Source organism: Euleptes europaea, chromosome 4 (genome assembly GCF_029931775.1).
Source record: "Euleptes europaea isolate rEulEur1 chromosome 4, rEulEur1.hap1, whole genome shotgun sequence".
Classification (NCBI taxonomy): domain Eukaryota; kingdom Metazoa; phylum Chordata; class Lepidosauria; order Squamata; family Sphaerodactylidae; genus Euleptes; species Euleptes europaea.
In genome coordinates this window covers 33452008-33596186 of record NC_079315.1, presented here as the reverse complement: position 1 = coordinate 33596186, position 144179 = coordinate 33452008, and the positions used below count along the sequence as shown (strand labels likewise).

Sequence of the window (144179 nt, the reverse complement as noted above, 5' to 3'; positions counted from 1 at the left end):
GTCAGTGTTTGGATGGGAGACCACCAAGGAAGTCCAGGGTCACTACACAGAGGCAGGAAACAGCAAACCATTTCTGAATGTCTCTTGCCTTGTAAACCTTACAGGGTCACCATGAGTTGGCTGTAAATTAGTGGCAAAAAAAGTTAAAATCATTTCAGACTTATCTCAGTCACTTGGTGTAGTGGTTAGGAGCATTGGACTCTAATCTGGAGAACCGGGTTTAATTCCCCACCCTTCCACATGAGCGGTGGAGGCTAATCTGGTGAACTGGATTTGTTTCCCCACTCCTACACATGAAGCCAGCTGGGTGACCTTGGGCTAGTCGCACTCTCTCAGCCCCACCTACCTCACAGGGTGTCTGTTGTGGGGAGGGGAAGGGAAGGTGACTGTAAACTGGTTTGATTCCCCCTTAAGTGGCAGAGAAAGTTGACATATAAAAACCAACTCTTCTTCTTCTAAAACCAACCCTCCAAGGTAGATCAGTATTATCCCCACATTGTAGATGGAGCAAGGCTGAGAGTGAGATAATACTGACTTGCCTAAGGTTTCCTAGTGAGATGAGACCTTGCTCTTAACCACCACACCACACCAACCCTGTTAGCAATTATTCTGGAGTGTTGTTATACTAGAGTGGGTCTTAAAAAATTAATTAAAATATAAAAAGGAAACAGCTGATATATTAGCAAGGACTGTCTGCTCGCAGGAATAGATAATACATCACAGCCCACAGAAGATGTACTAATTGATAATGTATGGCTCTGGTCTTGTAAACTACGGATGGATATTTAGTTTCTGAAATAGTACTTTATTCTGCACGTTGGTCCATTGAAATCACATCTATGCTGATATTTAGCAGGAGAAAACTGCCTCCAGTCAATTTGCTACTGAGTTCTTTGTCCTCTAGGCTCTGCACTGTTCAAATTGGAGACAATTCTTCAAAGCAAAATGTTTCCACATTTCCGTCCCCCCTCCCCAGACAATTTTATGAGGAAGGACAAACAGTTGAAGAGCCCAGTTACACAAAGTGCTTGAAGACAGAAATGATTTCCTTAAAGTGGTTAATCATGCTTTCGAAAACTACTTTCTCTGGTGACCTAATCACATAAATCATAGCAAAAGGTTAAAGACGAAGTTCAATTGCACCAAATTACGTGTAATGCTTCTCCAAAACGGATTACTTCCTATTAAAAAGGGAACATATTTCACTAAATATCCATATTTTTCAGGAAACTTCAGGGCTGTGCTCAAACTAGATGCAACAGCCACAAACCCAACTTGGGCTGAGGCAAATCTATATGAAATGGAGAGGGAAAGATTAAAAGCTCAGCATCAGCAGACAGGAGAGGGTCTTGAACCCCCACCTCCACCCCACGCACTTTTCATGGTGGTTCCTCACTATCCCAAGCCAGATTCTGTCCTTCTTCCTCTGGCCCATCCTGACTGTGATATCATCCACACATCAATACACCGTGTATTGATTTGGTGGCAGACCCAATTAATCTGCCACTATCACATTTAATTGGTCCCCAACACTCTTATCCACCATACAAGGATATATAAATGGCTGCAACCCATGTCTTTACGTATGTACAGTGCTCCTGGTGATCACAAAAGCCATGGTTTCCCAACTGTATGTGGGAGGTGTATGTGAAAGAGACTGCGACATGGCCTTGAAAAATTAAACCATGTTGGATGCATCCACCTTTTCAGTCCTCATGCAGCACCAATCCTCCCTCCCTGTCCATGTATGAGTAGTGATATCATCTCAAGACAGTAAAAATGGGCTGGGGTTCCCTAATGCTAGAGCTCATGGATGCAGAGAAATCCCACAAGAGTCACAGTGTTCCAGAACAGTCCCATCTGTGGGCCCTGACTGGGTGGGCAAAGGGGAAGGTAAGAGAGGGCCAGGAAACAATATTAAGCGGGCTGCTTTGCAGTAGCAAGGATATCTGCCTATTGTTGTTGGAACTGATCAACTGTTAAGGCCTCTCCAGTTCTTTGAGCAAGGAGAAGTCCAGGGCAGCACTACACTGCTTTGTTTCCTTTGAATGTGAGAAAGACTGGGGAGTTGTGGGGTCTTTGTAATACCTTTTATGTATAAATGTGCAAGCAGACCATAATGGAAATAATCAGGCTTCTGAACACGCAAGAAAACCACTAATCTTGCATGAGGTTCTCTAAAGAAACAGCCCAACTTGCCTCCAATCCAAGTAAACTCACACCTATAGACTTTCAGCTCTCTTTGCCACTGTTTGTGTCAAAATTTAAACTAATACTGCCTCTAGCTGTCTCTTGGTCTTCCTCCAAATTTTGATTGGTGTCACATTCTAAAGGCGGGAGCAGATTCCAAAAATAAAATCAATGATGTTCTGTTACCTGATTACTCATCAAATTTGCCAAGCAAACCCATAAAGGCTCATTCATTGTAGGCGAGATAGCCAAACTCATACCACTATATGAGTATTTTTTTTTAATGTAGGATAGAAGTGTGCTCCAAATTCTAATCCAGAAAAGAAACCTGTTTCCCAGGTATCAAAAGTAAGGGAAATACTGTGCTATGTTAGTACTGGAAACTATTTTACCAGCACTAAGCAGGGTACATAAATATATACCCAGACAAAGCAAAAGATTACCAATTAATCTTATTTGAGGAGGGATTCCTTTCCATCCCCAAATATTGATCCAGGCCTAATGACCTCTATAAAATAAAATGTCTCCATAAGTGAATAAGCAATATTAAGGAACGATACCCAGTTAACGTTCATTCTGTTCCAAATTGCATGCTCACAATTCAGCAACAGTAACAATGTTATGACTAATAAAATCAGGCATTTTCATTCCAAAATCTATATTCAAAAGGTGAGGATTGCCCTCTGAATACAAGCCAGTTCCCAAAGAAAACATCACGCCAATTAATTGACACTATTCCTACCTTTGTGGTAAAAGCTGCATACACATGTCAATCAGACTTGGGGCTGGTTCACATCTGCATGCACACCCCACTTAATTTATTTCCAGTTGATTACTATACACTTGGATGTCACATTCATGAAAATGATTTGATTTATGTAAACTTGATTATCACACATAACTGACAAAAAGTGAATTGTATCGTATTAAGCACACATGGAGTGCGCTCTCAGTTAGGGATCTTTCTCTTAGCAATCCTCTCAGACTTCTGAAAAGCTGATAGTGGAGGTTACATCACTTGCATGGCCTGAGTGGCTACAGTGAAGCTGGAGAACCAGGTGAAATTGCCCCAGCTTGTGCTTGCACCAGCAGAGCTTCTTGCATGAATTGCTCATTAGAGCCCACTTTACTGCAGACCCCTTTGTCCAGATGGGTCTTTTGACCCAACTTGTTAGAGACTTCAAGGAATATATACATGCATGAATAAATGAAGCTGCCTTATACTGTCAGATCACCGTTCTGTCAACATCCGTGTTGTCTATCCTGACTGGCAGTGACTCTCCAGCATTTCATGTCAGGGTCTTTCACACCACCTACTACTTGGATCCATTTTACTGGAGATGGCAGGGCTGAACCTGGGATCTTCTGTATGCAAAGCTGATGTTTGGCTCCTCCCCAGACTTACTGGGGAAAGGGGGAGAGTAGGAAAGATGTGTAGCAAGTGCTATTGAGCTCATACTTCATATGATCCTAACCATTTGTAGCTGTGAGAAGTGATATGATCTGGGGTGTTTGATCCATGATGCATTTTTTACACATGCAAGCCAGCATGTTTACCATCAAATGATGAACATGTAAGTGTGCACCAGGCCAAAGTGATGACTTACATTATTGTAATGTCTCACCTAAATGGAGACTGCTTACACGGCAGCTGCAAGTTCAATATTGCTAAGCTGTGAGATATTGAGTGATATACATATACACAAAATCAGCCCTGTATCTCTTCCACCCTTGTCTTCTTTTTTTTCCCCTTTGCCATCTTCTGAGCATAAAGTAGGGGTCACTGGGGTTATGGGGGGAGGCAGTTGTGAATTTCTTGCATTGTGCAGGGGGTTGGACTAGATGACCCTTCCAACTCTATGATTCTATGAGTCTGTGTACACTCTCCCCCTTTGTGTTCTGCATAAGCTCATCTCTTTATCTAAGGCTCTTTCTCACATTTCCAATTTAATTTTTCAAAGATTAAACCAAATGGATGGAGCCAATCACATGGATGTGTCCCATACTAAATTACCACTTTCCCTCAAGAGGATTGACCATCTTATGATTGTTCCCCTTCCTGTGGTTCTGGGTTTCCAAATATTGGCATTGTGCCACAGATCAAAGCTCTGTTAACCTGCACCATTGTGGTAACATATGCAAGGGTCCTTTAAGCAAGACGGTTATTGGGAAAGATACAAATTTCTAATGAGTTGCATAAATCAAAAATATTTACCTTGAACTAACTTTGCAAAGGAGATATGGCAGAAGTGAGACTGCTGCTCCCTAATCCAACAACAGGTCTATCAAATTCTACATTTTCATTTCTGAAAATTCCACTCATTGTGTCATGATTGGACCACAAAGTAAGGTTTTGTTTGAATGCATTTATTCTGCTCTTCTACTGGAACCCACAGAATATTTGCAGTCTTCTATGACATCTGATTGCACAGATTGATTAAACAGAGTCCTACAATGCTGTATACATATCATCCATGTCAGTGTGGGGGTTTACAGACGTTATAAATGTGTATTCATTATACCTTTCAATTTTGCATCTTGTGTCCTGGGAATTGCTTGCCTTTAATAGTTTAATGCATCTTGGAGCCATTGATGTAGAAAAATTAATATAAATGAAAATAAATTGGGTATTATGCCCAGTAGGAAAAGTCCCCTGCAAGATATCCCTCATCTAATTCACTGCTCCAGCCAAACAGCAGTATTCTAATGCAATGCAAAATACAGTATCCATTAATGATCTGTTTGAGAAAGGAAGGAATACCCAATAGAACTGGCCCCACAGTGGGAAGCAGTGTCCTCTGCATCATTTTTGACCAGACATCCACAATATGAAGGATTTAAGGCCCAAATCTTACACAGTAAACACATCCACTAGTAATGGTCCTGGCTTGTAGCAACATGTGGCCAAACCAAATGGACCATCTACTTTCTTAGGAGTGACAGCGGGAACACATTTTTTGCTCCCATGCTTAGACAAATGGACGCCAAGAAATTTCATGGATCTATCATGCATTGCTTCATAATTTTATAATTTGTAATCCATGTTGAGAATCACTGACAAAGGCAGATAATAAATGAATTAAATAAATACATTATTTCCTCCATGTGACTCTGGCCATGGGTCCACCCTAGCAAATAGGAACTGTACCAGTTTTATTTTAAAATCAGAAGTGCTAGTGGACTTCAATGTGACTGACAGTGAAATCCTAAACAGAGTTACAATCTTCTATGTCCATTGAAGTCAATGGTTTTAGAAGTATGTAACTTTGTTTAAGATTGAACTGCAAATTTTGCATCCATATTCCACTTAGAATGAACCATACATCTGAAGAATAAAGAAGGGTCCAAAGAATGATGACCAAAGATAAAAGAAAACAAAGCAGTGGAGTGAAGATTTAGATTTTTAAAAAATCTACCTGGGGGGGGCATTAAGCAAGTCACATTTAATAATCTACTTCAGTAAACTATATCATAAAATGTAAAAGTGCCTTTGTTGGAGGTGATATGCCTGTGCTTTTTCAGTGTGCTCTCTTCAAGTAGCTCTATCTGATTTCATTTACTCTTATTAAATCTTCTTTAACCAGTACTCTTTAAGATAAGAATTCAAATATTTATCTCCAGAGTTTCTGTTTTTATACCCTCACAATGTTTTCAAGTCCATTTTTCCTTTTGATCACAGTTTTTTCTCTCTGCTGGTATTCCCTTCTAAATTAGTATTTCTTCATAACTCATTCACCCACACATGTATTTTTGTATTTTTCCCTTTGCTCTCTTCTACATGGCTCCTCTTGCAGTTCTGAATGCAGGCTTCGTTTTCAGTTCTTCTTGTACAGACCTCTTAGACAGGGGACACCCGTGCGCAAGTGTTCCAGTGCCATCCTGATAGGGAGTCTAAAAGCGCTCAGGGAGCTGACCAGATGGTAAATCAGCACATCCCGGAGATGCGCACAGCAGTGTCCCACCGCTGCTGCGCTGTAGCCGGCCACTGGCACAGCAATGCTGTGGATCCCCTCAATAATGCTGCCACTGAAACCCTCTGTGCAAGCTGCGGGAAGGGGCATGGCTAGAGTTAGCTGGGTCACTAACAGCCCATTCCTGAGCTGAGGCGTACAGGGACGGTGGAGAAGAGGGGCAGCAGCGCCTCTTCCTAAGCCATTTCCCCGACGCCGTTAAACAAAAAAAAGCCATTTTGCGGCTTTTTTTTTTTTAACTGGGGCTTTTCATCCCATTGAAAACAGCAAGGCAGCGCCTGCTAAATAGCAGGCATAGCAACGCTGTTCTGGCCGCAGGCGCAAGTGGCCAAAAGTGGGTAGGAAGCCGACTAAGTGGCAGCTCCTCCCACTGGCCTGCCCCCGAAATACCCCCCTGCACCGGAGCAGCCTCTCCACGCCGTTGCCAGCGCTATGAAGAGGCCGCACCTGCGGAGGGGGAAGGCGCAGTCCAGCAGCGCTCAGCAGCCGCCGGGGCTGGCCTCGCCGCCAGCGTGAATGCGTGTAATTGCGTGATTACATGCATTTAAGCCGGCGGCGAGGTCATGCCACCTCCTATCAACTTTCAGCCCGATTCTCAGGAATGGGCTGTAAGCCAACTCAGCCTGGGAATGATCCCCAGAACCGAGTTGTGCTATCAAAAACTGCAGCATTGCACACAGGAACCCATGCAATGGAAAAGGCAAAATGCCCCTTCCCACAGGAGAAGCCCCAGCATAGCACAGGACATCGACTATGGTCACAGCCAATGACACACCTCCCCAATGGCTGCTAAAACCCCTGCCCTGCACCAATCACACATACCCCAGGATGCCTCATAGCTCAGACAATAGAGTAGGGGCCATGGGCATCTGTCTCTGAGGTCTCCAACCTGCACACTTAGCTCGGACAGCATTTCACCCTGACAGAGGGAAATGGAAGGGGGCCCTTAGCACCACAGAGGGGGCACTTACCATTTATGCCCAAAGGGGGAACAACTCTTCTTGCGTGTGACTAAATCTCCTTGCCATGCGACTGTCATTTCAGAACCCTTACAGCTTCCTCATCTCCAGTGACGCACACTAAAACAGCAACCACGGACTGACAGGTAGGCAGGGGCAACTATCCCAACAGGCTTAGCCCATGAGTCTCCATCCCCTTCCCAAGCACTGCGGGTGCTGCCTTGATAATACAGGCTCCTACAGCCAAGATTAGGGATGCATGCGTATGGGGGCAACCTTAGGTAGTGGCACCTAGCATTATGCCCCATGTCATGTGATGGGGCACGCCCCCAGGAAAGCATACCAAGGGTACTGGCTATGATGGGGGAAGGGTAGCAGGGATGCCGGCAGTCGCATATAGTTGCAAAAAACATTCTCATCAAATCTGAAGAGGAAATTACAGACTCATCCTCCCAAGAAGAGTTACCAGGACTCAGAATCTGACCCAAGTTTCAGGATTTAGACTCCTTATCTGGGTCTTCAAAATAAGCAGCTAAATCTCAGGGTGAGCAGCCAGAAGCAAGGGGGAAAGCTATTCTTACAGGAAGGCCCACCCCAGCCATTCCAACTCTAAGGTTTAAAAGACTTTTCCCACCATGTTCTTCTCTTTTCAATATCTTTCTCTCTCTTTCTGCAGGACAGAGGGACTGAGAGGATGGATACCAACATAATAAATACAAGGTAAAGTATACAACAATCTTCCATTGACATTGATAGGAGTGGTTTCATCTCTTTTTTTAAATTACCAAAATGATAATGGATGCGCCCCTTCTTGAGTTCCTATTCTCTGCCTCTATCACTGCAACAGAAGTCTCAGGGCCTTAAGCTATAAATCTCCAGCACCCTCTACTCCCACTGCATAAAGCAAAACAGCTTCATTTACTGCACACCTTTATAAATTTTGCCCATGTACATTTCTGAAAAGCACATATTAAAATTGTCTTGATACCCCATGTTGCTAGATTCCTTCATTAAAATTCCAGTGCTATAGAGTGTAGTGACCTTCTCCACAGGCATCTTATTCAATATTGAAATTGATTTTCTTCACCTTCTCATCCAAAGACCCAGGGGCATACTCCGTTGTCAGTTATACCTGTGTAAAACTGAAGTAACACCACTGAAATCTGTGAGAAGAATCCCGGTTTACACTGGTAATTAGAACTGAGTGTGGCCTTTGGAGCAGCCTGGGATGTTAAAGGTAGGCCCCAATGGGATTTTTCTACAAAGCGATACAATAAATAATATGAGCATGAACTACAAAATGGAAAGTTTCTCCCCCTCCTATCCCCTTTTCCTTTTCTTTTTTCCCCAGGATTTAGGTGTCTATGTCTAGCTCATTACCAAAAATCACATAAAAGAAATAAAATGTAAATGCTCTGAAAAAATTTTATGCTGATGGTCGACAGGATAGTTATACTCGAAAGATAAGCACAGCAATATCAATTCAATAGCTATTGGTGTGGAACAATTTGTTTTTAATCCACTTGTTTTCATACACCAGACATTTTATAGGTGCACAAATAAAAAATATCTGAAGTTGTTTCCCCCCCCCCCAAAAAAAAAAAAACCCAGTAAGGATTAGTCCAGAGGAGAACAGTTTTAAAACAGAGGAATATTAATCTGAAACACTTTCCTGTACCATTCCAGTCCTTGAGCTAGAACAAAAAGTGACATTGTATGACATGCAGTGCAATTCTATGTGTACTGTTTACTCAGAAGTAAGACTACAGTTATATAATGTTGGTTCCCAATTTAATATGCATAGGATTTCAAGCTTTGTTACTTGTCTAGCGTGGTTGTGTCCTTGGTCAAGAGTTATATAAATGGAACATGAGCACAGCACATGCAGAACAAAACAGGTGCTGCAGCCTAGTAGCTTTTCTTCCTTAGCAAAGGTGATAAGCATGGCTGAGGAACAAAAGGCAAAAGATGAGTAGCTTTTGGTGGTGACCTTTCATCTTATATCTCTGCAATGAAAAAGGCTAAAGACTTTTTAAAAAACTGAAAGCTGGGGATTCAGAGGCACTTGTAGATTTTGGCAATAGGTCATTATCACCTTTAAATGCTATTCCAATGTAGCTATTACTGATTTTTTTTTGAAGTCAGAAAAAAAGCCCTGTGGTAGCAGCATACCACAGTGGACTGCAGAGAAAATGTAAATTCAGAAAAATTGCATCTGACCGAGAAAAGTATAGCTAAAACTTCTGTGTGGACAGTCCATTGCCAGTGTGAATACTGCTACGCTTGTGTTTGCAATGACAGGGAAACAGAATCCTCACTATGAGTGGATACAGCCTTAGTTTGTTTCATACTTTGATCTCCTGTGGCATCATCATATATGTTTACAGTGACAAATCTCCTGTGTTGCTTCATGCAATTCCTAAAAGAACCTTTGTGGTCCTAAGGGCAAAGCGCCCCCACAAGGAAATAGAAGGGAGAAGAATAAAACACACATACAACAAATTGGGTTAACAAAGGCCACAGCTTTATTGGTTACAGCAGATGGAGCATTGGCGAGGAATAGGGCACAGATCCAGGCATCGGGTGACCACCTTGTCAGCCAATGAAACAATCCCCAACCCGAATGTTGAGGGGCAAATCGGAGTGGCGAACCAGTGGTTCCACTTGGACATAAGCCTCTCAGTGAGCCCTTTGCCACCTGGGAGTGAAGACATACTTCAATGGCGGCCATTTTATCCAGGGGAACTGAGCTCTGTAGCCTGGAGATCAGTTGTAATACTGGGAGATCTCCAGCTACTTCCTGGAGGTTGGCAACCCTGTTGGGCAGTGAGGAGCCGGGACAACATCAAGAGGCAGAATGATATGAAAACTGATACAGAGTAATATTTTCTAAAAATGGGAACTGGCATTGACAGAAGGAAACATTGTGTTTTGTGAATGAATCCGTGGAGGGAAGCAGTGCTGTGAATTACCATCAGAAAATGAAACCTAAGAGCCATTTTGTGATCACTAGGATTAAGACTTTCTCAAAGTGAGGTAAAGTTTGTTTGTTCTACACTTCAGTCTCCAAGGCATCACTTTACAGAGTTTGTTGTAATAAAGGTTACAATGATTATAATGGTTTGACCAGCTTGGCATTTTGTGTTTCAAAGCCCCAAACAGCAAAGCTAGTCTGTCGAATATTTTTTCCTGACCAGGGCCTTCCTCAGAAATAGTTTTGCTAGGGAGAATGAGAATATTGTCAATAGGACTGTTGATTCGGTTCGGGCCAAACCGAAAAACAGCCGAATTTCCCCCTATTCGGCTGTTTCTCGGTTCGGACGAACCAAACTCAAAAAAGGCGGGAAACGGGGGAGCCGAATTTGCCGACTTTGGAGGTTCGGCGAATAAATTCGGCAGATTTCCCCCCCCGCGCGCGCGCGCGCCTTCACGGGGCTTCCATGAAGGCGCGGGGAGGGGGCCCTTTAAACAGGTCTGCGCCTCCCAGCTGGGAGGCGCAGATCTGTTTAAAGGGCACCTTGCGCAGACAGCGCAGAGAGGCTTGACAACTCCCCGCCAGCCTTGCCGGGAGTCCCAGCAGGGCTGGCGGGGGTCTGGAAACCCTCTGCGCTCTCTGCGCAGACAGCGCAGAGGGGCTTGACAACCCCCCGCCAGCCTTGCCAGGAGTCCCGGCAGGGCTGGGGGGGGGTCTGGAAACCCTCTGGGCTGCCTGCTCAGACAGCGCAGAGGGGCTTGACAACCCCCTGCCAGCCTTGCCAGGAGTCCCAGCAGGGCTGGGGGGGGGTTCTGGAAACCCTCTGCGCTGCCTGCACAGATACCGCAGAGGGGCTTGTTGGGGGGGCCTTTAAACAGATCTGCACCTCCCAGCTGGGAGGCGCAGATCAGTTTAAAGGGCCCCCATGCGCCTTCAGGGAATCCCCCTGAAGGTGCGCGGGGGGCCGAATTTTCCCCCGAACTCCGGATCCCCCCCCCCCGAATTTCAGGGATCCGAAGAGGGGGAGTTCGGACTTCGGCACGGCCTGAATAAAAACGGGCCTAATTTTGCCGAAGCCGAACTATACCGATTTTTTTTTTCAACAGCCCTAATTGTCAACAAAACTTCATTGGTGTGAGGAACTGCCTTTTCATACATTACAGAGTAAAGAGGCTGGGTCCAATCCTGGGTGGTGCTATTTGGCCTGTTGGGGAAATCCAGAAGTGTACATGTGGGTTTCCCTAGCAGGCCAAATAGTACTTCGACCAGGACCACGGCAGGTCAGGAAAATGACACAGAGGAGAAGGTTGAAGCCCCTTTTCCACGAATGCCACAGCTGAGATCTGAATCAGCACCATGTGCATGGGAATCAAGAGACTCTGCAAGCCACATTCGACCATGGCCTTTGGCGGGGAAGGAGGGGGGGGGCTCAGATGCAACCTGTGTATTCTGTATTGTGTGAAGAGGCAGTTCCTTACCTATTTCAACAGGAAACAACAAATACCAAATATATTAACTAGGTTTCCCTGAGCAGCATAAGCATTTTAAGTTGTCTGAGTAGCATAAACTCAAGAAGAAATCCATCCACAATGAAATAGCTTCCACTGGGTGTCAGATAGCCCTGTTTTGATTCATATAAACAAGCATGATTGATTTGAACACCTATGGCAGGCTTGATCCTCATTCATCTTGAGGCTTTAAGACAGACAAATGAATGACTTTCTCTTGTTTTCATTTCTTCAATTAAGAGATTATATCTCAGATCCAAAAGATTTTTAATACAAAGATATTCATTTTTTCATTTTTTATATAGCTGTGTGGGATTTCTTTTAATAAAAATGATTAAGTGTCAGTTGCAGGGTTTTTTGTTACAAATAATTGATTAGTTTTTTGACAGCAATGGAATCGTTGTTCATATTTTAATTCGTTCTTCCTCACTATATAAACAACTTTTTAAAATTCTTGTCGCTGGCCCTAATTCTCTTCATTGAGCAGGGTAAAATAAAAGAAAAAAACACACACAAAATAGAAAAAGATACAAACTCCAGCTTTGTTTTAAAGATCTTCACAAGTCATGGTTTCTCAGGGCCAAACTAGACAATACGTGTGACACAAATCTGGTCAGTGCTCCCAACTTGACTTACAGTCACACATAACATCAAGGAACTAAAGTTCCCATGAGAGATATGCCTGATCTGTTCGCCTATGGCAAGATAATAGAAATGTAGGCATTAGACTATAAGCTTAGCTGTTAGATAGCGACCCAAAGCTTCTGTCGGGGGATCCTGGGAGAAAGAGGAACAAGGAGACTGGGGCAGGCTGGAAAATAGACTTGGGTGCTTTAGTATGAAACTAGACAAGCTTTTGCAACTTCTGTTTTTCTGCTTGTGGTTAGGCGCATGGCATTGTGTTTGTCACAAACCAGCAGCTGACAAGAGATATTAGAATTGCACATTTAGTCAAGAGGTAAATGATTTAAAAAGCTTTAAAGTATAATAGGCTTATATCAAAGTATACACGCTAACTTCAAAACATATAAAAGTACTCAGCTTACCATTATAACATGTACTTTAGATTAAGTGTTAGAATGATAACCAACACAGAGAAGAGTGAGAATGTCTTAAAAAACTCTAAAACCTCCCAGGGATAACGAGAAAAACCTTTCTAAAAAGGAATTTGATTTGGCAGACCACTGCTATGTGTTTCTATATAAGATTTCATATCTCACACTGGTCTTAGGGCAGCAAAAGTGGTGGCAGCTAAAATCAGAAAGAGAACTTTCAAGACCTGTGTAGAACAGAGGTCTCTCTAGGTGCTGCTAACTGCTAACATCCAGATCAGGAGTAAGAGTCCATGTACCACACCTAAACCAGACCTTAAATCAAGGTAAAAGGTTCAATGAACAGAGGAACAGCCATCAGATCAACTCTGGAAAGGGCAGAAAGGAGACCCTGGGAGGGTCACTAATCTTGTCTCAGTAATAGGTAAGTAAGATAGAGTATAAGATGTGAGATATAATCATCCCGCCCCTAATCCTCAGAGAAAAATTAAGCCCTTCCATTAGAAAGGCTGACAGCTTGTTGCCTACGTGCAGGACTTCTATGCAGAGTATCTGGACCTCACTGTCTTGGGATCAGTAAAGTGGTGGTGGCCGAAAGTCTGGAGGAAGCCTGCTGGTTTATCAACTAGGCAGAGTCACCTCATTTCAGATGTCACTGACCACTGAGCCCTAGACTCAGGAGTGGACTTCTGCAAGGTCCCAGCATATCACCAAGGACCCAACACTGGGAACCAAGGAATAAAAAATAATAAGCATAAGGGCAGCCATTAAGCAAATGGAGGGCAATGAAGAGGCCCTAGGTAGGGAAGGGGGCGAAGATCACCAAGCGGGACAGGGAAGTGGCAGTTAGAGAGAAGTTAGTGGTTAGTGTGAAATGTCCCAAGGGCATTAAAAATAACTTACACTTTCAGTAACACATTTTGCGATGATGAGGACATTTGACTGCAAAAGGAAAGGCCAAGCACAAGACTACCAATAAATAACGTAATGGGACAAAAGCAACAATGTAACCATTTTAGGATAAGAGGAATTAAGGGGAGTGGGTCAAAATGATGTAAAGCTAAATGTGTGACCATATATGTACAATTCTAGGGTGGTCGGTAGTTGTGACTCTGTCTCTCTAACCAATAGAAAGCAAGAGAGGGACGAGCGAAATGGGAATGTAGGGCTATAAAAGAGAGACCGCCTCTCTGAATGCTTTGAGCACCTGGATTTGTTCTTGGTGACTCCCATTATTGATCAATAAACATAGTAAACAGATCTCTCTCTGAGTCTGGACTTTTCTCTATTCTCAGGTAATCATAGCATTAAGAGAATAAGAGTGTTTTGTTTCTAAAACCCAATTCAACTTGGAAATATGACATGGGTAATGAGGGACTTCAACCTTCCTTCCTGCACCATTTTCCCAAACCAAAATGGCCGGGTGGGGGTGCTGTTTGCCCTGTAGTGGGGTGCCATGTGCTACAGTACATGTGGAGCTCCAAAGTAGGCACAGCCTTTACCTACAACTGTTTCAATTTGGGGAAATGGTACAGGAGAGAAAGCTTAAGCCAATCCTCTTATCGATCCATATTCCCAAGGTAAATCAGGCCCAAAAGCCCCTTGTACCTCAATATTATGTGTGACCGCAGGACTGGTCAGAGGATTTGCATGAGGAGAAAATGGGATAACACCAGGATATTGCACCATACTGAGTACCTTGGAGGCAGAGTGGGATATTAATCTGTCTCTATAAAAGCCAGTAGTAAAATTTTGTTGCACTGCATGGTGACCGGAAACAGAACCCAGGATATGTCTATGTAGACAATGAAATAGCTTGATTCTCAATGGCTGGGGACACAGGAATTGCCAAACAGAAGCAGCTCCAATCTATAGTTTCTTTGAATGCACGCTTTTACTTTCACTCAGTTTATATAGTAGTCTACTTCATTACTATGGGTAAAAATGAAGTGTGCTTTGGGACACTGTTGCAATGAGACAAAAACCTTTCCCACTCATCAGATATCGTCCATTGACAGGAATCCTGAAGATATGTCATATCTGTTTTTCAGACTAGTCTGCTTCACACAATTTTATAGCTGATGATGGACCTTCCCTTTATTTGGCTACCAAGAATGGTCAGCTTATGTTAAATTAATCCAGTTGTAGTGGATAGCTCTATAGCTATCTAATTGTGAGTGGATAGCTAATAGCTCTATAGCTCAGAGCTTGGAGAAACTGCCCACTCTTCTTTGAGGGGAAGGGTCAGAGGTCTATGAGTAGGAAGAAAAGGCAGTTGGCCATTTTGAGTTTTAGAACAGAGAGAGGGAAGGTTGAAAGAGCTGTGATTTGGCAGAATCTCTCCATATGGGAGATCTGATCTGGGTTAGTAACTCTACTGTCATGTAAGAGTGCCCTATTACATCCATCAGTGCTCTCCTTATATATTTGTAAATCATAGAATCATGCAATCATAGAATTACAGAGTTGGAAAGGACCACCAGTGTCATCTAGCCCAACCTCCTGCACAACGCAGGAAATTCACAACTACCTCCCCCCTCACACCCCCAGTGACCCCTACTGCATGCCCAGAAGATGGCAACAAAAACCCTCCAGGATCCCTGGCCAATCTGGCCTGGAGGAAAATTGCTTCCTGACCCCAAAGTGGTGATCGGCATTACCCTGGGCATGTAAGAAGAGGCCATGAGAGCCAAACACCGATGCAACCCTTCCTGCTCTCCCTCTCATGATCTGCCTAAGTTCACAGAATCAGCATTGCTGTCAGATGGTCATCTAGCCTCTGCTTAAAAACCTCCAAAGAAGAAGAGCCCACCACCTCCCGAAGAAGCCTGTTCCACTGAGGAATCATTCTAACTGTCAGAACGTTTTCCTAATGTTTAGCCGGAAACTCTTTTGATTTAATTTCAGCCCATTGGTTCTGGTCCGATTTTCTGGGGCAACAGAAACCATCTGTGAGTTCTTTCAGTACCCTTGAATGCAGTTCATCTGGCCCTGAGGACTTAGCTTGATTTAAAAAACTAAGTGTTTATATACTACCCCTATGCAACTCCCTTCCTTCTTCATCTGTTCTGTTTTTGCCAGGTTCAGTACCATTTTCCTCACGAGAGAACCCTGAGGAAAAGTAGGAATTGGGGAGTTCTGCCCTCTCATCACCTTTTACAGTTTCACAGTCCTGTCCCAGCAATGGGCCTACATGTCCTTGTTCTTTTTCTTACCATGAACATAACAAATGAACCCTTATTTGTTGTGTTTAGCATATCTCACTAGCCTAAGCTCATACTAGGGTTGCCAACCTCCAGGTAGTTAAGCAATCAAAAATATAACCTGTGCCAGTATTAAGAATACTTTAAAGAAATAAGAAATAGACTAAAAGGTTGTTTTTATTTACTGTCATAACACTTCGCCGGAAGTCCAATGGTGAAGGGTACTTTGGTGGGTGGTTGGGTATGGCGCACTATGGGCCTTTGTTTTTTAAAGAATAGATAGTAACCATTAATGTACTAGTTCTGGTCGTAATAGTGCGTTGTACATACTTTTTTGTATTATTTGTTTTTTCTTTTATGTATTATACACATATTTTTTCTTTCTTTTTTTGTTTTTTTGTGTGTATTCTTTATTAAAAATCAATAAAAAATTTTTTTAAAAAAGAATACTTTAAAGAAGAGGCAGCACAAAGGCTCATAAATCCCCAATCCATAAAAGGTAAATACAAACTTAAGTCTTTTATTTCTAGGCAAATCCAGCATTACTTCATGCTGTTGCCTAAACACAATAATAACTCAACATAAATCCCCTATCTACCTAAGACAACCTAACATCACAAAACATACAAGGGAAAAGAATTGCAATTCAACAACGACGCGACAGACTCCAAGTAATTAACATGCAAACGCGTCTGCACCTGATCTTGACCACGAAGGTTCCAGATGGTGCCCGAAGGTCCTATTCCTCCTAGGGTGCAGGTAAGTCCAAGGGAGAGCCCATAGGCAAAACAATACAACACAAAGAGAACGTGTAGCCAGCTGTAGCATGTTTCGCTACGCTTTGTCAGCTCATTCAATGTTTATAGGCTCCGAGTGCATGTCAATTTCACATTTACTGCATGCTGTTGGATACCTCCTGAAGCTGTAATAGAAAGCAAGAGCCCTTGCTGTATGAAAACTGTCGGAACCATGGTCCCCTTGACAATGCATAAATTTATATGAAAATAATACCCCTTTGTTATGCAATATATAATTTCTAATTAATCTTATTGTCAATCAAAATGTAGCAAATCTTACCCCAACATGTGCGTCTGTGAGTCCAAGACTGTAAAGCGCACACCCTATTTGTCCCGTGGCATTGTGTTGTATTGTTTTGCCTATGGGCTCTCCCTTGGACTTACCTGCACCCTAGGAGGAATAGGACCTTCGGGCACCATCTGGAACCTTCGTGGTTAAGAATGGGTGCAGACGCGTTTGCATGTCAATTACTTGGACTCTCTCGCATCGTTGTTGAATTGCAATTCTTTTCCCTTGTATGTTTTGTGATTGTCTTAGGTAGATAGGGGATTTATGTTGTGTTATTATTGTGTTTAGGCAACAACATGAAGTAATGCTGGATTAGAAATAAAAGACTCTAAATTTGTATTTACCTTTTATGGATTAAAAAAACCTCCAGGCAGTAGCTGGAGATCTCCTGCTATTACAACTGATCTCCAGCCGATAGAGATCAATTCACCTGGAGAAAATGGCCGCTTTGGCAATTGGACTCTATGGCATTGAAGTCCCTCCCCTTCCCAAACCCTGCCCTCCTCAGGCTCCACCCCAAAAACCTCCCGCCAGCGGCTAACAGGGACCGGGCAACCCGTGTCTTGGCACCCAAGCTCTGGAACTTTCTCCCCAGGGAGATTCGTCTATCCCCTTCTGCTGCTATCTTCTGCCAATGGGTAAAGACTATTTCGTTTTGTCAGGCATTCCTTCAGTGATCCCTCCTTCCTAACCAATGTTTTAATTGCTGTATTTATGTTTGTATGTATTTTAACTAGGGTTGCCAATTCTGAGTTGGGAAAAACCTGGAGATTTTGGTGGTGGAGCCTGAGGGGGGTGGGGTTTGAGAAGGGAAGGGACCTCAGTAGGGTATAGAGTCCTCCATCTGAAGTAGAGTCCGCCATACAGTCCTCCGTCTAAAGTAGCCATTTTCTCCAGGGGAATTGGTCTCTGTTGTCTGAAGATCAGTTGTAATTCTGGGAGATCTCCAGATCCCATCTGGAGGAGGGCAACCCTGATTTTAACTGGGGTTTTTTAAATTGTTTTAATTATGTGTGTTTGGGGAGGTTGATTTTAATGGTTTTAAAATGCGATTTTATCAAGCATGCTTTAAATTGTTAGCCATCTTGGTGGCCCTCATAAGGTCAGAAAAGTGGGATACAACATTTATTTTATTTACAAATTTTGTAAGTCACTTTGGGTTGCCATTGGGGAGAAAGGCAGGGTATAAATGAATAAAATAAAATAACTAAATTCAAGAGGATTCTAATGTTTTGAATTGTCCTGTTACCCATTTGTAAAACTGAGATCTTTGACTCAGACTCAAAATTTCTTGGTAGATGTAGAGTGACATAGAAGAAAACACAAAACATAGAATTGCTCTTAGAAACTGACTGCTAATTTAAATTATCCTTTTGTGCATGCTTGGCTGGGCCCATCAGCTTATTAAGACATTAACAGGGTCTTAGTATTTGGCATTACTAATTTTGAACAGGATCAAAGATATGCCCAGCCATAAAATTGATACATTTGTAGAATGTTAATTCAACCCCAGTGAGCCATTTTCAAAAAGTGTTTTCCTGTGCGTGAGATGTTTCAGCATTTTATCAATCAGAGCAGAATGCCTCTGAAATGCCAGGGTGGTTTTTGCTAATTGAACAAATAAGATTCTTTTGGACATTTTCCTCCCTTTTTGTAAAAAATGATTTTGCAGAATTTGCTACAGCAGTTTCAGAGCTGTCTTCCAAGGACATCTCCTTCATTCTGTTTAGGTTTATAAAATGCTGGATTCAAACAATAGTTTTTGGGTTGTTGTTACTGTTCTTTCCAGAGAGGTGAAGGCACATACAGTCCAGTGACAACACTAAACCAACAGCCTAAACAACAGGATCAGTGATGATGGAAACATTTGAAAATGCAATTCTTGGCAGTTTCCACATAGGTGGTTTGTTCTTCCTTTGGCTCCCTTACTGCTGTCCTTTTTTCAGGAGAATCCTCTATTCATCCTGTTTCTGTGTTTCCCCCCGCTTTGCTGCCATCTTTCCCAAATCTGATTTGATTCAAAGTTTATGGAAAGACTGCAGGAAAAGTACCTTTGGATATTGCATGTTTTAGGAGATGTGCATTTTTTTTTTTCAGGTTGCTCTCCCATTGGTGTCATTTTCCTTATCTCAGGCCTGTAGAGGCCACCCAACATATACACACCAGAGGACTTTTTTCAGGTTTAAAAAAGTTAGTAATAGCTACATCACTACAGCAATATTATAAAGATCTATTGCAATAGAGTATTATTCCCAACTTCTGTTTTTTGGGGGAAAAACTCACCCTTTTGGTTGCATAGTTATAAAGGGAAAGTTACTGGCCACACATTTCTCCTTATAACTCTGTAGCCAAAAGGGCTAGTGGCTTTCTTTAATGGGAGCTGGTAACAAGTGTGTTGTTCCAATGAATTGTCATAACATTATAATGCTACAGTGATATAGCTATTACTGATTTTATAAAAAAAGAAAGCCTGATAAAAGCCCTCTGGTGACAGGGAGGAAATGGCAAAACAGACAGCTGAGGCAAGGGAGGTGTATAGCAAACTTCCATGTAGATATTCCATTGCCAATGCAAATGCCTCGATATTCACACCAGCACCAAGAGCTACACAAAGAATCAATCCCATCTGGAGCCAACCCTGGGTTGAATATGCCTTAAATATATACCTGTTGTTTACATTTACAAACAGAGAGTATCTATATCTAGTTTTATCACTGTGTCATTCAGATTTCCTTCTTGTGTCTTATAATGTTCACCAATTCCAGACTCAGTCAGCATTATCCTATTCAGGCTTATTCATATAAATAAGTTCCAGTGTGTTCAATCGGACTTATTCCCAAGTGTGCATAGGCTTGCAGGCTATAATACTGAGGTCAACAGTCACTGGCTTCTGCACTGGGGTGGGGGGACACAGAACCATTAAGTCCAGAGACTATCCATGCACTTACTTTAATTGTCTTAGAACAGTATTGTTCTGCTTAGGACTGCACAGTAATATTCCCAACTGCACCACTGCAACCAATTCAAATGTACCACAAGCAGAAAGTGAGATCTGGAAGTGTATACAGGCCAAAGGCTCCAGACAACAACAGTGGTGCAGCACCCCACCAAATGGGACTTGTCCAAAATTAGCCAGGAATTCATTGCAAGGAAGCAGAAAGAACAGGTGATAAGAGAAAATGCCTGTGAGCATGTAGAGTGTTGGGGTGCTCTGAATCAGAAGCAAGCCAGTCTGTTTAGTTTGTGCCAAGCAGCACGAACACCTACTTAACAGGTTTTGCATCAGGGTTTTGAAAAAAAATCTGTGCATGCGCAAAGACACTGCTGATTCAAACCTCGTGGCAGCCATTGGCATCACTAGGTATTACTTAGCCAAACATCGAAGAATATACTTTTATTAAAACACAGTATTTATTTAAGACTGATATATATTATTTGTGACTGATTTTATTGCCTATTTAAACAATTAAAAGTGGAGTGGAGCAGTTATGCAGCAAGGATAGGGGGCAATAGAGGTGGCAGAAGGAGGAGGCAGAAGCCCCCGCCCAGGGCCCCAAGACCCCACCAGGCTATCAGCCTGCTGGTCAGCTGATTGGTGGGAAAGTGCCAGTGTCCTTGGGGAGGCCAGGCCGCAAGGCTGCCCCGCAACCTCCTCCACTGGCCCAGACCCCGACGTTCCCTCAAACCCCAGCAAGCCTACCCACTAGCCACCTGGGAGATCCCAGGAGAGGGGCTTCCCCAGGTTCCCCACTTACCTGCTGGAGGGAGGGAGCCCAGAAGCCATGTGGCCAGAAACTGGACACCCCAGCTTTTCACCTCGATGAGGAAGACAACTGCAGTCCACGCCTCCTCACAACTCATAGCCTACAAGGAGCATAGGCTGTCAGGCTGGGAGGTGAACCTGCAAGATGCCTACGCCTGGCAAGTAAAGCAACAAGAGGAGGAAGAGCCAGGGGAGGAACTCACCTGTAGTAAACTGCTCACGAGTAACCCTGGGAACAGAGGGAGAGCCTGGCCTCGCTGCCAGGAGACTTGGAAGGCATGGGGCAATTGGGCTGATGGGGAGCACCTGGGTGATGAGGGCGGGGGCTGGGACTGCCTGGGAGGATAAAAGAGAGGAAGAAACCATTTCAAACGATGGTTGGTTTTGCATCCCTACAAAATCCCAGCGAAATGAAGCCTCTACTTGAGGTGACCTTCAGTTTCACAGTGGGGGGAGTGATATTGGAGCCAGCCAAAGTAATGACCAAGGCAGCTCTTGTGAAGGAGATTGCTCATCCACATGGGTGAGGAGTCTTCTTCAGAAGCCTGGTAAGTAGCTGCAGAAGCAGCCGTTTTTTATTTGGAGGGTATATCCCTCCAGGTGGGACTGGGTGAGCCCTGTCTTTTAAATAACCTTTATGCTTGATGCAGAATTGCAGATCAACCCACTGAATAGTTGTCAGACCAAGTTGGCTCTGATTACACAACCCCGACCTCAAAAGGGCCACAACTATGGAGCCCTAACAAAACCAGTCAAAAGTCAGAAAAATGGGAGAAAGCTTCAGGCAGATTCCCAGGTTTTGGTATTTGGTCTATCCAAAACCCGAATATTGCTGAAACGACTAATTTTGGGTTTATTTTTGGTTTGGGTATATCAATATCCATAACCCTAGACTCTTCTAAGCCCAATGACTTCAATGGGCTTAGAAGAGTGTAACTCTGCTTAGGATGGCACTGTTATTGTAAGCAACCATTGATCCAGCTTGACAGGGTAGAAGCATTTTTAAATAAATAAATAAATAACATCCTGCTATCATGTGATAGGAACCCTTCATTACAGCACAGTGCTGAACTCTCCTGTAAAAGACAAAACCATTAGAAGAGAATGATTGCAGCTGGAAAAATAGAGATTGCAGTAAAAGCCAGGAGGACAATAGTCCTAAAGCCCCAGGCACTGAGGTGACAAAAAAGAGGGAGAAGACAAAAGAGAAACAGATATATCTTTCATCTCAGAGCTGTGCATTTTGTCAAAACAAAGAGAACAGGAGAGAGAGAGAGACTCATGACAAATCATCCCTCATCTATTTCCATGGACACAATGCATGCCTAATAAATTTGCTCACCAATCTCCAGCAGTTACCAAGGAGTAGAAGAGAATATGCAGTCCTGAGGAGGAAAATACAATTGTAGAAATGCTTTCTGACTCTTTTATGCAGGTAAGAAATCTGTTTTATATGAAAACAAAAACCAACGCAAAAAGAAAGTGTTCAATTTCTATTTTGTTAACAATAAACTCTCAAATCATCTTGACAGGAGCAGATACAAAGGGGAGTGAGGAATCAAGATTCATAATTGACTTTGATTTCCAGTTCTGCACCTGATTTATCAATCTACAGCCAGCTTCTAATCTTCCCGGTTACATCGGTTGCAGCCCATGTTCTATAACTAAGGGTACCATTCACGTAGGATTACATTGACATTTTAGAAGATGTGGAAAATTTAGGTTATCAGGTTTCAGAGAACGGGTAGTATATTGTATTATAAGAGCATCCTCACATTGGGCTTGCTATAGGTCTTTGTTGCATCCAGCTTCCATGGGGATTCGGATCCACGCAGAATCTCTTTGCCATATTTGAATCTTAAGTCTATCCCTGGATGACTTGTATAGTACAGTTGCTGAGTTTTGATCTAGAAGCTCCCAATAAATCTCACCTCTACCCTGAGGTAAGTAAATGGTCTTAAGTAGGCCACTGGTTCAGCCTCACCTTTCCACATGTTATATGTGTAAAATACTGACCTACTTTGGCCATTAGAAGAATTACTGAATTTTTCAAAGCACTTTAAACATTTTAAAATTCTATTATGTGAGGTTACAGTGCAATGAGAGTTACTGAAACAAAACTTCATGGTAGATAATACAGAATCTGGGTTGGGTCCAGCCAGCTTTTCACTCAGGCTTCCCCAATACTCTTCCTTATTAATGCACTGCCCTTAGCAGCTTTTGTCAATGCAGTCCCCATGATTCCCAGCATAGCAGTTTCGGATAGTCAAAGGATTCTGTTGCTCCCTTTCCCACTGTGATTGTGTAAAGTGCCATCTAGTCACAGCCAACTTATGGTGACCCCTTATGGGGTTTTCAAGGGAAGAGATTAACAGAGGTTGTTTTCCAGTGCCTTCCTCTGCATAGCAACCCTGGAATTCCTTGGTGGTCTCCCATCTAAATACTAACCAGGGCTGACCGTGCTTAGCTTCTGAGATCTGACGAGATCGGGCTATACCATGCTGCCTTCCCTCCTCCCTTTTCCACTGACCCTCTGTTTATTACTCTAATTGGGTATTTGGGCCATACCCTAGCAAACAAAACAACCAGGAATGATCTTCTTCTTTGTATGTAAAGAAAACGACCATTCCCCAGCAATCAACCTTCATATTGGTTTCATGTATGACAGTGAAATTGCCTTTGAATGCCCTATCCCCACCCATATGTTCATTGGTAATGTGGAAGTGAAAGCAGAAAGGGGGTATTTGTAATGTCAATTTCAGTTTCCATCTTACTTGGGAACTGAGGACAATTTCCCCTTAGAAGGAATGGAAGTAAAGGAATCTGGTAATGGGTGGCTTGATTGTTAAGCACTTTGTACACTGAGGCCAAAGGATGTGGGGCGAAGGAGCTAATATTTAAGATGGCTCCACCCTTTACAGCCATACTTTTGTGTGGCATTTTTTTCTATGCTCCCCTCACCTCTTGGCTACATGGAATTAGCTGGACATCATGGGACCAGTCAGGAATGGGGGGGGGGTGTCATCAGATTGGCCTAGACAGGGAACCTTTTTATACCTGCTTCATAGTCTATTCAAGGAGGGAGGTTGTTTTTTTAATTTAATTCATTGTTTCATCCTAAACAGAATTATACCCTTCTAAGTCCATTGAAGTAAGTAAGCTTACTAAGAGTGAAACTCTGGTCTTTTATGCATGGCTGTTTCACTTGCCGTCACCCCTCTGATGATTTCAGGTCTTTGTGTTGATTATGCATGCCATTTCCGACCATCAGAGGTCGCCTTGCTCTCCCCCTGCATTTCCTTGTGTTTTGCCCGCGTTTTCAGAGACCTGTTTATCTCAAATTTGAAAATGCAGGCAAAACACAGGGAAATGCAGGGGGAGAACAAGGCGGCCTCTGATGGTCGGAAATGGCACGCATAATCTAAACAAAGACCTGAAGTCAGAGGGGTGATGGTGAGTGAAACAGCCATGCATAAAAGACCTCTGTTAAGGAATACACTGCAGCCTTATAACACAAGGGACATAAAGCAAGGGAGAGAAGAGGCTTTCACACCAGTTTTCAGGTGCCATGGAGCATCTTGTGACCACAGTGTGAACATGTAGTTATTGTTCATGGAGAAGAGGAAGCAGAGGAAAAACTTTTGTAATGTGAATAACTATTCTGGCTACTTTTAGGAACCATGTTACAAACCTGATAGATGCAAAAACTATTCCAAGCTTGATGAGTGAAAGTTATCTATATTTAGAGATGATGTCATCACCCTCCATCCCATTCTGTTCTAGAAGCAATCCTTTCTGTGCTTTAGTTCATACTCTACTTCGTAAAATCTTGTTTTGATACTAGATGGAGAGAACTATTGAACTGTGTAAGAGCTTTTGAATAATAAGTTCTGAATATGATGCTCCCCTTTAATCCCCACTTAGAATCACAGATGTGATCAACCAAGGGCACAACGTTGGTTTTCCTCTCTCCCTTCTGCTATGCTGTAGTGTTCACGATTGTTCCTCTTTAGGCTCTATGAAGAACTCTTCTGATGCTCCAGCAAACACAAGGATGAGTACTCAGAACTACCACAGGAAGGTGGGAGAGGAAAACATTTTGCATAATGTAACAGCATTCTTCCAAAATTGAGAATGTAGTTTGCTCTTACTTGAAGATGCTGCCTTTATGTACAAAGCATACGAAGTCTAGCTGTGAGCATGGCAAATGGAAGAGAATGAACTCCCCAAAATATAAGATGTGAGGCAAGTGGTCTGATTAAGGATAAAACCAAATTCTAAAACCCAGCTAATCTGATGTGAATATCCTCATTTTCAGTTTTGTTTCTCAATGGTGCGAAATGAACCAGTGAGTTGTCATTTTCACATCAGTTTCTCTTTCCTTGTGCTGATTCCCCCCCAAGTAAAATCAACACATTTGTCAACATTATCTTTGTGTCAAGTGTATGTAAAGAATCATTGATGACAGCAACAAGACTGAGGTGAACCAAAACCAAATGATAGCAAACAAAAAGTATGGAAAAGGCTCAGACCAGCTCCTAGATTTGATTTCCTGGACCATGGGGTCAACTAGGAGTCAAAACAAAAGGCAGTTAAAACTGCCCTTCAGCAATGATGCTTGTATTATCTAGGCTACAAAGCAGTGCATTTCTACCAGCATCTATTGCATATCATCAGCTCCAGCTAGAGAGGTGCAAGTAACTGAAATTAAAAGACTACTTAAATGAAATGGAATAAGTGAGAGCATTAAGTCTACAGAGTCAATTCAGCAGCTGCTTATAGGCCCACTGTCAGACCCAGCCCCTGGTAAAAGGAAGGCAGAGCAAAAACAAATGACAGAATAGTACAAGTCTCCTACTTGCTCACATCAGCAGGGTAAGCCTAACCAAGAGAATTTCACGGAGACACCAAAGATGTGACCCACATTGGTGGTGATCTGTACAGTATCATTAGTGTTTAATGGCACTTTACAAACTAACGTGAAAATATTGGGCCTCTGCACCAAGGAGCTCACAAGCTGAAATTTAACACACACAAGGCACTAAAGGGAGCAGAAGACAGGGGCAGTCTTGGTGATTCTAGGGCCCTGGCCAAAAGTCAAGGATGGTTGTTACCATCATGCCCTGCTTGTTAGAATCACTGAATATGGCAGGCCCAGCAGCAATTATGGCTGCTCCCTACCACACCCTACAGCTGATGTCTGGCCACTGCCTGGAAACTGCCTTTGCCAACACTTCTGAGGCAATGGCAGTGAGGGATAGAGGCTCCATTCCTCACTGCCTCTGGAGTCACAGCAGCTTCGGCTGTAGGGCTCATTGGTGGGGCTCCTGCTGGAGAGGTGCCACTTGCTGTTGTTTCCTGTGGAGTGGCAGAGAGGGGGGCAGCTGCAACTGAAAGTCAAGGAGACCCAGTGGGGGGCCTGAGGCAGCTGTAGGGTTGCCAACCTCCAGGTAATTATTGGAAATCACAGGCACTTATGGCAAAAATACAGACACAATTATGGTGTTACAAAGAGTATAATGTAAGCACAAACACATAAACAACAAAATCCTATTGATGCAAATACATGAAAGTACATGTGTGAAATCCTTCTGGAGTTGCATCAACAGTCCATATGACTCAAGGTCCGACGTTGTCTGGTGAAAGCCAAAATAGGTCTCCGGTAAGTATCCTATTTTGCAACCGCTTTTTCATCATTGGCAGTCCACAAAGACAAATTCCTCAGAACTTTTGTTCTGTAAAAATGTGCGAGTGTTCATAAGTGCTAACAAGCATTACAAAAGAGTGAACAAATATTAATCAGAACATACAAGTCAATTATGAAAAGCACACACAGGCCTCCAATGGTAGCTTAATTTTTCATGTGTGTTTTGTAAGTGATGCTGGCCTGGTACAGACACGTGCATGAACAGACAGGGATTCAGTTGTTTCCCATTCACTTGAACTTTGTAAGAAAAAGTCATTCATAATTTGTTCACAGATGTACCATAAAGGAAGCCATACACATGTATTTTGTAGTAGGATATTAAAATCCATGGCCAAAAATAAATAGTAGCCAGTGACGAAAATGAGTAGGATACCACAGGACTTATCATTACCACAATATAACTGGGTATCTAGATATATTGTTTCCAATTATTAAATACTGTGTTGGAAGAAAAGTCACTGATGTGTAATGGCTGTTATAACCCCTTGTTATAGACCACAACATAGTTTTTGAAGTACACATGATAACATAGTTTCATTTTTTAATTTTTAATTCTGAATGCTTTTAATCTGTGCATTTTAAAAATCTCGTTAACGGGATTGTTATGTTTTCTGCCCTTGCAACCTGCTGTTATATTGGCAGCCTCCTTGATTCTGAGGAGATAAGGGAAAATATAAATGTTTTGAGTAAATAAAGAACATCATTACGCATCACAGTGCTTCAAACCATTTATAATTTGATTCCAGCTGTGTTTACTCAGAAGTAAGCCCTTCTGGTTTCATTGAGGTGTCCTCCCAAGCAACTGTGCATAGAATTATATCCTTAGTGTCTCCAGAAACCCTTCCCTTATCAACAACTTATTCTGGATTGAGTTATTTCAGACAAACAATTTTGCCTTCATAAGTCATAGCTCATTTTATATCCATTTCTTATAAGAAAGAACTTATTGCAATCAAGACTGGGGACAAACTCCATCCATTATAGGCCTTCTTCTTATTGCCAGAGGAGTTCCTAACATATGAACAATCCATCAACATTATGAACAGGTAACAACCTTAATTATAAATTGAAACATTCAGTGCTCATATGAAATCCAAAGGAAATGAAAAATAGCAACATCCTGAAGATGTGGAACCTATGGAGTTGAACAATTACCAATATGGCTCAATACGTCAAGAAACATGGGGAACAAAACTATAACATGCTTTTGGACCGCATATTTTGCACCGGCAAGAAAAAAAATCATCATGTTTAGGGATAATGGCAACAAAGCCAATGCTTGCAATCTTTACAAGAAAGAGCAGGTAGACTTTGAGAAGAGTCTGTTCATAAAGTTACAAATAGTTAGGACTTGCTGGAGGAATTCGCATTACAAAAAAACCCTCTGGGGGCAAAGCGATAATGAAGCAATATATATTTCCTTGGAAAGCAGAGAACAGAAATGCAACAGCTATTATTCTACCAAAGCCAGAGATTAATTTTGAAAGCAAACTAGACAGTGAGTCAACCACAAACCAATTCTCCTTTCAGAAGTCAGGGAAAGTGTTTAAATATTGCAAAATGCCTTCAGTTGTTATAGAGTACATCAAGGCAGTTCACCACTAACCAGCACTCTTGAATGTGCCAGGAGCATGGAGGGTATCCACCAAACGTACAGCCAAGAGGCTCTGGCCTGTATCCAACTCCTCAATCCTCAAACAGCACAGCACTTTTGCTAGCAGACGAGGAGGCCACTGTCAAAGAGGTCCCCAACTTCTTGACATCCTTCCCTTTATTCCAGGTGAAATTAGGGGTACCTTAATTTTACCTAAAAGCTCTAATCTACCATGACTGAGTAAATGTTAAAACCATATATTACTCTGTTCTAAAACCTGAACATAAAACATATATCAGACAGTCCTTAGGTAGACAAAGTCTATTTCCAAATTTATTAGCCTTAATAGGATACCCAAAACTTTAAAATCAAATACAGAAAGGAACAAATGGTTAGAGCAAACACATTCTATTCCACAAAAAAAACTAAAACCATATACAAAAGAGAACCAACAGTTAGTTCTTATACTTTAACCCATGATATATCTGAATTCACACAGGCCCTCCAAAAAATACTACTGGCTTCTTCAAGGCTCCTAAGGTGGCTTATGAGACCCTGTGATCTCTAAGAGGCCTTTAGTTGATGTTTTCTTCAGACCACCATCATCCTGTTCAAGGAGGAATTTACACAAGCCCACAGCCCAAGACTCTGTGCCACCCCTTAAAACCAGAAACACACTTGGGTCAGCACAGGTTTCTTTCCCCAGATGACCAGAGGTACTACTTGGGAGGGGATCAGTAATAAGGGTACCCCCTCCATTTGTCTCCTGGTTGGGCACCTTAGTCTTACCAGGTAGGCTGGTCAGATCTTTTCCCAGTTTTCCCAACCCCACACACAGTTGTTTAACACTCAAAGCTGGGCTAGGTTTCAGCATTCTCAAATCTCCTGGTTGTTGGCAAGCAGAAGACTTGTCAAATGGTTGCTCCAAGCAGGTCAGCTTGACCAGAGTTTCCCCGTAGGGCCAAAATCAAAGGGTTGTGATGCAGCCAGCACAGCCTTCCTGCTGTACCCCCAAAGCATGCATAGTTTTCTCAAGGGTTGGTTTGTCCTTATATTCGTTTTCTCAGTGGCATGAGCTCATAGAGGCCAATTGAGAAAACACAAGCACTTAGCTGTTAATTAATCGCTTGGTCAGAATCGCTGACTCACTCAGAGATGTGTTCAGGTGAGGAAGCCTGCAGAACTACCTGCACCTGGACATCGCCATGATGGCTGACTGATTAATTACCATGGCAATGCACGGCCTTGCATTCCAGAAAGGGGAGAGGTTAACTAGCACCAGCTGGGGCTTTCTCCCTCCACAGAAGCAGTTTTCAAAAGGAAACTTATTTTTCTGGTCTAAAATCCCAGTAACACAAAATTCATAGGCCTCTCAGGCCTGAACCCAAAAGAAACAATACAATCCAAGAAACTGAGGGACCTCAACTTCTTGACAGCCACCGATTTTTGTTGATTCCCTTCCCTCACTGCAGACCCTCCACTTTCCCCCCTCTGCTATACTTGAGTGTGCCTCCAGAACAATAGGGGCTCAGTGTGTTTCAGTAGAAAGGGGAAGAGGGGAAGTCATGCTCTACAAAGTCTGTGGATGCTTGGATATGCGCTTCTATTTGCACGAACCAGAACTTCCACTTGGAAGCTGGACACACCAGGGTTGCCAGGTCCCTCTTTGCCACCGGCAGGAGGGTCTTGGGGAGGAGTCTGTTTGTAAGCTAGTTTGATTCTTCCTTAAGTTAGGGTTACCAGGTCCCTCTTCACCACCAGCAGGTGGTTTTGGGGACAGAGCCTGAGGAGGGCGGGATTTGGGGAGGGGAGGGACTTCAACGCCATAGAGTCCAATTGCCAAAGGGGCCATTTTCTCCAGGGGAACTGATCTCTATCGGCTGGAGATCAGTTGTAATAGCAGGAGATCTCTAGCTAGTACCTGGAGGTTGGCAACCCTGACACACAGCCATTGTGATTTGTGAGCTCATAAAAGCTCTTTCTTGAGCTGCCTCAATTGTGCAGATTATTTTCTTTATTCAATTTTAAGTCTGTCCTTCCTTCCACCATGGCAACATACATAGGTTCCCAGGAGATCTCCCATCCAGGGCACTAAAAAGACCACGAGCTGCTTAACCTCTATGGGTTTGTTGGCTCATGTTCCCACCATAATTTGGGACAAAATTGCAGAGACTGGTATTCTATTACAGCATATTCTGTGAGGGGCTGTCCTTGAAGACAATGCAGAAACTTTAATTGGTACAGAAACAGCTGCTCATCTGCTAATTAGATTTGATCATATAATACCTATTTCAAAACAGCTACTTTGGTTGCCTATATGTTTCTGGTTCAGTTCAAAGTACTAGTTTTTTTTAACCTTTAAAGCCCTTCATGACCTAGGACCCTGTGTCCAGTGACAGACCCCCACCCTCTCCCAAAGCCAGCCACAGACTGACCACAACCAAGACTGGGGGAAGGTCCAGCACCCATCTTCAGGCTGATCCTGGCCTTTCTGGCAACCCAGGAGCTGCATTAACCTCCCACCACCACCCTGCCATCAGCTTCCATGCTAAGGGGTTGGGCTGAGCCAATGAGCGGGCCCTTTGAGGAGGAGGGCTCAGGCAGAACCCCTCATCCAAAGAAGAGGGCAATGGGGAGGCAGGGAAGGGACTGGACCGCAGCTGCTGCAAATCAGATCCCTGACCTCCAAGGAAGATGGAGAATCTCATAAGTGGCCAGGAATGATGACAGGATCTGAGAAGAGTTCTGCATAAGCTACATAAGGGGCCAGGAGGCAGGCCCAGGAGGATGGCTGAAACCATCTTCAGACTGTGAAGGAGAGGCTGTGTGGCTGAGGAAGAGGCATATAGTAGAATTTACCCCCTCCACTCATGTCTGAAGCTTTACCACCCCCTGTGTTCAGCAACCCACCACAGAGGAGCCAGGAGCTAAAGGCCTGTGGCCAGGACACCAGAGGTGTCAAAGGACTGTCTCTCCTGATATGAGCCTATGTGTCAACTTCAATTTTCCTTATAGATTCTCCTATCTCTTTTCACCATCAGACATGATTAAGTCTGCTTCAGAATTGGGATCATTCCTTTGGGATGACTTTCTAGATGAGATATTGTCAAAGGCTTTCACGGTCAGAGTTCATTGGTTCTTGTAGGTTATCCGGGCTGTGTAACCGTGGTCTTGGTATTTTCTTTCCTGACATTTCGCCAGCAGCTGTGGCAGGCATCTTCAGAGGAGTAACACTGAAGGACAGTGTCTTAGAGACAGCTGCTGGCGAAACTTCAGGAAAGAAAATACCAAGACCATGGTTACACAGCCCGGATAACCTACAAGAACCAATTTCTAGATGAGGTTGGGAGAGCTCTGTCCTTGGCAAACTTTAGGGCACTGTGTAAAATAAGTTGGTTTAGGGTGGTCTCAGAAGTTGATATTGCCTGTGGTTATTCAGGTTTATGTTGTGGTTGTAATTTTCCTTTTCTGGTTTAATAGTCTTTGTGAGTGGGAGGAAGGTAGGTGTAAATAACATAATAAAAAATAACACAGCCCGCACATAGATCACACATGTTCACACAAACGGCATTCCCTTGTGAACACATCACAGGCACAGGTTCAGGGGCAGCCATACATATTCGTAATACATTCATGGTATCTGCCAATGTGTTTCCAGATGCCCACTTACTTTTTCTCTAAAGCAGACTTTCTCTATATCAAAGGGCCAGTCCTGGCTTTCCTCCACCTTGTTGAGGCAGGAGTTACTTCGGGAGACTTCAGGTGCAGAGGAGAGCAATGAGGATGATCAGGGGCCTGGAGACCAAGCCCTATGAGGAAAGGCTGAGGGACTTGGGAATATTCAATCTAGAAAAGAGGAGGTTGAGAGGGGACATGATTGCTCTCTTTAAGTATTTGAAAGGCTGTCACTTAGAGGAGGGCAGGGAGCTGTTCCTGTTGGCATCAGGTGATGGGACTTGCAATAATGAGTATAAATTATGGGTGGAAAGGTACCAGGTAGATATCAGGGAAACATTTTTTACAGTAAGAGTAGTTGAGCAGTGGAATCAGCTGCATAGGGAGATGGTGAGCTCCCCTTCACTGACAGTTTTCAAGCTGTGGCTGGACAAACACTTGTCGGGTGATTCAGGCTGATCCTGCATTGAGAAGGAGGTTGGACTAGATGGCCTATGTGGACCCTTGCAACTTTATGATTCTATGAAACATCACTCTTGTGTGTACAGGGAGCACCCATTCAGAAATAGCTTGCTCCATCGTGAGAAGATGTTTAGCTTGGAACCTTACAACATTTATTATATTATTTCATTTCATCATTATTCCATTTTTCTTGCTCTGGGAACCCAAAGCAGCTTATCACATCGTTCTTTCCACCTTTATCCTCTCAACAACTCTATGAGTTAAGTTAGGCTGTGAAAGTGTGACAGATGCAAGCTCACCTAGCAAGCTTCCATGCTACAGCAGAGATTAGAACCAGTTGCTATAGGTCCTAGTCTGCCACTCTAATCACTACACCATGGGAGTACCAAGTTTGTGATTGCTCCCCGTCATAGCAACCTTTTTGTGGTGGCTCTCACTACCCTTTCTTAAAAATCCTAAAGTGTCCACAAGCTCAGCAAGACTGCAGATCCCAGGGCTAGAGTGATCGGTCCTAAGATGTGGAAAAATCAGAGCAGCGAATGCAAAGGCGGATCACACAGGCAGCTGTGTACATCAATAAAATGAGGCGTTGCTTGGAATGACTTAGCTCAGTCAACTGTAACAATTATAGGAAGCCCTAGTCACTCATCCATTCTATCATGTGCCATCACTTTCAGACTGGGGAGGAGGGAAAACTAGTGTTTTTTCTGCCAAAGAGACACCCAGCGCTAGAAGTGTTAAGCTAAGAAATCCTGAATGTTTAATCTGCCAGAAACATATGAGAAGAGCAATCATATCTGGGATAAGTAGCTCCGAATGAGGTATGCCTGATTGCTTTGGGCCATGCTGTTTGTCAGTCTTTTAAAATTCAAGTCATTACCAGATGCTGATCTGCTATAATATTGTGATATTTTATCTGATTACACTTATCTGATTGTGCCATATCTGCTATTTGCCTTCCCATTTTTCCATGTATATTAAATGCAGGTGGTTTTATTATTCTGAGAGCTAGAAAGTGTTGACTGCTCTGAATATAAATGGGGATATTATATCATTAACTTGCTCTGAAAGCCAGGCCGTTCAGTGTGTAAATCACATGCAAGGTACCTTGCGGAGACACAATAAACCATAATGTCTTGAAAGAGAAAGCAATGAGGAAAGGATAAGGAGATAAAAATTTAAGGCATTGTTAAAGAAGGATAATCTTCATAATCCTATTTAGTTCTTTCCAGCTACCATTTGTTGATAATAGAACCTTTTCTATTCAGAACAGTTTTTTTCCCAGAGTTCATTAAGTATCTCTTGGAGAAGGTGTTGCTACACAGAACGTTATCGATAATATGACTAAAGAAAAATCAGTCTTGGTGGACCATCAAGTGGCGTTTCTAGCTAGCAAGAAGATTGTACGTATCTGAAACACTGAGATTTTCTTACACAATATGTAGGCAACAACTGCCTGTAGTCCTCCTGGCCATACATATCTGTCTCCTTTTTAGTAATGATTCTGGGTTTGCTGAAAAAATGTAGCTTATTTCAGTTTACTGAAAAAAATGTAGCTTATTTACAGTTTAAGGTTGTGCAGAGCTACACTTAGAAAGTAAAGGCTGTGAGAGAAACGCTGGATCCTAGAGTTACAGTAAAGAGCAATGCAAAATAAATCAAAACCATAGTGTGAAGTTTACAAAATCTTAATCATGCTAAAAGACCCTGTGCTAAAAAACACATGCTGGGTTGCTGTCTGTTATAAGGAACAATTCAAAGTGCTGGTACTCACTTTTAAAACCCAACAGTGCACTCTTAAAGAGAGTGACACCATTGACTTCAATCAGTATATGCAATATAGGCAAAATAAATGTTAGTACAAATGGAAGAGCCTAGGGTTGTTAGCCCCCTAGTGGGGGCAGGGAATTCCCAGCCCCCAACTCACATTTGCCACCACCTGCCAATAAAATATATGGCCAATGGCATATCGTCACTTTCGGTGACATCATGCCACTTGAGGAATTGGCTGGAAACTCTATGGTAAAATCAAAGTGTTTTCAGTGATTCCTAGAGTGGTATAGCATCACTTCCGACTTGCAGGATTTACTGTAGAGTTTCAGCCAGTTCCTAGACAGGTGTGATGTCACTGCCAGATTTTCCTGGTAGTGACATTACACCGTTGGCTGAAACCCCCATGTCTCCACCCCCTAGTCTCCTGCTGGTTGCCAGGATCAGCCAGGATGGTGGAACTCTTTTGAGTGAGACCTGGGCCCTGTGGGACTTGGTTCAGTTTTGCAGGGCCTGTAAGACGGAGATGTTCTGCCAGGCATATAGTTAAGGGCAGTGACAGTTGTACAACAATTGGCTTCTGTGACAAACAAGGGGTTAACCTTCAGCAGAAGCTAAGAGACCAAGAGTGGGAGGAGCCAAAAAAGCTGACATTCTGAGCTCTGAGAGACAGCAAGCATTCAGAGCTTGGTAACTGGTGTAAGAGGAAGCTGTGAACAACTCTGTGAACCTACGGGTTTGGTGTAGCCAACGCTAGTGGAACACACAACCAGTGGAGTGACAGGATTGAGTTTGGGTGGAAAAGGGCCCTTTCTCCTGTCACAAAGGAGGATTAGTCTCCGGGACAGAGCTATTCCGGTTGCAGGATGGTGTGGAGGACCTCTGCCACTGGTGTGGGGTAGTTCAGTGAGAACTGGAAGAGGGATTGTGGTAAATCCCCATACTTCTGCTGTTCTCTGGGAATAGAGATTGAAAGTCTCTTCCTTCCTGATAGCTAGGCTGGGGACAGAGCCTGTGAAACTGAATCTGTGTGAGTTCTGAGGAACAGAACTAAGCTTGTAACCTAAGAACTGAATAAACTTAACTTGAGAAACATCTAAGCTAAAGACATCTTCTGTAACATCTAAGCTAAATCTAAACTAAGCTCTCTCTCTCAACCTTCTGCACCTAGAGAAACTGGACCCTATATAGAGCTAACACAAACAATCCAGCTTCTCTGCAGTACCCTCTTTTGTCTGGAATAGCTTGATCATCTGTATCATCTCTGTCAAGTGGCAAGTAGATTTACAACACACATTAGGTGCAGATATATGGTAAAATCTGTGGGAAAATGGTTATTTGTAACCATCCACTGTTCTAATTTGATGTCAACAAATTTTTGTTGCACTGTACTGTAGGGTAAAATGATGGGAGGCAAGAGCAGTCATCCATGCTCAAAGCCTGAACATCAAGGGCACAAATAGAGGCATTCTTTCTGGTTGCTCCCACATCTTTGGGCCCTCCGTTTCTAAGCAAAGCTGAAGCCCCAATAGCTTCAAAATATTGTCGAAGGCTTTCACGGTCAGAGTTCATTGGTTCTTGTAGGTTATCCGGGCTGTGTGACCGTGGTCTTGGTATTTTCTCTTCTGACGTTTTGCCAGAAGCTGTGGCAGGCATCTTTAGAGGAGTAACACTGAAGGACAGTGTCTCTCAGTGTCAAGTGTGTAGGAAGAGTAATATATAGTCAGAAAGGGGTTGGGTTTGAGCTGAATCATTGTCCTGCAAAAAGTATCAAAGGTAATGTGCTAATCATTGTCCTGTAAGTATCAAGATAATGTGCTAATGAGGGTGTGGTATGTTAATATGAAACCATTGTATCCTGAAGTGATCTGTTAATGTGTGAAATCCAAAGCTAATCTGCATGACTATTGTGGACTGTAGTCTCTGTTAGTCTGAAGGTTTTCAGGACAGGAAGCCAAGCCTTATTCATTCTTAAACTCTCTTCTTTTCTATGAAGATAATTCACAGTGGGTAGCCATGTTAGTCTGTCTGTAGTAGTAGAAAAGGGCAAGAGTCCAGTAGAAAAGGGCAAGAGTCCAGTAGCACCCTAAACATTAACAAAAATATTTTCTGGCAGGGTATGAGCTTTTGTGAGCGACAGCTCACTTCTTCAGATACAGCTAGAATGTGAATCCATCTGTCTTTAAGTAGAGGAGAGTGAATTCAGACAAGCATTAGTATGTAAATGTTAACAGTATGTAAATGTGAATAGCAGGCATGATGGAATTAGGTGTGGTATGCAGAAGAGTCTGTGATGTCCAGGGGAGAGATGGGTGTGGAGAAATCAGCATTGGTAATGAGCCATGAATGCAAGGTCTTTATTCAGCCCAGGTAAATGCCATTGACTTTAGTTTGAATATCAACTGTAATTCAGCAGTTTCTCTTTCCAATCTCCCTTTGAAATTCCTTTGTAAGAGAACTGCTACTCTTAAATCTGCAACAGAATGTCCTGGAAGGTTGAAATGTTCTCCCACTGGTTTTTGAATATTGTGGTTTCTGATGTCAGAATTATGTCCATTTAATCTTTGTCTAAGAGACTGACCTGTTTGTCCAATGTAGATTGTGGAAGGGCATTGCTGGCATGTGATGGCATAAATCACATTAGAAGATGAGTAAATCTGTTAAAGTTGTGCTGATGTTTATGTTCAAGCAACATTAAAAAAATAGACGCATTTTGGAGCTGAGGATAAGCAGGGCTTTGCTTTTTGCGGCTTCCCAGCCTGAAATACAAAGGTATTTTGATGATTTGTTTCTAAATATTACTTTTTAACATTTCAGGAGTTTTCAGAAACATACTGACTTAATAATCCAAATAAATGAGTCTACGGAGGAAAAGCCTACTCATTTAAATAGGGCCAGCCTTTTATCCAGTGGTTTTGCAAGTACTGATATGTGAATATAAAATTTCATTATTTTGTCCCATTGTGTAGATATAAAATGAATAAGGGGGTCTTCAGAGTGAATGCCATTCTACCACTAAACACTGCAAAGAAATGAGTTCCTAAACACATATGGTTTATAACCTATTCAGAATTCATATTAGAAACAAAGCCTAGCCTTCACCTGTACTCTTTAACAATAACCCTTATAGTGAGTCATTCATGCATATCTGGTGTTACTTCATTGGAGGAAATTATATTAGCAGCAAAAATATCTTCATACTGTTTGCTCCATTATCTGTGTTTATTTATATGCTAATGTCTTTTATAATATTTACGCTGTAAATAATTTTTTTGTTTTCATTGTTGGCAGCGAAGTTAGTGCATTTGTGAACAGAAGCTCACATGAAGTCTGAATGGTGCAGCATTGCGAAAATTCATTTAACTGATAACACTTGTATTGCTATGATTGTACAACACTTCAGACATTATCAATCAATCAATGATACATCAAAATCTATCCAATATGATCACAACATGAGCTGGATAGAATCCCTACATTTGTGAGATCAGGGAGCAATTGCACAGTACAAGACTAGCCCCTTGGACTTCTTCAGACATTCTAAGTAGGTAGAATAAATACATGTGGGGGAAGCAAGATTGTGTTGGTAAGTTTCACCCTGATATTTGAACATACAATTGAACCAAGACATTTACATATGAATGTGCAGGTGGCTCTTTCCACATACACAATCAGGAACTTTGAAAAAGCAGGATGATGGTGTGGAGAGAGCCATGTATTACATAGATTGTTAAAAGTCTTTAGGTTGCTACATTCTAGTTGTTCACCCACTTAAGGTGGTATAGTGGTTAAGAGCGGTGATTTGGAGGGGTGTACTCTGATTTGGAGAACCGGGTTTGATTCCCCACTCCTCCACATGAGCGGTGGAGGCTAATCCGGTGAACTGGATTTGTTTCCCCACTCCTACACTTGAAGCCAGCTGGGTGACCTTGGGCTAGTCACACACTCTCAGCCCCATCTACCTCACAGGGTGTCTGTTGTGTGGAGGGGAAGGTGATTGTAAGCCGGTTTGATTCTTCCTTAAGTGGTAGAGAAAGTCGGCATATAAAAACCAACTCTTCTTCTTCTCTTAACATCTACTGAAACCCAGAGCCCATTCCATCTCTATAGTGGCACCCACCTTGTAGAGTGGGGTCCTAGAGGAGGTTAAGGGGAGGTGTAGCATCTTTAAACATTTGTAGAAGCCACTTTATTTGAAAGAGCTTTTAATGGGTTTTAAGCTTTAAATATTTTCTTGGGAAGGGGGGGGGGCTAACAGGGTTTTTAATGCATTTTGTGTGTTTTTAATATTGGAATCACAAGCCACATTGACTCACAAGAGAAAAGCAGGGTGTGCCTATTTTAATAAATAAGATTGGGGCAGAGCTCGCTGTTGCTGCTCCCATTCCCCACACGTCCATTAATTCTGTACCTTAGAACATCTGAAGGGTGCTCCTTAGTCATGGTGGCCCCAGCTTGCTATTTGACATGCTTTGGCAGCTGAGGCTGAGTTTCTAGAAAATAAAGCACGATTTGAAACAGCTAGGTAGCTGAGAGAAAGTGGATTTGACTAACCTGTGTTGAGTACTAAGTCACCTATAGACAACCCCTTTCTGATTGTGCTAGCTCCAGCTGGTTCAGTCCATGGCATGGCAGCAAAACTCCGTTTAAAAAAAGGGAATTTTCCAACAGAAAATTCTGAGGGGGAGAAATCGTCTATTAGTCCAACATTTCTTTAGTGTTCTTTGAGGCCAAATATTATGGCAAAGCAAAAGCCTGACTTCAGCCCTTCAGTCAGATTCCTCTGAGGCCATAAAAAACCAACTGTCCTGCCCACAGAGCAGTTGTGAATAATTTAGCTTCTGTGTATCTCTGAAAGGGCAGATGGCCTTTTCAAATGCTCTCCTGAATACTGTGGTGATGCGCCCATTAACCTTGCTTAAACTGATGGATGTTTTCAAAAGCAATGATCTGATAAAAATGATGGATTCGTCTTAATAATGTTTTGATACAAAACAGATTTTATTCAAAACTTATTAAAGATACGTCTCTGTGAGGATATATGCTGCCAATAGAATCTATAACTAGCCAAATCATACCATTATTTTGCAGGAGCTTTCTTGCTACCTACAGAAAATGGCTTGTCTGCTTTGCACCAAGCAAGACCAGTGATCAATCAAAACTTTCTCCTGTGAGTAGCAGCAGCTCTCCAAGGTCTCAGGCAGAGAAAGGTGTTTCCCCACACCTGCTACTTGAGATCTTTTAACAGGAGACACTAGGCTCAAACTTTCCCTTATGGGTTTGCCATTTGTACTGTTTTATCCCCCACCCACACAGAAATCAGCAGTAGTAATGTAAAAACAAACTAGCTGCAGTTTGCATCAGAGAAGCCTTTATTGCAGAACCATTCCACACTCAGTCTAGAAGCCTCAGTTTATGCTGGGTGGTTCTTAGTCTGTGGTCCATCAAAGATCCTTAAACACTGAACCCAAAAAGCCCAATCCCAAGAAAGTTTTGAGTCTCATGAAGCCAATGTAGTATTAGAATGAATTGGGATAATTAGCCTCTCTCTTTTTTTGGTAATATACATTAATGATAATCATTATCATTTTCTTCCGTCTCACTTATTAAATAGTCTGTCTGTTTAATTACTTTGAGGTACATGCTAGAATTAACTTTCCCACAGCCCTGGAAAACACTTTCTGCAATGAATTTATATTGCATCCTAGATTAGGGCCACAAAATGTTCTCTAGTCAAAAATAATTGGCTATGCCCCCCTTCTTCACCCAGATGCTCCTGAGACCAGCATTGCTTTTCTGTTCAGATTTGGGATTGTCTGGAAATGTTATGATCAGTTTTTCCAATAGAGGAACAGTTTAGCTACAAGTCAAAGACCATTTTAATATATTATGTTTAAAGTCTTTATTATGCAATGTTTTTATGATAACACTAAGCCAATGCACATTCTGTACTTTAAAATGTTAATTTTTCATGTCATTTGAAATACTATGCTCAACATGTTGTTCATGTTATTCAAAATAATATTCTCTGCTTATGTGGCCCAAGTGATACTGCCAGAGGATGTTCCATTGCTCTGTGGAAAAGGCAATAATTGCTGATCAGTAAATGTAGTGCTTGAAGACTTTGCCTACTGGAACATGGTAATATGTATTTACCAGACAACTCTAACTGAATAACCATAATTCTATTCCTTTCAATTCAAATGACTGCTTTCCACGTTACTTGGTATGTTAAATTTCACAGGAATTGTAGGGGGGTCTCCCCCCCAACTTATAATAATGATAAAATCATAGGCTAGGAGGAGAATGAATACTCCCTGTCAGTCTTTGATTCTCCCTTCTCAAAACAGGGTTGTTGTTGTTGTTTTAACCACACAATGTTGCTACTTTGCCCTGAACTGGAGAGATTTAAATATGGCTTCCCAAGACCAGTTTCACTCTGGCAACACAGAAAAATTCGAAAAGAGGAGGTGCAATAGCACCACCTACTGAAAGCTACCACAATGTGTTCATGGAGCCAACTTTTTGCTCAGATTGGTACCGTTCTGTAACTCCCAAGAGAGCTTATTAATTAAACAGTTCAAAGTGTGCACTTAACCACATTTTTCAGAACAGTGTTTTTGTTAGATGGGCTGTCTGGTACCTCCCCTTCCAAGTTCCTTACACGCTGGGAAGCTAAGAACATCAAAAGAAACATGACAGACATTCAAATTTAGTATTATTATGTACTCATTTATATATAAGTCAAGCCTTGCACTGGATCACCTTGGTACTTTTGTTCAAACTTTTATTTGAATGCCATGTCAAGCACCTAGGAGCCAGCGTGGTGTAGTGGTTAAGAGCGGTGGATTGGAGCGGTGGAGTCTGATCTGGAGGACCGGGTTTGATTCCCCACTCCTCCACATGAGCGGCGGATGCTAATTTGGTGAACTGGATTTGTTTCCCAGCTCCTACGCACAAAGCCAGCTTGGGCAAGTCACATTCAGCCCCACCTACCTCACAGGGTGTCTGTTGTGGGGAGGGGAAGGTGATTGTAAGCCGGTTTGAGTCTCCCTTAAGTGGTAGAGAAAGTCGGCATCTAAAAACCAACTCTTCTTCATGGTACCTGTGCAGTAGCCTTTTCTACAGGCTTTCCTACATAAACAGCTTCATATGCTAAAGGATCGGGGTAGGTCATGCCTTGGTAGATATATATTTGTAACACTTGTTGCAAAAAAATTCAAGAACTTCTTCCTCACAATACAGGGGTGGTAACCAGACATAGCACCTCATCATCATTGCCAAATTAATTACAGGACATCCCTCAAAAATTATTATAGTTCCCACAAGGCAACGCGAGAATATGCATGTGGGAAGTATTCTCAATCTGAACAGTTTTCTGTTTAAAACACTGGGTCATGCAGGTCTGATAAACCACAAACACAAGATGTACAGCCCCCCCCCCCAAAAAAAAACCACCTCTTTTGTTAGTGAAACAAATTTTAACAATAAGACTTTGGGGAAATGACAGATCTGATGTGGACTCCCTAATTACCTTAATATTCAATTAGGCAATAAAGGAAGAAGGTTGATTGAGCTTACAGCTGATTTATTGATCAATAAGAGCCGGGTGAGCCAGAATGACAGACAAACAGCTCTGCACTCCGGTCACACCGAGGGAGAGGCAATGCAAGAGGTTATATAGACAATTCACATTCCAATGACATCCAATGTAGCTTGTCACTGCACCGTCATAGTCTCTACAGAGTGGGTGGGCATTGTTACACTACTGAAAATTATTGTTCTTTGGCTAGGGAGAAATGAAACTTAAAGAGGAGGGGTAGGTGGGAGTGTGTGTGTGTGTGTGCCTGCTTGCTTGAGGCTACACAGAGAGGGGGGTAGAAGGCTATCGGAGCCTTCCGTTAGCAGACAATGGAACCTCTGTGCATGTTTGGTTGCTATGCAAAAGGCACCAAAAGAGGGGCCATTGGGAAGCAGTTTCTTGGCTATGCGTGAAGCTTGGGTGTATGTCTGAACGTGGCTACTCAATCACAACAGTTCTCATACTGCAAGAATGCACATTCATAAATTCATCCACGTCTAGACAACTTTTGATCTTACTGAATGCCAAGCCAGGAACCCAAATGAGACCGAGACATTGTTGTTGTTGTTGTTTTAACTTTAATAACATTGTGAATTGTAGGGGGGGGGAGAGAGAATAGTGGAGGTGGGGACAGGGATGGAAACAAGTGGGAAAGCACTATAAGATCATGCAATCAACCAGATTCCAAGCTTTTTGTTGTTGTTTTTCTTTTTTGGCACACTATTTTACTTTTTTAATTAAAAAATGCTCCGAGAAGTGTGATTGGTTTCAGGATTAACACAAGGCACAGACTGTCACTGCTGTACACAGCCTATATTGCTGCAAATCAGAATACCAAGTTTCCCTTATACTTAGTCAACAAAGGAGAAGATTTTGTGTATGCCCCAGAACATAGTGACTGCACTTCCAAAACTGGCTCATTCAAATTTTTGGTATGAAGGTGCAGTTGATCATGAGAGCCCCCACATGCAATCTAAAGTATCTCATTCAGGCACAAATTACCACCTCAGTCAGAACTCCGCAAGGCATACCAATACATTTGAGATTAGTGTGGGGACTGGTATAATAGATACTGATGTAACAAAGGTTCAAATGTCTCTCGCATAGGTTTCCAAAACAAATCTACTCATTCCTCTCAGCATTCTGATATTCTTCTCTAGCCCTGCACAGGAGTTCAGGAGCAGAAGGAAAAAACAAACAGAGGTTTGGGCATAATTATATAAAATATATTTATGTAGCACAATCCATCTATAACTCCTTCAACTTTACATTGAGACCTCAGCTGCCATTATGATAAGGAGCTAAATCAGACTTCTCTTTAGATTAGTAAGTTTCAGCTACATTGCAAGGTGCATCTTTGTAGGCTGAAACTCACCTGCTCAAGTAATATGACTAATATCCATCCATTAAAAATAACAACAGGAAAACAACAAGGCATAACCTCCATTTATTGAATATAGATAGCCTTTGAAAATGGACTTCTGTAGTGATCCATGAAATACTATACAGATGATATATGATTATGTGATCCAGGACAACAGCGTCTAACAACATTCATGTAGGGCCGCCAATTTGGAGTTGGGAAATTCCTGGAGATTTGGGGGTAGAGCCTGAGGAGAGAAGGTTTTGAAGAGGAGGGACCTCAGTAAGTTATGATGCCACTGAGTCCACTCTCTAAAACAGCCATTGTCTCCAGAGGAACTGATCTCTATAATCTGGAGATCACCTGTAACTCTGGGAGATATCCAGGCCCCACTTGGAGACTGGCAACCCTACAGTCATGTAATGGTTAAAGCTTATATGTAGAACTGTGTATCACATTAATTATTTATATCCTGCTATTTTCCCTACCAGGGACCCAATGGGCTTCCAATACGAAAGGGAAAATACAATAGAAATAAACAAGAGAAAGTGGAATGGGAGGCTTCTGAGTACAGAGCAGGTCTTCCTCTCTCTCTTCACTGATCTTGCTTTCAGCTTTTATCTGCAACCCTCAAGCTGAGGGACAAGGGACAAGAGCACTTTAGCATCCTTCAATTTGCATCCAAAGACCTGTACCTTTGGGCACACACAGATCTTAAAGACCTGTGAAGCAGGAGGAGAACAAAGTCAAATGTCCTCTGAATATGCAGTTTGCTTTGAGCAGTGATGGGTGGATAATAGCCATCAAAAGATCTATGGTCCATGAAAAGGGATATACTTTAGACTTGGCTTTGCAGCCTGCCATTATATTATTTTGTGGTTACCACTGACACCTCCCCTTGGCTTTTCTCTCCTTCTCTCTGCATTTTCCTCACTGCTGCTGGGTCTTCCCTTAAAAGCCCAGCTCAAGGAAAGAAACCACCACTCCTTTTTTTTGTGTCATACTGTTCAGGGGACGGAGATTTTCTCTGCTGGACTTTTGCAGGAGTGACAGTGATGCCTTGTGCAGCACAATTTTTGTGTGTGTGGGAGAAGGTCAGACTTACTTGCTAGAGCAGGTAGCCATGTTGGTCAGCATTAAAAGAGCAAGATTCAAGCCCAGTAGCATCTTAAAGGCCAACCAGATTTCTAGGGTATATGCTTTTGAGAGTCAAAGCTCACTTCATCAGGGAACTCTCAGTGCCAGGAAACACATGAATGGATTTATGTCCATTATGTCCATTAATGGATTAGATAAAGTCCATGACTTTATCTAATCCAGTAAACAAACAAATAAATAAATAAAAACCTAAAGGCATCCTGGATGTTGTGGAAATGAATTCCATAAGTTAAGTATGCAGCTTGTAAAAGAGTGAGCTGTCAACCCTGAACCAATCACTAATCAGTTTCATTGGACTGCCGATCATCTGAATCAGATGAAAACTGAAACCCTACAAGATGCTTTCCAGAAGGAATGGTTGCTTACATGCACACACAGAGCTTACTGGTGGGGTGGCAGCCTACTATGGGAGGGGGAAGGGGGTTGGTTAATGACTACATTTTTATTTATTTCTTGTTTTCTGGCACTTAAATGTCTGCTATGGCTGCAAAAGGGGGGGAGAGATTGTTACACTATTAAATATTTCTCCTACTAGCTGACAAAAAGAAGCTCTCTCTTAACTTGATGGCAATGAAAGACAGAGGATGAATCATTGCTCGGGGAAACCAATTTATTTAGTCACTCCATTCTGCTGTTATTTATTACTTGTCAGCACATGCTGTTAGTTCAATTAAATATAAAACTCTGATGTTCTCTGCCGGCCCTTCCCATCCCACCCCCCCCCACTCTTTTTTTTTTTAACCCCAACAACAAACAAGAAAAATGACACAAATATGCAACACTAAAGCCAAACCCTTTGGGTTTATTGTGCTTCTCTTGTTTTAATTAAGCATTGTTTATTAAACCTTTTGCAGCGAAGGTACGGGGATTATTAATCTTTTTCACTAGCTGAAGATAAAAGTTTGCAAGGAAAGAGGACATTATAAAAATATAGTTTAGAGTTCCCCGCTGAGATAAACACACAGGAAAAAATTAAAATGAGGTAGCAAGATGAAGTGTTGATTATAACACTTTATCAATACCAACATGAGAAGCCACAAAGAGCAAACTGCCATAGTAAAATATTTCTATTGCTTTGGGTATACAGCAGCATGGGGAATTAAAAAAAAGAGAGAGAAGATGCCATTATGCTTTATGTAGGGGGTGTGTGGCCTCTATGAAGTGAGAAAGACTTGCATTCGAGAGGAGTGGGCTTCTGTCTTTCCATCACAACCCACTGAATTATTTAGATGGCTTTCTTATGTTGTCCCCAAGGGAACAGGGTGAGGGAGTTATATTCTCCATGCAAACACATAAAGAAGCTAAAACTTAAAACAGGTGCTCTGATCCAGTTAAGGGCAGAGCCACATGGAAGCAGGTGTTTATTATTTAAAAAGGGTGGAATGGTGGTGAAGAAGGAGAAGAAGTAGAAGTTTTTATATGCCCACTTTCTCTACCACTTAAGGAAGAATCAAACCGGTTTACAATCACTTTCCCTTCCCCTCCCCACAACAGACACCCTGGGAGGTAGGTGGGGCTGAGAGAGCTCTAAGAGAGCTGTGACTGGCCCAAGGTCACCCAGTTGGCTTTATGTGTGGGAGTGGGGAAACCAACCCAGTTCACCAGATTAACCTCCACCGCTCATGTGGAGGTGTGGGGAATCAAACCTGGTCCACCACTCCAAACCACCACTCTTAACCACTACACCACACTGGCTCCAATGGGGATTGGAGCTTCACACTAGGATCTGGGAATCTCGAGTTAGACTCCCTGCTCTACAATGGAAGCTTACTGGGTGACCTTGGGCCAGTGGCTCTGTCTCAGCCTAACCTACTTCCCCAGGTTGCTGTTGTAAGGATAAAATGGAGGAAGGGAGAATTATGTTGTAAGTCACTTTAGGTCCACATTGGCGGGGGGGGGGGAGGATATCAATATCTAAATCAATAAATGTCTCATTTTTCCTTTAATGTACTTTTTATGTTATATGCCATTTTAATACCACTTATATGCCATTTATATCATGCTCCATTTTTACATTTTGAAAGGACATTTATAGCAATTGACACAAAAATAGGCACCAGTCTTTAACAACAACATTTCTTTTGATTATTATTATTTTATTTTTTTTGTAATGTGGTTGGGGAAATGGATAGAACACAGTTCCATTCCATGTGTATGGAAACCACAAAAGAATTTCCTAATTGAACCACAATTGTCACAAAACTCAGTCACATTCCTACAGTTATTTGACCAGGACTATGTGCATATAGTTGACGCAGGAGATTATCCTTTGCCTGTGCCAACTAATGAGCTGCATGGGACAGTGTGCATAACCCCAGTTTCTCCCACCAACCACAGCTGATGGCAGAAATTATGGGACCTGGGTTGGTTAATGGGAGATGAAGAAGAGAAAATAAAAATGCCTCTAGCTTCCACTAATCTGAACCAGCAGGAATTACCATTAGGCAAAATTTTAAAAATACTAGTAGGAAAAATAAAGAAGAATACAATTTCAAAATAAACCCACAGACGCTCTAATCACGTTTCCCCCTTTGCAAATAGAACTAAGAATACAAACAGGAATTATTCAACAAAGAGATGATGAGAAGTCAACCTCCAGGTGAGCTCTGAGTTCTGGAATTACAAATGATCTCCAGACCAGATAGATCAGTTCTCCTGGAGAAAATGACAGCTTCAGAGGAGGACGCTATGGCATCATATTCCCCCCCTTGCCTCCCCAAATCTCTAGGAATTTCCCGGGCCAGAGTTGGCAACCCAATTAAGGAAACACATGTATATAAAAACTCAAACTTTAGACAACACAATTAAAGCTGGAACCAGAAAGCAAAACTAAGTTACACTTACCTGTAACTGTTGTACATCAAGTGTCTTCAGTGCAGGCACGCATGGGAACTGCGCTTACGCAGTCCAGCCATGGAAAACTGACTGGAAAGCTTTCAGAAGCTTCAGAGCACCAGGAGGAGGGGGTAGGAGCACTCCTCCCTCAGTTCTCCCTTCACTGTCCTGGAAGAGTACAATAGTCATTACACAGTAGCCCACAGCGAGGAAAAGAGGGAGGGATGCGGGCCTGCACTGAAGATACTCGATGAACAACAGTTACAGGTATGTGAAACTTTGTTTTCATCATCAGGTCTTCAGTGCAGTCCCACATGGGAGGGTAGCAAGCTCACCTACCATGGAGGCGGGTGTGGGCTTGTCACCAAATTAACAGACAAGTCTCCCAACAGCTGCTTCCGCCCCCCCTGGAATCCACATCTACGGGGCAATGCCAGAGGAATGTGAATGGAAGGACCAGGTTGCCGCTTTACAGAAGTCCTGGAGATCTGTCATGGTAAGGAAAGCAGCTAAAGAGGCTGATGCAAGGAGCCCCAACATGGAGTGGACAATTTAGTTCAGCATTGCTATAATCACATAGTCTTGCAGCGTCCACCCAACTGGAAACAGTTTGCGAAGAAGCTACTGCTTCAGTTTTCTATGCACCGTAAACCAGACCAATAGGTTGTTTATCTGCTGTACTGAACCTGAATGGCATAATAAAGAGAAGTGGTCTTCTGCCATTGAGTGCATGAAGTGATTGCTCAGTTAGCGACTGAAGATTGGGGGCGGGGGGGACAGGTTAGGCAATGTCCTCAAACATATGGAAATGGGACACTAGCTTAGGCCCGAATTCCAAGCTAGGCAATACTACCTTAACCAGATGAAAAGTGTAACAGAGAAGCAAAATTGTAAGACCAATAAGTCCCCCATCATTTTGGTTGAAATGATAATGACCAGAAATGCCACCTTACAGGATAAGAGAAGACCAGGTTAGACGTTGCCATTGGACCAAAGGTTTTATGCATAATTGGCAACAATACTATATAAACTCCAAACAAGTGTAGGAAAATAGACCAGTCAAGCCCCTCAAAACCTTTAGGAAACCAGTGCTGCAAATATTGAGTAAGAATTAATCAGGACATTGAGGACTGATATGACTGCCAGATGTACATGACAGAAGTAACAGCCAGGCCAGTTTCATTTAATGAGTATGAGTAATGACACACCTCACATAATGGTGAAGTATGAGGTTGCAGGCCATCTGACTCAGTTCATTCAAAAACCAAGCCTACATGGCAGTATCAGACAGTCATCTGGAAGGTATGCATAGCGCTATCAGCAACTTTTGCAACTCTAGCTAGATCCCATTCGATGGTTGGGATAACCACGCCGCCAGATGTAGTGGTACAGATCATGGTACAGAGTAAGAGCCGCCAGATCATGGTACAGAGTAGGAGCTGTACCATGATCAGATCCTCTTCTTGAGGAAGTACCCTAAATCCCCATCAGAAGTAAACCACAGAGTGGGAAACTGAAAACATTGTGGCCAACAGGGAGCTATGAGCATCTCTGCTGTCCTGGTTCTGTGTAGCCAGGGAAACAAAAGGACAGCATCAATAGAGCATGACCAGCGGAACTGGAAATCACTCCCAACGGCCCCATGCCAGCCAATGTCCTGGAGCAAAACAGGTACATTTTGCATCGGCACTTGTGACAATAGGAATCTACAAGGGAAAACTGTATTCCCTAAAAAGGGGAAGCAGGAAACATAGAGTGAAGAACCACTTATGGGTTGACTATACCTGTATGCTCAGGAAATCTATAACAAAGTAGACTTCTCCCACCTCCTGGACAGCAGGGAAGGAAGCGTTGCCTTTTATGGCCCTTTGCCACAACTGGAAGAACCTTGCACAGGAGGACAGGGACCCCTATGGAAATTTATACTGCTATGGAAAGAGATCAGTTCCCCTGAAGAAAATGACTTTTTGGGACAGTGGACTATGTGGTGTTATAGCCTGCTGAGGCCCCTCCCTCAACTCCCCAAACCTTGCGATCCCCAGGCTTCATCCTCAGATCTCCAATCTGGAGTGGCAACTCTACAGGGAAGGCTATTCTGAATCCTGGGTGCCAGCACTGAAAAGGCCTTGTTTCTAGCAACCATCTAGTTTACCTCAGAAGGTGAGGGAACACAGCAAATTATTTTCAGGCATATGTAGGTTTCAAATGGAAGCAGGCGCTCCTGTAGATTTGTTAGCCCTCAAGCATATATAGTGCAGTCCTAAAAAAGAGCAACACCCTTCTAAATCCATTAATCTCATTGAATTAGAATGATGCCACTCTGTTTAGGGCTGCACTTTTGGAGCATTAAAATAAGAACTAATACTTAGATCAGCAATAGACAGCCAGTGAAGGACCTTAAGCACTGGTGAGATTCAACCAAATCTACAGGCCCTCATTAATACTCTGGCCACTGAATTTTAAAGGTTCAGAGTTCTTTAAAAATGCCGTCTTGCGTACAATACCTTGCAGTAACCCAACGTGAGATGCTGTTACAAAAGCATGGTGTCACAGATCGAGGGATTGGTTTTTCAAAAACCATAAGACCATCAGAAATTGATGGCACACAAGAGGCTTTGTGCGGTGAAAATTTAAAACAGCAGATTTTATTTACAGCAGCAACATAGGATGAGGTATAGAACAGGCAGCTAGGCTTCGGAAAAGGTATTGGGCTGGTCACAAGCAAATAAAGAGTGTGTTTTGTTATTTCAGATGGTACTACTAAGTTTCACTTATAGGTGCTGGACACTTGAGGTGGCTTTCTCTCGTTGACAGTTTCTGGTTGAGTTTCCACTCACAGTTTAATTAAAGACAATGTTTCTTCAGTTACAACAGTTAGGAACCGTAAAAATCACTTCACCAGTTTATTCCTTAAACTGGACTGGGATCACTCTTGACTCTAGAGATATTTCTCCTAAACCCTTTTAGGATCACTCACTTCACCAGAGTGATCTCCCTCTCTAGTTTAGAGATCTCTCTTTCTTTCGGAGCTGTTTCCCACTTTAATTACTAGGGCTCACTCCCTACACTTAGGGATATTGTCCACCTTAAAACCCGCTTGCTGACCCTATCTTGATCAGACAATTCAAACAGTGTTCCTTTGTTTTAAACTCCTGAGGATAAATCCTCTCCAGACAGCTCACAGCTCTACCTAGCTGCTTCAAGCTCTGGCTGTGCTTGACTGACTCTCAGCTCCCTCTCTCCGTTCTAAACTGAATGGTGTGTAAAGATGGCTACTTTGCCAACGTCAAGCAAGTTAATAACAGCCAGCGTGTAAGTATATAATTTTGTATGTATTCAATACAATTATGATTCTATGATTTATGCTATTTGCATTGTATATATTGTTATTTAATTTGTGTAGTGGTCCCTGAGGTAGGCTGTCATAAGCCGAAACAGAAAGGATACCGGACTTCTGTAGAAGCGAACCGACAAACTAAACTTACCTCTTGGACGAAAGAAACATAACCTTGACTAAGGACAATAACCTATGTTTGATTACTCTGTGTATATGAATTATACATATGAAGTGGACATTGTCCTTATACTTTTGTAAGCTGTAAGGTGGATATTAAAATTGAATACCACTATTGCTGATAAATGTAATTTTTTATGCAAGTTGTTTACTGTCTTTGGTTTGCTAACCTCCAGGTGGTGGCTGAAGATCTCCTTCTATTATAACTGATCTCCAGGTGACAGAGATCAGTTCCCCTGGAGAAAATGGCTGCTTTGGCCATTGGACTCTATGGCATTGAAGTCCCTCCCCTCTCTGAATCCTGCCCTCCTCAGGCTCCACCCCCAAAATCCTCAGGTATTTCCCAACCTGGAGGTGGCAACCCTACCATTGGTCCATCAAGTTCAGTATTGTCTCCTGAGTCTGGCAGCAGCTCTCCAGGGTCTCAAGTAGAGGTCTTTTACATCATCTACTGCTACATGGGCATCCTACTACAAGGCTGGATCTAACAGCACATACGAGCTATGGGCCTTATCTTTTCAGGGGAGCACACCCCTGTCCAAAAGAATTTTGGACTCTGCTTTGGCATTGGGACTCCTCCCCCAAGAATGTATATCTTTAAAATTATTTTCTAGTGTAAAGTTTAAAATAACAGGGATTCTGCTGCACACCAACATTGCCATCCTAAGCCAAGTTCCACCTTTCTAAAGCCAATGAAGTTCAATGCGTTTAGAAGGGCATAATAAAGCAAGTGTGCCTGAATTGCTTTTGAGTACCCAAGCTTGCTTTGATTTAAAAAAAATCCAGCCCAATTTATAACTCCTACAAAGGAAATTACTTTTCACTTATTCATGCTGGATATAAAAAGCTTGTGCGAGTTTTGCATTGGGAGAATTTGTCTGTATTTGCACAAGACCTCAGTGTGGGGGAGGGATTAAAATAAAATAAAAACTGTCCCCCAGCCTTCCTTTGCCCTGTATAAAATCTTTCGCCTTTCAGATTAAATTCTCCATCAACTTTATACATCCAGGGTGTCAAACACTGCCCACTGATTCTTGGGGCTGATTAGAGCATTCAATGATAAGCATATATTATATGCCAAACAGCTTTATGAGGCCTGCAGTTCTTCATCGACCATAGATCTAACTCTGCCAGGTTCATTCCCTTTGGCCTATTGATATTTAATGAACAGTAGTGACAACATTATCTGCCTTTGCAGCAAATGGGAAAGGAAGCACAGCTGGTGGCTGACAGCTCCCTACTCTCCTTTGTTTGTTTGTTTGTTTGTTTGTTTGTTTGTTTGTAGGGTTGGATCGCTGATAGTGTCAGCAGCCGGACCCCTCCCGCTGACTGGTGCCATAATGGTCATGGGGACCAAGGACTGACAGCAAAGCAGGACACTGCTGTCCACAAAATGGAAGTTTTGGGAGCCATTTTGTAGGCAGAAAGGTAGTTGACAGCTGTGCTCCCCCTATTCTGTTCATTTACGATCTATGGGGGGAATGGCTGATGGCAGTGCTTATCAGCAGCTACTACTCCCTAATTGAGCGCCATCTGTTGTTTTATTATGGTTTATTTATGGTTAATATTTACTGGTTTTAATGTAGATTTGGGTGGGATTTGGGGAGGGGAGGGACCTCAGAAGGTATAATGCCATAGAGTCCACCCTCCAAAGCAGCCATTTTCTCCAGGGGAGCTGATCTTGGTCATCTGGAGATGAGCTGCAATAGCGGGAGATCTCCAGATGCTATCTGGAGGTTGGCAACCCTACCTGATTGAGTGGAAAGGCAACATAAAAATGTTGATGAGGTGCAGACTTGACCTGCTGTTCAAAGTACAGGCAAAATTATCTGGTGCAGTCATACCAGTGGGTTAGTTCAGAGCATTTATGAATGCTAATAAAATTAACTAGCTGAAAATATTCATTAAATAATATATTCTGACAGAAATTCATATGTTCCTTTGCTCAGCCGGCACAAAAACAACAACAACCTGGCAACGCTTCCAGAAACTGCGAATGTAATATGCCCAAATGAATATGTTTTTTACTATAAGCATGTGATTGGGTAGGGAGCAGGGTTGCCAACCTCCTGCTGGGGCCTAAAAATCTTCTGGAATTACAACTGATTTCCAGACTTTGGGATCAGTTCCCTGAAGAAAATGGCTGCTTTGGAGGGTGACCTCTATAGCATTACACCTTGCTGAGGCTTTGTGGCTTCCTAGAGGCACCTGGTTGGCCACTGTGTGAACAGACTGCTGGACTTGATGGGCCTGGGTCTGATCCAGCAGGGCCTTTCTTATGTTCTTATGTAACCTCCAGGTACTAGCTGGAGATCCCCTGCTATTACAACTGATCTCCAGCCGATAGAGATCAGTTCACCTGGAGAAAATGGCCGCTTGGACTCTATGGCATTGAAGTCCCTCCCCTCCCCAAATCCCACCCTCCTCAGACTCCACCCCAAAAACCTCCCACTGGTAGCGAAGAGGGACCTGGACACCCTAAGCTGTAAGGGCATGATCTGGACCAAGCACTAAATTCCACTAAATCTGGAAGGAGAGAATTAAACATGTGCTCAGTGCTCTCATTTGAAAATCAATCAATTTAAAGGGTGAGAAACTCAGGATGGATTGTGCCTCAACTCTATAACATTCATCTGGACTAGCAACAAAGACTGATTTGCCAAAACTTTTCCCACAATTATTCATTAATTAATGGAGGGGTTATCCTGCCTTTGCCTTATCAGCCCATGGCAAACATGGTCCTCTTCTTTTAGTTGAGTGGTCAGCAAAATAATCTGGTTTTGGATTAGTTGAATGGAACCCGTAATCTTTATTTCGAATACCTCATATTGGAGTGCAAATGAGTTGAATTAGGGGGATAGGGAAGCAGACAAGGAAATGGCTTTATACAAGTAACTTTCAACCTAGAGCAGTTCTCAAGTGGCAGGTAGCAAAAGAGGGCAGCACCAAAAGATTCCCATTATATAGGCATTAACCATTTTTAAAAAACTATGAGAAAAGATGGAATCTGGCCATGCATTTCCAGAGGGGGCTGTTTGACCATATGAAGATGCATTTTTTAAAAGAGATGATAGCTTGTCCTCTACAGTTTAATAACTATGCAATATTTACTGTTACGCTCTTTGGTTCTTTCCCCCTCTGACTACAGAGTCACTTTGATTAACTGGTATGCAGCAAAAACCTTTTTACGGGCTTCAGACTTTTCTTCACCTTTTATGTATCCTGTTTACATATTTTAATATTAATGGAAAGAAAGGACTATAAAACATGAGCCTTGACAAAAAAAATGCAGTATTTTAACATTTAAATTTGGCCGTAAATAAGGTAAACATAATAAACAGGGTTTTTTTTCCTGTGCACATATTGCAGATTGACTTTGCCATAAACATGAAGCTTTATATTATCATGACTAAACTGCAGGGCTTAATAATCAGGTTTTAATTTGGGCTCTGAACTCCTGAAGTTGTGGTCTTTCCCTTCATATTCTGGCATGGTTGACACCTCATTCTACCTCTCTGCCACCTCCACAACTCCATAGCTTTTACACCAGCTGGACTCCATATATCACCATAACCCTATAAACCTGTGGTTAACCAAACCAGCTAAAGGAATGCAAGCCATTGCTAGGAAGGGAGGTAAAAATTCTCTCACAGCAATAACCTCAGCTTGGTTTGGGCGCCAAGAGATGGACGGTTTTTTGGTGGCACACCAAAGATTGCCAGGCTTGTGCCCATAATCCCTGGGAGTTGTTTGAGAGGGGAACCTGGCAGAGAGAAGTGTTGCTGACTCTGACCATTTCTAGGTAAAGACTTGGAAGTGATATCACTCTTCCCCCGTGACACTCTAGGAATCCCCCCAGTATCTATGGTAAATACTATAGAGATTGAGTGAGTTCCTAGAGCTTTGTGGGAGGATGCTGTGATCACTCCCAGGTCATCACCTATTAACCCCAGGCACACTTAGAAAAAAAATAACAACTCTAGTATTTGTTTTGCGTACATATAGTGTTTTTAAAATGATGTTATAGTCAATTATACAAATACAAAACAAAAACCTATGCTGAATACAATAAAGTATCAAAAATAACAGCACATTTAGCTAACAAACATAATTCATCAAAAGTCTATATGCATATCAGCAACATCTGAGAATCCAATAAATCAAGATATTCAATCCAATATTGTTTGAGGAGAGCCATTCATAAACAGGAAATTTATAAGTAGGAGACGGGATATCCGGATTGATATTCATCCATTTCATCCAAGCAGATTTCCTTATTCCTATGTGACTGTTGCTGTAGAAAAGAATAACTTAATACTAACAAATATACCACGTAAAAATCCCAATATTAATATACAATATACACTATCTTACCTACTACTAACACTCAGTAAGCACAAACGTGGTTCTGCATTGTGTAGAATGCATGAGCCAGTATGCATAGAAAATCTTGTGGCATGTAGTTCCACTGTACATTATAGGTAGGTAATGACATGTTTTCCTCCCTTCCCCATCAAAATCTTCCTGTCCCTGGAATAACAGCATGTCCCAAAGATGATTGAAGCCTACTCTTCTCCTTGCACAGTTGCTGGGGGACCATTCAAATATGCAATCTCCCTTCTGCAGTCTATAATTATTTGGAACCATGAATTTTGTAACTTGATAGATGATCTGCATGTGCAGACATCAATTGGTGCAAGGGAATTATAATATAATAAATTCTGTAACCCCTATGCATTTCACACAAGCTTCTTCAAGGAGACCTTTCTCCACTTCTGCATCCCATGCAAGCAATCAACCATCTTCAAGTACTTGAAGGGCTGTCATACAGAGGATGGTACAGAGTTGTTTTCTGTTACCCCAGAAGGTTGGACCAGAACCAATGGGCTGAAATTAAATCAAAAGAGTTTTCAGCTAAACATTAGGAAGAACTTTCTGACAGTTAGAGCAGTTTCTCAGAGGAACAGGCTTCCTGGGGAGGTGGTAGGCTCTCCTTCTTTGACACTTAGACGCTTAGGGCTGTTTAGCTTAGAAAGAAGGCGGCTAAGGGGTGACGTAATAGAGGTCTATAACATTACGCATGGTTTGGAGAGAGTGGACAGGGAAAGGTTTTTCTCCTTCTACCATAATACTAGAACGTGAGGTCATCTATTGAAGCTGGAGGGTGATAGATTCAAAACAGATAAAAGGAAGTATTTTTTCACACAACACATAGTTAAATTGTGGAACTCCCTGCCCCAGGATGTGATGATGGCTGCCAGCTTGGAAGGCTTTAAGAGGGGAGTGGACATATTCATGGAGGAAAGGGGTATTCATGGCTATTAGTTAAAATGGATACTAGTCATGCTGCATACCTATTCTCTCTAGTATCAGAGGAGCATGCCTATTATTTTGGGTACGGAGGAGCACAGGCAGGATGGTGCTGCTGCAGTCGTCTTGTTTGTGGCTTCCTAGAGGCACCTGGTTGGCCACTGTGTGAACAGACTGCTGGACTTGATGGGCCTTGGTCTGATCCAGCAGGGCCTTTCTTATGTTCTTTGGAGGTTTTTAAGCAGAGGTTAGATGGCCATCTGACAGCAATGCTTATTCTGTGAACTTAGACTGATCATAAGACGGAGGGCAGGAAGGATTGTGTCAGTGTTTGGCTCTTGTGGCCCCTTCTTACATGCCCAGGGTAATGCCAATCACCACTTTGGGGTCAGGAAGCAACTTTCCTCCAGGCCAGATTGGCCAGGGATCCTGGAGGGTTTTGCTGCCATCTTCTGGGCATGGAAGTAAGGGTCACTGGGGGTGTGGGGGGGAGGTAGTTGTGAATTTCCAGCATTGTGCAGGGGGTCGGACTAGATGATCCTGGTGGTCCTTTCCAACTCTATGATTCTATGTTTCCCTAATTTTGTGATAGTTATTAGTTACTCAAATGTCATTAGAGTTGTCATTCTTCTTGGTTCAGCTCCCTCTCTAGAAAGCAAATATTGGAAGGAGGAGTCAAGAGCCAGTGTAATTTGAGTGGTGGACTTGGAAGATTCAGGTTCAAAGGTAAGAGACTAGAATCTGGGAGACTCTGGTTCAAATCCCCCTCTTGGCCCGGAAACTTGCTGGGGGATCTTGGGCCAGTCACAAACTCTCAACCTCACCTCCCTCACAGGATTGTTGTGAGGATAAAATAGAGAAGAGGAGAATTTTGGGTCCCCATTGGGGAGAAAAGTGGGATATAAATGAAATGAAATAAAAATAAAACAAACCCCTACCTTTAATTACCTCACAAGATTGTTGTGAAAATAAAAAGGGGAAAGGAGAGCCCTCTGTGCCACCCTTTACTTCTTGGAGGTAGGATAAGATTTAAAAAATAAGCTGCAGGTATTTGTTCCTGACTGTTAAATACCTTCTTGGTTTCTTTTAAAAGCGCTGACCTGGCTATCGCAGAGCAATTGCTCATAGCAGGCAGAGAAGAACCTTCAGCAGTGGGTAAGGGAGAGGAGTCCACAGGCTGTGATCCTGGATTAGAGAATCAAGCATGTCCCTGTTTTCATCCGAGCTGTTCTGGAAGGTCTGTGCAGATCAGTCTAGCCAATCTCACTGCTTAGTTGTTTCCTGGTGCCATGTACAATCAGATACAGGGCAAGGTCCCAAACAGTGATTTCACTTAGAGGCATTCACCAAGAGACTTTGAAATCCCTTGCTCTTAGGCCACAATAGCTATATATAACACCAGTTCCATCAAAACATTTAAAGGACAGTGACTATAATGGTGGCATCTTTATGATGTTGCCTTTAGGAAACTATCTTTTTTTAAAAAAAAAAATTACTATCTTATAGCTTGCTAGCTTCATGATCAATACATTAATACCTTGCAGCTAATTATTTGAAATAAATGAACAACAACAACAACAAAAAGGCTAACATCTTAAGAGAGGTTGAGAAGCAAATTAACCAGGCCTCTGGTTTTCTAAGTAGTCTAAGCAAAACATTCCCCTCCAAATGGAAAACACTATAATAAAAGAAAATGCTACAAACAAGTCTGAATAGTTCAGAGGAAATGCCTATAATTTGTCTATTTAAAAAGTGACATTTTGAAGTCTAATTATTGTTCTCTATCAAATCACCATAAAAACAGTATTAAAACCCCTTGCCAGGAATAATTGGTACTTTTGACTCTAGGGGGAGTTACACCTTTTTATTTAGATAATCCAACTGCAGTCTTGCCAACAGCAAAGTAGTGAAGAACTGCTTAATGAAATGGTATTCTTCTGCAACTCATTTATTGAGGCCTACTGAGTTGATTTTTTTCCTGTTGCTCGACCAATATCCAAACACAGTTGTTTGTCTGTGACAAAGCAGAGTTATTTCTTCCCCCTTCCCTGCCCTTCTTAAATTAGGATCAAGCTTGGAATAAATCTAGTGTGAGATTTCCCCTCCTCCTGACATTGAAGCAGGGCAGCAAAGGGTCTCAGAATAGAGGCCCAGTAGCTTCATTGGATTGATGGCTTCAGGTCCCCAAAATATGCAGGTTTCCTGATGCTCCTTAAAAGCTAGCACATTTTTCATGGACTAGAACATCAGCCCTACTGGATCAGATCAGTGATCCATCTAGTCCAGTATCACACAGTGACCGAACAATTGCCCTGGAGTGCCAACAAATACAGCATAAAGGCTAAGGCTTTCACCTGCTGTTGCCTCCTGGCACGGATATTCAGAGGTTTACTGCTTCTGAAGGTGGAGATTCCCTTTAGCCACCATGGCTAGCAGCCACTGATAGACCTCTCCTCCACGAATCTGTCTAATCCCCCTTTAAAGCCAGCTGTGCTGGTGGCCGTCACTATGTCCACTAACAATGAATTTCACAGCTGTTGAGTAAAAAAGTACTTCCTTTTGTCCATCCTGCATCTATTCTGGATCAACTTCATTGGCTCCCCTGATAGGGTTGTCAACCTCCAGGAGGAAGCTAGAGATGTGCTATTATGACTGATCTCCAGGCGACAGAGATCAGTTCACCTGGAGAAAATGGCTACTTTGGAAGGGGGACTCTATGGTATTATGTCCCATTGAAGTCCCTCCCCCCTCCAAATCCCACCCCTCTCAGGTCCCACCCCTAAAAACTTCAGGTATTTCCCATCCCAGAGCTGGCAACCCTATCCCCTGAGCTCTAGTATTATGGAAGGAAGAGAAAAAGACATTCACACAAACACCATTACAATCAGCTATCAATTGTAGAGATATAATAAATGGAATTAAAAACATTAACGAATACGGCCGAATAAAGGGCACATAACATACTTCAGAAGAGATTCCAGATAATCTTGTAGTAAAGTTGTGTACTTTCTCATTACAGGGGCAGGTCAGGAAGCACAGACAGCATGCCAGTGACTCCAAATCACAGAGCTGACATTGGCAAAACAAGAGTGGCTGTTTCCATCTTCTAGCCTGACTCAGGCCTGAGCTGTAGAAAAGAGCAAGAGTCCAGTAGCACCTTAAAGACTAACAAAATTTCTGGCAGGGTGTGAGCTTTCGTGAGCACAGCTCACTTCTTCAGATACAGCTAGAATGTGAGTCCATCTATTCTTAAGTAGAGAAGAGTGAATTAGACACACAATGGCAATGTAGATGTCAAAAGCAAGCATGGTGTAGTCGTTAAGAGCGGTGGTTTGGACCAGTGGACTCAGATCTGGAGAACCAGGTTTGATTCCCAGCTCCTCCACATGAGCTAATCTGGTGAACTGGATTTGTTTCCCCATTCCTACCCATGAAGCCAGCTGGGTGACTTTGGGCAAAGTTACAGCTCTGTTAGAGCTCTCTCAGCCCCACCCACCTCACAGGGTGTCTGTTGTGGAGAGGGGAAGGGAAGGTGATTGTAAGCCGGTTTGAGTCTCCCTTAAGTGGTAGAGAAAGTTGGCATATAAAAACCAACTCTTCTTCTTCTTCTAAATACATTATCATGCATGATTAGATTAGGTGTGATACGCAGAAGGGTAGTGCGTGTGGGCCCTGACCTGGATGGCCCAGGCTAGCCTGATCTCATCAGATCTCAGAAGCTAAGCAGGGTCAGCCCTTGTTAGTATTTGGATGGGAGATCACCAAGGAATACCAGGGTTGCTGTGCAGAGGAAGGCGCTGGCAAACCACCTCTGTTAGTCTCTTGCCATGAAAACCCCAAAAGGGTTGCCATAACTCGGCTGCGACTTGAAGGCACTTTACACACACACACAGTGGGTGTGTAGAAATTAGCATTGGTAATGAGACAGGAATCCCAGATCTCTAATCAATCCAGGAGAATACATAGTCTTGAGTTTCATTATTAGTTGTAATTTAGCAATCCCTCTTTCTAATCTCCCTTTGAGATTCAGTTACTGAATGCTACTCTTAAATCAGCAACTGAATGTCCTGTAAGGTTAAAATGTTCCCCCATTGGTTTCTGAATGTTGTGGTTTCTGATATCAGACTTATGTCCATTTAATCTTTGTCTCAGGGACCAAATGTAGAGGATGAAAGGGCATCATTGCTGGCATATGATGGCATCAAACATGTCAGAAGATCAACAGGCGTATGAACCTGAGATAGTATGGCTGACGTTGCTTGGCCCATTGATGGCCTGAGCTGTTATAAAACTGGTTCTTGGAGAGATGGGCATTGGAGAGGCAAGTGTGTGGGGAGGCGGCTTGTGGTCCCATGGGCAAACGGCTCCCGGGGTGGGGGAGGTTAACCAATCAAGACACATACAACATACTTTTGGGTAATAAAATGGACACAGCTTTATTGATTATAACAGAAGAAGCATTGGTGGAGCATGGGGGCAGATCCATGTATCGGAAACCACCCTGTTGTCCGATGATCGAAGCATCGAGAAACGGCCCAAACCCCGTGATTGGGACAGCACCAGAGTAGCGCTCGGTGACCCCGCCAGGACACAGATCTCTGTGTGAGGCCAACACTACCTGGGAGTGGAACATCCAAATCCAGCTCCGTAGCTGGGCAATGATGATGTACTCCCTCCCTTTATGGGGATTCCCAAACGACGGGAAGGAAAAGCAGCTCTTCCCAGCTCGATCAGTCCCCATGCCAAACCACCCATAGCTGTGACAGAAAGTAGAAAAAACCTAAAGAAAGGGACGGGTGGGTGGGTCTCCTCGTTGTCCGGCCGCAAAAGGAGGGATCAGCCGGGTGGCGCACATCTAAATAGCCATGGGGAGGAGCCCGTGATGTCGGTAGCCCCTGACGTCACTCCCCCGTGTCGCCTCCCGTAGCTGGGAGGCCGACTCCCACGAGAGGGCGAGTCAGATCCCCCCCCCCAGAACCCTCCCGGGGGCCACAATGCACAACTTGCTGAGTCGAGTTGCGTACCTTTTTAGAGCTTCAGTTGTTAGAGAAAGATGAAGCTATCTTATAACCTTGTGTTCCAAACTGAGGTGCTAGAGCCTGGCTGGTCGAAGTTCTGATCTGAGCTCCATATAGGTGCCTTACAGCGGTCCCTTCCACATGGCTGGAGTATTGAGTGTCAGGCTGTCTAGGCAGCATAGCACCTTTCTTTTCTAGGGTGCTTCCTGGTTGTGTGCTATAGCAAGGCCCACGTTTCAAGAACCCTTGTTTCTTAAGGGAATGGCTGCACTGAACTCTGCAGAACAGGTACAACAGCTCCATGTGGTCACTAGTTATTGAAGCTTTTACCCAGCTATTCCAGGATAAACATTGATGCGAACTTCCATTAAGTATATATTCCATAAATAATTCAGAGATATTTTACATGCAAATTGCAACTCCAACCAATGCCCATTTTCTTCTTCTTCTTTTAAAAACAAAAACAACAGAATGATCTAAGAGGCATTTAAAACTGATATCATGAAAAAAAATGATCTGGCAAGCATTTAAGATATTTTGACAGGTTTAATTATATTGGAAAGCCAGTGAGCAGGAAATGGTGCAAAGTCTAATAAAATATGGCTGCTAGTTTTTCAAATCAAAGTAATGCAGTAGCTCCAAAACGAATTAGCAGCTGAACAAGTGGTTGCATGCAGTCTCCCACGCAACACACAACTATGAAGAAATAATTATTTCTTTGCAAACATCTTCAATTTTCCTGAAGTCTTTCTATGAAATTCCACAGTGTAATTATCAGTCATCTGTACATAAAGTTTACATTTTACATGATGCATTTTTTAAAAATAATAATTTGAATGCCATTTCTTGGCTTAGATGCTAGAATTTAGATGCCCCTGAATTTAGTTACTGTGTTGCAATGGGGGTAACGATTACTATTGTATTATAATTGCTTGCCCACAAGGGCAAGTTTGCACTTACCTCCATTCACCTCGAGAGCTAGTGTTGCCAACCTCCAGGTGGTGGCTGGAGAGCTCCCTCTATTACAACTGATCTCCAGGTGACAAAGATCAGTTTACTTGGAGATGTCCACTTTGGAAGGTGGACTCTATGGCATTATACCCCATTGAAGTCCCCCTCCAAACCCCGCCCTCCTCAGGCTCCACCCCCAAAATCTCCAGGCATTTCCCTACCCGCAGCTGGCAGCGCAGGAGCTGGTTCCAAGCTCACAGCTGAGCAGCATTCATTTGTGAGAACTGGAGCCTCCAGACGGGGGCCATTGCAGCATATGTGTTGTTCCAACTTGGAAGTTATGCCCATCGACCCAGCTACTCCTCCTCCTCCATTGCTAATGACACCACTATTTAACAATCCACTCTTCACATTTTGCAAAACATACATTTGGATTTTAAAATGAAGCATGAACACAGTGCGCATTTACATGCAGGGTCTGCACTGCCTGCAAAACCTGGAGTCTCTTGTTCAGAAGGGGAGCATTCAGTTTACTCTGACCCATCAGCTGCATTTCTCCGACCGCCTTCTTTTTTGTGACGCCCTCTCCTACAATTGTCCATTTGGAAAGAAGTCATGGGCTTTTTCTGTAGTAGGTCCTTATCCTCTGGAACGGCTTACTGGAATGAGTGCAGAAGGTACCTTCACTTTCAGTATTCGGGAAAGGGCACAGAATGGTCTTATTTCAGAGGGAATTTGGTGGAAGGTAAACTGTTTTGACAGATCTGGCTGCATTTTGTTTTATTTTGTGTGGTTTTTATCTCATCAGTGGACTATTGCTGTCTTCCACCAGTGGGTGAAGACTTTTTTTTTTTTTTTGGCTTGGTGTTCTCTCAGTGATCCCTTCTTCCTCCTCAATATTTTAACTTTTTCCCCCTTTCATATTTGTTTTAAGCTCTGTTTTTAAATTGTTTTGAGGTGGTAGGCTTTTAGAAAATCAGCAGGCCCCTAACACTAACTCCAAAGGAGGGGGCCAGGGAAATATATTTAGTTCATGAACAAACAAAGAAGGCAAGGAAAAGAAGAAGTTGTTATTCAAGTCAGCCCAAGGTTGAAAAACAGAAAAGTTACTCAAAGCAGACAAGATGTCTGAGAACTGTTAGGGAGAACAGATAGATAAGATGCCAGGTGTTAATACAATGGACTCTATACACAGTTAATCTGACCAATCATGTTATTGCTGCTTTATGATTTACAATGAAATATCTGTATGGGTAAGCCAATTAACAAATGAATTACGTATTAATCAACCAATGAGTTAGCAGAGAAGTTGTAAACCAATGATCAGTATAATGTATAAGTGACGTATTTTAGAATATGTATAATGAGCTGACCAAAGGTTATAAAAGTCTAAACCCACTTTTGTCCGGTGCTCCAAACTCCATTTTGAAAAGCCTCTGAGGACAAAGTTTGGAGACCCAAACAGCTATTTGAAATAAAAAACCTGTTCTTCCGGAAAACTGGCTTTGGGGTCTTTGTGTTTGAAATCCAGCTCCTGAAATCTTGCCATATCAGTTTTAATGATATATTTGTATGTTGGTTTCAGTGGCTTTTAAGATGAGATTTTAATTTGTATGTTTTGTTAGCCTCCTTGATGGGCCCTATCAGGGCAGAAAGGCAGAGTAAAAATACTGTTAATACTACTACTATGAAAAATGTTTAATGTATTTGCAACTTATTGTTGGTTTGTTAACTGTCTTGAGCCTAAGGAGATAGGGCAGGACATAAATACTAGAGATTAAAAAATTGGGGGGATCCACATACTTGTACCTAGACATACATTACAAAACTCAAACAAAAAGCTATCAAAACAGATTACAGAGCATTATAATCATTCAAATTAAAGAGCCAAAACACCTCAGCTAATATGGCAGAATATTAGCAAACTAGCAGGCAAAGAACATATTGTAAGGACAAAAATGACATGGTATGAAATAAATGTTTACCTCATAACAAAGCAAAAGGAGAACCAGAAGGCGGACTTGTGGTGTTGTCCTACCTTCCCACCCTCCACCAATTTTCCACTGCAGAAACTCAAGCCATTTTCAATCCTTCCTCCACACCTGAAGGTTAGCTTGGGGAGCATTGCTTGAGGACTATTTGTAGGGGCAATTTTGTGGATGGAAGACAGGGTAAGTCACCCTTGTGAAGCTCCCTTATACTGAGTCAGACAATTGGTCTATCAAGATCAGTATTGTCTACTCTGACTGGCAGTGGTTCTCCAAAGTCTCAGGTTCAGCATCTTTCACATCACCACAGCACCTGATCCTTTTTACACTGGAAATTCCAGGACCTTTTGCATGAAAGGCTTGGTGTTCCCTCAGTGATCCCCCTTTCCTCCTCAGTATTTTAACTTTTCCCCCCTTTTGTGTCTGTTTTAAGCTCTGGTTTTAAATTGTTTTAATGATATATTTGTGTGTTGATTTCAATGGCTTTTAAGATACCACAGTTCCTCCCCTCCCTATTTGTTACCTGCAAATAGTTCAACTTCTGCATTCATGTTAACAAGCAGCCATGTATTTGGACAGTACATCTTTACTGGTTAAATGTGTGATTCTGCCTGGAAAAGGTATTCAGCACTTATACACAAGTTTTTGTTTGTTTTAAACACAAATCTAAAGGCATTGTGTACATGTGGCAAGAGTAAAACTTGATCCAGCCCAAAATGTGAGTTTTTTAATGTCTCATGAATCACTAACAGTCCGAGGCCTTCTCGTCATTTGTCTTTCCTTATTACCTGGTTCCTCCTCCACGTATCTATTGCCAATTTTGCAGAAATCCCTAGCTCCCAAAGCAGCCAAGAACAAAAGGAATACTAGAGAAACTTAACTAGGCAGAAGTCTCAGTAACATCTAATTGGTTCGCCCCATTCTTCTTTGCAAGTGAAGTCTAGTAAATATCCCCAACTGCTGTGGTTTAGGGGAGAAACTATTGGGGAGTCTTGGATGCCTCTTGTTGGTCACCAAAAGCTGTCCCTCAGACGTTTGTGTGTTCCCAGATTTATTTATCTAGTCTACAGTTTATGCTATTGTTCATTTTTACACCCATATTATTGATTGCAGCTGAGGACCACAATTTAACAATGATCTCAATCACTGAAGCTTAATCCAGATAAATCTGAGAAGCTGATGGTTCATAAGTCTAACATAGTGGTGTGGTCTTCCTGTTCTGGGTCAGGTTGCACTCTTCTGTAAGGGCTTGAGGGCACTTTTAGACCAAGGCTCCACATGAAGGCGAATATTTCCTCTGTAATGTTTACCCCAAACTCGTAGTTCCAGTGTTGAGGCCAGTTAACCCCCATGTGCGAACTCTGACCTCCAGAGAACAATGGTAGAGACCAGATTGTATCCAGTGATCTGTCAGCAGAAAGTGCAAGCAGATACACTTTCCCTACATGTCCTTTCCAGAGCTGGAAATGGAGACTTGAGATGTGTGGGAGGGAACAGCAACAGAAGGGAGAAACAGGAAGGTGAGAAAAGTAAGTATGGGGAAGTTGGGGGGGCAAGCAAAAAGGGAAGAAGCTGGGGGAATTGGATTTCTGGTTCTCTGTGTGCTTCCATCCTTACCTATAAAGCCCAACATATTCTTGGACCAGGGTAATTGAAAGACTGTCTCACCATCAGAAGTCTGCCGACCAGTTAAGATCATTATCAGAGGCCCTGCTCTATAAGCTCCCACTTACTGAAGTTCAGTGAATGAGCACAGCAGAGACAGAGCCTTATGGAATTCTTTCCCCCACAGAGGTTTACCCAGTGTTGAGTTTACCAAAGCCTTATGATTGATTTTTAGAATTTTAGGAAAAGCAGTTTGTTGTCAAATTTTATTTATTTGTATTGTGTTTTTCAGTCAAAAACTGGCTCTCAAAGTATCTGATTAGGAATCAAAATCTAGTACAAATAGCTGATTAGGAATCAAAACCTAATACAAATTACACATTAAAAATTGAATACAAAATGTTCCTTTTCAAGAAGATTTTCAGCTGAATGGGATTCAGGGTTGTCTGGTTGCTTCCTGCTGTTCTTTTGATAGCCTCATCTGTGGAAGCTCAAAGAAGAATTAGGTAATTACTATAATGTGAATATTTTGAAATGTTATTAAGGCTTGTTGGTTGCGCAGGTATAGTATATATAAAGATGGCATCTGTGATTACTCCAATGTACATTGTGCTCTTCCCCCAGCCTTCTTGGAAGTAAGATAAAAAAAAAAGTATCAATATGCAAAGGTTTAATTTAACTGCTACATCAACATAATGTCACTATAGTGTTGTCAAGTACTTACTTGAGAGCAAGACCCATTCAACATACAGGGCTTACTTTCAAGTAATCATGATAAAGATTGGGCTGTGTGGTACATTTTCACAATTCTTGGAGTCACTAAGACTCTCCAGTAATGTTTGGGTGCAGTGTTGAACTTTCCTGCATTCACTTGAGATGGGGCCAAACTGACCGCACAATGCTTCCAGAGCAACTTTCAAAGAAAAATACACAGCAACGCAGGGATCTGGCATTGAGAAGATGAAGGGCTCCTTGAAGTAAGAAAATACAGGAGAGCATAAAGCATCACCATTAGTGCAGATCTCCTTTTGAGACAGCTGACACCCCCCAAATACATTTGTTTTTTTAATGATAAAGTTAATACACACTCTATTGGCATACAAGACCAATGCTGTGATATGAATTGTTAATTGATTTTGACTATAGTAAAAATGTATCTGGCTGGTCACTGTTGGAAAAAACGCTGAGGCGGACTAGACAGAGAAGTTATTTGGCCAAGGCCAGAAACCTAGTGCAAAGATGGAGTCTGAGATCCACAGTACCAGACAACCAAAGCTTTAAAACCACAAAAGAGAATTCCCTCCCATATTTCTCCCCCACCCCCATTAATTGTCCCCTCATGGCTATTTGTCTCACTCATTCCAGTTGTCTCCATCACTCAGCTGATGGTCCCCAAACTCTGTCATTGCAATTCCAGTTCCACTCTTCCTTCATTTCTGTTTTCAACCCACATGCAGCCTTATCAGTTCTGTTACCTCTGCCTCCAATTAAAAGAGCCAGGACGACAAAGGTATACAACTTAAAATGAGCAGCTGCCATTCAATCAGCAACGACCCACCAGAACTCAAGATGAGTGAGCACATATGGTCCAAGTAGCACACTGCCCACACGGTGCTATGCTCAAAAATACTCTGTAAGGGAAGCCAGGGAGCAAACCCTGCAAACCTTTTGATGCACCTCCTCTGGTCTGTACTTAAAATCTCAATCAATCTTTTAAAATATCATGTGCGAAAGTCCTCCGCCATTGCCAGTCAGAGTAGACAATACTGACTTGATGGACCAATGGTCTGACTCAATACAGGGCAGCTTCACAGGTATTGATTCAAGTCACATCAACACTGAATTTGCTAACTAGGGAAGACCAGAAACAAGTTTAAGTGCAAACTACCCAGATTATGATAGCACATAGATGGGGTCATATGAGACAAGGTCAAGTATTAACCAGGGATCAAACCGTTTTGGGGGGTCCAACCACTGAGAGCCAATGTCCCCATCTTAGCCCTTTATGTAGGGCTATCTAAGTTAGAGGCAATATACAGTATTTCCAAATTGCTCAGACACTGCACCAATGGAATGACTTAGCTCCAGAGTCTGCTCTTGCGCTGTGAAGGACCCTGGAGTTATTTCTCAATTCACATGCCCTGTACCTCTCCCCTTCTGATAGGTAGTGTTTCCACCCCCTTCTCCCTACACTTGAACTCCTAGCCCAAGTTGCCCAATGGTTTCAAAAGCAAAAGGCTGGAGCTAGCATGGTGAACACCCCACACCACTCTTGAAATTCTTCCATAAGGCACCAAGGTTTAGCCAGAGATGCACGTTGTCATTATTGTTTCACAATTCACGTCAAGAAATAAGCTAGCACAAAGAAAAAGTAACCAACAGAGTCAAACAGTGTCAAACCAGACAATGTAAGCAAGTCACAGAGGAAGTTTACTGATGGCAGTGACAAAGTGCCACCAACTATTTCAGCCAAGGGTTAGGATACACAAAGTATTTCAACAAGAAATGTCAAATCCAGTCCAAATACATTTTCTCACTGAAGGGAGCTGACATCACACCCATCAAAATAAATATGGACATCTTGCAAATGAAATTGCCCAGAGGCTATTTTTTTACATCTCCAGCTTTCATGAGGGCCTTAATAGCCCTGGCTCGCATCTCGAGCTCCAGGAGCTCCAGCTGCTGTGCTGATGGGTGAACATCATCTGCTGGAGGAACTGCTAGTGCTGCTGCCTTTGTTTCCTTTGGGGAGGATTCTGCAAGCCCCAGGATCTCATTCACACTTTTCTCAATGTCCTTCTGAAGGTCATCTATCTGACCATCTCCACTTTTGACAGTCTTTTCTGGCACATTGGGATTCTCTTCTTCGTTGCATGGGCCTTCGATATCACTGTCATAGGCATCTGCATTGATGCTGAGGACATCACTATCTTCTCCTTTGCCTGCAACACAAAATTAATAAAACAAATGGAGAAATTCAAAAGCCTAACAAAAAGAATGGCTTTTCAATGTGCACAATATTGCCTCAGCATAAAAATATTCCTTTGCACAGATTTAGAGTATAGGAAAGGTAATCTATAAATTAAAAACAACCGTTTCTTCCTTTCCTGCCCTTCCCCAACTTTAAAACTGATCTAATTTAGACAAGTTTTAATGCATTTTTATTCCAATTTAGAAGAACATGCAGTAGACCAAAGCTGCAGTGCTGGAAAAATTTATTCCATCATATGGAATTGCATGATCTATTTTCCTAATTAAAATGTCATAAGGTTTTATATCACAAGGACGCGTCTGCATTACAAAATGAAAGCTGATGTGGAGAGCCTTTGGGATTGACTACTGTTTATTATTTTTAAAGTGAATTTAATTCCTAAAGTGTAGTTTAAAAATACTCCTAATATTACTTTATATACTGTAAAAAATAGGTTACAGTTGTGAGTGTACCAATACATGTATTACAGAGATTTTTAATGAAGTATTTAACTTTACATTATCTCAAGCACAATTAGAAAAGTCATTTTGTTCAATTAAAAGCACAGATTTTGGAATGTTTTAATATAATATTGTAATAATAAAAGGAAACTAGTCAAATATTTGGCATTCTAATTTGGTAGTAATAAAAAAACTACTGCTGTAACTTCTTGGCCTCAGTTACTATAGATGTGTGATGCCTTTTACCTTTGGAAGTCCTCCATGAACACTGTTTATCACTCAGATGAATAGCAAAACCATTTAATGCAACAAAATAGAAAAAATTATCACATTTTTATCCCATCTTGCTACCAAGGAACTCAGCATGAAAACATGGATTTCCTGTCTTCCATTTCATCTTCACAACAATCCTGTGTATCCTTTGAATGACTGTGTAAGACACTGAATTTTGATCTACTAGCCTACTAACCAAAACCTGTAGTCATCCCCTTGTTTAACGAGCCTTCCTCCAACTTAAGTGGATTTTCTTCCAAGGGAACAGCCACTTAAGTAGGAGTAAGACACCTTAGACTGGAGAAACTTCATTCCACCTAGTAAGCAGGATGGTTAAATTGGGGATTTTAACCTGAATAGCCCCAGTCTTAGTATAACAGTTAAACCATGGGTGTCGAATTCATTTGTTAAAAGGGCCGGATATGACTTAATGTCACTTAGTTGGGCCGGGCCATTTGTACGATAACATTTAAATCCAGGTACCAGAGATATAAACTTTATAGAAGACACAGGCAAAGCCAAGTAATTATATTGTTGTTTACTTAAAATACAAACATGCTTAAAACAATAGCACTCTTACACTATTTTCTTTTATTTAACTATTGTTAAATAAACAATAGTTAAAAAGACAATTGTTAAATAAACAGTGCTATTGTTTTAAGCATGTTGTATTTAAAGTAAAAAATAATATCATTAATTGGCTTTGCCTGTGTCTTCTATAAAGTTTGTATCTCTAGTCCCTGGCATTAATTTGTTTTTTAAACTTTAAACTAGGGTGGGGGTGGCTGCCTTGGCTGGTGAGTCCACAGCCCTCCCCCAGGGCAGAAAGAGAAAGATGGAAAAAAGAAAGAGAAAGAGTGAGACAGAAATAGAGAAACAGAAAGAAAGAAAGAAAGAGAGAGAGAAAGGGAGAGAAAGAGAAATACAGAGGAAGAGAAAGAAAAAGAGGGAGAGGGAGAGAAAGAGGGAGGAGAGAGTGAACAAAAGAGGGATAAAGAGAAAGAAAGGGAGAAAGAGAATGTGAGAGGAAAGAAAAAGAGGATGAAAGAGAGGGAGAAAGAGGGATGGGGGAGGGTTGCTGGCTGGGCTCGTGTGGCGCTGTGGCCCGGCAAAGCCCAGATGGGGGAGGGCTGCCTCGGCTGGCTGCCTCGGCTCTGCAGGCTGGACAAAAGCCCTTGGTGGGCGGCATCTGACCCACAGCCCCCCCCCCAGAGTTAAACTACAATGGCTCTTTAGTTAAATTTATTTAAGCATTTCTACTCCGCGTTACCTCCTTGGATTCAAGGCTACAAACAACTCAGCAACCAAGTTGCAAAGAGTTACAAATTCAAAAACTCTCAGGATTTAAAACACAGAAGAAGTAAAACAATTTCAGAGGGCAGTTGTGTTGGTCTGCAATAGAACACCTAGATGTGAGTCTACTAGCATCGTAGAGACCAACAAGATTTTGGGGGTAAAAGCTTTGGAGAGTCAAAGCTCCCTTTGTCAGATACTGTGGAGGCTCTCTTCATCATTGTGGTGTAGTGGTTAAGAGCAGTGGTTTGGAGTGGTGGACTTTAATCTGGAGAACCGGGTTTGATTCCCCACTCCTCCACATGAGCGATGGATGCTAATCTGGTGAATGGGTTGGTTTCCCCACTCCTACACACGAAGCCAGGAGCCCCGTGGCGCAGAGTGTTAAGCTGCAGTACTGCAGTCAAAAGCTCTGCTCACGACCTGAGTTCGATCCCGACGGACGTCGGTTTCAGGTAGCCGGCTCAAGGTTGACTCAGCCTTCCATCCTTCCGAGGTCGGTAAAATGAGTACCCAGCTTGCTGGGGGTAAAGGGGAGATGACTGGGGAAGGCACTGGCAAACCACCCCGTAAACAAAGTCTGCCTAGGAAACGTCGGGATGTGACGTCACCCCATGGGTCAGGAATGACCCGGTGCTTGCACAGGGGACCTTTACCTTACCTTACACACGAAGCCAGCTGGGTGACCTTGGGCTAGTCACACTGTATCAGCCCCACCCTACCTCACAGGGTGTCTGTTGTGGGGAGGGGAAGGTGATTGTAAGCCGGTTTGATTCTCCCTTAAGTGGTAGAGAAAGTTGGCATATCAAAACCAACTCTTCTTCTTCATCATCAGTATCTGATGGAGAGAGCTTTGACTCGCCAAAGCTTATACCCCCAAAATCTTGTTTTTAAAATGTGATGATGATCATAATCAAAATACCTACTTCTCAATGTGACCTCATCTCTGGATACTTAAATCCAGAAACGGGGGCCATGGCCAGAAAAGACATCTTTCTACAAACCTAAGAAAAGCCCTAGTTTTGCAGAAAATTCTGAAATCTATCCATATATGTATTTATTGAAATGAATGGGCTTAGACTGGAGTAACCCTCTTTATGATTGCACTGTAAGCTGTTAAGTGAGCTTTCTACCATGGCACTGGGAACTTTTCTGGAGTGGTTTCTGCTGACTTAGACCCTTCAACATATTTTTGAAGTTACCAATGAGCATTATTTGTGTATGATGAATCTGTTCCATTCTGTAGTCCATCTTTTGTTGCAACCACTGTCCTGGCCAGTATAAATCTAATCCCCATAGCTCAAAACATTTTCTCCTTGGTATGTTGCTTTTGGTTTTACTGCTCTGGTCTTTTGTGATAAAATGCTGTAATTTTCCGGAATGCTATTCTTTTGTGTTTATCTACCTAGTTGTTTTTATTATTTTATAACAAACTGTGTTATTGTTTTAATGTTTCAGGTTGCAGGCCACCTTGAGTTGAGAGTGTGGGATACAAATATTTCAAATAAATAAATATTTGCTGGGCCACGTACTGCAGTTAACATTCCAGTCTAGACAAAATTTTGAATTCATTATTTATATTGAAATGCGGATACAAAACTGCTTATCCACTGGTCTACCTTATAGGACATAAAGCCTATTATGCTAAAGATCAATATGTTGCTCTTTGGGCAATTTTTTATATGCAATGTTTTTTAAGGGATAAGGAGAAAACCTTGTCAACTGTTTCCACGCAGTCTGGCAAAAACAGATAAAATGCACACTGCAGGAGGCCACCAATTTACACTCTTCTACAAAATGCAGACAAGCAGTCCCACTATGTCCTTGGCTCACCACTTTCAAGAATGTTCGCCTAAACATTTACATTTGCCTGTTTATATCTGTTTTGGCTATCAAACAATTGTCACTGATGCCTGCCACAATTATTACTGAAAACTCTGCAGTTTTACATTGATGGGTGGCTTAAACTACAGATAGCTTTTCAGTCTGACCGAGAAGAAATGCGTAAAGAAACAGTACATTCATTTGCAAGCTCCTATATTCCATTAATGATAATAAAATGATAGCACTAGACCATAACACCTAGAAATAATTATGTGCTTTATCAATACTTTACTAAGTCATTTTCTTTCTTACGGTGTCGGTTTTTTAATTAGCCTTTTACCTTTCGGTCCAAAATATTTTCTCTCACTGGAGTGCTTTTACAGAATTAGCAGGTTTTTTTCCTCCAGCTTCTGCTTTCAAATCTCCAAGGCTGGAAGCAATATTGATCTGCTACTATTGCTCATCAGCACCAAAGTCACTGATATACTGGAAACCAATATAAAACTGCCTCTGAATAGCAGATCCTGACCACCGGATAATTTCAGTTCCAGTAAAGTTTCAGTTATAAAGTGGATGTTGGTTCACATTATGGGTTTGTTTGCATGTAATGCAAACCACGGGAAGGAGCTTTATGGTCTAGCACTCCCCCTGAATGTTCTGATTCAATAAGTTACTTCCTATTTTAGCACAAAACTTTGTCTCCTGTTACAACTAAACGTGGAAACTATGCTTTGTGCTTGCCCTGCAAATTAGTTTCACACCATGGTTTAGCATTACATATAGAGTGACCCACTCATCCAAGCAGCAAGGAACATTTGAGCCTCTTACGTCATTGCTGGCTAATTGGTGGCTTGGAAACCTTGGGGTAATTCCATTTGCCCCCCACTAGCCTTAACCAATACAAAAACAAGGAAAACAATGGCTGTTTCTTTCTTCATTTGTATTACTGCTTTGCTAATTTCTGTGCATTCTGGAAAAGCAAGCTCAGTAACCTGAAGGGATTTTTCGGGAAGCAGAATCATTCCTTTGCACACACACCCCCAAAAAACCAGTGATGTTTTACCATCCCAGGAATTGTACTGTATATTTGTTTAGCCCTTGCTCTTCCTTTTTAAAATGTATGTGCTGCCTCTCCAAAGAACTGCTTGAGGCTGCTCACAAAGTTAACAAATTAAATCATAAAAACAGACGTAAAAAGTATTAATATAAAAACAAGGCATAAAACCACCTGTGTTACTGTTAGACGGTGCCATTGAGGGGTATAGACAATTTCTTTAAATCATTTTTATCCTGCCTTTCAAAATTGTCTTCCAAGAAGCTGCCAATGAAGAATTAAAGAAGTCCTTTGTGTATTTCTGATGAGTTCAATTGTAAACATCACCCCTCCACACACACACACATGCACCATTGCCTGTTCCCTAACGATACAAAGCTGTGCTACAGAAGAGCGATATGGGGCGGAATGTGTTGTTACACTACAGCCTTTGTGCGCTGTAAACACACAAGCTTGCAAACCAAGTGCTGTGTGAAACTCCTCACAAGGTGCACAGAGAATGTTGCTGGATGGAGAGATCACAAACAGATGATAACACAAAGTGAAACAGACCAACACACAGTAGGAACCAAGAGACACACAACAGCGGAAAAGTGACATGGAAAGAACGACAACTTGATGACAAACTCTCATGCTTTGGGCTTATCTTGCGCATATTTTCCAAAATGGCCTCCCACCAGTAATTAACTGGCACCAGCATCCTGAACATTTATGCTACCATGCAAGTTTCTCAAGCTACTGCAATACCACCTAACAACACACACATGTATCTGTGCTTGGACTGCCAGCCACAATAATGCTGGGATCAAATTGTTGCTATTGCAGGGCTTTCCTCAACTTACTAATAGATAGCATTTCACTTCTGCAAGAAGTTCTGAGAGGAGTATTCATCATTCTTGGCTTTTCTAATGAGAATGCCCATTGAGGGCTAGAAATCCATTTCCATCGTGTGCTGGTCTCTGCTCATCATGAAAGTTTCTGAAAACAAAGATTCTAGAAGTGTGTTGCTGTTCTCTTAAATATTTCAGTGCCCTTGGCAATAACAGCACACTGCATCACAAGATTGGCTACATGGGTTTGAGGGCTTCTTTTGGAAAATGGAAAGAAGTAAAAACTTCTCCATACACATAAAAGGCAATATTCTTTGCTTGATCTTTATACTGGATACTTTCCATTCTCCACAAGTTCTCCACAAAGGCTGAGCAGCAGAATACATACTACTGAAATTAATCTGTGCTGGTTCCAAAAGGAGTTCAAGCAAGATTGCTGCCAGAAGTCAGCTTTCCCTCTTCCCTTAAATCAGAAGTAGGGAGGAAAGGGGGGAAAGGCTTTAAAAATTCTACCCTGGCCTTAAATCTTTTTTTAGAAAGAAAAGCCTTAACTTTGTTTGTGTGCACTTGGTTCCTGTGTTTATGAGCAAAGAAGAAAATCTTTAGAAAAACATATTTTCCTTGACTTTTTATGATATAACTAGTATCTGGAAGGGCAAGAAAAATCAATACTGAACACTAAGAGAAATGTATAATAAATGCACTTCCCCTGCAAAGTAGGAGGTAGCCTTTCAAAAAGGAACTAGATAGTAAACTTTTCCGCAAGGACAGCCGTGTGTTAAATTCTATAAACATATGCAAATAGGCCATTACAGTCTACAAACGTGTTTTTACAACAAAATCAGTACTTTCACAATACCAAAAAATCCACAAACACAACTTTGCTAGTATGCCCAGGTCAAGTAAAACCAAGACTGTGGCCAGGATCCATGTAAACCTAACCACCAATAATGTGCTTAATTCCTGTAATAAATTAAGCTCTTAGACATTTATTAAATATGCCACAAATTCAGTAGAACCAAATCAAATGATCAACTAAATGCTATCATTGTAAAATGCACACCACAGGTAAGGTAAGGAGCAAAACTATATTAAATTCATTTATTAGGCAAATATCCCAACTAGAAAAATCAAAGCACTATACCCAGTTTCTCATTTCTTATAGCTATACACTACTGTGTGTTTTTTTAAGTTCATATTAGACATCTATGCAAAATATTAGCTTTCAATCAGTCTGGAGAAAAGCAGTTGTCAAAAAGAATATACAATTTTAATCTGCAAAGTATGGTTTTTACTCTCCGCTACACACCACCCACAGAAAGTCAGCCATGAACTCCAAACACCATCTGAGTGCTTTTAACTTGCCAGAAATAAAGTGTGTAAAACATCAAAAGAAATAGGAAGCAACAGGATTAAGGAATGGAAATTCTTTTGCCTTGCTACAGGGCACTAGTCCATATTTACTTAATGCATTGTTCTAGTAAAAAGACTCCCTACAGAGAAAGTGTTTTCTCTGAATAAGCCCGGTTCAAAGTTCAAAAGTTATGTTCAGCCGCACTCATCTCTTTTTGCCAAAGGCCAACTGATCCAACTGAAAAGGGCACTGGCCTGGGGGAAATGAGACAAATCTATTTTTTCAAGAAAACCATTAATCCCTCTCCAGTAGAAGTAAGAAGTTACCATAACCTTTTTCAGCAATATCCACAGAACACACAGTAATCACCCAGCCCTACTGGCCCAACAAATACTTGATTAGCTGAACTACCCCATTTCCCCCCCTTTTTTTTGCAGCTTTAATTTTACATTGTAATAAACGTCTCTGATACTGCTTTATCTCATTACCTTTTTCCATTTTGATAACTAATATTTATCCTGTCAATTTAGAATTGTGAAATTCATTTCTGGGCACTTAATTTCTTGTCTTAACCACTTTTTATTCATTTCTGCTAACCCCTTCTGCTTTTGAACATTTACTCTCAAACATCACGAATTAAGGTGCGGAAGGAGAACAGTTACTAAGTTTTACAATTTATGCCCTCACAGTCTCAAAAGCTCTTTAAAAGCGAACATCCTGACTAGCACTGCTGTCATTGCCCAAAGCCATCACGAAACAGTGGCTGATAAAGTCATAAAAAGGACAGAGAAGCAATCACCTGCAACAGTCATCAATTCCCTCTGATAGCACAGAAGGAAGAGAGGAAGTCTGCAGGAAACATGACCATTCAGAGGTCATTCCAGAAAGTGCAACAAGCAATATTTAAAGCATTCTTCACAAAGCCACAGCATTCTATGCATATCTTGGCTACAGTATGATAACCATTTCTATGTAGTCCAATTCTTCCTATTAACTACTTTCACCATAGCATTCTTGAAGGATTGGGCCTATTTTCCTAAGGAATCATATCTATTTACTTCATATCGTAGCATGCCTTTCTCACTGAGTATCAAGGCAGATTACAAAATATAAAAACCACACAAGCAGACAGCAAAAGACATCTCATAAACAATGCAATAGAACTAGGATAACTGGATTAGAAAACAATGCAAACAGAAGATTATAAAGGTAGAAGGTGCGGTAAAAGCAAGATGATACATACACTAAACATGGCAATAAACTACATTCCCATTCCATTTATGAAAATGCCCTCCTGAACATTTCTGTTTTGTACATTCTGCAGAATTTTAGAAGTGTGGGGGCCTTCATGACCCCCTCATGGAGACCATTCCACAAGGTAGAAGTCACAACAGAAGATGCACATGTACAGGCAGTTGCCAATCTTACCTACTTATAAACTGGCCCCCTACGAAGGCTTTGCTCGAATGATCAAAGCTTTCACGGAGGAGCATTTTGGAAGAGGTGGTTCTGCTGTTTTGTGGGTCCAAGGCCATTAATGGCTTTGTACGTGATAACCAATACTCTGAAACTGAACCCAGTTACTGACTGGTAACCAACTGAATGACTGTGGAATGGGTATGGTATGCATACTCCACCCAGCTCTGGACAGTTACCAAGCAGCAGTGTTCTGTACCAACTGGAGAGTTGATTTTAATGGCAGACCCACGTACAGTGGATTACAGTGTAATGCATTACAATAGTCCAGACTTGCAGTTACCATGCCAGGGACCCACATGGCAAATTGATTAGGCAAGGCAGGGAGCTATCTTCCAGGGTAAATGAGGATGGAAAGCATTGTTTGCAACTATGTGATCTTGCATCTCCAGTAGTAATGCTGGGCCCAGTACAACCCCTAGGTTTTTAACTGTGTCAGCGAGCGTCAGCTGGATGCCGTCAAATGAGGGAATCCTGATGTCCTTCAGGACCTCAGCCTTCCCTACTAGCTTCACCTCCATCTTGTCAATGAGGGAGATCTATAAGATCTTCCGTGACCCTGTTCATAAGAACATAGGAAGAGCCCTGCTGGATGAGACCAGTGGTCCAAATAGTCCAGCACACTGTTTCACACAGAAGAGCCGACCAGTTTCCACAGCCTGTAACACATGCCTGCCCTTAGCAGACAAGGAGGTAAATGAACATGCTTCCTTGCAATCAGTATAATATTGTTTTATACAGGATATTTTTATACCATCCTCTCAAAGGAGAATAGGGTGGAACTTGCTGGGATCACTCTGAAGTTCAGCTGATTATTGTTTATTCATTTTATTAAATATTTATATCCTGATCTCCTTGTGGCTCAAGAGGGATTCCAAGTCACAGTTCAATTTGGGAATCACTGCACCAGGCCAACCAAGAAACAGAATTCCAGGAACAAATACTTAAAAGAAAACCTGGCATCATCAATAGTAACAATGGTAACTTCCCAAATGAAAGCACAACCCACCCATTTCGTAAATGAACTTTGGGGTTTTCATGTAACAAGTAGCTGGAAGCTCTTAATGCCTCAAAGTCAGTTTTATTATGCAAATAAGTTAATACACTATCCAGCATTACTATACACACACTCTAGAACAGTGATGGCGAACCTTTTAGAGACCGAGTGCCCAAACTGCAACCAAAAACCCACTTATTTATCGCCGAGTGCCAATGCAGCAATTTAACCTGAATGCCACCCCCAGAGGGGGCCCAGAGGGAGAGGCTAGGGTTGCCAAGTTCCTCTTCATCATGAGTGGGAGGTTTTGGGGTGGCGCCTGAGGAGGGCGGGGTTTGGGGAAGGACTTCAGTGCCATAGAGTCCAATTGCCAAAGTGGCAATTGTTTCCAGGGGAACTGATCTCTATTGGTTGGAGATCACCTGTAATAGAAGATCTCCAGCTAGTACCTGGAGATTGGCAACTAGTTCCTTAGTGTTTTCTCTCTACATATCAAGACAAATGGAAAGGTGTTTGGAGGATAGCTTGTGGGCACTTCAAAGGTGGAATAGGACTGCACGCCCCTCCGCCCGCACAGACCCAGAGGGTGCCGGAGAAGCCGCTGGAGGGAAGGAAGGAAGGAAGGAAGGAAGGAAGGAAGGAAGGAAGGAAGGAAGGAAGGAAAGAAGGGAAGGGAGGGGGAAAGGGAAGGAAGGGAGGGAGAGAAAGAAAGAAAAAGAGAGAGAAAGGGAGAAAGAAATGGAGCAAGGGAGAGAAAGAAAAGGACAGAGGGAGACAGAAAAAGAAAGAGGCTATTTATGCATGGGAGGTTTTGCCTTGGATTTGCCACTCGGTGGGGTGCGGTGGCAGGCTTGTGAGAGGCGAGCAGGGTGGGGCAGAGGGCGCCTCCTTCGCATCCACCGACCAGCCATGCCCCTCCGCCCGCACAGGCCCAGAGGGCGCCGGAGAAGCCGCCGGCCATGCCGAGTGTGAGCGCTCGGCTTCTGTTCCCCGCTCTCCCACCCGCCTGGCCGGCCGCGCACGCTCCAGCGGCGGCAATGGCGGCAGCTTCTGTGGGAGAGTCCGGGGGCCACCGCCAATGATGTCGGAGGTTCCCCACCCCTGGGCTACAGCCTCCCCCATCCGGGGCGGGGCAGAGCCGGAAAGGCCAGCGGCTTGGAGGAAGAAAGGGCTACGCGTGCCGGCAGAAAGGGCTACGCGTGCCGGAAGTGGCACCCGTGCCATAGGTTCGCCAACACGGCTCTAGAATGTAGTACTGTACAGATTTTTATAGCTCGATAATATCATGCTACTGTTATTCAAATTCCCTAATTTAAAGAATGCAACACTTTGAACTTTCCTTAATCCTCACCTTGCTTTGGGTCCATCCCCTCCAATTTGTTGTCTTCCTTCAAAAAAGAAGTAGAATCTATGCTATTGTCTTGCCTGTGAACAATGAAGAACCGATTTAGGTTAGCATACCTTATATAAAAGCAAGCGATTCAAGCATATCACTTCCCTCCCTGCACCCAAATCTGAAATTCTAAGGAACTTTAATACAATAATGCATATTAGTTGACAGTTTTTTCTAAACACTCACCAGGATCCAAGGAGCTACTTTTGGCATACCTAAGGACAGGGCCAAGTATGTAATATGCTTTTTAAAACACTTTTTCTTTGAGCAGCAGACTCTGGCTGTTACTGCACTAGGTATTCCCAGCGATGTATTAAGAGTTTGGGAATGTTATAAAAAATACTGTTTGCACTTTCTATGTATTCCCACCGATGTATTAAGAGTTTGAAACTGTTATAAAAAATACTGTTCGCAGTTTGTTTGGCCCCTTTAGCTGTGAAGACGTCTTCCAACCATTTTTTAGTTGTGGCATCCAAAAACCCTTTTAAAGCGATGTTTTTTATAACATTTCCAAACTCTTGATACATCACTGGGAATACCTAGTGTGGTAACAGCCCTTCACACCATGAAGTGCTCTTTTTGAAAATCTCCTAAGTTTCAGAAGTCACTTGCTGTGTGGCGTGGAAAGAGAAACCACCATTTGAGAAATACAAGTCCAAATCACCACTTGGCAGAGCTGGGTTTATGCATAAGCTAAGTAAACTACAATAATACAGATTATTAAGGGTCTCTAATGTTTTTAACAAATACATATTACATTTTACTAATGCGCTTTTTTGGTAATGCTATGGGGCCTCTTAAACTTGACATAGCTCAGGGCCTCAGCATGTCTTAACTCAGCCCTGCTTCTTGGGGGACATGGACTGAGCTGCTCAGTTCTTTACTGAACACTGAAGGTTGTGTTAAATCAAAGGCCAGTGGAAGATGCTAGCAGATGCCGATTTTCCTTATACTCTCCTGCTCCTGTAGCCTCTTTGGACCCCTGGAAAGATAATGCCTGAAATTGCAGGACCCTTGTGGATAAACAGTTACATGGACTGAGAGGCTGCTGTGAGGAAAGGGAATTAGACAAAACCATCCCCCTTCCACAAGCAGAGCTCTGTAAACAGGAGGATGGGTAATCTCATTCAATTCCCCTTGATCAGTGCAGCCCCCAACCAATATTGCTTTTTGTTTGTGTGGGATTTGCAACACCAAACATCATTTTGGGGGGCAGTAAGGACTGCTGGGGGAAGGGCAGTGTGATGAAAACACATTGTACTGGCAGTGGTTGGATACAATCCTGTATTTTGCTTTACATAAATAGGCTGAGAAATTACAACTAATTATTTTCAAGGCTCTACACCCTGCAACGAACTGTCACCATTAGCAGTATCTTATGTCCAAGACAGAATACCTAGCAACAGAGTAAGGAACTACCATTTTGTAAGTATACCTCATGAATTCAGACAATAATATTGATACTTTCCATTAATTTTCATTCTCCTCAGGTTTAATAGGGCAGTCTGGCCCCAGGAGCCAAACACAGACAAATTAACATGATTATATCTCTGGGGGAGAAACTCCAGTCTAGTTTTAAGGCACAGTTACAGCAGATGCCAGTTTTTCTAAACCAGAAACAATCCACTTTAATTGCCCTGAGTGAGAGACAACCACCTCCGCAAGGCCTAAATACAGAACATATCAGAGCACCATGACCACACCAGCTACACTAAAATTTCCCCCGTCATGTGGCAAGTTTTTGTTTTATCCCAGATGTGACAGACGGCCTTTACTACTGTCCAAAGGCAGAAAATTCACCAATAATGGCCAATCCTGGTTTTTCCTTCAGGCTAGCTGTTTAGTCTGGATTAGGACGCCAGCTGAAAGGCTGTCCAAACGGAATGCTTATGAAATGTTAGTAGAGTTTGCAAGTCTGGGTTGGGAAATACCTGGAGATTTGGAGGCAGAGCCTAGGGAGGGTAGGGTTTAGTAAGGGGCCTCAGTGGGGCATAATGCCATAGCATCCACCCTCCAAAGCAACCATTTCCTCCAAGGGAACTGGTCTCTGTAGTCTGGAAATCAGTTTAATTCTCCAGGCCCAACCTGGAGGCTGGCAACACTAAATTTTAGGTGTTTATATTGCAGTGTCTGACAAAGGCATAAGAAGCCCAAGTAGCCAACCTACAGATATATGATAAATTGTAGCTGCAAGAGCTAAAGCTGTGAGCCAGACATCTCTGATTCAAATCTCAGTCCTGAAAGACTGTTTTACACAAGCTGTTTTGTTGTAAATCAAATCTTCTAATGTGCAATCTGAGGACAATACAGTCCTACACTGCAGGCCTGGTGTAGGGATTATTAAGATAATACATGCAAAGAAAAAAACTAAATCCTAAATACTGTTTTATGGACGGCTAATCCTCTGAAAGGGCTATAACTACATCTGGAGAAGGTACAGCTCTCGAGTTGCATGCTAAAAAGTTGCATTTCTGGAATGATGTTCCCAGAACGGCCCTAGATACTCTTCCTTCCTTAAACAAAATATACTGAAGGACTACACATCTCTTGACATCATTGGTTTTTGTAGGTTATCCGGGCTGTGTGACTGTGGTCTTGGTATCTTCTTTCCTGATGTTTCGCCAGCAGCTGTGGCAGGCGTCTTCAGAGGAGTAACACTGAAGGACAGTGCCTCTCAGTGTCAAGTGTGTAGGAAGAGTAATATATAGTCAGAAAGGGGTTGGGTTTGAGCTGAATCATTGTCCTGCAAAAAGTATCAAAGGTAATGTGCTAATCATTGTCCTGTAAGTATCAATATAATGTGCTAATGAGGGTGTGGTATGTTAATATGGAACCATTGTATCCTGAAGTGATCTGTTAATGTGTGAAATCCAAAGCTAATCCGCATGGCTATTGTGGACTGCAGTCTTTGTTAGTCTGGAGGTTTTCAGGACAGGAAGCCAAGCCTTATTCATTCTTAAACTCTCTTCTTTTCTGTTAAAGTTGTGCTGTTTATGAATTTCAATGGCTTCTCTGTGCAATCTGACAAAATAGTTGGTAGAATTGTCCAGTCTTGGAATATGACCCTGTGTCCTGTTTGTATCAGTCCATGTTCAGCCACTGCTGATTTCTCAGGTTGGCCAAGTCTGCAGTATCTTTCATGTTCTTTTATCCTTGTTTGTATGCTGCGTTTTGTGGTCCCGATGTAAACTTGTCCACAACTGCAAGGTATACGATATACTCCTGCAGAGGTGAGGGGGTCTCTTTTGTCTTTTGCTGATCGTAGCATTTGTTGTATTTTCTTGGTGGGTTTAAACACTGTTTGTAGGTTATGTTTTTTCAAAAATTTTCCATCCTATCAGTGATAGCCATGCAGATTAGCTTTGGATTTCACACATTAACAGATCACTTCAGGATACAACATACCACACCCTCATTAGCACATTATATTGATACTTACAGGACAATGATTAGCACATTACCTTTGATACTTTTTGCAGGACAATGATTCAGCTCAAACCCAACCCCTTTCTGACTATATATTACTCTTCCTACACACTTGACACTGAGAGATCTGTCCTTCAGTGTAACTCCTCTGAAGATGCCTGCCACAGCTGCTGGCGAAACGTCAGGAAAGAAAATACCAAGACCACGGTCACACAGCCCAGATAACCTACAAGAACCAATGAACTCTGACCGTGAAAGCCTTCAACAACACTCTTGACATCAGTTTAGGAAAACAAGAATAGTTTGCACGTCCTGAAAATAATACCTCCTCTCCCTGGGTACACCAGAGTCCAGAAGGTAGCAAGAGAATGGGAGAGCTAAGACTCCTTTTAGAGCCAAAGACAGATCAGTCAATAACACCAATCTACCCTGACGAAAGACAGATCACCTTCTCTTACCAACAAAAATCTTTTAATAAATTTTTTATTATTTTCCAAAATTATTAATCAAAAGGTTTAACAGTAACATATGTAGAATAAAGATTTGACTTCCACTGCTACTCCCTCAATCCTAAAATAAACTTGTAATCTCTTTTGCATAAATTTCTAATCCTAATACCATTGTTAATATTCATTAATCATTAATCACTTAAATATTATATTTTCTATAACAACCAAAAAGAAAGAAAAAAGAAAAGGATTTAATTAATAATATCACATATAAAGGAGAAGAAAAAAAGGGGAAAAAATTTAAAAAATGGAAATATTAATTCTCCCTACTAAAAAATGGATTAGTATAGTAAAAAGCATACAATTATTTCTATTGTAAATTAATTAATTTGTAAATCCTTTGTTTCTCCCTAACACTCATTTAGTACATAACATTTCTAGTAAATTAATATTTTATATAATTCCAATCCTTTTAATCAATTACTTGTCAATCTGAACCAGCAAAAAGAAAAAACCAGACTCTTTTAAATTAGTCCCTTTATCCTGAATTTCCAGCATTTCTACCTTTTCCTCATTTGAAGTAGTTGACGAAGGGCATCCATTGTTGGTAAATTCTTTTCTGCAGGTGGAGCATAGTAGAACCATGTTGCATTATCATCCATCCCAAATTCGAGAAAGGGGATCCTGATCGACCCAATTTTTCTCCAAACAGCAGTTGTAAGATCCATCAAACATATCTAGGTAACACAGGTCAAAATCAGTCACTTTGAAAAGATCTTCAGATAAATCCAGATGGCAGAAATCAAAATCCGTCCCTTTCCAGTCCATTATTATCCAGTGAGTTGCTGCAGGTTGCTTTGTAAAATTCCCCATGTCTTTTGCAGGATCCCTTTGTTCTTTGTCTCTCTTATCAGCCAGAAAGTCTTTTGGTGCCTCCTCTGATCTCATTGGGGTGAATAGGGCTTTTATTTCTTTAGTTTCTTCTAAGACAATGTCCAGTTTCTGAATAAGACCTTAAAATGTAGTGTTCATCAAATCCATGAATTGTTCCATCTGTTCAATCATATTTGCCATGAATGCCATGACTGCACCTCCAAAATTTCCTGTTAAAACTCAGTTAGTGGAATCCAGGCAGGTTCAAGATGAGTAACAAGGAGGTACTGCAGGAATCAAAGTCATAAACCTTCCTTCTTTGTAGTCAGGAGCTTGGGAGTCATTTACTGGTTCTTACCAACAGAAATCTTAACGACAAAAGCCTGTGAAGTTCTTGCTCCGTGGCCTTGCTCTATGGAACCCCAAGTCAGCAGCAGTTGGTACACAGGCAGCCAAAGACGAGTATCAAGCAGACAGAAACAGGGAGTCAGAAGAAGGGAGGTGGATGGACATAAACTGTAGGACTTGAGACATCTCAAAAACAGCTGGATCAAGGTTAAGCTCATTTGTAATCAAAAGGCCTTGCAGTTCCAGGTGGATTCCCCAGCAAAAGGGTTGTCTTCTTAAGGATACCACACTTGTGCTTGGAATCTAGGACTCTGGGAGGGCTCAGAGATCTCTTGCTGGGCCCTCGATAATCTCTGGTGAATCAGGCTTGGTAACTGTTGATCTCTGGGGTTCAACCAAGTGCTGTTTTACTCCCAGATTGTTTCTCCCCAGCTTGGACCACTGGTTCAGCCGGGCTAGACAGGCTCTTCATGGCTGCCTCATCTAATTTGTATCTGGACCTACATTTGGGTCCAAACATGGTATTTTACCCTTCTCTCCATCTGTGCTGAGAGTGGTTGTGAGAGAAATCTCAGGCAGGTCACTTTGGGAGTTTTTAACTGACAGAGTGAGATAGAAATACTTTTGAAGAGCAAATACATAAATAAAATCTCTTTGGTTGATGCTACTGCAATGAGTTAAAAAACCTTCGGGACAAGCTACTTTAATGGAACAGGCCAGATAGTGAACAATTGAAGAATCACATATCCCAACAAAGAAATCTGTGGGTGACTGGCAAGTTGTGTGGGAAAGCCCTTTGACGGAATCTCTCTCTCACTCCACACACACACAAAATATGGGTTTTCCTCTTGGCCAACACAGCTTCTCAACAATATAATTACTATATTACCACATTGATAAAAGATGTCAGTGAAATTTAACCTCTGTCCCTAAAACCCACAGGGTTCTCCATTTATTTATTTACTTCATTTATACTCAGCCTTCCTTCCTGATGGGGGCTCAAAGTGGTTTACGTTGTTCTCTTCTCTATTTTATCCTCAACACCCCTGGGAGGTAGGTTAGGCTGAGACTATGTGACTAGTTCATGGTCACCCTGAGAGCCTCCCTGGAGGAGTAAGGGTTCAAACCCGGCTAACCACAATCCTGATCTGACACTCTCACCACTAAACCACGCTGGCTCTGAATGGCAGTTCATTTTCTTTAAGTCACAGTTATGCAACCTGCATGAGTGGCTCTGAAGACAACATTTACAAAAGCTGTATAAAAATGTACTCAAATTTAATTAAAGACCACCCAGTCCAACCCCTTGCACCATATAGGGTGACCTAAGTATCCTAGACAAATAAATATCCAATCGCCATTTAAACATCTCCAAGAAGGAAGAACTCAAAAGATCCCTGGGCAACCAATTCCACCACTGAACTGCCCTTATTATTAAAGTTATTCCTAATATTCCACTGATATTTCCCCACCCATAATTTAAACCCATTATTATGAGTCCTATCCTCCAATACAACTGAAATTAGTACTACCATCCCCTAAACCAGAGGTTCCCAAACTTTTTGAGTCATGGAGCACTTTTCAGGAGATAAATTCATCATGGAGCACTAATTTTCACCTAGTGGGGACTGACCAGGGCAGCATACAGTGGTATTATCACATCTCATGTCCTAGACACTAATATCTATATCTGTAATACCTATAAATATCTATAAGAGCTCCAGTTTGGGAAGGGAGAAGAGATGCTGTTTAAAGATTTCTATGTGTTTGACTGCTACTTTGGGGGAAGGGCTCAAAAACTGCTGAAGAGGGTAAAAATTTTATCTGCTATCTCACCATATTATCAAATGACTTTATACAAAGCAAGAAAGCAAATGAAAGATTAAATGATACCCTTGAGAAGACAGGATACAGCTCTCCATAGGATCTTGAAATCATGAAAGGCGAGTCCAATTGTTGAGTTTAATGAGCATTTTGGCCATAAAATTATTTTATATTCATCTAACCAATTTCATACCTCAACTACTTTGTCTAAAATTTGTGAAGTACCTATTCTGTTAATATGCACACAATCAAAGCACCCAGCCTACAGACAGGAGTAAAACAGTACCATTAAAAGGCTAGTGTCACCCCAAAGTTTCATCCCGAATTTTTAATTTCACAGGTTCACTTCTAATTATAAATACCCAGTTATTTTTAGTATTGTTAATAAAGCTATGATTAAATATTTCTCTTCTTAATATGGTTATCTATAGATAAAAATCATTTTTAGCTAGATCTCAAGTTAAAATTTCCATGAAGCCTTTTCTCCACTGGCCCAAATTGTGTTTCCTTGGCTAAACAGATACAATGGCTGCCAAATATTCCAGATGTTTTTTCCTTTCTCAAACCACTTCCATTCAGTATAAGAGACAGCTATGCATTTGACATTCCAGGCCAACCTTTTATACTGGAGCACAAATGCATCATCATTTATTTATCTGTAGTCTAATTGTAAAGTGGGTGGTTTATGCCAATCACAAAAGCAGCAAATCCAGACCACCCACAGAAAAGGTAAGGATTTCTTTACTCAAGTGACTCTTGAGGTATTGGGAGGGGGGTGCACATTCACTAAACAAAGGTTTTGTACAGTCAGGTGATCCCCCAAGCTTGAAAAAAAATATTACTTTATAAAAAAGGTTTTAAAGGCTGCTAAAATTGCCTGATGAAGAGTGAGCATGCTCATTTCACTAAATCAGAATGAGTTGAAGAAAGAAAGAACACATAAGCAGATGAGGATATTGGCCAGTTTTGGCTCTCTCAAACCCCTAAGTGATTACAATATTATAGAGGTGGGGATTTGGGTGGATATTTTTGTAGGTCCTCAACATGTATATAATTATCACTGATGTAAAAATGTTTATGCAACCCGTCTGTGATACAAGTAGGGTTCTGAGGATTCTTTTATCACTACCATGAAGCACAAACCGCTATTGAGTAGAACAGCCTGAAAACCTCCGCATTTAAAAAAATACATACAAGCTATTGCATGTTTTCAGTCTCAGCTGTTTTAAGCAGAATAAAAGCATACTCAAAATATAACCTGGCATTTACATCCCTCATTCCTGGCCAAATACAAGATGAAACATCAACTTCTGAATTAGTTGGTAATGTTAATATCAAGCATGCCATTTGGGCAAACAATCAGGGGGATGATCTGGCACAATTAATAAGTCTACAGAAGGATAAGATACCAAAGGATGTCAAATACCAGGATAATAAAACTCCCGCAGTCCTGAGTCTTCCTGCCAATTTCATTCAGCAATCAGAATTACTCATTTGGCACCACTTGGTTTTAAATGAAGGTCGTAAGAGATAATTATATTCAATTTAGTTAGTTGTTTATTTTTGGACAACTGAACAGCTTGGTACAAAACCAGTCATCGAACTTCTGTAGTATCTGGTTTACACCAACCAGTTCTGTAGAAAGGTACACACGCTAATATAGACAAATTCTGCTGTCCAAAATACTTTGCCATTGTGGAGTTTTCGTGCTGTCATACAGAGTATGGAACTCACTATTAGGAATTTAATATATATGCATTTTCTGCCATCTTGTGGTCAAACAGTGTCATAAATAGTTCTTACTTTTTCTGGTTTAAAATTTTAACCCGAATAACTAGATATCAATTATCTAATAGCTGGTGCAAGGATATCTATTCAACATGTCTCTTTTCTTATTAAGCACATGTGAATTCATATTAAGAGAATACTGAAGAATTTTACCACATACTTTGAATGTCAACTGCCAACAGAGGTGCTAATCCAAAAATGTTTCCAGATTCTGGATCCTTCTCACAACCTTTTGCATACCAAAGTGAATTAACATTCTTGTAATATTTTTGCTCTTCTCTGAGACCCCTTATATGTAACACCTGTAAAGGCACCTCTCTCTAGTGTTCTGAGGTGAGTATTTTATGCTGCCTCCGTGCCTTCCTTAGTGTTCCCTACTTATTTTTGCTGCCACCAAAGGCTCTTGCCTTAGACTTTTTAGTTGAACCAAAGAACAGGATGGCTTAGTTATATTTGATAGAATGGCAGAATGTTTGGCAGAATGTTGTCTCTTAAACATAAGAGTTTATTTGGAAGCGTAACATCGTAACCGTTTCAGGAAAGGTGATAAGCAAAATGCTTTCAGATAGGCACAGTTCTTCTTTCTCTAAAGTTCCTTAAACAGACCTTGCCATAAACACTTATTTTCTCACTTGCCACTTAGGCTAATAACCTCCACAAAGAACACAAATTTCTCTCACACTCCATAGCATCTCACTCAGTCTCTCTTCCCCACAAACACTCAACAAAACCTCACTCCAGACCAGTCAGCTCTACCCCTAGGGTACAGCTACCATCCTATCATTCATCCAGTCCCCTCTTTCTTACCCTAGAGGCTTGCCTTTTTAAACCACAGTAACAAGCATATAAACCCCCACATTAAAACACAGGAATAACACACACATACACACACAATATCTACATTTCAAAGGACCACACTACAAAAATGTACAGGCTTGAACTTTTTTAAGCATCCAAAGGATGTTTCATGACGGCAGGATATAAGACCTATTCAGTCAAACTGTCTTGAATCTAGCTGATTTTTCTTTACCAAATGCTAGTAGAGTAGCTGAACTGGGGGGGGGGCACTCTTCTGGGAAATCCATGTTTCCTGGGATACATGTGGGTTTCCCGAACAGGTCCACCCCCCCCCCCCAATGATCGGTTCAGGCTGCAAAAATGCCATGAGCCCTTTCTCCATGTGCACTGTCTTGATCCCAACTAGGCAACACAACACACAGGAACTGAAGAGAGCTTACAACTGACACGTGGCTGTGTTATGTCTGACATAGGGTGGGGACCCCAGACCCAATGTGTGCATACTCCATAATGTGTAAAAAGACCTCCAGACTAGTCAGACTAAACAACAGGACAGAGTTGGAGACTTCTCAATTTCTCCAAGTGGATTAGAGCTTGCCTTCTCAGGGCTGATCAGCCATGAATGCAATCAAGTCAGATTCACAGACCATAGTGGATCATATACTTAAAGCACCATTACGCCAGGAAAAATAATGTGACAGGTAAGGAAATAATATGCAAATCCCGGGGGAAATCAGCCAATTTGTTTGCTCTCTCAAAGGAAACTGTAAAAGAGATATCTGCATGTTCTCCACAGTAGGAACACTTCTTTGATAATCAAAGAAGGAAAGAACGAAATTAAAGTTTGCACTATAGGCTGTTCACAAAGGAGATGCACCCCACTAAATCTTTTTATCCACAACCAGAAGTTACATATTTAAATTTTATTTATTTAAAATATTTGTATCCTACATTTGCCCCAAATTGTTCAAGACAGGAAATACGCACAGCAGGACAAGTAAGGAACATCAAGCACACTCAATCAACTCTGATCTTGGTAAATGGGGAAATAGAAATCCATAATTCTGATACACAGTAATGCACAGGAAAGGTACAAAAATAATGTTAAAATCCAGCAGAGATCTTTGTCAAAGATCTCTTACAGCTGTTGTGCGAATTGCTGCCCAGACTGGAGACATTTGTCACTAAGCATTCATCAAGCTTTGCAAAGGTTTCACCAAAGTTTCACTGGGGGTCAAACCAAGTTCTCTCAGTTAAGCTTACCAAGGCTCACAGGAGGGTTCACAAAGTTTCACCAGATGTTCACCTAGGGATTTTACTGGACATTTAATTGGGGGTTTCTTGGAATTTCTGGACAGGGGCACTTTCAGCAGCAATTTGACTATTCCCAGTGCAAAACAAAATGCATACAAAATCCTCTAAGGATGGTTAACATCAAGCTCTTTATTACAAGTACTTACTGACTAATTGATTCAATGGCGGCCTTCTCTTCACTAGCAGCGGCCTCTTCATCACTGTCGGAATCAGCCCCATGCTCACCTTGAAATAAAACATTACTGTGAGTTGCAACATCTTGGGAGCATTTCCTCTGACTTGTTAATGCTGTGTTTCAGTATAATTATGGATGACAAGTGAAGTGACACATTGTGACCGCTGGAGTGAAGCCTGAAGTGGAGAAACCTTTTGGAAATCAAATGCCATAAGTGAAGGAGACGTGCAGTTGGTCGACAAGAAGGAACTTTGGCAAGCTCCAAGGTATGCTATTTCTTTGTAGAGAAGGTATGCTAGTTTAAAGACTAGTGCATGCTCACTCTCCTATGCTCAACTAGTACATTTATAAATAAACAGACATTACACACCTACAGTAACGTCTCTTTACAAAACAGCTATGCTTGTAAAAGGCAGCCCCTGAAAGTTTCTATTGTCTGGAGCAGTGGGGCGAGAGAAACAATACCACATAGCCAAACAGGCTTTATCAAATTGTTCCTGCAAAATTAAACCTAGTACTTTTAGAGTACCTACGTGTCAAACTGTTATATTGGTACTGAATAGAAATCCTAAGCAGGTCTTTGCATAGTAAGTCCATTTTTATTTAACTGGCCTTACTCCCAGGAAGGCAATGGCAAACCACCCCAAAAGCACAGTCTGCCTAATAAACGTTGTGATGTGATGTCACCCCATGGGTCAAGTAATGACCCAGTGGTTGCACAAGGGACTACCTTTACCTTTTTACTCCCAAGAAAGTGATCTTCAAGTTGCTTGCAGTTTCCCACTGTCTTTTACTAGTCTGTCCATTCCCCATTATTGTGTACTATGTCTGAAATTCCCTCCCAGAACACACATTATGCCTTCTCTCTCATCTCTTTCTTCACAGCCCTCCTCAAAACCCACCCTTTCCAAAAAGCTGTGGGCTAAATCCCTTAGCCCTCATCTCTAACTGAAAGAAACCAATTAATAGCCTGGCCTCTCCTTTCCCTGTACTTCTCCCTCTTGTTTCTCCCTTACTGTCACAATTTGGTATGTGCAGGGTCTTTTTCTTGCTCATGTCACTCTATAAAGCATACACCAATTGTGCTATATAAAGAAATGGACAATGAAGATCACAACCATGGTGTGGCGAAGAAATTAGCCTTTGTAGAACTATACATTGGTGGGGACTAGATAAGAAGTTATCCCAATCCCAATATGGCACAAATAAATCTAATCCATTGCTAGTGGCTAATAATGAAAAATAAATGGATTGGGTTCAAGCTCACACAGAATGATTACATTTGTGGGAGCAGATTTCCCAAACTTCCTGTTACCCCAGCAGCTGCCTGCATCCCACCTCCTGTTAAGCAGCTACTGAGGTTGGAAACCTTCAAGAACAATACACTCTGCAGAAATACACTTTGCAAAATGCTCTGCTAGGCATTTTGATTCAGCTTAGCTGAGCTGGGGACTACAGGCAGGGGTGAGTTTAAACTTCGCCTTTTTTAAACGCTGGAAGCCTAACTAAACTGAGAATTTAATTGAGGTTTGCTGGGAGAGGATTGTGGTTGTTGTGCCAGTGGGTGATTAAGGTTGATTGCTGCCTGAAAGCTTGATTGTTACGTTAAGTGGGGCTGTTGTGATTGGAGCTTGTGTGAGGGCTGTGTGCATTTAAATTCCAAGGCTCCTGCTCGCCAGAGGTATGAGCCCTGTGGCTCTGTAGGGTGAGTATAAAATTTTGTTATCTTGGCAGAATAACTCGCTCCATCCAGTTGGCGTACCAAGCAACTTGAATATCCCTGTGAATTAGTAGCAGATAACTGCAGGGCAAGGAACTTCGGCACTCAGTTCTTATTTGGTACAGGAAGAGTGCAAGAGAGTAAAAGGCAGGGTTACAACACCAAAGAATATAATAATTAATAAATAAATAAAATACCAGTTATGAAGGTAGAAAGCCAGCAGGGGTCTGGGGGTTATCCAGTGTGCTGCATGGAGTGTCACATGTATGATTATCTGCCTGCTGGACAGAAGTAGTGGGTGTGTGCTGGGTGCGGGGAGCTCCTGGCTCTCAGGAAGCGAGTTCACTTCCTTGAGGCCAAGGTAGCTCAACTGGAGGAGCTGAGGCAGGCAGAGAGAGAGGTGACTAAGGACTCCGGGGATGAAATAGTCACATCCCAGTCCCAAGGTGACGGCAATCTGCCAGTCACGGATGTTGGAGCCCTTGGGGAAGGAGGCCATCTCACAGAGGTAGGGGAATGTGGTTCCTTAGAAGGGACCTCTTCCTTGGTGGATGAACAGATATCCTCTCGTACCGAGGATATGCCTCAGAGGGGAGGGGGGCTTCTTGTAGTGGGGGATTCAATCCTTAGGAATGTAGATAGCTGGGTTTCTGGCAGGTGCATGGACCGCATGGGGACTTGCCTGCCTGGTGCGAAGGTTGCGGACATTACCCGTCATATAGGTAGTCTGGTAGATAGTGCTGGGGAGGAACCAGTGGTTGTGGTGCATGTTGGCACCAATGACGTGGGGAAATGTAGTCTGGAGGTCTTGGAATCCAAATTTAGGTTGCTAGGTAGGAGACTAAAAGCCAGGACTTCCAACGTAGCTTTCTCAGAAATGCTACCTGTTCCACGTGCAGGACCAGCTAGGCAGGCACAGTTGGTGAGTCTCAATGCGTGGATGAGACTCAATGTGTGGATGAGACGGTGGTGCAGGGAAGAGGGCTTTAGATTTGTAAGGAACTGGGCAACATTTTGGGACAAGCCAGGCCTGTATAAAAGGGATGGGTTCCACTTGAACCAGGATGGAACCAGACTGCTGGCGCATAATATAATAAAGGTGGCAGAGCAGCTTTTAAACTGAACCTGGGGAAAAAGCAGACAGGAGCTGAGAAGCATCCGGTTCGGGCAAACTCAGTGCATACGGACAAAGGGAAAATTGCTTCAGATTGCCCACATAGGAATTACTTAGACATGAAAGGGAATGGGGAAAAAAAGATGGATAGCCACTTAAAGATGCCCAAAGGCACATGCCAGGCAAGTCGAAAGAGAGAAACAGCGTGGAGGTGTTTCTATGCTAATGCTAGAAGCCTCCAAGCAAAAATGGGGGAATCAGAGTGCATGGTTTTAAGAGAAAACATAGATATAGTGAGCATTACAGAAACCTGGTGGAGGGGAGAGAACCAGTGGGATACAGTCATCCCTGGTTACAAACTGTATAGAAATGACAGGGAAGGGCATATTGGAGGGGGTGTTGCTATGTATATCAAGGAAGGCATAGTGTCTAATAAGCTAGAGACCATAAAAAGGGCAGACTCGTCCACAGAATCCTTATGGGTGACGATTCTGGGCCCCAAAGGATATTTAGTACTGGGGACGTTCTACCGGCCCCCTGACCAAATGGCTCAGGGTGATCTTGAGATGGAGAATGAAATTAGGGAAGCATGTAAAGGTAATGAAGTAGTAATAATGGGAGACTTCAACTTCCCTCATATTGATTGGATAAATGTATGCTCCAGACAAGCCAAAAAGATATAAAATTTTTAGACACCCTAAATGACTGTGCCCTCGAACAGTTGGTCATAGACCCAACCAGAGGGGAAGCGATCCTGGATTTAATACTCTGTGGTGCTGCCGGTGACTTAGTGCGGGATGTGGATGTAGTTGAGCCAGTTGGCAATAGTGAGCACAATGGCATCAAATTTAATTTAGATGTAAGTGGGAAAGTGACTGGGAAATCTCATACAATTACCTTTGACTTTAAAAGAGGGAACTTCTCTAAAATGAGAAAACTGGTAAAGAGGAAGTTGAAAGGAACAGTTAAGAGGGTTAAATCTCTTGAAAAGGCTTGGGGGTTACTCAAGTCCACATTACTAGAGGCTTCAGCTAGCTTGCATACCGCAGGTCAGGAAAGGTAGTAATAAGTCCAAGAGGTCACCACCATGGCTAACGAGTAAGGTGAAGGAAGCAATTAGAGAAAAAAAGTCTTCCTTCAGAGACTGGAAGGTTTGCCCAAATGAGGCGAATAGAAGCAAACACAAACTTGCACAAAGGAAATGCAAGCAGATAATCAGAGATGCAAAAAAAGATTTTGAGGGGCTTATTGCTAAACACATCAAAACAAACAATAAGAAATTCTTTAAGTATATTAGGAGTAGGAAACCAGCTAGGGAAGCGGTTGGACCATTGGATGACGATGGGAGTAAAGGAACTCTAAGGGAGGATAAAGCGATTGCTGAAAAACTAAATGAATTCTTCTCATCTGTCTTCACTGTTGAAGATACAGGGCAGATTCCTTCTCCTGAACAGAGATTTTGGAGAGGGGAAAATGAGGCAAATAGTGGTAACAAGGAAGGAAGTCCTAGAACGTCTAGACAAAATGCAAACTAACAAGTCACAGGGACCAGACGGTATTCATCCTAGAGTTCAAGAACTCAGATGGGAAATTGCTGAACTTCTAACAAATATATGTAATATGTCCCTTCGATCAGCCTCTGTACCAGAGGACTGGAGAATGGCCAATGTAACACCCATTTATAAATAATTTCCAGGGGGGACCCAGGAAATTACAGGCCAGTTAGCTTAACGTCTGTTCCGGGTAAATTAGTGGAAAGCATTATTAAAGATAGAATTGTCAAGCATATAGAAGGGCAAGGTCTGCTGGGCAAAACCCAACATGGCTTCTGTAAGGGTAAAGTTTTTTGATAGCGTTAATAATAATGTGAACAGTAATGAGCCTGTGGATTTGGATTTCCAAAAAACCTTTTGACACAGTCCCCCACCAAAGACTGCTAAGCAAACTTCACAGTCATGGGATAAGAGGAGAAGTCCTCTTATGGATTGAGAGCTGGCTGAAAAATAGGAAGCAGAGAGTAGGAATCAATGGTCAGTTCTCACAATGGCGGGATGTGAGCAGTGGGGTGCCTCAGGAGTTGGGGTTAAACAGTGAAGTAGCCAAGTTTGCAGATGACACCAAATTATTTAGGGTGGTTAAAACAAAATCGGACTGTGAAGAGCTCCAGAAGGATCTCTGCGTACTGGAAGAATGGGAATTAAAATGGCAAATGAGATTCAATGTGAGCAAGTGTAAAGTGATGTGTATTGGGGCAAAAAATCCCAACTTCACATATACACTGATGGGATCTGTGCTGGCAGCGACAGACCAAGAAAGGGATCTGGGGGTGGTAGTGGATAGCTCAATGAAGATGTCAACCCAGTGTGCGGCTGCTGTAAAAAAGGCAAATTCCATGCTGGCAATAATTAGACAAGGAATAGAGAATAAAACTACTATATCATACTGCCCTTGTACAAATCTATGGTGAGACCACACTTGGAATACTGTGTACAGTTCTGGTCACCACACCTAAAAAAGGATATTACAGAGCTTGAGAAGGTGCAGAAAAGAGCAACCAAAATGATCAAGGGACTAGAGCAATTGTCCTATGGGGAGCGGTTAGGACGCTTAGGGCTGTTTAGCTTGGAAAGAAGGCGGCTAAGGGTAGACATGATAGAGGTCTATAAAATTATGCATGGTTTGGAGAGGGTGGACAGGGAGAAGTTTTTCTCCCTCTCCCATAATACTAGAACACGGGGTTATGTGCTAAAGCTGGAGAGTGAGAGATTCAAAACAGATAAAAGGAAATATTTTTTCACACAACGCATAGTTCAATTGTGGAACTCCCTGCCCCAGGATGTGGTGATGGCTGCCAGCTTGGAGGGCTTTAAGAGGGGAGTGGACATATTCATGGAGAAGAGGGGTATTCATGGTTATTAGTTAGACTGGATACTGGTCATGCTGCATACCTATTCTCTCTAGTATCAGAGGAGCATGCCTATTATTTTGGGTGTGGTGGAACACAGGCAGGATGGTGCTGCTGCACTCGTCTTGTTTGTGGCTTCCTAAAGGCACCTGGTTGGCCACTGTGTGAACAGACTGCTGGACTTGATGGGCCTTGGTCTGATCCAGCAGGGCCTTTCTTATGTTCTTAAATGAGGGGCTACAGCAAGGATAGGGATTGGGCAAAATGCCCCCTCTCACGACAACGGAGCAAGCTTCACTCCACTCAAGCAAGCATCAGAGGAAAGTGATTTCACCTTTCTTTGCTATTTAGACTAGCATCACTCCATAGTTTCAGAGCAACTTAAACGCATCACTGTATTTTATAATACTGCTTACCTTCAAGAATTTTCAATAATTTCTTCTCAGACATGAGTTCCAACTGTTCAAGACAAAGCCTTTTCACTTCTTCTATGGAACAGGTCTAGGCAAAGTGAAGTTTTTTTAAAAAAGGATTTCACACAATAATGTTAGAAAAGAGTTTGGACAAGCCAAGCACTGTTGGCAAAAGGTGAAAGCTTACAATGGGAAGTATTTATAATTGCAAATAATAATGGGGGGGGGGGGGAGTTAGGTAAGCAACAGATATGCAAAATCTTCTTACTCAGTGGTCCCCAACCTTTTAAAGCATGCACCCTTGAAATTTTAACACAGAGTGGTAGGTGCAACCACAAAATGGCTGTCACAGGATGCAGAGCCAAACACAAAATGTCAGTAAGTGAGATTATGCATAACAGTAACACCTCACCATTTCAGGAAGAAGCTCTGTTTAACAGGATGCCTTTTAAAATGGACATCTTGTTTAAAAAATATTTTCTTGTACATACTCAGCTTATCTTCAGTCACACAGGAAAGACCCTTGTGCTGTGGTGGCACCTGCTGCCAAAGCACCATTTTTAAAACTGCACAGCCAATCAGATCTCCACTAGCCAACCAGAAATGCCACCCACTTTCTAAAAACATTAGGCCGGCACCAGAAAAGGTGCTGGTAGGCATTATGGCATCCATGGGCACCACGTTGGGGACCCCTGGTCTAACACTTCTGAATGCTGACAACACTTCTGTCTCTCTGAACCCTGACAATCCAATACAGATTATTCAAATTTCTGTTTTTGATAATTATACTCAAGAAAACAGTCTAACTTTATAGAAAAGATCAGTTCTGCTGCTATGGAATGTCCACAACCTAAAGTTTTAATATAATCCTCTCAACGAAATGATGTTGAAGGCACTTTGATCATACAAAGAGTGTTAGTGAACCTTGAGGCTAACCTATATGAATTATGAAATTGTCAATTTCTTAGAATATCAAATGATATGGGTGCTGATGTAATGCTGACTGCTGTCAAATGTCCAATTAAACTATGGTTAGATAAAAATGTGGTCAAACCCTGATTGTAGCTTCCCCCTCCTTTCCCATGTGAAGTGCAAGACTACTTTCACTACATGTGAGATATGAAAGCAAGCACACAGGTTAAATGGACTTTGCTGTCCCTCACTGATTAGGATCCCTAAACCAGAGTCGGTTAGGATCCCAGTTAGTAGGGACAGGGGCACAGGAAGGAGGCAAGCATGCAAGCTCTGCATAAGCTGGGTTCATGCACACTTTTATTGAACTACGGTTAAATCAGATGCCTAAAAGCAAGCACTGATTCCCCACAGACTGCTATCCACGGGAATGCTTCCTCTTTCTTGAACAAAATCTACCCTTACAATTAATCTAAATGACACTAGCTGTGATTATACCTAGCCAGGGTTGCCCTTACCCCAAGATCTGAAACTAATTCCAAACTGTTGTTTCAGACCCCAGTTTACTAAACCACTCTTTCTTTTTCTTACTATCAGAAAAGCAGGAACAAAAAATTCTACAATGGTTCAGACTTATCAGTGACTCCTAGACATTCCAGCCACAGACATACCCTTCCTCAGTCAGTCTATATATCCCTGTCTCCATGGCAGGCTTGCAAATTGCCACTTGCCTAGTAACCTCCAGGCTATCCAGCTGGTAAACAGCGAAAGTTATTTTTTGTCATAGGCCACCAACACAGAGATGTAGGCAGGCTCATAAAAATGTATGGAGGGAGACTAGAAGACTCATCTGCAAAGTTATAGTGGAGGAAAAGCTCAGGGTAGCTGGCTGGATGTCTCTGCGGAGACCCTAACACTGAGTCTCCTCTGCAGCCTTGGGGAAGAAATGCAACCAAGACAGAGCAGTTAAGGGGGAGAGGCTCGCTCTGCTTAAGCCAGGTTTTAAAAAATCCCTTAACTCCCGGGTGTTATATTATAATCTGAACACCCATGCCTTTCCTTGACAATTTGCCTACTGAAACACTGCGATACTCTGACAGTACAAAATGTGTACTATGTTGTTAGTTTATTCTTAAATCCTGCTAGTCTCCACTGTCTAGAGTTGTTATATTTCCTAGCAAGGAGATCAGAAGCCTCTTGGGAGTAGTGCTCTTTTTTTTAATTATAAATGACTTATTTATAAACTGCCAGGTTGCCACGCTCATCTCTGATGGCGTTAGCATTACGTCCAATTATAGAAAAACATCCCCATGGAAATGCTATAATTATATACTACATTATTCCATATGTCACCGTAATTAATGTTATTTACATTTCCAGCCCACTCAGTGCCAAGGACTGTGCAACAGTATTTCTTTTAAAAAGATACACAGACACAGAACCTCTTCGCAGCAGTCTGATCTTGATGAACTACTGCCAAATCAGATCATAAACGCCTAGGATGGCACGCATTGTATAGGGCCCCCAAGGTTTAATTGGTAGGTTAATCAGTGAAAGCCTTAGTTGATTAATCAGGGAGAAAACATGTTAACTGTTGGGGTTTGGCAAACCTGCCGGTTACAATAATGAAAAATATTAAAGTTGCCTCTTCTTTTCTCCAGAGAATAACAGTTTTGCTCTTGTCTAGCATTTCCCAAATTTCTGATCACTGAGGCATACTTTTTGCTGAGTTGAAATTGAAGGCATGCTTCATTTACATCCAGAAATGTTTACTTTTAGAATGTGGCACAGGAAATGGAGGTTTCTGCTTGCACAAGAGCTCTCGCCTCCCCGCCCTATTTATTCCTCTGAGCCACTGTTCTGGTAGGAAGAAGGAGAGCCTAGAATAGTGTTTCATGCAGAGGGCAGCTTCCTCAGCAAGTAGGTTCTTTAGGCCCACAGGAGCTTTTAATTATTGCTTGTAGCAAGCAGTTCTCTTTGGGAATTACTGGTTTATTACATGGAAAGCTATTTTCCCCCTCTCGCGAATATCAGTATATGGCAACTTTGTTGATATGCAAATTTAGAGCCCTTCAAGAGGAAGACTATTAACGAACTAAAAATTCTCTGATCAGCTGACAGTTCTAATACTGACATTGTCATGCCAAAAGTTGTAAGATTATACTGAAAAAAGGCAGACAACGCAGCATGTGTAGGAAGAATATAAAACTGGCAATGTAGTGTGATCTTTGGGTATGGCTGGAAAAACCCAGATGCCTCATCACCTGAGGACACAGAATCTTGATTCTGAATCTTGCTTGCGTATTTCAAATATTTAATGAGGCATGTGCATCACTGGCTCTGAGAAAACTCATGCTGACATCTCAATACTTGATCTTTTAAACTGAATCTATACATACACTTGTATGTATAAGCATCATGGAAATAAAAAAAAGAACCACTAAGGCAATACTGGCCCAGGCTAGCCGGATCTCGGAAGCTGAGCAGGGTCAGCTCTGGTTAGTATTCGGATGGGAGACCATCAAGGAAGTCCAGGGTTGCCTTGCAGAGGAAGGCAATGGCAAGCCACCTTCTGAACGTCTCGCCTTGAATGGCACTTGCGACTTGATGGGACTTTCTACCATTAAGGCAACAAAGCAACCACAGGAATACTCTGATTACAATTAATGATTTCAATATGTAACAAAAGGTTCACAGTTTTCAATAGAGGATCAAGACCTTTTGAAGTTTCCTTCACCTTCTCTAAACCTAACCAAATCCTTAAGTTTAGTCATGAATAGCATATTCCCAAACTATTTAACCAGTATTCAGTCAAAGCAACAATTTCATATCACTTTCCGGTTACTAGCTCTTTTGATTCTGGATGAAATAATTAAGTAGACAACAAAATTATATCATTCCATTTCCACTGCTTCCTCTATGTAATCCAACAAAAAGATGAAACCTGCATTCATCAGTGCCGTTAGGCTGCTTAAATCCCTTTAATGACAATGAGATTGAAGCACTCTTACTTCGCACAGGATTGCAGCCAACACAAGATAACGACAGAACACTTTTAATATTTGAAATACTTTTCCAATTCCAGTGCAAATATAATACAGGAAGCATGAAGAGGACTTTAAGCATCTTTCTGATCCCCCCCGCAAATAAATAAGCTGTAGTAAGAGAATTGATTTATACGATTTCTTGTCATGTTTTCCTTAATTTTCATTACAAAAACAGTAATATAAGTTAAAAAGGCAAAAAAATATTTATTTATTTTGCGATTTATAACCCACCCTCCCCGGCCATGATTTGTTTGAAATTTGACAATACAAGTATAATTTAATACGTATATTGATTTGGAGGGGGGAGATTCATTTCATGTTGGGTGTTTTAGAGATCTTTATTTATTCATGGTGACTATTTTTTTAAACCAAAATGTAGGGTATAAGCACTCTCAGATTAATAAATAGTACCTTTAAAACATCAGGCAGCATTTTCTGCAATTTCTTCTCCCCTATGATACAAAAGCACTGTTGAAGCATTTCCTTCTTGTCTGTGATGTAGAAACTAACTGGCTTCAGTTGCACACTGAGGTCTAATCCACCTTCTTCTATGTCACTGGGCTCTTCTCCCACCTCCTCTTTTTCGGAAGCTTGTGCAGTACATTTTGTTTCCTAAAATATAAAGAGCAAAATGTTTTAATCATCAACTAGAAGAACACTTCTTTGACTGCATAATAATCTCAGCAACCAAGCTCTAGTTAGAGTACTGAGGAGCAACCCTAAGCAGGTCTACTTAGAAGTAAGTCTCACATTATTCAATTTTTTTTTTTTTTTTTTTTTGCTGTCAAGTCACATTTGACTTACAGCAACCCCAGGTGGGGTTTTCAAGATAAGAGACGTTCAGAGGTAGTTTGCCATTGCCTGCCTCTGCGTCATGTCCCTAGTATTCCTTGGAGGTCTTCCATCCAAATACTTGATAGCGTCAACTCTGCTTAGCTTCTGAGATTTGACAAGATCAGGCTATCCTGGTCAGGATCTTACAGAAAAAAAAACCTTAGGATTGCAGTCAGGGTCAATTAAGCTGCTCATATACAGAAGGTAATAGCTTTCTGTGTGATTTTGTACAACCTAAATCACAGAGCTCCGTAAACTAGACAGCTACAAGTGTGTGTCAGTATTTTAAATGATTCATAAGCCTGCCAAATTCCACGTTTGATTTGAAAGATGAGAAGGTCAACAATGTTTACAAAAGAAAGGTGCAGAGAGAGTGGATAGATATAATTTTCTCTTCAAATACTATGATTAATAGGGTTGCCAGGTCCCCCCTTGCCACTGGCGAGAGCTTCGGTGGGGGGTGGGTGATACGTGCATGCAATAATGTCCCTTCTAGGGTAAACCAGGAAGCGGCGGAGTTTGCCCTGGAAGTGATGGGAATGCTCTAGCACATTCCTCCTTTTTTTGTGTGGGACATGCTATAGTGTCCCTGTTGCTTCCTTGTTTACCCGAGGGGACATTACTGCACCCATCGCCTCCCCTTCAACTGGCCAGCTGAGGGGCGGTGGGGAGGCCTGTTAATTAATTAATTGCCCACCAATTAATAGGCAGTTGGCAACCCTAACAATTAATGGTAGCTCAATGAAACTGATTGCTCAGGGTAATAACAAAAACAGTCAAAATACTCAGTATTTATACAGCACTTTTAGAGTATTCCAAGCATTTCTCAGCTAACATATCAGGTTGGGTCTGGACATGCAACAAAATAAATGATAGAATAGTAAGGTGATACTGGGACCCTTATACTCACAGAACCATATCTCCTTGTATGGGAGCCGTTAAGCTTTGCAGCACGTTTTTTTATGTGTTCCTTCTTGTAAGGAGATACGGGCTGTGGCCGCCCACACCAGAGTCTGTGAGGAAGGCTTCGACTCTTTTGGGCTTTTGGAAGAGATTAAAACTGAACTTTTTATAACGGTGGTCAAAGGGTTATAATTGTATTTTTGGGCTACCTGTGAATAGTGCAGGTCATTGTGTTGTGTTTTGATTGTTCCATTCCTTGTACATCACACCCTGGGTCCCAAAAGAGAAATTCAAGACAAACAAACAAAAATACAACTAACTACATCACTTATTTCTTAAAAAATGCTGTCAAGTAAAATATTAGCACATCAAGGGGAAAAGTTGGAGCTCAACTACCTCATTGCACACACTACTGATTTTCTATCAGCAAGAAGTTTTTCAATGTGGAAATATTTTTAAAAAGCAATTCCTGCATATATAATCTCAAGTATTGCAGTCCTATCATAGACTGAGAACTGAGATCAAGGGATAATAGTTTGCATAAAGAAACAATGTATTCGTAGCTAAGGTGGAATTTGAATACAGAACTTTCTATCTCACACTATACTTTTATTTACTTCACTTACAGCCCACCTTTCTCGTTGAAAATGTAAAAAAAAAAAAAAAAAACAATTCAGACAGCATAAGACATCCTATGAACAATATCATAAACCTAGGATTACAGAACTGGAAAACAATATAAACAAAAACTTGCCTAAGGTATGCCATGCAATGTCATACCATAACGCAGAAAGTGGGTTAACAAAAGTACAAGACAATACTTGAAAAGCAAGAAAACACATACAGTACACACTGTAATAAGTCCTAGTACCTCATTGTGGGTCCTGTAAGGGGAGGCACAGCACGTTTTGAATACAGAAGGTTCGAGACTACAGTGATATCCTCTGGCACCACCAGTTAAAAGTGTCTCAGGTAGACTGGGAAAGGCCTCTGTTTGGATAGGTGCTGCTGGTTGGAATACAGGGTTCTGGGCTTGACAGACCAGAACAGGCTGATTCTGCATAGCCCTTATGTAATAATATTACACCAATTCTCAAATCTGTCTTCATGCAATTTATAATTAATTCCTTGTCACAATAGTCAACAGTGAGCACTAGCTTAAACAACTGTAAAAGAGGATTTGACAATGTAGGATGGGTCTATCAGTTACTCACTAAGATTACTAAAGAAAAGACATTATATTCAGAAGTGGCATTCTTTCTGATTAGTAAATCTATAGGGTACAACTATCTGCATCAGGTCCTCATTATTTGCTGTTGAAGAAAAGGATTTGATGGTCCTTTGATCTGATCTACCAAAAAAAAAATTTAAAGTTTCTTTTCATCAGGTTTCCAATTTCAAATTGTCATGTTTTCCTTAACTTTTATTTTAAACAGAAACACTAATATTAGGTTAAAATGCTTTGCTTGAAATCTGATTTCCAGTGGAAACATTCTATTACTTGAGAGCCCAGAGTTCTTTTTAAAAGAAGTTTCACATTTTGGGATCGCTACCCCTTGATTTTTCTAATTTGCGAGAAGCAAGCTTGAAAATCTTGCGGCGACCATTGCTCTAAATCAGGGTTTCTTAAGCCCGCCAAAAAAGGGTTTCTATGAATCAATGGGAGTAAATCACGATGAAACTGGGCTGCACCGTACTCCTGGGTAGTTATATACGCCTCTTTCCAAACCCTATCTTCGGAGCGGAAGAATATTTTTATGAACGAGAAATGCACAAAACACCGACTTCAAAACAAACGCGTTAGGGCGAAAAAGTTAAGACCAGCCACACGGAAACACTGCCCATCTCAGGCGCGGATCTCGTAAAGGACATTCTGCGCACGCGCCTTACGGTTACACCCCTCCCCCCCCCCGACGCATAATGGCACGTTCTACCTCCTGAAGGCCGTGAAGGGAGTCGGTGCTCCTCCGTTTCCTCTCGCTGCCGCCTCCCTCCTCCGGGCAGCACAAACGGGAGCGATGCCGCTTCTTTTCTTTCGCGAATTTACGGCCTGTCATGGCACCCTCTTCAGACAATACTCTTAAAAGTATAATATATATATGTATATATACATATGTATATATATATATATGTATATATATGTAACCGCCTATACCACACCAACCGCCTCCGCTGCGCGTTGTCGACAAACGCGCGCGACGCTCAAGAGCCGTCCTTTGCGGCGTGCGTTGGTGACGTCACTCCCTAGCTCCCTGTCGACAGGTAGGTCTCGCTTCGGTCGAAAGAGCGCGGAGCCCGTCCGTCGCTCTATGCCGAGGCGCTCTAGGAATTCCCTCTAGGAATACTTTGATGCCGCTCAGTGCAGGCGAGCGGAGACCCGCGAAGGAAGCCGACGCCTCCTTACGGCCGCCGTCGCTTGCCAATCTTTTTCCTCTCTGGGGCCTGCTGAGCAGCAGGTGGTGGCAGCAAGCGGGAGCGGCGCTCCCTCCTCCCGACCACGCTGCTGCCACTTGTCTGCGCAGGGAGGGGAATTGGGTCAGAAGGGAAAAGCGCCCACCCTAGCCGTTGACTGGGATTCCTTTCCAAAAATGGCAGCTGTCATCTCACGAAACTATCAGGAGATTTGTCTATCGTTAAAGCAAGGCTGTCAAAGATAGGACATTTTGGAGGGCATTGATTCCATAGGGTAGGAAGCGACTTGACGGCAGTTAACACCCACACTATTAAAGCACAGACAATACGTTTCAGATGGGAGTTCTTGGCCACCACCCTTTTAATGTTTGGGATTTCTTCTTTCTGATCGGCAATCTGGAGACATTTTTTCCTTGTGGTTTCGCTGTGTACTTGAGTTGCTTGTACTTGAGTTGCTTCAAGTACTTGCAAGTACTTGAGTTGCTTCATAGACAGGGCCAGGGAAAATATTCCCAAAGCAACTGGAACATCTCTGATGAAGACTTCCTACAAATGTCATACATCAGGGGTGGGGAACCTTTTTTTCTGCCAAGGGCCATTTGGATATTTATAACGTCATTCGCAGGCCATACAAAATTATCAACTTAAAAATTAGCCTACCAAGCCCCAAGCAGGCAGCTGCCCAAAATGACACACACACACACCCCCGGTGCAGGCAAGCAGGCAGGCATCCAACCGGTGGCACACTTGCCCATCTGGTGGCACAGGATGCTCTGTTGCACCAGCCAGGCGTAGCCATCCAACCACATGCCAAGAGTTGCTCCTGCTCCGCATGGTCGAGGCCGGATTCTACAGCCGGCTCCTGCTACCTCTGCCTGCAGGGATGAAATGAGGACACACTGGCTAAGAACTCACCCCCCCTTTGCACATTCTGGCCCTGCCCCCCTTAACCCCTCCATTGTCACCACTTCTGCCCCCAGCCTTCTTGTAGTACAGAAGGAATACCTTTCTCCATGGCCCAGGTGGGAAAGGGTTAACACAGTTTCTTGGGCGGTCCTAGCAGCTCCATAGCTAACAACTCTTCTGCAAGGGGGAAAAAAGGTTCCTTTTTTCTGTGAGTCAGTGGTCACTTCATGAGATGCATGACATGTGTGTGCCGTTAAGTCACAACTGACTTATAGCCACCCCATAAAGTTTTCAAGGCAAGAGGCGTTCAGAGGTGGTTTTCCTATTGCCTTCCTTCATGTGGACTGAGAGAGTTCTGAGAGAAGTGTGCCTGGCCCAAGGCCACCCAGCAGGCTTCATGTAGGAGTGGGGAATTGAACCCGGTTCTCTAGATTAGAGTCCACTTGCTCTTAACCATTACACCATGCTGGCTCGTACATCCATTAGGCAGATGCAAATTATACCGAAAGATGGCAGGGGCACATGGTAGTAAGGTCTGACTCATGAATGCTTGTGCTGGAATAGGTTGTTAGCTACGCACTAACCTATCCACCAGAATTATCATTTGACATGTTTATTTTTAACTATTTTGATACTGACTCCTGCGTTACCAGTCAGGTCAGGATAATACTGCAGCATTGCTGTTCACCAACTGCAGTACTTACAACCCAAGCATTTACTTAAGTTCACTCTCACTCAAGAAAAAGGCTTGCAGTATATGGATACTAGTAAAACAGATAGGTATTTACAAGTACAATATGTACTATCCTCGCACATTTTTTCAAGGGAAGTACCCCGAGAACTGAAGCTGGAGTATGCAAAAAGGTATTTCCGAGAAAACTTTGATTAGCACACTGGAATTTGGTTCAGCACCTCTAGAGGAAGGTGGAAGATTTTCCCCAAAACAAAATAAATTCGGTATTTGGAAACTGAATGTACTATTCACATATTTAGTATATTTCTAAATGGGCAAGAACAAAGGATAAGCACACGAGCTGCATGTTTCTGATAAGGAACTAGGAATAATGCTGACATTTTGGTAGAACGGATTAGACTTTAGAATGAACACCTCATCAATATGAATGAGGCAGCTAACTCTTTGCAGCATTATTATTGCAATCTGGCTGGCTACAGATAACATTACTAGGTTTCACAGTAGGAAGGTTATCACTGAATCCTGAGACAGATAAAACTGTATGCATTCTGAAGGAACATTTTACAGAAACAGAAAAAAAGGAAAGCCCAAAGCTCACCTGAAAATTCAATACACACTTTTGCTGGCATGCTTGATGTTATCCTTTCCCCCCCACAATATCATCACATCAAGGAGTTGAATACACACACCACTGAATTCCTTTGGAACTAGAAAACCCTGCTGTAGTAGTTTGCATAAGTTCATGAAAAAATCAGGATTACATTAGGCATGATGGCTCATAATAGAAAATAGGGAGACCAGGGATTGCTTAAATATTTAAAATCAATATACTATAATATAGCTACTTGTAAAGTTTAAATAAAGCTAGAATAACTTGATTTTAAATTGTATCTTACTGAATCAAGATTGCCTTGTGAATTTCTGCTTTGATATTAAATTTCAAGACTCATTAGTACCAGGACACAGTGCACTGCATATTCTCATATATTGCAGCATTAAAAGATAACGTTTAAAGATCAGTGCATAAAAAGTTTTATTTAGGTTTTTTTTTTTTAACTTAACAACTGGATAATTAACCCACAGTATTTTGTCAATTCTTGTAAAATCATCTTCAGCACAGTCCTAGGCTCCCAAGTGCTTTAAAAATGTTAGAGCAAATTAAGGACAAGCCTACAGCATTCATTTACTTTAGCTGGTTCTGATACAGAGGAATATTTTTTTATTTGAGAATCAACTCCTAGAGACTTAGCTAACTGTACAGCATTTGAATCACCACTGATTAGTGTCCCAAGAGCCACAAGCAGTCTAAATATAGCTTCGAGGTCTTGCACAACTTCCATAACACTGCTGATTACTGACAAGCACTGAGCTTTACCCTCAATGTTACTAATTTTATGTAAACAAACGGCATAGTTCAGAGCCAAGGTGGCCAGTGCAACGTGAACGTTCTTATTGCTGCTCAGTTTTAGTTCTATCGCTTGTGACATTATCAGATCCCCCTGCGACATCATGAGCTTTTGGCCAACTGGGTGGACAAAACAGTTGCAGAGAGTTCTAAGAGCCAGCATCTGGTTAGCTTGCTTTCCTGAAGGGTTCAGAAATTTGACGAGGTGGCTGCTGAACTGAATGCCGTCCTTTTCGCTGCAGAAGCTTTCACTCACACTGGGATTCCTGATTGCTAATCGAAGAATATCTAGTGCTGGAAAGACAATGTCTAAAAACAGAAAGGTGGCATGTTATATTACCATTTGAAATTCTTTGACTGTAGATTTGCAACTCCTATGCTAAAGAGCTGGTTAGCCTGAATTGTTATATCACCCTACATTGTAGCTAGGGTAAAAACAGAACACTTCCCTGGATATGTTTCATACTTCAATTCTCGGCTAAAGACTGAGAAACTAAGCAGCACATGTAACTGAAACAGTTAAATAAATAAATAAAATACCACATTTTAGAGAATTGATTTGTGAACCTTCCTTTACCCTACTGCAGAAGCACAACATCCTGTAGCCAGGGTGGTGTAGTGGTTAAGAGCATAGGATCAGTATATGGAAGACCCCAGGTTCAAATCCCTACTCTACCATGGAAGCTTGCTGGGTGACCTTGGGCCAGTCACACTCTCTCAGCCTAACCTACCTTACAGGGTTGTTGTGAGGATAAAATAGAGGAGAGGAGAATGCTGTAAGCTGCCTTGGGTCCCCCATTGGGGGAAAAGGTGGGGTATAAATGAATGAAATAAACCTTCCTTTACCCTACTTCAAAAGCACAACATCCAATAGTCTGCTGGCAACTGTTAATATAAGAAAAAAATTCAGGGACCTCCAAGTTAGACATATGTTTAAATCTGAAAGTTAACTGTACAACAGTTTTTCAAGTAAATCTATGCATTCAGGTATATAACAAAGCTGCTACGGCATTACACAGAGGAAGTTATCCAGCTCTTATACCTTCTTTAATCGAATGCATTCAATCTAGTGCAGGCACTGTGACCATGGAAAAACAGACAGGCGCAAGGCTCAAAAGAGCACTGTTCTTTGCCTTCCTTCCTCAGTTCATGCTCTTAAGCCATTGCTAGTATTGAGAAAGCCATCCATGTCTCCCTATCCCCATCTAGCACACCCTTGCACTAGGATTGTGCCTCTACTGTTTAAATATTTAAACAGTAAGAAGGGTGTCCAGAGGAAGAGAATTCTTAGAAAGGGAAAGGATGGAGGTGGGGAGAAAAAAATGAGACTTTCATCACGAGAGATGAAGACAGCAACATCTTCAAGGAATACTACCTAAAATGGTCACTAGGATCTCCTAAACTTTGTGTAAGCATGGACATAATTGTGATGAACGTGTTCTCATTTTAAAAAGGAGTACTCGTCATGTAGGTAATGTGAAGTTCTGGGACAAAAAAACATACTATTTGACAGCTTTTGAACATTTTAAGCACCTTATACCCAATACCTCAGTCATTCTTCTCCCCCCCCCCCCACATCTTCCTCTAATGGACTCACAGTGTACCTGGATATCTCATCCGCCATTTTATCCTCCTAACAACCCTGAGACGTAGATTAGGTTGACCAAGAGCCGCTGGCTAAAAGTCATCCGGTGGGCTCTGCGGCTGACTGGGGATTTTAGCCCAGGTCTCTTCAGTCCTGGTGGGCAACTCTAAAATGGCTCCTTAATTCTTACATAAGACAGGTTAGTAATATCTTCACATTCCAAATATAGTTAAGACCATGATTCCCTAAGGCAGAAGTGAGCCTTAAATCCTGAATTTCCCAGCTAGCACTTGTAGCCACTATACCACATCAGCTGTTGTGTAAATTTGTAAAGCCTGAAGTCAACTGGGGGGAACCCCCCCCCTCCAAACACAACTGGAGTCATCAGAACTAGGTATGTTTTATACTTCAATCCACCTATGACTTTATATGTCCTTCCATATGTGAATTCCTACCATTCATGTCCCATGGGAACATGTAAAGAACAATGCAGAAACTCTTCAGTAATTCCCATAAGCCTGGCCCCATGACAACAAGCTTATTTTAGATGTGATCAGTTTAAGTAGTATGAAATAAACATCCCTTTCACTTAGCGAGGCCCATAAGAAAACTTGTGGGTTAAAAAAAATAACTTTTAAAAATAGCATGAAGGAAAGCAGGATTTTCATACTGTCTTCTGTCCATGCAATTTGCCCTCAAAATCAGCCACCTAGCCACAACAACTATTTCATACCTGCTGGCCAGTTAATTGCTTTCAACAAAGCTTGAAGTTGCTGTGCTGATGGTGTTTCCGCAGAGATATTACATACTATAGACAGCATCTTTTCTAGTTGATCGAAATCATCTTCAGTTAACTGTTGTTCTTCAGGGGCACTTCCGTTAAGTTCTTTCAATTTACCTGCATAATTACAAACATGAGTTGTTTTTAAATTACTATTTTAAGTTTTTAACACCATACTTATTTATGAAAATACAGCATTATGAAAATACTGTCTGCTTACTGTTGATTCACTGAAACTCTAGCAGCCCCATCTACACACACACAGACCAGTTCAACATGCATGCTTGATTTACTGATGTGGATAGCTGTCACCTTATAAAAAGAATACCCTGAATCTCAAAAATATTGAAACACTCCATTTCAGATCACAATATACATAAATAGGTTGTTCCATAGCATTTGCATGTAAGTTGTTGGTACTGTATTGCTTCATAACTTGTACTTATCACAAGGATGTCCTACATTCACTGGCTAGTTTTACGAACTCTGTAACCACTGTAAAAGATTGCAGTACCTTTGGAACTACATCTGCAATACTGTTTCCTGCATTTTTAAAAGCTTTATTTCCATAATTTTACTGCATATGTATTCCTATATATGCAGTTCCAGTTCAGAGACTTACGTGATCGAACAGGTGGACACCCATCCTTTTTACCATACACCTAATTGTTACATGCAATGTGGCAGAAAGACTGAGTAAAATTAAACCCCTGCACATGCAGGTCTCCCACAGAGACCACCTGCATCACATTACTTTAGATGCACAGTGGAGAGGAAAGACTGAGTAAAATTAAACCCCTGCACATGCAGGTCTCCCACAGAGACCACCTGCATCACATTACTTTAGATGCACAGTGGAGAGGAGAGATTTTCCACAATGCAAGCCAGGCTATTGACCAGGTTAAGTGTCTGAATAGGACCAAGGTTACAATACCACCTCAGTTTATTCACGAAGTATATTCTGATATCCTCTCTCTGAGCGAAGGATATTTATCTTGTAACATAAACAATCTTGAAACTAACCTTACTTTTTAATGCCTTAAGAGCACTGTGTACTTGTACACAAAAATTCACTTGCCACAAGAAAGATCCATTATGAGATTGTCGCTCACACTGCTTGCACCCTCTGTACTAAGTCATATTACAACAGCTGTACAGAAAGGGGAAGCAAGCAGTACTTTTAGTGCTCCTCCTCCCTCTTCCGTGCAGCCCAAACGGGAGCCCTGCTCACAAGCTGCAGTAAATGCATGTACAGTCTGTGTACAGTGTACACTTTTTAATACAAGCGTTGAATAATTTTCATGTTACATTCAACGCATGTACAGCTGAACATATGGTTCAAGCCCCACATTTATCCATGTACTGGTTCCTGGTTTCATTTGTAATAGGACTGTGTGCTGGCTCTTTCTTGCGAAAGGATGAATGCACGTACAGGCAGGATATGCATGTGTTCACTGTGACATGAACAAGGCTACAGTGAAACTGCTGGTTGGGGAGGAATGTGGTAGGCAGCTTACCATTGGGCAAAAAAAACAAGGACATGTAATACACATACATTATTCAAGGTCTATTCTAATGGAGTACCAAAACATTAACTTGCTTTCTCCTGTTGGGGAAACCTCTGCTAGATAAACAAGAGATATGGGCAACGGACCTGACCTGCAATGTTTATACTTTGCAAGAAGTAAATGCTTTATTCTATTAAAAACATAAATTCTTCCTGTTTTGGGTATTCTCAGACATGTAACCAGGCTGAAAAGGTTTTCAAACTGACCTGGGATTAAAGTTTTTTTACAGGACCAACATGTTCAAAAGATAATTGCTTCTTTGCTTCTTAAAAAATACTCACCCAGTATTTGTGTTGGGTTGGCCTGATCAAAAGTAACAGCTTCTTTCTTTGGAAAAAATAGATTTTCAGCTTTAGCTGATTTGTAGGCAGTAGTCCCTAAAAGGAGAGGAGGGAGGAGAGAAGGAGAGGCAGTGTTTAGTAACTTACCAGTGAACCAGTTTTGTCCCCCTAATTGAAAGATTGTCACATAAAATGTAACTGGTTACAGGTCTACAGTTTAAGTTATACCCTGTCCAGCTTTTAAAAAAGTGTTTTGCAGTTAAGGTCACTGGGTAGCCTGGGACAAGTCAGTTAGTTTCAGTATAACCTACTTCACAGGATTGTTATGAGGCTCACACACCACTCTGCACTCTTAGAAGAACAGCAGGATGAGAATATATCCTACCAAATAGACTATTATGCAAAAGAATTATATAAATAGTATTTAATGAAATCAATTTTTTAAAACTAAATAACACATTGCAGATACCAATATGGCCTGAAATTCTGGTTAAAGTGAGCCTGTTCTAGTGCTTACTTTTCCACCACCTTTACTTCTTCCCATTTTTGTTTTGCCCTGCCCTGTTCCAAAGGCTCAAGGTTATTTACAGAATCCCACCCTCCGAGGCTGTCCTACCCTCTCAAGCTTATTATGCTTGAATGATAGATTTCATCATGCTCTGTTACAAATCTTCCTGATTTTGTAGTAAGGTATCATATGTGAAAAGTGGTCTGTCTGTTTGAAAAGGGATAGTTATGTTGAAGGCGGGACTGAAAAAAGCCCAAATCAAAAACAAGTGCAAACCACTCTAGACCCGAAGATGCTCCCCCATCAACTTTCTCACACAAACAGTTTGTGTTACAGAGCAAGAATAAGTGTTAATATGAAAGGTGAAGAGGAATCATTTTCAGAATATGCTCTCTCTTTTCCGGGGCTCACCTTCCACTAAACCCATAATAGAAACATGACATGCAAGATAAAAAAAGAGGTCTTATGCAAACTGAATTTAACCAGCTTCCCTACTTTCTTGAAGAGGGGCCCCTGCTAAAGTTGCTGCTGCCTGTAGATATTTGTTCCAGACAAGTATGTGAGTGGTCAAGTGAATGGCTGAAACAAAGAGCTTTGACACAGTTTGCCTCTCAATTGGGAAGCCTTTTACCAACCTGTAAATGGATCAACTCCACTTAGAGAAGCGGCAGGATCAGATGCTGAACCTGGGACGTAGCGACCAGTACCTACACATGAACATTAGCAATTAGTTCTTAACACAAATGTTTCCTACATAAATGAAATCCTGATCACAATGCTTATATCGATTTTTCACAGATTAAAGCTTTTTAAACACAGATAGGCAAACAAATATATCCTGAAAGCAAGTCTATCCTCCTATTCTGTAGTTTCCACATGAAGACTTTGAAAGTATAGCCTGATCCATTTGTGTTTATTCAGACAGAAGCCCCAAGTCCAATAAAACCTATTTTTATTATTTCTGAACTATACCCCTAGCTTCATCACCCCAAGGAATCTTACTCCCAAGTAGGCACAGGATTGCAGTTTTCATTTCCTGTATTTATGTAATGTCTTAAGTAAAGCCAATCACAGAGATGCACAGCATTTTCCTACAATGAAAAAAGCTTCACTAAATAGTGTGGCATTTGGGGTGGCTGGCAGAAATGTGAACATCTGGAGGTCAGTTGCTATTGAGATGCTGGTGGTGGGAAAAGTGTCCCAGATGTTAGTCTCACCACAACAACCATCTAGCTGCTGGTGACTTCTCTTTGCTGGACTTTATGCTGTCCCTGCCTGAGCAGGGAAAAGGGTTCTCTAATGTAAGTAAATGGAGCAAAAGTAAATGGAGTTACTCTAATGACGTCTCATGACAGATCCAAAAGGCGAATGGTGGTGGAAAGTGCCCTCAAGTCACAGCCAACTTATGGGGACCCCCGTAGGGTTTTCAAGGCGAGAGACCTTTAGAGGTGGTTGGCCACTGCCTGCCTTGCATGGGCTGAGAGAGTTCTGTGACTGGCCCAAGGTCACCCAGCAGGCTTCATGTGAAGGAGTGGGGAATCAAACCCTGTCCTCCAGATTAGAGCCTGCCGCTCTTAACCACTACACCACACTGGTGAATACTGCATTTGAAAGCTGAGAATTCAGACTTGCAGAAACATTGCAGTATGGTCAGAACAGACACCAACCTTTCCACAGACATTTCCTAATTTTAACCAATGAAGATCCACAAAATAGAAATTTTGTCTATCCAGAAAACAGGATATGGGAGGCGAGAATCAAATTCTGTAGTTATTGACTAAAAAAATGTTGACAAGGGGAAAAGAACATGTGTACACGTAAATCACAACTCTAGCAAACCGGGGGGGGGGGGGGAATGCAGCCAGGGGTAAATCATGCTTCTGAAGCCTCTCCTCAGTGAACCCACTGGAAAAATTGTGCTACACAAATGACAGAAATTTTTTTTGATATAGCTGGCAAAAATGTAACTGACAGCATAATGTTTCTGCAGCTATAACTGGGCATAGAAACTCTGGTAAACAGGGAACTCTTCAATATACTTTACTGCTTAAAAAATGATCAATGGAGGCCATTAATGCAACATCTATATGGCAGTGCAATATAATCTGGATTTTTTTGAGTTTGTAGGCATATTGCTTTTGTTTGCATCTGAAGCTGTATTAAGCCATTACTGTTCAACTGTTTGGTGACACTATTATCTGATCCTACACAGATCAGTGGGGTTTTAAAAAAGTTTTAAAAAGTGATGAACAGGATATTTGTGTGATATGAAAGAGAATTTCTTTAAGTAATAAAAATATACACACACATCAGTACAGAAGTTAATAATACCTGTAAATGGATCTGCTGCAGGTCCTGCATTGGATTCTGAAGATGTACCTGGAACATAGCGGCCACCACCTATGAAAAAGCAAACCAAAGAGAAAAACTTGCTTGTTATCCAGTATATACTATTAAAACACAGAATCTATCCCATCACATTGAAGCGAAGTCTTCAGAAGATATCTTCACTTCTTTTTTTGCTGTCAAGTCACAGCTGACGTATGGCGACCTCATAGGGTTTTCAATGCAAAAGATGTTCAGAGATAGTTTGCCATTGCCTGTCTCCACATCATGATGACCCTTGTATTCCTTCATGGTCTCCCATCCAAATATTAGCCAGGGCCAAACCTGCTTAGTTTCTGAGATTTGACGAGATCAGGCTAGCCTGGGGCTATCCAGGTTAGGGCATCTTCACATACATACAAGCTTAGTTCTTTGCAATATGAAAAGGCAAATTCATGCTTCACAGCATTGCTGGGAGCATCACTCATCATACATTATGTACTTTGAAACAGAGTAATTGCCTTATCAGCCACTCATATGTCAGAAGGAGGCAAATTAATAGCAGACTTGTGCTTTCCTTTACCTGTGAAAGGATCTGAAAATTCAGCGCTCATATTCCCAAGTGTTTTCCCTTTGGTGTTGTCAATTATGAATTTGGCCACTTGATCCAGGAACATGGGATTTAGATCATTCTTCTGCAGGAAATTGTATGCAGTCAGCCATGGATCTTCGCTGCTGTTGTATGGCAACTTGTAGGAAGGCCCACTTTCATTCACATCAATAGTGAAAACGAAATCATATTCCTTTATATGGAAGTCAAAGGAAACAAAAAATCTGACACAGTAGCAAACACATATATTAAGAATTAGATGGTGCAACAAAATGATTTACAGTTTGATACGTTTTAGATGTTTTAAGTATGCGTTTTAGCTTTTAGAGTATAGAGTTCTGCTGCTTGAAATTGTAAAACAAGAGTGTCTTGAATAGTAAAGATTAGTCACAGCTGACTCGTGGAGGAGTGGAGAATTGAACCTGGTTCTCCAGATCAGAGTCCACTGCTCCAAACCACCGCTCTTAACCATTACACAACACTGGCTAGATGGCTGAGAGGTCTGTATATCCTGAATCTATTCACTTGCTCATGTTGGTGAAACAGATTCTAATAGTAGCAGAAGTTGGGATCTTGTGTGTCTTACTTCACAAAAATTATTTCTTTTTAAAGAAACTGGTATTAACTCCCATGCCTATTAGCCACGTACCAGGGACTTGTGCAGCATGTAATTTGTTCTGAAGCTGGGATTTTACAATAAGCTTGAGGAGGGTTGTCAACTTCCGGGTGGGGCCTGGAGTTCTCTCAGAATTACAACTGATCTCCAGACTAGAGAGATCAGTTCCTTGCTGAGTGCCTCCTCCCAACCTACACTCTTCCCAGGCTCCACCTCCAAATATCCAGGAATTTCCCAGCCCACAGTTGGCACCCCTAAGCTTGAGTAAAACCAATACTGCATACTCAAAGGTGAAGCTTGAAGAAATACTTTTTCTTCCTGTGGCAGCAATGGAAAAGTAGAAGTAGGTGGTATAGTATGGTTCACTGAAGTATCTTACTACCTGAATCCATAGCCTAAACAAAACAGGTAGTAGAAGCTGCATGAAAGTGCCGGTAGCTCATTTGACCACAGATGGAAAGCTAATATTTTTGAAGAAATGAGGAATGAAAGAGTATTTACCTTTCCTTCAAACAAAACTTTCCCAGATGTTTGCTGTGTGCCTCCAGAAGAGCCAACAACATCCCCTATTTTCATCCACCTGTCTTCATTCACGCTCCACTGGTAAGCTTCAACTTTCCCATCAGTTTTAATAAGCCTTGTCTGTCCATCCTTTGTACCTTGAAGCACAAAGACAAGGAAAAAATAAACTGTAGACCTAAATACGCACAAAAAAGTATATCCACCAATATTCGTTTATTTACAAAATTTACACCCTGCCTTTCTTCCCTCACAAGGGCCACCAAGGCAGCTAACAATTTAAAACATACATGATAAAATCACACTGTAAAACTATTAAAAACCACCCCCAAAGCACACATCATTAAAACAATTAAAAACAGAGTTAAAATAGGTACAACACATAAAACAGCAATTAAAACTTTAGTCAGGAAGGAGTGATCACATAGGAAATGCCAAACAAAATTTTAAAAGTCTTCACCCATTGGCAGAAGACAGCAACAGAAGGGGACCGACGAATCTCCCTACGGAGAGAGTTCCAAAGCTTTGGTGCCATGACCAAGAAGGCCTTCTTCTAGGTTGCCATCTACCTGATCTCAGAAGGTGGGGGCACCCAAAGCAGGGCCTCTGAAGATGACTGTAGCAGTCAGGTAGGTTCATGAGAGAGTAAGCAGTCATTCAAGTTGATCCCAAACCATATAGAGCTTTGAAAATCAAGACCAGTATTTTGAATTGTGCCCAGAAAGAAATTTGGAGCAAGTGTAGATGGGCCAAGACTAGAGTGATATAGTCCCTACAACCCATTCCAGTCAGTACCCTGGCTGCTGCATTCTATACCAATTGAAGTTTCCAAACAGTTTTCAAGGACAGGCCCACATAGAGCACATTGCATCTAATCTCAATGTAACCAAAGGCATGCACCACAGTGGCCAGATCTTTCCTACCCAGGAAAGGCTGCAGATGGCTATCCAGTTGATGCTGGTAAAAGGTACTCCTGGCCACAGGTGCCACCTGCTTATCCAACAGTAGGCCTGGGTTCAAGAGCACCCCCAGACTACAGACCTGTTCCTTCAAGGGGAGTGCAACCCCATCCAGAATTGGTGACACCTTAAATCCCAGGTCAGACGTTCCGCCCACCAGTAGCACTTTTGTCTGGTTGGGATTAAGCTTCAGTTTATTAGCCTGCATATGTTTTTCTCCCACTCAAGAATAAATGATTCAAACTTTTTGTGGGATAAGTAGTTAAGTTACAAAGTATTTAGACAGAACCTTTCTGACTTTAACAGAACTATGCTATTTCTGATACAATGGTGCCCAAGCATGGCTGCTAGATACAGGCAGATCTTTCAGGAAAACAGCACTTGTACCAATGTTATGAAAGGCCACTGGGGAATGGGAGCAACTGTGTACACAGTAGGTGCTGGCACACAAGTCCTCACTCTCTTGGGATGAAGAGACCCAATTACGCCAAAGACAAGTGGGAAAAGCTATGCTTGTGCTGCGGTAACATTTTCCCACCATCCTAGTGCCCTAGTCACACAGCACATAGTGTTATCTCACTATTAAATGCTTTTCAGCATTCTAGCAAGCTACAGAGTGAGCATGCTCAGCACCATTTTATACCAACAAGATGGTGGGGCAGAAGGCATGGTCTGGTGCTGAGACAGCAGATGATAGTCCAGATTCAAGGAGGTGTGAAGACAGAAAGGTTTACTTGAGGTTGACATGACTCAAGCAAGAGGTGGGGAGAGTCCCTGATCTGCTGGAGGTTCTTGGTTATCTAGTCCAGCCAGTCCACCATCACTCATCTACCCGCCTGGTCCAACCTATCTCTTCCCGTTCAATCTTTTACTCTGTCACCTTCCCCCTCACTCAACTGTCTTTTATCTGATTCTGTTCCTTAGTTTCTCCCTTCTTGTTTCCTGTACATTCATGTTCTCCTTTCTTCCCTGTATTTTACCTGCTTCACCTCTCCCATTCTCTTCTAGCCTGCTCTCCCCCTCAAAGCTTTTCCCATGTCCTTTTTCTCCATCATTTGCTCCACTTTTTTTCATCCCTCCAGTCCATTATATCTCTGTTCCTCCTCCTACACTCACTGATTTCATTCATTTTTAGTTCTGTTGACAGCTTCATCACCTGTCCTTCACTTTCTCCTCCCTCACATCTGTCATCACATTTCAGCTGTCTCATCCTATTAATTTCCTACTTATTTCTCAGTTGGGGCATTCATTGAGGGGGTCAAAAAGTCGTCCCCTCCCGTTTTTTCCCTGTGCATTCTCACTTTGAAAGGAATCCTACAGAGATAAGGAACTTCTCGTTGCATTCTCTTCCTTTTCCTGTGTGGTAGCAGAGATTACCAAGGATGGAAGATGGGATGTTCAGTAGGATGGGCTTGTTCAAGAAAGCACAAAACTCAATCTTATCTGCTAATTGCTAGCTCAAGGCCAATGTCCAGAACAGGAGGTGCTGGAGCTCAAAATCATACCATTAACTCTGGAAGCTATTTCCACCAATCCCCAAAATGTGGGCTAATCAATAACAAGTGATGCATACTTTTCTTATGTTCAAAAGTACTTTGACAGTGCATTCCTGAGCTGCTGGCGTGTGGGGATGGTGGGGAAGAGGCACGGCCACACAGCCTCCTAACCTGTTTCCTGCATGCCACCAGGATGAAAAAAGCCTTTTAAAGGCTTTTTTGTTTTCACTAGGGCTAAAAGCCCCATTGAAAACAGCGAGGCTGCACCTGCTAAAAAGCAGGCGCAGCAACGCTGTTTTGGCCCCCGGTGTCCAGGGCTGAAAGAGCATAGGGAGCTGCGTAATGGCAGCTCCACCCTCCAGGATGCCTCCCAGGACGCCGGCGTGAGCCTCTACACCAACAAGACACCGGCAGAAGGCCCTGCTGGAGTCCCAGGGTGGCGCAGCCAAGCTAGCAGCCAAAGACCGGCATCCGGACCTCCACACCTTTACATCAAGTTCTCATACATTTTATTACCATTAGAGACCGGGATGCAAATCTGTTTATAAAAGACAAAAATGGGTAATTTAGTAATTAAAACGTTTGAGCATGCGTATTAGACAGGGTCTTTTTTGTGTGTGTTTGATTCCGTCCCTGCAATCTAAAAGCAGTATCATAGAAACTGAGAATTATACCTGGTTCGTTCAAATGCTCAATACCAGGAAGATCATCAGCATTAATATCCCCTAGATCACCAGTTTTAGATTCAAGTGTCGCTTGAGAAAGCTCATTTTCAAAAGCCTGAATCTCCTCCAGACTTGCTGTGCGCTCCAACGACTCTGTAAACACTCTGATGATGCCATCACTGAAGGAAGAGAAAAATATTTGTTACCCCAGGAAACAGACCTCTTCCAGATATTTATACTGAATCTTAAAACAGAGCTATAGTGTAATTTCCATTTTTAGGACTGACATTTACCCTATACAAGAGATGGCAGGCCCTGACCTGGATGGCCCAGGCTAGCTTGATCTCCATCAGATCTTGGAAGCTCAGCAGAGTTGGCCCTGGCTTGTACTTGGATGGGAGACCATGAAGGAAGTCCAAAGTTGCTACGCAGAGGCAGGCCATGACAAACCACCTGTTGGTCTCTTGCCTTGAAAACCCTACAGGATTACCACAAGTCGGTGGCAACTTGATGACACTTTCCATCAGCAAGAGATGGCAAAGCAATATAGCACAAGATAGATTTGACTTCAGAATAATCGGCAAAATGTAACAGGTATAGGTAAACTTCAGTGTAATTTTTATCTTTTACACTAGAATATGTTCAAATTTACAAAGCAAGAATGATATGGTTGGATCCCATAGAAGACTTCTGCGTGTGCAATTTCTCTGACCAAGTGAAAGCACTCAGATCTGTCCTCCGTCTGCTTGTGCCAAATGAAAGGAACTGTATCCCTACTAACTTATCTGCATGTATTGGACATAATACAAAATATCTCATCTAATAGTTTCAAACACAAATTAAGATAAATCATGTGAACTAGCAGTTGTACATGCCATTGCGCCATATGCACTGATATTTCATTAAATATTACGGGGTTTTGTACAACTCAAAAAATCGCTTTGCTGGACCACATCAAGGCCTTCATCATTCTTTCACCCACACTGGCCAGAATGGCCATCCACTGTTGGTCTCCAGCCCTCGTAATGTGAAATATACTACTCTGAACACTTGAGGTTTCATGTCAAACTCTTAGGGCTATTGATAAACTTGTCCCTCTTGTGTTCCCTTCCTCAAGAGTCTCTCCACTTTATGGCTTAGAGCCAGATTAGATGTTTCCTCGAGTGCAAGCATTTCCATCCATGGAGTGTGATTTTTCCACCTCCCCCTGCCAGCATAGCCCAAAGTGCCCTCCAAAATTTTGTTCTTGTTGGAGAGGGGACCCCCTGCTCTAAAATGAAAATGAGGATAGGGGCACAAGTCACTACCCACTACAGTTCACGAAAGCTACCTATGCTTAGCAAGAATCCCATCAGATTTCATCCAGTGATTTACATTCTACCTTCTGCTAACCACTTAAATACATAATGAAATTATTTACACAATGGCCATCTATCTCTATTCCGCCTGCCTTGACGCTTTGCATACTGCATTAGTAGACTGAGCTTTGGATACCTTGCTCCAACAACAATGTCTCCATTTTCTAACACACAGCAGCACCAAACAGACTGAGCTGGAAGTCTGATTGTCTGTGCACATTCCCCCTGTCTCCAGATTCTGAGAGATCGATCCTCACCAGTGGTAACAAATTCTAAAATGAGAAAATATGTAAATTCCATAAATTTATAATCCTGTTTTTGTTTTGTTTTTGTTTTTTAATGAGTATCTGAAGACCACAACCTTACCTTTACTGTCTGGGAAGACAGATATGCAGTAAATATAATTTGTGTGTCCATAATAAACTTCAAGACACTCGCCAGATATCTGCCACCTTCGAACACTGGCATCATTTGCACAAGAAAGAAACTCCATCTCACTTAAAGTAGCCAAGCCTCTTACACAGTCTTCATGGCCTTCATGAAATGAAAATTTCACACACTGTTAGCGGTTCACATTTATTACTTTTTAGATGTCACCGTGGCTAGTAGTTACTGATAGACCTATCCTCCATCAATCTGTCCTAATATGACCTTTTAAAAATCTCTGATGCTATTTCAGACACTAGTGAACAAGAGTAACACCTGTTACCAATATGGTCTTACCAATCCTGAAGGGGGAGTCACATGGTGCCCAGGGACAGGGCTGCCACGCCACCTCCTGAGCGGCTTGTAGTGGCACAGTGGAGAATAAAAAATAGCTTCCCCACAAGCCCTGTGAAACTCTCCAGTTTCAAGGGCTACGCTACCTTTTTGAAGGTGTAACTTGACACCTGCAAAAAGGGGCATTCTTGGGCCTACAGGGCTTTGGGAGCTGTCTAATGTCAGCTCCGGCACTGGGAACACCCTAGATTCCAGTGTGGACACTTGCACCAAACAAATGCCACCAGGGAGGCAGTGCTGGTGCATGAGGCTCGCACTGCCATGTCACTCCCCGGAGCCAAAGTTAAGTCACCCTGTGCCAGCGTCCATGCCACTTTGGATGGTGCAAGTGGCACAGACAGCGCTTAGGTCATGCTGGCTCCTAAGCAGCTCCACCACCCCCCTTCAGGATTGCACAGCCAGTCATTGAAATATGCAACCCTGAAACTACCGCTGCATGGGTGAGAAGACAGCTACCTCTTCTATATACAAGACATCACAATTATCATTCATGTATTTGTAACTTTAGCCTCATAACCACTATACATCTTGAGTATGCTGAATGAAGTCTCAAGGCTACGTCTGGTACTCTATACAGTGGCTCAGCTTCTGCCCTTCTGTAGCCCTGGGTACATACGATGCTGGTGCTTCAGTGTAAGCATTAATGTATACTGAAAACCAACTATGTGTTGTACTATTGGTGCCCTGCTCTAACATAACAGATGGAAAGGTATTCTCAGAGGTTGCCTCACAAGTACCCTACTTTATTCATCTGTGGCATTTTAATGGACTATATTTCCAGCCCAAAAGCTGTGTTGTTCTATCTACGAATTCAAGATCTTTTAGCTGATCATCTGCCTTTAAAATTCATTTGATTAAGGTTTGCATATCACCATAACTTCAATACAGATATTTCTTATGGCTTAGAACTGAGCAAAGGCCATTTTTGTTGCAAGACTATATTTTATTATACAATGAAAATACCCTCAAATATGATCCTGATTCACAGCTTCACTGATTAAGGTTAGTCTTTGCAAGTTGATCAATGTGTTATTTAATCAATCACACACATTTAAAAAGTGCAGTGTTGCTGAAAAAGGCATGAAACAGTTCCCCAAAATGGCTAAAGAATATCCATTCTAGCTAGAAAACTGAAATCTAATACATAGGCAGCCCAAGATATTTGATTACTAAGAGATCCTGAAAACAGGACATTTGTATGTCTAATGGCCAAAATTCTGAATGGGGGGAGAGTAAGTGACTTCCTATAATAGCCAAGAATATACCTATATTTTTAGAATGTAAGCTTTGAAAAAAAAGGTTGATAAACCTGTTATTGCTCCTTTTTTCTCCACGTTCTTAGGACAATAATGAATACAAAACTCAATACAAGGAGGAGAAAAAAGCCCTTACTGCCTCATTTTGAAGCTTACAGAATGGCAGTGTATAGACAAGCAGCATGTCAAAAACTATTGTAGTTAAGTACCTACCAGTAAATGTTCTCTCACATCTACCTGCCTTCCAGAGTTTAATGGTTTTATCAGCTGAACCAGTCAACATTAATCCTTGCTCAGGTAATATCTTCACTGCCCAAACTGCTGCAGTGTGGCCCTGTAAAGACAAATAGCATTAAAGAAGCCAAGAGATCACCTGACTTTGTGTGGTTTTTTAACTTTTTTTCTGAAGCACAATGTATTAGGTGTGGATATCTGTTGTCAAAGGGAGGGCTACCATACCTGCAGTGTCATCATACATTTGTCATTCAACCAGACTTTGGCTGTCGCATCCCATGAGCCACTAAGAAGAGTGCCAAATTTCCCAGATGAGAGGCTACAAACTAGAACAGAGGATTAAATCAGCACAGTTACATTTCACTTTTAATCCTGCCAAATTAGGAGAGATTTTCTGATCGACAAGACAAAGAAACTGCAGTTAGCCCCTTTTTGATATATTTCCAAATGTTCTAACCGTAGAACATCCCTTCATGGGACATGTTTCCCTGCCTTGATTTCCATCACTATTTAAGTGTCTGAGACACTAAGAGGTAAGTGCGTGTGACTGTAGACAGTCTTGTATGATAAAAGACTTTAGAACACAATAGTCCTGTGGGATAGCATCTGCACACCATGCTGTTCATCATGTTTCTCTCTCCTGCCACACAATCCAAATGCCCCCCATAATACTCTTTTCCCTTCCCTCTGTTCACATGGACTACTGTTACTAAGACATCATGGCCACAAGCACAGCATAGGTATGTGAAGGCCTGGAAATAGTTGCCTCTTTTTTCAGTGTTTCTCTAGGGAAAATGAAGGAACAGGGAACACCCTTTTCCCCCAAAAAAAACTGTTTCTGGGATTGTTTGTTTCAGAATTTCACATCTCTAGCACAATACGACCATGCAATATGACCAATCACATAGTATGGATAACATTCTCATAACTCCAGTTACAAGAACACCTGAACTTGCAACCAACTGCAATGATGAAACTATATACAGGACCTATCTGAAGGTCACATAGCAATGCACACTTTTTGAATTGGACAGTACTAAAAATTCCTTGCAAGTTGATAAGACAACTTTTTCCATGAGGACACATGCAGCCACAGAAATGGGAGGGGGAAAATGACATGTGAACAAGATTACTGCAATCTGCAGGACATGTATTGCTTTGCAAGAGAGAGAAACACTGGGGTAAACTTCCAAGTAGCAACTGCAGCAACATGCTGCAAGAATTGAGACACACACAAAAAAGAAGAGGAGGAGGAAAAAACAGAGGGGGGGAATGTGGGGGATTCTTAAAAGTTTTAGGATTTCTATATTCCTTCAGTATAAGAAGTTCTCATTTCTTCCCTAGACATGCAAGGGCCTGGAGAAAAAAGCGTGGAGGAAAGATTTTCCCACCAACATTCCCACTTCCCATTTTTTCAAAAGAAATGAAATATTTTCTCTTTTAGAATGAGTGAAATGTTTTAAAGACAAGATGGGCATGCTGTAGATAGATACAGCTCTTAAATCCAAGATGCATTTCTGCACTAAGAAAGATACCTCATCTTCATGAGGGGAGCATGCAGGGCTTTCATTGCTTCTCAACAGTTGGATGCCTTCTGTTGTCCTTTTGACCTGACATGACTGGCCTTTTCCCCTCTCCCTCAAACTACTGACACATTTACTTGCAGCCTGAGCAAAAATAAAAAGCACCTTATTGCCTTACCTTGCAGGAGATTAGAAGGAGGTGGGGAAGCAACTACACCAAAGCCTCAGAGAAAAAGTGAACTTTTCACTGAGAACTTAGCTTTCTCTAACCAAACAGCAAAAATTAGGGTACATGTGCTAAGATAGCACAGGGTGCATCAACTTGCAGTTTTCTGTCAAGTATGGGGTATAGGAGCAATTTTGCTTGTATAACACTAAAGCATTTATAAGTTTTACATTCCATAGATATTTGAGCCTGCGGGCACATTTTGAATTCTCACACAGCATGGTGGGAGCAGCAACAAAATGGCTGTCACAAGGGGTGGAGCCAACCACAAAATGATTGCCATCGTTTAAATTCAGTAACAGTGCAGATCCTTATGCTGTGTGGCAGCTGCTGCCAAAGAAACATTTTTTAAAATCTGCACAGCCAATTAAATCTCCAAAAGTCAAGCGTACGTTTTGCTTAGCAAAAGCCCTATCTGGCCCCACCCATTTCCTAAAATCACTTGGCAGGCATCAGAAATGGTCTCAGTGGGCGCCATGGCTGGGGACCCCTGCTTTAGCTGGCTTTGAGCATGGAACAAATAGCAATTCTGAGAATGCTACCTTGGAATCTTGGCCTTTAGCCTACTCTAAAGTAACCTAAATTTATCCTTCAGGACCACACAACTGTCAACATTATTGGTGCCAATGTGTACCATGACTATTGACTCCTCTCCCACACTAGCTATCAGCCTATCTAGACAGTGCATGATGTCTGCAAACTTTGTACCCAGCAAGCAAATGACCATGTGGCCAAAATGCCTGCAACAAATATCACTCTCTGTTTTCCTAATGATTGAATCTCCCACTACCAAAAGCCTACCACTACCCCCAAACTCAGCGTATCTCTGGTATGATAAATATTGGTTCATGGTACAAGGAAGGGATCTCTTCTAAGGGATTATTTCCAACCTCCTCAGCCTGATCCCTCCAACCTCAAGACCCAAACTCTCCATGACAGCAGAGGAGCTGTCAGCACAGGAGTGAGACAGTTCTAACAGTACCTAAAGGTCTTACCCATGTAGCTCTCTGTCTCTCTCAGCTTCTCCAAGTTGGCGACCCAAGCCTTAAGTGAACTAACCCATTCCCTGACAGCCAAGAGCTCCACACATCCTACACACAGATAATCGTACAAATGACATTCTTCACAAAACAACAGTGGCTAAGAGAATGGTACAGTGCAGTAGTGACAGCAATGGACTAGGACTGAGGAGGGATGAGTTCAAGATCACTAGGTGACATGGGGAGCCAGTCATCCTCTCAGTCTAATCTTCCTCACAAGGTACTTGTGAGGGTAAAATGGAGGAAATAAGTGAACATGTAATCATTATATCTAACTCCAAATGAATATATCACACACACTACACCAATTACTTATTTTTTTCTTACCTGTGTCTTTATGACCCTTCAGAACATAAAGTGGTGCAGTGTTATCCAGAGTGAAGATGCAAATGTTGTTATCATTGCCACCAGTGGCAATTAGTCCACGGGGGTAGATGTCACTTGGAGGGATGACACACACACAAGAAACAAAATTGGAATGACCACTCATGCAGTGCATTTCAGAAAATCCTCTGTTGGAGCTAAACACAAAACAGAGTCCAATTATTTGACATTATTATAGCAACCTCTTTCAATACTTTTACCTAGTCTTGAGATTTTAGAAAAAAATTATTGCTGATTTTATGGCACTAGAGAGGACGAGTAACTTTTACATCTTTCCTCCTGAAATATGAGGCTGTTTCATATACTAATATTTTTCCTTTCTAAATGTATGTCCCGAGATCTCTCGCCATAAGACAAATCATAACAATAATTTCATAAAGTCTACACATTACAGAGTTATCAGTGAAACAATTACTACTATTAAGGTAATATGGTTATGACCTTTAAAGCCTTACACGGTCTGGGACCTTCGTATCTGAGGAACCGTCTCTCCTGGTATGTTCCCCAGAGAATGTTAAAGAGCATCGAATACCAATGTATTTGTGGTCCCTGGCCCGAAGAGTGTCTGGCTGGCCTCAACCAGGACCTTCTCTGCCCTGCCCCCTGCCTGGTAGAAGTCTTTCTAATGAGACTAGGGCTCTGTGGGACCTTATGGAGTTCTGCAGGGCCTGTAAAACTGCACTATTCCACCAGGCCTATGGTTGAGACCAGCTATAGTTTCCTTATCAGTGCTGGCCTCTCTACCCTACTCCACCACGCCTGAGTGTTCCATCTTATTTATAGGCTCTGCATCTTATTTGAACTGCCTGCAGGCTCTGCTGTGGCCTTATATCGTAATCAAATGTGCCATTAAGAGATGTAATTTTATTATTCGCTAGGGCTGTTTTAATCTATGGTTTTTATGTGATTCTGAAGTTTTATTGTGTATTTATTATTATGTGAGCCGCCCTGAGCCCAGTTACTGCTGGGGAGGGCAGGCTATAAGAATGACAAAATAAATAAAAAAACAATTATGAAAATAAAAACACAAAACAGCAACAAAACATTCAAAGAATTAGTTAGGAAGGCTAAAGAAAATAACAGTTTTTATATAACATATATGAAAAAGCAGAGTAGCAACAGTGTTCCAAAAATTTTAATGCCAAAGCTGAGGTTGGTCGGTCATCATCTGCCTGAACAGTCTCCAATCCATCTTCATGATCTCAACAGACAGGCAGATTCATACAGGAAAGGTGGTCCTTCTGGTACTCTGGACCTCCACAGGTTAACACCAACACCTTGAACTGAGCTCGAAGACAGGCTGGATGCCATCATAGTTCTTTCAGTACTGGTGAAGTATGCTCATTGTAGTGAGCCCCAGTTAAAAACCTCACTACAGTATTTTGAACTACTGAAGTTCCCAAACACCTTTAAAGGCAGCCCCACAAATCATGTTACACTAATATAATCTACATTATACCAATCAATCAATCTTTAATTTACAGTCATTTGACCAAATCAAAATAGCATACGATTACCATAAAACAATATTAACTACTCAACAAATCCATAGATAAAAATTATCGACACAATCCCAATAAAATCCCATTTCTGAAATGGACCATATTCTAACTTCTAAAAGGTTTATCTAATAGCATTTACTATTTTGACTTACATCTTTCCATGCCTTATATTCAAATTTCAATACCTTTATTGGCATACCCCATGCTTTATATATAGCAGAATAAAGTTCAGCCACATGTCTCGAGATTAATGGGTTACTGTCTTCCAAAAGTTGTTGAGTACGAATTTCATCAGACAGACCCATGTTGTTTTTTAAAATTTCCTGGATAGTCTTGACTCTTATCTCATGGTGGAGGGGACAATACAGTAAGGCATGCTCACAGGTCTCAATTTCTTCACCATTACACGGGCAAGTTCTTTCGGAGAAGGGGATTTTCCTGTATCTGCCTTCTACGACAGCCGATGGCAGAGCTCTACACCTGGCTAATGTGAAAGCTCTTCTAAATTTATTCACCTCCAATGTTGTCAGATATGGGGCTGCCCTCATCAAATGCTTGGATTCCTGTGAGGCTATAAAACCAGGCGATCTTGCAAGGTCATGCTGCCTCTCAGTGTCTTCTACACTTTGCCTATTTTTTAAAACTGTTCTTCACTCATTTTCAATAAATCCTGGGGTGAGAACCCTAGTTTCCTTAAGTTTAGTTGCACCTCCTCGAACCATTTGGATTGATATGTGTCTTGACTAATCAGTGCAAGGAGGCCTGATTTCTGTTCATTTAGCTTAGCCCACATATTAAAGGACATGAGGTGGATTTTGGCTTCAATCCTCATCATACCAGTCTCCAATCGAATCAAAGCATTTGGGACGAACCTCGGTACTTGCAGGATTGCGCGTAAAAATTTGGACTGCATCTTTTCCGAAACCTTCATGCCTGGTCCTATCGGCCCCAAGTGTGTTTTATACGTTAATTGCGCCAAAACCTTTGCCTGGTACAGCTTTAAGGTGGCCGGGATGTATTGACCAACCTTTGAATGGAAGAATTTAATTACAGCCCGGGCAGAACTCTCCGCTCGGTCCGCAATATAGTTGTAGTGACCCACATTGGATCCTGAGGCCTGTATTACCACTCCCAGATATTTAAAAGAAGTTTACTTGCTGGATGTCATTTCCATTTAATTTCCATTTCCTAATCTTAGGGCGCTTCCCGAAGGACATTATTTTGGTTTTAGAATAGTTTATTTGGATATGCTGAATTTGACAATATTCGGAAAATCTATTTAATGCTCTCCTGAGTCCTATCGGGGTTCTAGATAGCAACACTGCATCGTCTGCATATAATAGCACTGAAATATGTCGATGGGCCAGTTTTGGGGAATGAAAGTTCCTGCCAATCAGATAATTGACTATATCTTTTATATAGTAAATAAACAACATGGGGGCTAGAAGACAGCCCTGTCTAACTCCTTTTCTTGTCCTAATTGGATCTGTAAGATGACCTTTTGTGCTACACCTAACTGTAAGATATGAATGGTCATGCATCGCACGAATGAGAGCCAGAAGCCTTCTATCAATATTTGCTGTTTCTAGCTTTTGCCAAAGTTTAGGCCTTGAAATTGAGTCAAAGTCTGCTTTTAAGTCAATAAAAGCTGCATACAGAGACGTCGGGCCTTCGAGGTGTATTTTTCACTTAAGTACTGCAAAAGCAGGCAGTGGTCAGTTGTAGATTTGCCTTCTCTAAAACCCGCTTGTTCCGGCGCTATCACCTCTTCTTGCTCCAGCCAAGTAAGAAATTTATCAAGTAAATGCCTGGAGTAGAGTTTACCAATGATACTTAAAAGGCTAATAGGTCTATAATTTGCAGGATCTTTTTTATCGCCCTTTTTGAAAATGGGAACCACAATTGCTGTATCCCATTCCTTTGGGATTCAGCCTGTTTGGCCAATGAATGTAAATAGGGTTGCCAAAAAAGGAGCCCACCAGTCAACATTTTCCTTTAATAGTTCAGGAGGGATACCGTCAAATCCAGGTGCTTTACCACTTTTCAGCCGTCCTATATGTGATTTAATTTCTGCCGGAGAGACTGGGGGCCATTCTTCTAGCTTTCCCATGTCTAAGTCTAACACATTTGATTCAGAGTCATCGTATAGCCCCTGAAAAATATCCATCTGACAGGGGCTACATATGATTCCGTCGGGGAGGAGATATTACCTCTTTGATTTACAAGTCTCCAAAAGGTAGCAAAATCTTTATTTCTGACAGCTTGTATGAAAAACTCCCAATGTTTTGTTTTTCTATGAGTGTCCTTTTTTTGTTTTATTAAGTATTTATACCTTCTTTTATGATTTAGGAATGTGAAATATGACTTCTGTCTCTTTCCTGGCCCTGAATTGTTGGTAACATTGAACAAGAAGCTTTTTCACCTGTACGCAAGCAGTGTAAAATCAGGGTTTCAAGGACCTACGTATCTCTCCAGTTTTATATGTTTTATTTATGTCCAGACTACTAAAAGTCATTTTAAACTTATTGATCGCCTCCTCATATATAGCCAAATGGTCACAATTTGTTTTGCGGTCTACGGGGAGTTGTAGGAGGTTCTGAAATTCCTCTGTTTTTAAGAGATTTTTAAATTCTTGGTTTAATTTTCCTGACCATCTAATTCGTTTCCCCTTACACTCGAGATGGGGCTCATATTTGTTGGCTAATTTGATGTTTCTTGAAAAGCAGGCTATTTGTAACAGGAGAGGTAAGTGATCACTTTCCATATAAGGTAGTACTTGGAAGGACTGTACCAACTGCCTAAGTGGTTCACTAACTGGTATATAGTCAATGGCACTAGTTCTATTTCCTGAATTTACAAAAGTAAATTTCCCAGGATAATCCCCCGTACAGGCCCCATTTAAAATCTGGAGATTCTCTCTCCTAGCAAATTTTATTAAGCTCAATCCTGCTAAATTAGATTTCTGATCGAGGGAAGTACGAACTGGCAGCATATTTGGTTGTTCTGGATCAGAGGCCTCAAAAGGTTGGCCATATTTTAATTCTAAGGTGTAATCGTCCGGACCCAACCGAGCGTTTAACTCTCCTGCTACCAATCACAAAGACTCTGGGAAATCATGTGACAGAGCATCAACATAATATTCCAAATCTTGCCAATTTTCGCTATTTTGTTTACTGGAGGTAAATACACATTTATAATTAACATGCTCACCCCTTTCCATTTCAATAATAGGGCCATCGCCAAATGAGTTAGGAGGGTAAAAGTGGACAGGATGCCCTAAGGTTCACAGAAACAAGAATAGCTAAACCTCCCCTTGCCCTCCCTCTCCACTGACTAGGCTCAGCTTCTAGTTTGTAAGTATGGACTCCATCAAGTTCAGGGTCATCAATCATCCAAGTCTCTTGCACAAGGATAATATCGAAGTTCCTCCAGAAGAAAGGAATATCTGAGCAAGAGAAGAGGCAACGAAGCCACCCAGCCACATTCCAGGACATTAACTCCACTGATTCCAACATTATACCAAAGCATAAGTAACTAGCATTGCAATCTTTTTCCAAACAGCAGGTTGTTGAAAAGCACTTCATGCATGTTTCTTGAACATCCAAACATGAGATGGGGATATGTCTATTCTACTAAAGACAATCTGGACACTGCTTCAACTATTCAGCAAACTTCTATTGCCTTGTCCCTCCCCAACACAGCCCCCTCACCAAAGGATACAGGGAGTGATCTCAACCTTCACACAGCTACATAAATACGGAACTACTTGCCTTGCCTCCTTGCTCCTCTCTGGTTTAATCTATACCTGAATGATATGGCAACCAATTTCTCAGAGTTTTGCCACCCCCCAAAGCTTGCAAGTCATCCCACCCCAATTCTACTCTATGCTGACGAAGCAGTTCTCCTGTCCCGCACAAGAATTGGTTTGAAAAGGTCTTTGCAAACTTTTTCTGAGTACTGCTCTAGGGAAGGTCTTAAAATAAACCATCATAAATCTAAGATTATGATCTTCACTAAGAGGAGAAAAATGCCTCTTTTTCGATGGGTATTAGATGGCTTTGAGGTTGACCAAGTCAAGGAGTTTGTTTACCTTGGCATTCTGTTTTCCCATAACCTAAATTGGAATGCCCATCAAAAAGCAGTGTCCAACAAAATTAAACCTGGGGTTGGTGCTATTGTCAACTTTTTTCACACCAAAGGTGGCAAATATATTCCAGGGGCTATTCAGGTTTTTAACCTGAAAATTACCCCAATTATCCTCTTTGGTGTTGCCATCTGGATAACAGTCATCAATGAATCTATAGATCGTCCACTGCATCAGTTCTTACGAAAACTCCTAAATGCCCCTCGATGTGTTGCTGGCGTTACTCTTTGTTCCGAGTTTGGCCAAATGTCACTTGAAGCTAGGGCATGAGTTGGCCGCCTTTAAACTACACCTTAAACTGTACTTTAGCACTGAGGGGTTCCTAGCTTCTCTGAAGCATGACCCTTTTAAATCCTCATGGCAAAAAATCTTAGATGAGAAACTGTCGTTGTTGGGCTTCTAGCAGGATATGTTATTAGATCTTGGGAAAACTGAAGCTTTTACCAAAATTAAAAAGCGCATTAAAGAGCTCGATTATAACAGCACTACTTTTCGTGCTTGTCACATCTGTTCATCCCAGTTCTTCAGAATACCCCCTCCACATGGTCTGCCTGCCTATACATATTATCTGACAACTCCTCGTCTCTGTAGAGCTTTTTGCTTGGCTAGATTGAATGCTAACCCTTCTATGGTAATGCAGGGCAGAATCCTGAATATACCATACTCAGACAGGATCTGCCCTTGCTCTTCTGGCTCTATTGACTCATTAGCCCATGCCCTTTTGGAATGCCGCTTTTACGAGGAACTTCGATTGCACTATATTTCCCCCCTTTTAATATACAAATCCAATGCCTCTGTGACTGACATAATGCCTTTTTTACTAAGTGATAGGGACCCCAAGGCTACATTGTCAGTGGCAAGATTTGTTTCAGTCCTTATATCCCTCCAACACTAGATATATGCTGCTCAAGATCAATTGATCAATGAGCTTCTAAGGGATAAAAGGAAAGGAAGGAAAGGAACTACTTGCCAGAAACAGGTATTTCAAAGTTCATAATAATGAGTGCAACAGCCAAATTAATGGACCTTCTATGGAAATCCTGATTTTCATTCACATTATAAGTGCTGCTTACAACAGCTCCTTATAAAATAAGCAAAAACAAGATGTTTTCCAAGCGTAGTGATAACAAATGCTCCTGGTAACACTGTTGGCTGCTGAAGCATGCACTTGAGCTTACTTCTAAGTTCATTGGTTCTTGTAGGTTATCCGGGCTGTGTGACTGTGGTCTTGGTATTTTCTTTCCTGATGTCTCGCCAGCAGCTGTGGCCGGCATCTTCAGAGGAGTAACACTGAAGGACAGTGCCTCTCAGTGTCAAGTGTGTAGGAAGAGGAATATAGAAAGGGGTTGGGTTGAGCTGAATCACTGTCCGGCAAAAAGTATCAAAGGTAATGGGCTAATCATTGTCCTGTAAGGATCAAGATAATGTGCTAATGAGGGTGTGGTATGTTAATATGGAACCATTGTATCCTGAAGTGATCTGTTAATGTGTGAACTCCAAAGCTAACCTGCATGGCTATTGTGGACTGTAGTCTTTGTTAGTCTGGAGGTTTTCAGGACAGGAAAACCCCTTTCTGACTATACATTACTCTCCCTACACGCTTGACACTGAACTGAGGCAGGTCTTTTGCACGGCACACCAACGGGAGGCCCGCGAAAGAACAGCAGCTTCGACAGGTCTCTGTGTAACCGCGAAACGTTTCCAATTGCTGGCCAGGGTTCTTCCGGTTTCAGCGGCAGGCCAGTGCGCGACGGCGTGGCAACCCTTCCCGGGCGAGGCGCGCCAGGTTCCCCCGTCCCTCTCCCCTTGCAGCGAGCACTGACCTGTCCGGCGCCCACAGCCGCGCCGTCCGGTCCCGGGACACAGACACGAAAGCGCCCGTCGGGAAGAGACAGCTGCTGAGCCCCCGCACGTCCAGCTCGTGCCCCGCCAGGGAGCACCGGAGCCGGTAGTTGCTACCTGCGCTCGCCATCGCCCTCCGTCCGGCCCCCCGTCCGGCCTAGCCTGACCCAGCAGTGGCCACAACGCCCCTCCCTGCCCGGCCGCCCGCCTGCCTTTCCCGGAATTGTCGTCATTCGCTGGGCGCCGAGAAGCATGCGCCATCCCGCATGAGCTGAAGCTCGCGGAAAGGGATGGGCGAAGAAGACTACATTTCCCAGAATTCTCCCGCAAAGAAATCGGGGGGGGGGGAGAGAGACATTGCGAAATCTCGCGATGAGAGGTTGAGTGGCGGGGGAGAAAAAGGTCACGTTGTAGGCAGCGGCTTGGATAAACACAGACGCGCGAGTCGGCTGGCCGGGTTGCTATGATGCGGTGGCCAACGGGCGGAGGACAGCCGTTGGCTTAAGCTCCCCCTTCGCGCCCAACGTCCCGAGGGGGGCGGGGGAGGGGGGTGCGCGCGCGGGCAGGCGTGAGGGAGAGTCAGGTAAGCTGGCCGTTGGAGGGGGCCAGGATCGCGCCCCTGCCCTTCCAACCAGGGCGTCTCTTGTGGCGGCGGCAGGGCTTCTGCTGAGGCGCGGCCGCCCCTCCAGACCTGGGAGGAAAACGCCAAGCCGCCCTACAGCCCGGCTTCCCGCCTCTCTGTGAGTCCTGCTTCCATAAATTGCCCCCCTCCCCCCCGCCCACAGCTGTCTTTCTCCCCACCAGGTACATCCTCAGTCGTCGCTGCACCTCCCTCGGGGAGGGGAGGGTCTTGGTCGTGGGTTGTGTCGCTTCAGGCGGAAAACCGGGACATCTCAGGGGCTTGTTTTGGTTTTTAACGTCCCGGTGTCTGTTTGGGACGAACCTGAACCGTGCGAGGAGGTCACCAGCACCTCACAGAGACCTGTTCTTGCTCTAAGCTAGCAGGCGTGAGATACGAATGAATGCTGTATGCTGCTTGTGTAGTTTTTGCATTGCCAAAACAAAAGGAACCTTCTAAAAGGTTTTGCTGCATGTGCTCGATTATTATTGTGGTTATACAATTAACCAGTCTTAAGTTTCCCCTGTTGGGAATTGAATGAAAAGGATGGGTCTGACATAGTAGAGATGAGTACAAGGTCTCTCTGGCAAAAATTAAACATTACATCAGATACCCGGGAATTCTGTATTCAGATACTGTTGACCACCTAGCTTGAGATCGCTAAAAATAAGTGATTAAGAAGGTATATTTATGTCTTTTAAAATGGTCTACAATTAATATTCATCTTTGGGGGAAATGTCTGTAATAAAAATATTACCAAAGTCTGGTAATATTATGAGTTCCATGTTCCTTACTGAATGGGATTATTCAGTCAGCTGTGAACAGATTTATCAGGAATTCAAAGGGAGATCGTTCAACAGCACTAGGGTCGGAGTGGATTTTCTAAGACTGAAAGAGACTACTATTCAACAATGTTGAAGGCAATTCCCTATTTTGGGATAGGTTTTTGTTTTGTTTGTTTTTTGCTGTCAAGTCACCGTTAACTTATGGCAACCCCATAGGGTTTTCAAGGCAAGAGACGTTCATAGGCGGTTTTCCATTGCCTGCCTCTGCATCACGACCCTGGTATTCCTTGGGGGGCTCCCACTAACTAGGGCCAACTTGAAGACAGAGAAGTTCTACTAAGCTCATTATGCATACAACTTCTATAGTTTTAATGACTTCACAGTGTTATGAGCTTTCAGATCTGAAGACGTGAGCTGTGGCTCACAAAAGTTCATACCCTACCTCTATGTATCTATGACAGTTACGAAAAAAGATGTCTCGTTACATGCGTGTAAATTGTTCTGCTGCCCCTTTACAAAATATCTTACCTTTCTAGTTTTTCTCTGGAACATCATACTCATGTTTCCATGTTTTCCTGTGGATGAACAGGAAAGAACGAATAGCACGGAGTGACTTCTGCTTCGCTTCAACCTTTGTACCCAATTAGGAGGAAGATAGTTTAAAATAAAAAATTTAAAATCCTCAGGACACTTTTAGCAAAAGATTGACTAGACTGAGCATTTTTTTTTATGTTCATGTAAGATTTAATAGGCCCTGTAGCCAATCAGGAAGTTTAGCATATGGTTAGGCTCCATGTTCATGACGTGAAAAGAGGAAAAGAACGAGTATAGCTGCTGTACAGAGTTTTCAGTGGAGAGAGTTTTATCGGCTTCAGAGTCCAGAGTTTGTTAATTAGATGGGCTGTATTTACCCCAGAGGATAAAGTATCAGTCTTTGTTTATGCGTGTATCTATGCATACACAAGCACACAGAAAGTGCATGTTAAAAGTGACCATTTAAAAATCTCTCCACGTAAAATGCTGGGGGGGGGATGTTATAGATTTTTTTAAAAATCCTTAACAGTTAAAACCTTGAAATACTGATATGGATTCACCCATTGAATAAGGAGCAGTTCTCCAGCCTAAGGAGCATGAAGTACCCTGCAGTTCCTGCAGTTTTGCAGCCTAAAGCCACCTGCGGTTTCCCAGCCTTTAAACAAGGCAAAGTACAAAAGCTTGGTCAAAAAATGCATAACATTCCTTTCAGAAGTATGGTTTATGTGATTATTCTGTTTAAATTTACAATGTCGTTTTAAGTATATCCATTATCATACATGATTGCACTCTTTATAAAGAGAATATTTGTGGTCTCAATCTTCTTGTTCTGTTCTGGTTTGAGTTCAGCTTGATGTTCTAGTAATGGTTTGGGGGAGGGGGGATGATGTGGTTTGGTTTGATTCCCTGATTAACCGTGCTATCCAAAACGAAGTTACACCCTTCTAAGCCCATTGACTGTAGTGAATTCAAAAGGGTGTGGCTCAGCTTAGAGTGGTGCTGTAAGATGCTTTTAGTTTCAGTCAGTACATGCACCAACACTGCATCCAGGTCCTTTTTCTTCCCCTTGGGAAATCATAGCAAAGGAAATTTGCAACAATTCCATTGTTCCTCTTATGCAAAAAACTTGAAACTGTTGATGTTGCTGAGAAGGTGGGTGGTGATGCTGGTGACAGGAACATGGGGTCTCTCTATCTCAGTAGCAGCTATCAGAACTGATGGTGACTGCAGTCAGCCAAAGGCTTCTCTGTGAATAGGGGCTGGTTGACAGGCTCCTATGTGAACTGGCTTTAAAGTGAGTGAAAATATGAACTGGCTATGAGGATCAAGCATTATACCAGAAGATGGCTCTTGTCCAGAGACACTTTTCGGTTGTTATGCCCCACGGAATAATAGGGGACTTAATTCCAAGTAAACCTTCTTGCCACAGTTTATGAAAAAAACCTAAAAAATAATAACCACCATGATTGGATCTAATTTATAAAATGCAGCAAAGAAACGTTAATCCAAGCAGTAGAAGATGACATCCAGCAGGAAAAATAGGCAGCAGAAGACATCATCAAGACTATGACTGAAGAAAATCAAGCTAAATACATGGAGGTGAAAGTGGCAAATGAAAATTTTTTGCAGGTGACCTTTTTTATTAAACTGAATTGTTGATTAATCCCAGTGGCTTGAAGGCCCATTGAGGAATGCCAACTGACCTGCATGAGCTTCCTTGAAATACATCACAGCACAAAAAGTTGTAAAGAAAAGACGGACTGGATTTTCCATTGAGGTCTCTGGGCCCAGATATACTGCTCTGGGACCAGAATGACAGCCTCACACTGGAATGACAGTCCCTTGCCATACAATCTTTGTTCTGAGACTGGAAAAACAGGTTGCAGCGTGGAATGACAGCCCCTGGGAGAAGCAGAAGTATTCTGTGAGTGGAATTATAGTCCCAAGAGTGGAATGACAGTCCCTAGCAATAGAATCTGTGCTTTGGGACTGGAATTAGAGATTGCAAAGTGAAACAATGCCCCCCTGAGAGTAGAACAAGTGTTCTGGGACTGGAATGATAGCCCTCAGAGTGCAATGATATTCTTTGGGAGTAGGAACAGTGGTCTGTGACTGGAATGACAAGGCGTAGGGTGGAATGACAGCCCCTGGGAGTAGCACAAATGTTCTGGGATGGGAATGACCGCCTCAGAGTGGAATTACAGCCTCTGGGAACAGAATCTGTGTTCTGGGACTGGAATGACAGGTCACAGGGTGGAATAGCGGCTCCTGGGAGTACAGTCAGTGCACTATAGGGTTGTGTATATCGATAAACCTAAACCGGAAATAAACCGGAAATTAGCTGTTTCGGCAATATTCGGGTTTCAGTTTTACCAAATACCAAAATCTGGGAATAAAGCCAAAGCCGGATAGCTGATTGTCGAATAGGTATTCAGCTTTTTTCAGCTTCAGCTTTCCCCAGGCTTTTCCCGCTGGGAATTTTTAAAATGAGCTCTGGGGGAGGCATTTTTGGAGGTAGAGTTCCCAAATTTTCAGAGTAGCTTCAAGGGATTCTCCTTGCATGAGCACCAAAGTTTGGTGAAGATTGGGTCGAGGGAATCTGATTTGATGGGGTCCCGAAGGGGTTGTCCCCCTCCATAGAGAAGCATGGTAAAGTTTACAATGTTTCTCTATGGAGGGGGTCAACCCCTTCGGGACCCCATAAAATTGGAACCCCTGTCCCAAACTTTGGGGTTTATGCAAGTAGAGTCCCTGGCAGCTATGCTGCAAGGCAGGCACAGCAACGCTGTTTTGCCCGCTGGCGTGCCAGGCTGAAGGGACTGGAAGCTGCCTAGTGGCAGCTCCGCCCCCGGCATGCCAATTCCCCCCGGCGGCCATATCACTTATGCCAGCACAGCCCATTTCTGGCCTCCATAACAAAAACAGAACAAAAAAGATTTGCTTAGGGTCAAGCTCTGAGTCATCCTTATGTATCATTAAGGGGCAAGAGGCCTGTAGTGCCTTAAAGACTAACAAACCTAATGACAAGGTATAAGTTTTAGTGAGTCACAGCACACTTCTTCAGATATACAATAAAGTTTGTTTATTTTTACACTCAAAATATTTATTTATTTTCACACTCAAAATATTTGAACTCAAAGTTTATTTATTTTCACACTCAATGCAGGGGAGAACAGGGAAGGTTGCAGGGATGAACAAGAAAACCAAAGATTAGGTTGATTTTTAAGTGTCTAAAATTAGACTAAAAGGTAAATAGCAACAAACTTGTATAAGAGATATGCACAATACAGAGAAATTCACAACTATAGGCCCTACACTCACAGTGATCTGTGCTCCAACCCTCTAAGATGTCAAAAAAACTTCAGGATCTCTGACTAGGTCTGCTACAGGGTGGAAGAGGATTTTCAGTTTCCACAACCCTTTTCTTTTGGGAAACTATTTTGTAAATCTCACTTGCTTCCCCCCCCTTTTGTCTCAAGCAGACCTTTTTTATTACTTCTAACTTGTCTTGCAAGTCACAGTTTCTCCAAGGTTTAGTTTTTTTTTTCTCCCCCTGGAGAAAGGAGCGCCAATGATGGCCACTGAGTACGCTGGCCTCTTCTGGAGTTGCGCGGAGGAGCCGGCTTGTTTCCCGAAGAGCTGGCCGACGCTGGTGCGGAGGGCCATGATGCCTGAAGGGAAGCTGCAGAGGCGCCAATTGGACTCGCCCAGTAGTTTCTTGCTTCCCTTCTCACTCTGCAACACACACTGTCTCCCGAAAATGCAGACCCAGGGGACAGAGGGCAGGCCTTCACAGAGAAGTGAACAACAACAACAAAAAGATGGTGGAGGCCCTAAACAGAGGTCTGTTCCTTTAAGCAACATTGTGAAAAAATGGCCCCTAAAGTGACAAATGTCATACCCAGGACGTGTCAGACGGGACCACCAGAGCAGCACTGTGACTTGACCACTCCAGCCTCTCTGCCTACAATGATAATCAGAGATGAGATCCTCTCCTTACACACTAATTGTCCCTTGTTTTATGATACATCTGCATAAAGCAAGCGGCTACATTTGTTCAGAGCGTTCAGTCTTTAAATCAACATGGTCAGGCTGTTGCTCCAGCCCCTTCAGGCCTCAGTCTCTGTGATGAATTTTTTCCAAGTGTGAGGCAGGCTTAGCTTAAGGAGGTCTTACCAAGGGGGAAGGGGGACAATGTCAGGAGTCATGCCTTTGCTGTGCTGGTGTTTTATTGGACATGGTTCTCTGGTACATGCGAACGGGCAGAAGTCGGGCTCAGGCTCTTGACATGAGTCAGGCCTGTGTTTGTTCAAGTGTTTTGTTTCGTTGCTCTGAACTGCTGAAGCTGTCCCCACTCCTTGTCTCCCCCTCCCTGCCCCGACCTTGAGCTTCTACCAAGCAACGCCAGTATTATGGCTCGCTCTCGCCCTGCTTCCCTCCTGACACCGTTATCTCCTAATTCCCAGGCCTGCTCGATTCTGCACCTGGGATGACTGTGCTTAAAGTGATGCTTTGTAGTTTGGCTCGCCATTAGCAGCTGTGAAACTGTGGATTGCTCACGCTGTACCTTCGGCTTCCAAATAAACGTTTTCCTGCTTTTGCCCTGCCTGTCTGAGCGAGTGACTTTTTGGGATTGCCAAGGTTGGCTGAAGAACCTCACATTAAGCTGCTAATTTAGCCATTAGCAGCTTAATGTGAGGTTCTTCAGCCAACCTTGGCAATCCCAAAAAGTCACTTGCTCAGACAGGCAGAGCAAAAGCAGGTAAACGTTTAGCGTGAGCAATCCACAGTTTCACAGCTGCTAATGGCGAGCCAAACTACAAAGCATCACTTTAAGCACAGAGTCATCCCAGGGGCAGAATCGAGCAGGCCTGGGAATTAGGAGATAACGGTGTCAGGAGGGAAGCAGGGCGAGAGCGAGCCATAATACTGGCGTTGCTTGGTAGAAGCTCAAGGTCGGGGCAGGGAGGGGGAGACAAGGAGTGGGGACAGCTTCAGCAGTTCAGAGCAACGAAACAAAACACTTGAACAAACACAGGCCTGACTCATGTCAAGAGCCTGAGCCCGACTTCTGCCCGTTCGCATGTACCAGAGAACCTTGTCCGATAGAACACCAGCACAGCAACGGCATGACTCCTGACATTCACAGACGTGTGAACTTTATCTGTATAGTTCTCAACCTTGGCATAGACTGGTTTGATCCATGTATACACAAGCATAACCTTGGTGGGCAATATTTCTGAAGAAAGTATGAGGTGGGGGGAGTGAGTGAGTGAACATAGATATGCAGAGATAAAAGCAAGAAAAGAAGGCTGCGTAGAAAACAGTGCAATAAAATACACCAAGATCAGGGTATGTAATAAAAGTGGTAAATGGGGAATGCAAAATCCCATAATAAGGGAAGGCTATGTATTCATCACTACTTACACTACACTACAGCACTACAGTGGTATCATCAGGATTCACTTTTCTTCAGTTTACTCTGTTCTACACTACACTACACTATGCTACAGTGGTATCATTGTAGGATTCACTTTTCTTCAGTTTACTCTATACTACACTACAGCACTAAAGTGGTATCATTGTAGGATTCACTTTTCTTCAGTTTACACTACACTATATCACTGGTAGTGGTGCTTCAGCTGGAGGTGGAACGCCTTCAGCTGGTGGCAGCACTGGTGGTGCGCCTTCAGCTGCTGGTGGCGCTCCCTCAGCTGGCCCTGGTGCTGCCTCTGCTGGTGGCAGAACACTTGGTGGTGCTGCCTCTACTGGTGCTGGAACACTTGGTGGTGCTTGGCGTGGTTTCTTCCCACGTTCTTCAGTTTTGTCTCTTTCAACGGTGCGTGCTGACTCCTCTGACACTGTTGATATCTCATCTATGTATTTGACTGATGGTACTTTTGCATATTTAGTCTCTGAACTGCTCTGTCCCGATAACAAGCTCTTCTTCCATGACGAACTGCTGTCTTCAGTTCTAACATATGAAGAATCAGATGGACAAAGCAGAGCTTTCTTTTCAGAAGAAGTAAGAGAAAAGTCATCTAGACATCTAGAAAACATGGGGAGGAGAATTCATTAAATCTTAGCAACACATTTTTAGAAGCTGAATAAAATATTGTCACACTTTTACTAACTATATTATATATCACCCTCCAAGGTGTTCAGCTTCGTATGTATGGAATGATTCTGGACTTGAACCCAGGTCTCAGGGAAGAAGCCCAGCACTCTTAATTTACTGCAACTCAGTTCTCTGAACTCATGAGGGACTCCGCAGGTATGCCGAAAAATATAACTTTGTAAACTAACCAAAAGAAAAGCACCCCAAACAGCATGATAAAGACTAAATATGTTCCAGGAAGCATAGTATGTCAAGAGTAGCTGACAGTCACTTAAGGAACGGAGGGGAGATTTAGGAAAGTAATGTAGTCAATTAACTTCTTTTTAAAATCTTAAATAGGCTTCTATATAAGATTAGACGAATTAATGATAATAATAATAATGGGTATTAGGTAGGCTGACTATATTGAAACTGCATACTGAGATAGTATTCCTCTGAATATCAAATAGTGGGCAGAATTGGATGCTGGATGAACACTGGGTATTGAAATCACCACCATACCCTCCATGAGAGTTTACAGAGGCATCTAGTTGACCTCTCTAGAAACTGCACACTGGAATAGATGGTCCATGGTCTGATCCAGCAAATAGGTTCTTATGGAACACTTTCCTATGGAACACATAGACGAGTCCTTAAAATTCAGCCAATGTGTCACAGGTAGACTTACCGGTGTGGCTTGCTGCAACGTAAAGCTGCAGCGCAGAGCAGAATAAGTATCAATAATATACCCAGAGTTGCCCCGTAGACTGCTATCAGTGCTTTTTTCAGTATTTTTTGTTCATCTCCTGTTTCAATTTTTCTCTCTTTCACACCAATCTTGTCTGAAACTTATATATAGAGAAAAAAGATATACTTATAGAGAGAGAAAAAAGATATATATAATATGAAAGTATAGGAGGCACAGTTTTGCAGCCCCAGCAGTGAATGGTTGGCTGGTGCCAAGCAGAGAACTGAGCCAACACTGTGTGTGGGTATAACAGGCCACAACTTAAACTGGTTACAGCTGCGAAGGTTTGGCTTGGCATAGGGAATAGATCCAAGGCACTGGGTGACCTGCTTGTTGCCCAGTTTTGTAAGCCCCGTCCCTCAGTCCGCCTGCTGAGGGAGATGAATCTGGGATGGCGGTGATATGGGAAGCACCTGGGCGCAAGTCACTGTGTGATCCCCTGTCACCGGGGGATGAGGAAAGACCAGCAGCCCCCAAGCTGGGCATGCCTCCTTAACCTGCGCCCCCAAGGCCTTTTAATGCCCCCCCAGGGTGATGGGCATGTAATCTCCCCCCCCCCCGAAAGGATCCATCTCAATGCCAAAACTGCCTAGCCAGGTGTGACAATAGTAAAATAAGGAAATGAACCGTCTTGACAAAAGCCATAAAACACATAAAAATGCAAAACTCTCACCCCTTTCCATTAGTGGAAATGTAATGCTGGATCCTCCCTGCAACTTTTCACTCATATGCCCTAGCATGGTTGTTGTTTTTTACTTTCCACAAACACTACCTGCCAACTACATACCTAGAATGTGTTGATGCAGAGTTCAAAATTTTAACTAAGCACCAGGAAAAGCTCCAGCACTCCACACCAGTTGCCACTCATGCAAAAAATACAAAGATTAATTGCCCTAAATGAACTGCACTAAATGCAACAAAACTTTTCTTCTTTCTAACCCATATTTCTAGAGGTCTGTTGTAGGCAGCAAGTTCTCTGTTGGATCAATCAGAAGGAGAGGTGCCATTACAAAACTCCCACCAAATTAATCAATGCACTTTGTTTCTTAGGAGCCTGGGGCATACTGTCCTTTTTGGTACAGAGTGCAAAAAGAGTGCAGAGGTGAACTAGTGGGATGTCAGACAAAGAAATTCTCACTGACTTTCCTATGTGGATATTCCCTATCAGGACAGTTTGCCAAGTAATTGTAACAGGTGCCAGCTGTGAAATCAGTACACCCTACCCCCCACCCCCCAATATGGAATGCTGATGTGCTTATGAACAGGTCCCAAGCACTCAATTACTTAATTACTAAAATTTTGCTTTTGGCACATAGGAGCTTGCAATATTTTAAACTCCTGAAAAATCTAAAGCCAGCTCTCTGAAATCCCAGCCTTGAATATGAATGTCCGTTGTTTCAAACAAAACAGTCACTTGTAAGGCACTGGAAATGCGGCCCGTCTAGTGCCGTGGCAAACCAATGAAATCTCTCTGGTGAATCCACAACGGCCACCCTCCAATCAACAAGTGTCTGTGGAACTCACAAAAGGGTGGCAATTTCCATCTGAATGGCTCCCCAAACAGAGTCATAAGAACATAAGAAAGGCCCTGCTGGATCAGACCAAGGCCCATCAAGTCCAGCAGTCTGTTCACACAGTGGCCAACCAGGTGCCTCTAGGAAGCCACTAACAAGATGAGTGCAGCAGCACCATCCTGCCTGTGTTCCACCGCACCCAAAATAATAGGCATGCTCCTCTGATACTAGAGAGAATAGGTATGCAGCATGACTA

The 144179-nt window shown here is 42.2% G+C and overlaps 2 protein-coding genes across 2 annotated transcripts; both read right to left on the bottom strand.

Moving 5' to 3' along the window:
* Nucleotides 1-67471: 67471 nt before the first annotated feature.
* CAAP1 (caspase activity and apoptosis inhibitor 1) lies at nt 67472-104101 on the bottom strand. Its single transcript, XM_056848155.1, has 6 exons — nt 103942-104101; nt 100682-100882; nt 96315-96399; nt 90131-90209; nt 79123-79196; nt 67472-68180 (listed from the first exon to the last, which is right to left on the bottom strand). The coding sequence occupies exons 1-6, from the start codon at nt 104062-104064 to the stop codon at nt 67843-67845; spliced, it is 900 nt and encodes a 299-aa protein (XP_056704133.1). The 5' UTR covers nt 104065-104101; the 3' UTR covers nt 67472-67842.
* A 2949-nt stretch (nt 104102-107050) lies between these two features.
* Nucleotides 107051-133758, bottom strand: PLAA (phospholipase A2 activating protein). The gene is made up of 14 exons (XM_056848564.1): nt 133608-133758; nt 126082-126275; nt 123191-123291; nt 122945-123065; nt 121062-121229; nt 120832-120967; nt 119347-119516; nt 116200-116357; nt 115056-115275; nt 114479-114547; nt 112783-112854; nt 111640-111735; nt 109743-109907; nt 107051-107733 (listed from the first exon to the last, which is right to left on the bottom strand). Exons 1-14 carry the CDS (start codon nt 133754-133756, stop codon nt 107168-107170), a joined length of 2385 nt encoding a protein of 794 aa, XP_056704542.1. The 5' UTR covers nt 133757-133758; the 3' UTR covers nt 107051-107167.
* Between the last annotated feature and the right edge of the window lie 10421 nt (nt 133759-144179).

What these genes read in the sequence shown, in the direction of transcription:
- CAAP1 (XM_056848155.1), bottom strand. Translation starts at nt 104,064, where the DNA reads ATGACAGGCCGTAAATTCGCGAAAGAAAAGAAGCGGCATCGCTCCCGT. An exon ending in CCCTTCACGGCCTTCAGGAG is followed by an intron (nt 100,883 to 103,941) that starts GTAGAACGTGCC and finishes TTTATATTTTAG; the next exon opens with GAAACAAAATGTACTGCACA. An exon ending in GGGGATGGACCCAAAGCAAG is followed by an intron (nt 68,181 to 79,122) that starts GTGAGGATTAAG and finishes TTTGTGTTGCAG; the next exon opens with GCAAAGGAGAAGATAGTGAT.
- PLAA (XM_056848564.1), bottom strand. Translation starts at nt 133,756, where the DNA reads ATGGCGAGCGCAGGTAGCAACTACCGGCTCCGGTGCTCCCTGGCGGGG. An exon ending in AATGTATGATGACACTGCAG is followed by an intron (nt 123,066 to 123,190) that starts GTATGGTAGCCC and finishes TTGTCTTTACAG; the next exon opens with GGCCACACTGCAGCAGTTTG. An exon ending in ATTTTCAGATCCTTTCACAG is followed by an intron (nt 114,548 to 115,055) that starts GTAAAGGAAAGC and finishes GCTTTTTCATAG; the next exon opens with GTGGTGGCCGCTATGTTCCA.